Below are 127373 nucleotides of genomic sequence, written 5' to 3' on the forward strand. Positions count from 1 at the left end.
GGAGGGAGGGAGGGAGGGAGGGAGGGAGGGAGGGAGGACGAACCACTCAACAGGGAAACCTAATCAACAATCTATCATAGCTCCTTCAAGCTATGCCTTCATAACCAATGCCCACATAACAACAATAGCAGCTGACAAACCATTTTACAAGGCCACATTCCTAGATGAAAAGCTATAGGTGACCAATGGCTACTAAAATGGAGAATCAGACTCTTCCAGGGTCTTCATCTGATAGACTGTTCAATTCCAAGTGTATGTGCAACACTAAAGAAGTCATGAACTTGAGCAGGGGTGAGAGGGAGGGAGGAAATTATCCATACAGTACTCATATATAAAGTTCTTGTTTTTAGAGAAGCAGAAGAAAAATAGCTTTATGGAAGAAGCTCCACCCCTCTGGACACAATACCAGGTTGTCTTTGGTTTATAGCTCCATAAACTTGGTTCGGACCCTACCAAAGGGCATTCTAAGGCTGGGCATCAATCTTGTCCTTCTGAAAAAAATGACCAGAGATAAAATACAACCCTCCAGGCCCTATCAGCCATCATACCTAAAAGATCAGAGGCCACTCCCAGAGACAGAGTAGACTCCTGCTAGGGAGTGTTCCTGTACCACAGCAGTGCAATGACCATTGCTAAGCATGTAGATTAAGCTCTGCTCAAGAAAACTTCTGGGAAATGTTTGCACAACTTCATTTGTGTGAACAACAGTTGCTGATAAAAGCTCAGGCTGCAGATAGTAGCTTTTGCCACCTCTGCGCTGAGTCCTGAAACTCCTTTGGCAGTCTTTCTACATGTTAGAGAAAGAAAACGTCTGAGAACTGGCAGTATCAGAGATCGGCCTAGAGGAAAAGGTATTTCCCGACTGGACTTTCTAAGGATAACATGCTAAGTGGCTTTGTGCTTTTATCTCCTGAAGGCCTCAGAGTTAAGCAATCCCTAAATCCCCCAAGCCACATCAACCTGATTAGGCATTCTGACCAAAAATAATAATAATAAAAATAAAATCCCTGCCGGGTGGTGGTGGTGCACGCCTTTAATCCCAGCACTTGGGAGGCAGAGGCAGGTGGATTTCTGAGTTCGAGGCCAGCCTGGTCTACAAAGTGAGTTCCAGGACAGCCAGGGCTACACAGAGAAACCCTGTCTCGAAAAACCAATAAATAAATAAAATAAAAAAAAATAAAAAATAAAAAAAAATAAAATCCCTGTGGCTCCCCTTGTGAGTAGAAACCTTTGTCCAGGAGCCTCTGGCATCTAAGGAGTACTTCCTCCACAATGGACCCTAGACTACTTTGGGTTCCCAGCTGGATCTTCTGCACTGGAGCTTCTACTCTGGGTTCCCTACTAAGAGTCTGTAGTGCTCCACCTCAAATTTAAATTTAGCTGGTTGTATCATTGTCATCTAGATCATTCTTTTATCCTTCACATTTTATGTAAGATATAAGCAAATCCAAAAGACTTTTAAAAATGAAATTCAATTGTTCAGCCAAAAAAAATCACAAGACGTTTGCTGCCACATCAGACCAAGAGGCACATGATACTTAGAGTGTAATACTTGTAAGAAGGCTAAGATGGGGTATACATGAGAACAGTCTGACTCTTGATGTTCTCCATATCTACTACAGCTAAGAGTTTTAGACCATTTTTCAAGAATTATTTTATGTATATGGGTACACTGTAGCTGTCTTCAGACACCAGAAGAGGGCATAGGATCCCATTACAGATTGTTGTGAGCCACCATGTGGTTGCTGGGAATTGAACTCAGGACCTCTGGAAGAGCAGTCAGTTCTCTTAACTGCTGAGCCATCTCTCCAGCCCCTAGACTCTAATAAACATTTCCTGTCAATTAGTATCAATCAATTTCTTAATTACACATTGAAAATTATGAATTTAAAACATTCCATCATTTTTTCTCCATTTACTAATTACAATTGTTCTATATAGTCAGGATCTACACATCACTGTGTAGTCTTTCTGAAACATTTATGACAAAGAAAAATAAAAATAAGTGTTTTCTCACTCATTATTTACTTCCAGAGTAAAAAAAAAAAAAATTATTATCCTATAAGCCTCCAGCAACAAGCAATTAGTTGTTTGGAGTTGGGTGTTTGGAACAGTGGTCTTTGTGTATGTTATGAGCCTACTCTTTTATGTATGTGATAGGGCAGGATACTTCATATCGCTGTTCTTTATTTTTGGTTGTGAGCCTAGCCTTTAACGGCTGAGCCATCTCTCCAGCCATATTGCTGTTCTTTTGAGGCACTTTGTCACCCTTTAACTCGTGGAAGCTCTTTCTAAGTGGTTCCTGTGTCCTCTGATGTGACTCTAAGAATTTGTAAAGAGCTTCTAGCCAAACGAGTTGTTCAAAGCTCACTGATTGCATCTGTATTTGAAAGGTGCCCTCAAAATCCTGTGTTGGGACTGTAGAAATGCTCGGCAGTTAAGAGCACTTGTACAAGCTGCAACCCCACTGCGCATTATGGCAGTTCACAATCATTGATAGCTCCAGTTCCAGAGGATCTGATGCCTTCTGGTCTCAGTGGACACCAAGGATGCCTGTGGTGCATAAACATACATGCAAGCCAAATACCCATAAACATCAAAATACAATAACATGTAAGCCCATGTGTCAGTGGCTTGGTCCACCATCCATTATGCTATTGGGTATTCTAAGAGTTGGAACCTTATAGAGGAAGTTAGGTCTCCACTGGCATGGCCTGGAAGGGATAGTGGAACCCTGTCCTTCTTTTTGTCTCTGTTTCCTGACAAACAGGAGACCACAGGTTTCTTCTGCTATGCCTTCCCACCATGATATACTATGCTGACCCAAGAACAGAGCAACAGGGTCAGGTGACTGAAAACTGAACCGTGAGCCAAATAAACCTACTTATTTAGTTGATTGTTTCAGATGTTTTTGTAACAGTGACTCTCAGCATGTGTACTAATGGCCCCAGAACCAAAAACATTCATTTCATCAAGACAAAGATATGTAAAGATATTCCTCAGGGTTTTTAAAAAATTAAACATTGCAAATGTAATTGAGGCTTCTTGTGCAAACATCTCCGTGATCTCATTGCCCTTCCTTTTGTTTGGTGGCAGTAGTCCTACCATGAATACATTATCTCTTTTTTTCCAAGTCTTTACATATATATACATGTATGTGTGTGTGTATATATATGTATGTATGTATGTATGTATGTATGTATGTATGTATTCAGAAGTCTCTGTTAATTAACTTACCAGATTAGAAAAACAAGATGGGCTGGGCGGTGGTGCCGTACGCCTTTAATCCCAGCACTTGGGAGGCAGAGGCAGGCAGATTTCTGAGTTCGAGAGAGTTCGAGGCCAGCCTGGTCTTCAGAGTGAGTTCCAGGACAGCCAGGGCTACACAGAGAAACCCTGTCTCGAAAAACAAAAAAAAAAAAAAAAAAAAATGAAAGAAAGAAAAAAAAGATGGTAGATTGCTGGAATGGTTTAAAGGAGAAATGTCCACCACAATCTAAGCATTTGAACACTTGGTCCCGGTTGGTGGCACGCCTTCATCATGATGGACTCATCCTTCTGGAACTATAAACCAAAATAAACCCTCCCTTTTATAAGTTGACCTGGTCACAGCGTTACAAGCAGGGACCACCATGTTCAATTTTTGTACTTGGGTTTCAGCTGCAACTTAGATTCTTCTATTTTCAAGGCAAGCATTTTATTGACCAAGAGAGTTTCCCAGCCCTATTTATGATGCTTTAAATTACTTCAAGACAGAAAAAAAAAAAGAGCTAGGTGTGGTAGCACACACCTTTAATCCTAGCACTCAGGAGATAGAGGCAGATGGATCTCTGTGAGTTTGAGGCCAGCCTGGTCTACAAAGTGAGTTCCAGGACAGCCAGAGCTGTTACACAGAGTAAACCCTGTCTTGAAAAAAATAAATAAATAGCAGAAAAAAAAACAACCTTAATTTAATGTAATACAATCTTTGTTGTCATTCATTCAACAGGGTTTCTCTGTGTAGCCCTGGTTGTCCTAGAACTTGCCCTGTAGACCAGTTCAGAGATTTGCCTGCCTCTACCTTCTGAGTGCTATGCTGAGATTAAAGGCATTCACCACCACCATGCCTGGCCTAATGTAATACAATCTTTTTTTTTTTCTTTACAGTTGAAGATCTTAGTATATGGTCTAAGAGATACTTTTGTAGCCCAAGGTTTTGTGTGTCTAATTTGAATTTTAAACAAATTAAATATGTATAGTTAGCATACAAAGTAATGGGTTTTATCATGGCATTTCAGACTTTTTTTTGTTTCTATTGGTCCTTTTTTCCCACCTTGAACCCTTCCACTCCCAGTATGCCTCTATTTTCTACTGTCACATATGTCCTATGATGATATCTTTTCCTCTGACATTTAGCTTTTCTCTTTCATTTGTAGGACTTTTAGTCCATCTATGATATAAGATAGGGGAAAAAATTTAAAAGAATAACCAGTTTTCCTAGCACTATGTTTTAATAGCATGTTATTTTCCCGGTGATATGTAGTTCTAATTGTATAACAATTATGCCCAAATATGTATGAGTTTGCCTGTGGGCTTCATACTCTGTTCCATTGCTTATTTTTCATCCTTGTACTATTCCACTATGTCTTAATTTCTGTAGCTTTAAAACAAGTCTTAGTATCTCCTTGTGATGGGTAATGTTAGTAAATTTGACAGAACCTAGAAAGAGCTGGGATATGGGCCTTTGGACATCCCTATGAGGGGTTATTTGACTAACTTAATCGATGTGGGAATACACACCTTAACTGTGGGAATACACCATTCCCTGACTAGATCTTGTACAGTGTAAGAGAGCCCTTTCTCTGTGTGTCTTTATTTTGATATAATGTGACCAATTGCTTCAAGGTTCTTCTACCATGACTTATCGCAATGATTGGTGATACTTCAAGTTGTGAGCCCTGTTCTGTTCTTGTGATAAAATACCCCGGCCAAAGCAAACCCTTCCTTAAGTTTGCTTGAGCATGTGTAGAAACTGTGTAACATCTGAGGAGTATACTGGGTGAGAGACTGACTATAGAAAGACATTGGAGAAATCTCACACACCCAAAATTTATGTGTATTGAAGCAGGCAGAGACTTTTTCAAAAGCCAATTGATGGCCATACTAGAATATGACCACTGTGGAGTTATCTTAGATTTAGTCAACAGGGCTTACTTGAAAAAATAAATTAAAAAAAAAAAAGCAAAAACTAGGAACATGCATGAAATACTGATTTCTAAAGATGGCCCCCAAGTAACCAGAGAGGGGAAATTGTACTGTCCTACTTTGAATGAAATAACAGGTGAGGAATCTCAAAAATGGAAAATGAATGTTATAAATAAAAAGTGTGCAAAAGGACCTAATGCTAGAAAAATTCAGTTTTAAAATGCCTTATCACAGGATGTTTAGATACCAGGGGATAACAGTGCTGGTCCATCAGAACCTTGCCACTGCTCCTCTTCCATCCGCTGCTTCCTCTTCCTCTGAAAGAGTCAGAGGTCACACCATGAGCTCACGGAGAGGTGCAAAGGGCTCAGTCAGGAAAAGTGGGTAAGACACACACTGCACCCTCAGTCCCATTATGCCTCCCACCTGCTACAGGCTTAGTGTGGGCAGACAGAGCTCTAAGTGTGTGAGTGACTTAACTGGGTCACTATTGCTGTGATGAAACACTATGACCACAGAAAACTGGGCATCAACGGATTTATTCAGCTTACAGTTGCACAACACAGTTCGTTGCTGAAGGAAGTTAGGTCTGGAACTCAAAGTGAGCAGGATCCTGGAGGCAGAAGCTGATGAAGAGGGCATGAGGGCGTGCACTTATTGGCTTGCTCCCCAGGGCTTGTTCAGCCTGCTTTCCTTTCTAGAACTCAGGACCACCGACCTAGGGATGGCATTGTCTACAATGGGCGGGACCCCCATTACGAAAATACCCTACAGATGATACATTTTTCTCAGATGAGGTTCCCTCCTTTCAGATAATCCTACCTTCTGTCAAGTTGACATTAGACTATCCAGCACAGTGAGACTGGAAGCTTTGACTATTACTTGGAACTAGATTTTTTTCTTTGGAGTTATATATTTATATGGAGTTTTAATTTATAAACTAGAAAGGCTTTTCATGGTCAGAGTAGCCAGAAAAATCAATGACATTTGCCAGAGATTTCATTAAAGGGCAACAAAGAGCTCTACAATTTAGTTTTCCAGATCAATAGCAAGAAAAAAGTATGGTAACTCATGATCGATCAGATCTCATGAATCATGTTCATTTGAATATTGTATCCATAATTTTAGTATACAATTAAAACATATCTACTTAGCAAAATAATCAAAGTTGTTCCCCCACCGGGGCCCATGATCTCCCTAGCTACAGAGTTTAGTCCTAGCATTTTACTTAGGAGTGTCTATGTCTATGCTCTGAACCTAGTGCTCACAGTTTTTCAGACAGGCTGAGAGCCAGAAAACCCCAGCAACCCTTCTGATTCTCCCCTCTCAGAGACAGGTCACAGGTGTCCTTCAGATGTATGGCTTCTTGCACAGGTGTTGGGATCCACACTCTGGTCCTTGTGATTTTGCTGCAAGCTATCTTTTTGTTGTTGTTGTTGTTGCTGCTGTTTTATTAAACTAATAAAATTTATTTTAAAATAGACAACTCAGTATTGACATTTTTAAGTCATCAGAATAATTTATAATAGTTAAATGCCTCTTAAATATACATGATATCTTCTGAACCTAAAAGTAATATGCACTTAACCAGTTTTTGAAATCTATTTGGAACATTAAACATGATAGAAGTAGAAAAAAAAACTCTTATGAAGTCCTCTATGAAAGGAAATTGTGACAAATTCCTGATTAAACAGAAACCTTTCCATCTTCAAGGGAGAATATGCAGCATAACTGTGGCTTCATAGAACGAATTAGGTAGTGTTCCTTCTGTTTCTATTTTGTGGAACAGTTTGAAGAGTATTGGTATTAGGTCTTCTTTGAAGGTCCGATAGAATTCTGCACTAAAATCATCTGGTCCTGAGCTTTTTTTTATTTATTTATTTATTTTGGTTGGGAGACTTTAAATGACTGCTTCTATTTCTTTAGGGGTTATGGGACTGTTTGGATGGTTTATCTGATCCTGATTTAACTTTGTTATTTGGTATCTGTCTAGAAAATTGTCCATTTCATCCAGATTTTCCAATTTTGATGAATATAGGCTTTTCTAGTAGGATCTGATGATTTTTTTTTAATTTCCTCAGTTTCTATTGTTTTATTCCTCTTTTTATTTCTGATTTTGTTAATTTGGATGCTATCTCTGTGCCCTCTAGTTAGTCTGGCTAAGAGTTTGTCTATCCTGTTAATTTTCTCAAAGAACCAGCTCCTGGTTTTGTTGATTCTTTGTATAGTTCTTTTTGTTTCTACTTAGCTGATTTCAGCCCTGAGTTTGATCATTTCCTGCTATCTCCCCCTCTTGGGTGTATTTGCTTCTTTTTGTTCTAGAGCTTTCAGATGTGCTGTCAATCTGCTAGTGTATGATCTCTCCAGTTTCTTTTTGGAGGCACTCAGAGCTGAGTTTTCCTCTTAGCACTACTTTTATTGTGACCCATAAGTTTGGGTATGTTGTGCCTTCGTTTTCATTAAGTTCTAAAAAGTCTTTAATTTCTTTATTTCTTCTTTGACCAAGCTATCGTTGAGTAGGGCATTGTTCAGCTTCCATGTGTATGTGGGCTTTTTGTTGTTTTTGTTGCTATTGAAGACCAGCCTTAGTCAGCGGTGATATGATAGGATGCATGGGATTATTTCAATCTTCTTGTATCTGTTGAGACCTGTTTTGTGACCAACTATATGGTTGAGGCCTGTTCTCCTGTATATCTTTAAGGGAGTTATTTATGTCCTTCTTAAAGTCCTCTATCATCATCATGAAATGTGATTTTAAATCAGATTCTTTGCTTTTCCAGTGTGATAGTGTATCCAGGACTTCCTATGGTGGGAGAACTGGGTTCTAATAATGCCAAGTAGCCTTGGTTTCTGTTGCTTATGTTCTTGCCCTTGCCTCTTGCCACCTGGTTATCTCTGGTGTTAACTGGTCTTGCTGTCTTTGACTGTGGCTTGTCACTCCTGCAAGCCAGTGTATCTCCTGGGAGACCAGTGCTCTTCCGGAGGAATTTGGGTATGGAGAGCTGGTGGCACAGGGTCAGCTCTGGGGTGCAGACAGAAATCGGAAGGATCCTGTCCCAGGCTGTTCCTTGGTTCCTGTGTCCTGATGGCTCTGGGCTGGTCGCTCTTAGGCCAGGAATTTGAGCAGAAGTGATGGTTTTACCTGTGTTTACAGGTGTGTTGGCACTCCTGGAAGACCAGCTCTCTCCCAGTAGTATTTGAATATAGAGTGCTGTGGTACAGGATCAGCTCTGGGATCAGCTGCAAGCTCTCTTAACCACAGACCCAACCCTTCAGCCTGTTTCATTCCTTTTTTAAGAGTAAGGTTAGAGGGTTGAACTGGAGAATAGACTAAGCATATTTTGAAGCTACAGTAACTCTCTCCATGGAGAAGAAAAGAGGAAACAGGGATTAGGTTTGGTGCATGGTCATTTCTGGAAGTTTTAACTTGTGAGAAGCAGTCTGGGATTATACATTTCCTCTCTTTGTTCACTAATAAGATCTACTGCACACACTTAGAAAAAAATAAAAGGTTCTCAAGGTTGACCTAGATTAGTGAATCAAAGTGTGCTGGGAGGAATGCCTGAAAGTCTATATTTTTAATAAATACAGTAAAGAATCTTGCCCATGAGCAAATTTGAGCTATACACACAGGAGAATAAACTTGGGCTGTGGAGGTGGCCTGGGGTTGTATAATGACCCACTTTTAGTCCTCATGTCTTTGACCAGATCACTTAACCTCCTACGTCTCTTTTCGTTATTTAGAAAAAAAAGGGAGAAGGGCACTAACCATTACTGTCAGATAAGATCATCAATCACAGAGTCTCATTGGGAGTCGAGCATAGTGGTACATGCCTTTAATCTCAGCACCTGGGGAGCAGAGGCAGGTGGTACTCTGTGAGTTCAAGGACAGCCTGCTATACAAAGTGAGTTCCAGAATAGCCAAGGCTACACAGAGAAATGCTGTTTTGGAAAACAACAATAAAAACCAACTCAGTGAGAGAGAGTATAACATATAACACAAAGCTGACATTCATTGAAGAGTCATCTTTATTATGGACAGGGTTTAGGAGAAATCATGAACTTAAAGTACCAGGCTACAAAGACATTCCTGAAATTGGGAGGGAAGAACAGAACCACAGCTCTTTCTTACTAGCTCAGCATCTACTCCCTAATTTTACAACCGCGGTATCTGGATTTTCTTGGAGAATCAGCAGCAGCTTCCATGTCTAGTTCACACGATTCCGGTGAAAAATTCAACTGTGCCTTCCCACTCCAGAGATAAAAATGGCTCAGGCCTAGCCAATCAGCAAACTGCATTTTCTCAAGCTATCAAACTGACCAAGTGAGATTCAGCTTTGGAATGTCTACTATGGCTGTGTGTCTGGAGCGACTACCACGAAGGGATGGAGGAATATAAAGTTCCCACAATCTGAAGCTTCTTTGGCCACAGGAGATGAAAAAGCCTCTAGAGGTGTAGGATACAGAAGACTAAATCTTGATTTTTTTTTTGAACCCTGGAATCTAGATGTGCTAAAGACATTCTATTCCAGGATTTTACAGCTGTATAAGCTATTGAACATTTTTCCTAAAATAGTTAAAGTTAGATTTTTCAGTAACTTGTACTCAGATCTTATTAATACTTAAATTATTTAGGGCTGATGGCTCAGTGGTTAAGAGCACTGTCTGCTTTTCCAGAAGTCCCGAGTTCAATTCGCAGAAACCACATGGTAGCTCACGGCTATCTATAATGGGATCTGATGCCCTCTTCTGGCATGCAGGTGTACATGCAGATAGAGCACTCCTATACATAAAGTAAATAAATCTTTCTTTTTTATTTTTTTGATCTGATACATTCCCCAAGTTTATTGGGAAGAAACAGTCCCATGACCTAATATTTGGCCAATGGATAGTGGAAATTGCTGAAGCATCATCAGTCTCTGGGGAGAAGAAACTCAAATCCGTTCCATCTAAATGGGTCCTTTTCTCTCAGACTGGAAAGTTGTTGATACTAAGGAAAGTCTCTGCTTCTGTTCCTCGAGCTGTGAGAGAGGTTACCATGCAAGGGAAGCACAGTAACTGCAAGCTGTTGGGTATGGGAACGACAAGCTTGGCTGGTATGCAGTACTGCGTCACTGGGATTATTCTCAATTAATGAGCAGACATTACACAACTGTCTCTTTCAAGTTTAGAGAGCTGACACATAATACACAATCAGAGGACATTGTATATTAGAATATAACTCATTAGCCAGTGTTGATTCTTTATCCCTTTGAAATGAAATCGTCCATTGCCTATTTTGAGTCTTTCAAATTTGAAGTTATAGTCCAGGTGAGGATTCCAATTTGGGATGAGGCCAAATGGGGTTAGAAGTGGGACTTCCAGTCAAAAGCCATCAACAAATCAAAACCAGTGGCTAAAAGGAAGTGGGGCTGAGTGGTGTAAGAGATGCAAGATGGAGTTTGACCTCTAGTGCCTCCAACTCAGAGTACCAGTCAAGGACCTTAGGCAGATCTAGCTGAAGCAGCACCTGGCCCTTGTGAGGGACATCCTAGAATGGACATGTCCCTGTGTGACTTCCCAGCGCATACCAAATGGATTGGGTCATTTTATTCAAACCTGGAGGACTTGGCCGCCCAAGCACATGCTCTGTGGATGAACTCACTTTAGCTTTAGTCCCACATGGCTGCTGAAGTATGAGGAGCTCAGACAGCAGTGGACAGAGGAGAGGAGAACACAGGGCAGATGATCAGAGAAATCCAAGGAAGGGGATTAAGTTACTGTCAAACCAGACTGTGTGTGAGAGAGAGACCATGGGTCAGACTTGCTGAAGACTCCAAGAGTCTGGCAGAGAACTAAGAAACTGTCAGAGCTCACTACAGTGAGCCAGCTGCCCGTTGTATACAGAGTACAGGCTAACTGAGCAGGGGACAGCAGTCTTAACAGTCACCAAAACCACCCAGCAGTACACCAGCTCTACAGACTGGAAGGCAAAGCATGCTATTTGGACTCCAAATCCCCTAAATCCAAGTGATAACTATGTTATCCAGTTTCTCATTCCATAAGGTCCTTCTCTACTACTCTCTCCATAAATACTAACAGCCTTCCAAATGTCATCAGCTATGCTAGGTACTGGAGTTATGGAGGAAGTGTCCACAGTATTTCCCTGGAGAAGTGATCATCTACTTAACAATTACAAAGGGGAGAGAGTGTAGGGAATGAAGGAAAACTTAAGACAGAAGTTTGGGAGAGTTTACGTCCTAGTGGTGTCAGGGAGATGTTGTCTGGAAAGATGGGGGGGGGGGGTTGCACATATATAGGATATGCTTCTAGCTTGCTAGCAAACAAGTCTGGACATTCTAAAACACTCCAAGTGTACGAAGTAACCCACAGCAGCCTCTAGTTTTCAAGAGAACACTGCCAGTAAGTAGTTTTGGTGACGATAGTGAGTTTAAGTGAAGTGAACCATCTATGGTCTCTTGCTCTGACCTCCAATGATCACAGATGAAGCAGACATTTGCTAAGCCTCTGGCTCAGATGGCTGAGTAGAGACACTCTAGTTGAGGGAGCTTTATTCTCATTCCAAATGAAGTTAAACAATTCATGAAATTCAAGTCCTGACCTTCTGCTCTCATCTTCTACCAGCTAGCTTAAACAACACACTCAAAAAAAAAAAGATAGCCAAGCTGTGAAAGTATAACTCAGACATTAAGTTACTGCTAGACCTCACTGCTGTGGGGAATATTGTTAGCCTTTGAAGTCGTGAACAGGAGACTAGATGAGATGAGAAAAGGCTGTTGAGTGGGCTGAATGGAAGATGCAGTGTAAGAAGGGTAGTTGTGTGATTAAAAATATAACTCCTTAACTTCAGATTGTGACTTATGTGGTTCAGTGTCTATTTCTGGGCATAGTTCAGTGTCTGCTACTACTTAGTGACTGAATGAGTGTTAGACATGTGTCCTGGACAAAGCAATATAATCTCCCTTAGAAGAATCTCTGAATGAAGAAGAGGTGTTCTCTATCGGGATTATTAAACCAGGAGATAAAACATTGCTGTCTCCTCTAACATGTGGCTTAAAGCTGTGTGAGGGAGAAGAAAAAAAAAAGACAAGCTGGGCCAGGAAATGAAGAGGACCTCTCTGAGTCTCTGTATTCAGCCTTGCTCACAAGCTAACAAGAGTGGCTTACATAAAAGCTTATGTATCAATTTTAATTGATTGTTGGGACTTTTTCATTATTATTGATGAACTAATAAAATTTGGCCAAGCAGTAGTAGTGCATGACTTTAACCCAGCATTTGGGAGGCAGAGGCAGGCAGATATCTTGAGTTTGAGGTCAGCTGGGTCTATAGAATGAGGTCCAGAACAGCCAGGGCTACACAGAGAAATTGTCTCAGGAAAAAAAAAAAACCTACAAATTTGTACATGGACAATTTTGAGTCTGCATGCAAGGTATGCTGGTCAATCTCTTTCTTCCACTTCATCATTCTCTCTCTCTCTCTCTCTCTCTCTCTCTCTCTCTCTCTCCCTCTCTCTCTCTCTCGTGTTCAAGTCTACTCACCTTGCTTCATGACCCACCAAGATTAACCAGGGCTGTCTGTGTGACCATAGTTTGAAACTATCAATTGGATCTGAGTAAGCTCAGTACTAGGTATACAACTAGTCAGTGACTTCACCTCTCCCCCAAACTATCAAAATCAATAGTTCATAATTAAAGGGTAAGGCCCCTTGAGTCTTTTCCCTTCTGTTAACCTGTCCTTGGTAGGACAGGTCTTGTGAGAGCCCAATGCAGACCACTATAGTTGTTGGAAGTTGTGGTGAATAGTTTTATGTCAACTTGACACAAACTAAACTCATCTGAGAGGAGGGACTTCAATTACTAAAATTCCCCCCAAAAGATTAGCTATGGGCAAGCCTATAAGGGCATTTTCTAAATTAATGATTGATGAGGGAGAGCCCAGCCCTCTGTGGGTAGTGCCATCCCTTGGCTGATTGTCCTGGGTTCTATAAAAATGCAGGCTGAGCAAGCCATGATGGACAGTAGGAAGCACTGGCCTCTGCTTTAGCTTCTGCCTCTGGGTTTCTGCACTGTTTAGTTCCTGTTTTGACTTTCTTCAGTGATACCAGTGATGTGCAAGTGTAAGTCAAATAAACCCTTCCCTCCTCAACTTGCTTTTTGGTCATGGTGTTTCATCACAGCAATAGTAACTTAACTAAAGGGAATTAAGTTTTACAATGCTTGTATCGAATTCAGAGAACAAAATTTCTAAGCCCTTCACCCAAAGGATTTTTTACAATTTAATTTAGTTTAATGAAGCTCCCTTATTATCTACAATGAAAGAGTTCTAAATCTCTTTAATAGTTACTATGTTCCCACATTGCTAGTAAAGAGATAGGCTGAGGTGGTAAGGTATTTACAATCTTAGTTCCTATTAACTTTGATTTTCTGGTACCCATCCTTCTAGCACTGGCTCCCAACTCTAGGTCCTGCATCCTCAAAAGATTCTTGGAGGATGACTGGGAAGAAAACCACATAAAGGTCAGAGGCTGGATGTTACCTTGTAGATGATACCAGATCCTAAATTATATCTGTCTGATTCCTACTCTTCCACCTTTCTTTTTCTAAAGCAAAGTGGCTGCCTCCTGTGTCTTTGGTAGGAGGACCATGATTCCAATGATGTCATAACTGGAAAATGCCCAGGGTTTTTTTTTATACCAGGAGAAGGAATGTGTTTTTCTGAAGCCCGTTTTGACTTGGACTTTGCTCATACTGACCATCTAGATTAGATTATATTTGGAAAACAAAAGAAATTCTAAGTTTCAAGAAGGTCCTCTCAGATATTCTCTTTCCTCTGGAGTATTTGCTACGTAGTTTTACAATGAGACCTTTTCTTCTTTTATCTTGAAATATAAACTTCTGTTCAAACGTAAATAGTTTCTTAAAATGTTTATATTTGTGCTTATTAGCCATGTCTACCCTAGTATGAATTTTCTTGGCAGGTTATTCTTTGAAGCATATTTCACTGAGGGCTAAAAAGCAAATTAGGATAAACTGAAGAAGAAATTGAGAGGAAAGGGAAGATGATATAAAAGAGAAAGTAGTACAGAATTGGAGAGAAAGGGACAGTTCAAAAGTTTAACTCCAAAAATCACTTCTGAGATAAAATTGCAAACCCCGGGCATGCTAGGACATGCTGATATGAAAAGCGTCCTGAAGAATAGAGTGAATTAGACAGGGCTTTGAATCCCAGGGGGAGTCTCTAATGTGCTTCCAGAACAAGTCATCTCATTCTTTTCGCATGCTCTTCTCCTTGGTCACTTCTGGCACCAGTTAAGACCATTCATGAGCTGGGATTAAGTTCGCATCCAGAAATCAGACCCAACTGCTCGCAGCATGTGACTGCAGCTGCCCACACTGTCAGCAAGCCCTGGCTCCTCTGCGATTTACTACCTAGACAGAAAGTACACCTCACAACTTTATCTGCTTTCAACTGTCACCAGTGTCCTTGGAGATTCTTCTTTGTAATTCACCAACCAAGCTCCTTCTGAGTTGCTCCAAAAAGCTAAGACCAACTTTGCTGTCATGTTGTTCTATGATTATACATTTGTGTCGATTGCCATGTTCCTGTGGTGCCCTTGGTGACAGTACAAATGAAAGCAAAATTATGTTGACAAGGAAGACATCAGCCAAGGCAGACTAGAATGTTCCACGTCTCACTCTTCTGTAGAAACATATAGGGATATGGAATGATTTGAACTGATCTGGTAGAGCTCTGGAAGCTAGTTTATGGTCATTAATTAAATGGTGACGAGAGTGTTTTGTACTTTATCAGTAGGCACCACCCACCCATCCCTCCATTCCCAGCATGGCAGTAGCTTTGGTACAGAAGTGAACCTGGGTATAGGTATCTCCCTTGAATCAAAGGGAAGATACCAGACCTTTCTGGTGTGTGTGTGAGACTATGTATAATTATTTTAAACTGTATGGTAGACATTTGAAGGTTGATACAAGGAGCTTGTCTCTGTCTTGTCTAACTCAAAATTCAAGCAGAAGAAATGGAAGGCACTATTCTTAAGCCTATAAGGCAGTGGCTTTTGACCTGTGCAGGTCAAGACCCCTTTGGGGGTCAAATGACCCTTTCATATGGGCCACCTGGGACCATTGTGAAACATAAATATTTATGTCATGATTCATAGTGTTAGCAAAATTATAGTTATGAAGTAGCAACAAAAATAATTTTAAGGTTGAGGTTGAAGGGGATTCTGCTATAAGGGGATTCCAGATCCACAGACTCCTGGAAGAAATAGTTACAGGAGGAAGGATGGTGGGATGGCTCAGTGAGTAAAGACACTAGTGTCTGACCCCAACAACCTGAGTCCCGTCTCCAGGACTCACACAGTGGAAGGCAAACACTGACTTCTGCAAACTGTCCTTTGACCTCCACATGTAGTGGCTTGTCTAACATATAAATACATGATTTCCTTTTAAAAATAGTAAAGGTAGAAATAAATGGATAGAGGGCAAGCTTCATTCATGTCTAGGAAAGTTGGACTTTAAATATTTGAAACAGCTGTGTACAAGAAGATTTAGGGCCGGGCACGCCTTTAATCCCAGCACTTGGGAGGCAGAGGCAGGCGGATTTCTGAGTTCAAGGCCAGCCTGGTCTACAGAGTGAGTTCCAGGACAGCCAGGGATACACAGAGAAATCCTGTCTCAAAAAACCTAAAAAAAAAAAAAGAAGAAGAAGAAGAAGAAGAAGGAGAAGAAGAAGAAGAAGAAGAAGAAGAAGAAGAAGAAGAAGAAGAAGAAGAAGAAGAAGGTGGTTTAGTAGGAAGCTACACACATGAACAAACAAGGTAATAGGGTCAGAAGAGACCCAAGAAGGCATTACCATGCCTTCAGGCTGGTTTTGAGGCACAAGCAGTGGTGAATCAAGGTTGAAGAAATGCCTCAGCACAGAAGGACCCTTTAAATACTGGGAAAGCTCCTGACATTTAGGAAACTCTTTGTCAAAATATGACCAAAGGAAGTCAAGAATTCAGTGATTAAACACAGCAAGGGATACCTTCTACATATGTAATTAAGAAAACTCATTAAGGAATTAAGGAATGAACAGACTATGACAGCCTTCAAACTGTAAAAAACAAAAGTGTGAACACTGGGACAGAAGAATTTGGTTTCCAGAGTCACCATACTCTAATTCCTAATATCAACAAAAGGGCCAAGATATACAAAGAATAGAAAAGCATCTAAGAAAAGAACGATGTCTGTGAGGAAACCCAGAAGCCAGATTTATTATACAAAAAGCGAAATATGATCCAAGAATTAAAAGAAAATGTGGACCAAAAAATAAAGGAAATCAGAAGAATAATGTAGTGGCTTGGTAGTGTGTGTCTATCCAAACCTCATAGCTGAATTCCTAACACCTCAGAGGTTATGATACAGGAACTGGGCCTTTGGGAGGCAATTAGACCATGAGCATTCCATGTCATGAAATTAGTGGCCTTAGAGAAGAGGCCCATGAGAGGTCTCTCTCACCCTTTCTGACATGTGCAGACAAATAAAAATGATAGCCATGGACCAGAACATAGGCATTGACCTCACACCAAATATCACGACAGCAAGTATTTTGGCTGGGAAATTGAATGTCTAACTTTTATATTATTCTGCTAATGTAGCCTGAGTAGATGAGAGCATACGATGCATTACTGGAGTTTTAATATTAACCAAGAGACGGGAAAGTATAAAACAAAACCAAACAGAAACTCTAGAGCTACAAAGCATAACGACTGAAATGAAGTTTTCACTAGAAGGAACTGGCAGCCTATCTAAGCAATCAGAAAAAAAAGGAAGGATCAAAATAGAGACAGGTCATCTGAAATGACACGTTTTGAAAAACAGAAAGAAAAAAGAATGTAGAAAAGGAAACAGAGACTAAGGAAATTTACAGACATCTGGACAGGGCGGGGAGGTGGGGGTGGGTGTTTAAATACATCATAGCCAAAGCACCACACATTTGATGAAGTGCATTTATCTGATAACTGCAAAGAAGCCAGATGCATACTAAGTGTGACAAACTGACATCAAGACACAAGTCAGATTTTCAAGTCAAAGTCCGTTGAGAGCAGCAAGAGAGTGGTTCAACATATGGTTCAATAAACATCACTAGATCTCACACCAAAATTCTTAGAGGCCAGGAGGATGCAGAATGACATTTAAAGTTGTGAAGGATTAAAAACTGCCAACTAACAATCCTGCAAACTGTTTTCTCAAAATTGAAGAGCCAAGGCATTATATTATCAAACAAAGAGAAGCTGACAAAGTTCATTACCACCTAAACAGGCCCCATAATTGCTAAAGAAAGTCCACTGGGTTAAAATTAAAAGGATGTTAGGTAGAAACTCATAGCTATATGGTGAAATACTTCTAATAGGATGGTATGGCTTACTGTATAGCAGCCAAACAGTCCTGGGTGTCAGCCCCACACTCACCAAAGGACTTTGAAGACAAATGTTAAACATTTTTTAATAAAGTTATGTTATTGGGTACTGGGTGTGAATTATGCTCTCCTCAAATCCATATCTTAAAGTCCCAACCTTCAATACATCCAAATGTGTCTAGTTACAGGTAATGCCTACAGGTACCATAAGTTAAGCTGAGGTCATAATACAATAGGGTAGCCCTGAATCTACTGTAACTATTGTCCTAATTAAAAAAAGAAAGAAAGCATTGGAGACAAGGCACACAGGAGGCTACCACATGAAGAAGAACAAGAGTCAGAATGAAGGCCGGTATCAAAGGAACTTTCCACAAGGCAAAGAACAATGGTTGCCAGGAGACTATGGAACAGCTTTGTTAGGTTCCAAACCCAGACAAATGGCTGAGGTGCCTATTTGATACATCAAAGCAGACCTGGCCACCAGGTTCTCCCAGCATCCCTCAGTCCCTACCTAGTACAGAGTGTGGCTGGCATGCCTCACTCCCTATCCTAAGTTCTCCAGCCCAGGGACTAGGCTACCCTTCTCCCAGCTGCCCTTCCCTATATAATCCAACCATTTTAATTTATCTGGCCCCTTTTGGTCTACCCTTTACCCTCCTGGCCTCTTGCTCTGGCTCTCCCCCTTCTCCCTCTCCTCACATGACCAGGTTCAGGGTCATGTTCACTCTGGACTCTCCCAGATGTCTCTGCCTGTACCTATGCTCTTCCTTTCATCTACAACAAACCTCCTCCTCCACCATACCTAGGAGCAGTCATGGCCTTACTCTTCATTTCATTCTTCCATTTAAGCTTTCCTCTCAGAGCCTCAGAAAGTGACAGCTCTACTGGTTTCTCACCTGTGAGACAACCAATTTCTCATGGATAAACCAATTTGTGTTATTTTGTTGTAGCACACCTAGGTAGCTAATATAAGCATACGAAAATGCAGTTTATAACATCAATAACAGAGTGAGATGGGAGGAGATCTGCAGAGGGCTTTTGTATATGATTGGAAATAAGTTGACATCAATTAAGATCAAAGGCAGCCTGGTCTACGCATCAAGTTCTAGGACAGCCAAGGTTGTACAAAGTGTTAGGGGCTAGGTAACATATTAAGGTCTACATAACAGTTACCTAACTAGCCTTATAATGATAAGGAAACTTTCTCATATGTTTCTGCTGATACTAGAAAACTTTCTAATGCCAAGTTGATTACATATTCTGTTATGTTCTGTGCCCTTAGAAACCAATCACAATAGAAGTCAGTAGAACTGTTTTATATAGATACCTACAATAAGCTTGGACCCAAACCAACCACCCAAAAGCATTTCTTGTACCTATGTATAAGCTTTTATGGTATTTGCCTTTATAAACTGCCCCTGGAATAAACTCCAACATGAATCACTTGCACCAATATCAGAAACTGTTTGGAATAAGACTTCTATTTTGAGTACTTATTGAGTAAAGTTTAAGTTCCCAAGACCAGTTCCTGGGAACTGGCATTCTACTTGGCAGAAATAGACATGTGCATGGGTAACTGCCATCCTGGTTGGCAAGTTAAGACATGAATTTTAGCCAAGGCAAGTCCCCTGCCACAGTTGAATACCTTCAACCAATGGGAGCAGGATAAGTATACAAGACATGTTCCTAAGGAAATCTCCTATCCCTATATCCTGATTGGTGAAATAATGTGGCACAGATGTTCGTAGATTTTAGACTTAACAAATGTTATGGTTCAGTTCCCAAATCTGGACTATGGCCCTGGTCAACTAGTCCTGGTGAAAATGCTCAATAAACTACCCTGTCTTGCTGAAATGGATGTTCGTATGGTTTGTGAGGCAATTCCTGGACTCCAACACAAAGAAACCCTATCTTAAAACAAACAAACAAGCAACAAATAAAACTTGCAAAATACAAAGTCATGTTTCTACATATAGACAATGAACAATATGAAAGGAATTAAGAAAATAATTCCATTTGCAATGATCTCAACATGCTTATGAAAAAATTAAACAGGAAGGGAAAGATTTACACATTGAAGATTTATACACACAAAGCCCTGAATTTGATCCCTAGTTCCATATGAACATAAAGGCAACACACACCTGTAATTCCACCACTTGGAGGTAGAGCAAGAGCATCAGATGTTTAAGATATTATCTTCAGCTTCACAGTAAGTTTAAGGCCACTGTGAAATACATGAGACTGTCTTTTTTAAAAAAGACAGAAGAATGGGGGAGAGGGGGAATTCAATGTTCATGAATTGCAGGATTTGCTATTGTTAAGATGTCAATACTACAAAAATTAATCTACTGTTATTTTTTCTTTAATCTAGATTTTAATTTTTAATTAAATTTTTTAATTTAATCTAGATTTAGTGCAATTCCTATCTAAATTCCAAATATTTTTTTTCTTTGTAGAAATAATAAAATCTATCCTAAAGTTCAAATAGAATCTCAAGGGACCTTAACAATCTTGAAAAATAGCGATCTACTCACACTGCCTGGTTACAAAGGTTGGGGTGTTACAGTATCCAGCCAGTGTAACACTCCTACAAGGAAAGGGGTTGTCTTAGTTTGGGTTTTAGTGCTGTGACAAAACAACATGACCTAAAAGCAAGTTAGGGAGAAAAGGGTTTATTTAATTTACCCTTCCACAACACTGTTCTTCACTGAAGGAAGTCAGGACAAGAACTCAAATGGGGCAAGAATCTGGAGGCAAGAGCTGAAGCACAGGCCATGGAGGAGTGCTGCTCACTAGCTTGCTCATCTGCTTTCTTATAGAACCCAGGACCACTAGCCCAGAGATGGCACCACCCGTAATGAGCTGGACCTTCCCCACTGACAATTAATTTAGAAAATGCCTTACAGCTGTATCTCATGGAGGCATTTCCTCAACTGAGGCGCCTTCCTCTCTGATGACTCTAGCTTGTGTCAAGTTGACTCACAAAAGCAGCCAGTGCAGGGGTATAGACCCATGAAGCAGAATAGAGGTAAGCCTTTTCATAAATGATCAAATAATTCCCAATGATGGAACCAAATCATCCCTGCAATCTTAGTATCTGGGAGCTGAAACACAAGCATCATAATTTTGACAGCCTGTAGCTATGTAGCCAGACCTTCTTTGTACACAAAAATATTATAATAATAAAAATAAAAACAATGGCACCAAAGACCATTCAGTGAAGGATAGGAAAAAACAAGTACTGTTGAAACTGGAGGCATGAGACTGTCTCAGTAAATAAACAAAAACTGCTGAAAAAAATAAAGAGAGAGAAATGGGGGGGAAACGACATTCATAGATTGCAAGACTTGTCATTGCTGTGCATGCAGCATATGTATAAGTGCTGTGCACTTATACATTCAGTATTCATAGCAGTACTGCTTGCAATAGCCAAAATGTAGAAATAACCCATGTCCATCAACATGAGTGAGTAAACAAAAGTCGTATAAGTTTCAATTAAGTATATTCAAACTTAACAAAGAATGAAGTTAAAATGGTCACCATCAGCTAAGAGCATGGAAAGAGGACTACTGTTGAAAAGATCTGGAGTTTCTGTGTGAAATGTTGGGCGGTTCTAGAGAGTGTCAACACTTGTGGTTGGGCTAGGATTTGATATACATAGTGCCATTAGTCTCTTTTTTAAAACCTGGCTAAATTTGTCGGGCTCAGTGGCACACATTTTTAATCCTAGTACTTGGGAGGCAGAGATAGGCAGAATTCTGTGAATTTGAGGCAAGCCTGATCTACAAAGTAAATTTCAAGACAGCCAGGGTTGTCACAAAGGAAAAAAAAAAGCCTAGATAAAATGGTAAATTTTACCACCTATTAAGAATCACTTAACTTTATTTTCCTTTATTCAACCAAAATGTATTGGATACCAACAAAATGGCAACTCTCTCGACATTTCCCGGCTTCCAGAGACATCTAAAATAAGTCTTTGCCATAAAAGACTTTTAAATCTGAGCCAAGTATAGATGTATGTCTATGACACTAGCATTCAAGGATGAGGCAGGAGGATCAATTTAAGTCCATCCTTGGCTACATCGGGAGTTCAAGACCAGCCTGAGCTACCCAAGACCATTTCTGCTTGGAAAGTCAAGGGAGTAAAATGAGAAGACAGTCCATGGGATGAGGAATGCCACACTGGTAGGTATAGAGAGGTTAAGGAAGAACATAATTAACTCAGGCAAGAAAAATCTAGAAACACTTATGAAAGGACATGGATGTTTACTTTCCTGACACTGTGACAGAATGCTTGACAAAGTCATCTTAAAATGAGGAAGGGTTTATTTGGCTCATGATTTCTATAAATCATCATGGCAGAGGAATGGTGTTTCCATAATGTGGACTTTTAAAATATTTTTTTATTATTTGTACATGTATGTGTGTGGTGGGGTACAAATGTACTCTGTGGAGTTAGTTCTCTACATCTATCTTTATGTGGGTTCTGGGGATTAAACTCAGGTTCCCAGGTTTGCATGGCAAGACTCTTATCCACTGAGTCATATCACTGACCCCAGTAAAGAAGGTTCTCTACCTTACAGCCGACAGAAGGCAGAGAGTAAGAAGGAACCAGAGGCGAAACATAACCTTCCAAGCCATGCCCCCACGTGACCTACTTCCTCCCATTTGACCCCACCTCCTAAAGCTACGTCACTTCCCAAAATAGTACCGCCACTTGAAAACCAAACGTGGAACCAAAGGAATTAGTCATTAACCTGAGTCTTACAGAGTGTAAAGTAGCCAGACATGTGGAGGTACAGACAGTAAAGAGAACATGAGGAAATGGTAAAGTATATGAAATTGGTAGGAACGGGTAATGAAATAAATAGTGAAGGCATGGACAAGATTCATAAAAGTAACACTTGTACGCTAATGGGAGTTTGCGCCTTATCCATAGGGCGATGGTGTCCCTAAAATAGGCCTCCCTGATCACCTGGTGAGAAAAGCAGAAGAGGGGACCAACCCTCCAATCTTACTGTCTTAAAGAACTGATGAAAGACCTGAGCTAAGGCAAGGGAGTGATCGTGGAGAGTAATACAGTCGAGAAGCGTTGATGGAAAAGACTCATAAGCCTAGTGAGTATTTAGATTTAGGTGACGGGAACTCTTGGCTTTCTAGCTAGGAAAACTTGGCAAACAGAGGGATAACTCACTGAAATGAGAAACTTAGAAGGAAAGTGGGAAGTGTTAAGCATAGAGAGGTAAGAGCTCTGGTAGAATGTATTGACAGCGGTGATGGGGCGTGGGGCCGGAGGTGGGAGCAGACTATTCGGGGTGGAGTTTGGGAAATGCATGGTGTGCAGAGAGATTGGAAAGCCCACTGGACAGAAAGGAGAAACGGCTTGAAGTTTAAGGGACTTAACATCTAAATGTAAAATTCTATAATTAGAAATAAATTCTTCCACTGGGTAATTTAAGCAAGAGAACAGCTCCTCTATGTGACATCAAAATCAAACCATATGGGCCATTGCCCGCTCAGCTTTGCATATAATAATCGGATGAGAATAGATCAACTAAAGATAAGTGTGGACACTTTCCAACTGGTTTTCATCCTGAATCAAAAAGATGGTTTTTTTTTTTCTGTAGCAAATCAAAATCCTAAATTCCTTATATTTAAGATCAGTCTTTTGGGAATATTGTTTACAGAAAAGAACCGAGAAACAAAAGCAAAAACAAGTGCTGCTACATTCTACTCTATTATCAAAGGGAACGCATTATCAACTTCCCATATCTTGTCATCCACAGCTGACAGAAATCCTTCCTATCCGGTCAGTCAGTTCTATCCAGATGATTCCGGAGGAACTGGATCATACTGGGTGTGGTGGCAAGGTGCCTTTAATCCCAGTACTCAGCAGGCAGGTGGATCTCTGGAAGTCTGAGATCAGTCTAGCATACACGGTGAGTTCCAGGGTATCCAGTATTACAAAGAGACCTTGTCTCAAGTGAAAAGAGGGTTATGGGAGGGAGAGAATTCTTATGCATCAAATTACTACATCTTCAATGTCATTGCTGTCATGGGCTCTCTCCCATACATCATTTGGAGACTATGATACTGTGTTCACAGGATACTCACTAAATTCTGTAGCAACCTAATTTAGTCAGGGTTCTCCAGAGAGACAGAACCCAAAGGATATACATGTAGCCAAAGAGATATTTATGTTAAGGAGTCAGCTCACATAAGTGTGGAGGCTGTCACGTCTAAAATCTGTTGGGCAGACCAGCAGGCACGATTTCTATGTTACAGTCTTAAAGAATTTCTTCCCCTTCAGGAAATGTGTTTTATCCCTGGAGGCCTTCCTTCTAGTTAGCCTCAGCTGTCAACTTGACACAACCCAGAGTTATCTGAGTCATTCTCAGCTAGGGGGATAGCCTGGATTGAGGAAATGCCTAGATCTGGTTGGCCTGTGGGCATGGGATGTTCTCCTGATTGTTAACTGATGTAGAGGGCTAGGCTCAGTGTTAAGTTATGTCATCCATGAGCAGGTGGTCCTGGTCTAGATAAAAAGGGGTAGCTAAGCATGACCCTGGGTGGGCTCCAGCAGCAGAATTCCTCAGTGGTTTCTGCTTCAAGTTCCTGCCTTAACTTCCCCCAGTGAACTGTGACCTGGAAATGTACTAAATCTTTCCCTCCCCTAAGTTGCTTTTGGTTAGAGTGCTTTATTACAGCAGTGAAAGGAGACTAGAACACCACGTATTCTATGCCTGGAAATGTAAGGGCCTGAGCTCAGACACCTAGGTCACAGGAAAAGCTGGATGCACAAAGCAAGCACAGGCTGGCCTAGTGCTTCTGTGGGGAGATGGGAGGCACAGACAGGACTGGAGGCTTGTGAGCCAAATAGTCTGGTATATGTAGCAGAAGAAAGAGAGACCTTGACTCAAACAGAGAAAAGTGAAGACCAACACCCAAGGTCCTCTGGCCTCCACACATACAGTATGGTATGTGTACACTCATATTGACACATACAAAGTATCCAGACAAAATAAATAAATAATGAATAAGTAAATAAAATGTCAATCACATCTATCTTCACAGCGGTACCTAGACTGATGTTTGACCAAATAATGAGCATCACAGCTTAGCTAAGTTAACACAACGAAAGCCAAATACAACATGTCCCTTAAGACTTCAAAGTGTCAGCCGAGCGGTGGTAGCGCACGCCTTTAATCACAGCACTTGGGAGGCAGAAGCAGGAGGATTTCTGAGTTCGAGGCCAGCCTGGTCTACAGAGTGAGTTCCAGGACAGCTAGGGCTACACAGAGAAACCCTGTCTCAAAAAAACAAAACAAACAAACAAACAAACAAAAAAAGACTTCAAAGTGTCTAGATATCTCAGTCAAGACCCAACTGGAAGCAGAATTCACTGAGATAGATTTGATGAAAGGACTATTTTTAGAGGTGGTTATTCACATGGACACAAAAACAAGAAATGCCAAGCTACCTAACAAAACTGTGAAGCAGCTGAAAGAGTCAGATGAAGATATTTACACCCAACCAATGGACAGAAGCTGCTGACCCCTGCAGTTGAATCAGGGAAAAGCTGGAAGAAGCTGAGGAGGAGAGTGACCCTGTAGGAGGACCAGCAGTCTCAATTAACCTGAACCCCCAAGATCTCTCAGATACTGAAATACCAACCAGGCAGCACACACCAGCTGATATGAGGCCCCCTACACATATACAGCAGAGGACTGCCAGGTCTAGACTCAGTCAGAGAAGATGCACCTAATCCTCAAGAGACTGGAGGCCACGGGAGTGGTGAGGCTTGGTGAGGTGAGAGTTGGGAAAGGGGAGGAGACATCTTCATGGAGACTGGGGAGTGGGTGGAGGTATGGGATGTGGAACAGTCAGAGGGTGGGAGGGGGATAAAATCTGGAGTGTAAAAAAAAAAAGATTAAATAAAATTTAAAAAAAAAAAAAGGTAACTAAGTAGCCTGTTAGTGTTTCATGGGTTCTGAGAGAAGACATAGCAACTCCTGGGTCCAAGATGAAGGACAGCTTATCCCATAATAGCTTCAGTAACCAGGAGCATTAGCACTCAAAATAAAAAATTAGTGTTCATTAATTGTAGAAAAAAACAGGTTTCAGTGACCTTTTTGTACATGGATATAATGTACTTTTATCATCAGCACATTTATTCTACTTCACTAAGCCCACAGAATGACATACAGAGATGCGTTTAACATTTTCAGATGCAAAGGCACTGAGTTAGGCCAAGAAGACCATGGGTTTAGAGAACCTAATCTATTACCTAATCTATTATAAAGAACACAAAGCCTGTTTCTCTGGAGAGAGACAGTATTTTTACTTTCCAAGGCTGTTCAGTATATAAACATCCTTGGACAGATATGTCTTATTCAAAAAACATGCATAAAGATGCAATCCACGCAGAATTCTCATTCTTTCCCATCCCATTCTCTCCTCTCCCTCTCCCTCTCTCTCCCTCCCTATCTATCTATCTATCCATCCATCCATCCATCCATCCATCCATCCATCTATCTATCTATTTATCATATTTGCTTTCTTACTCTCCTCTTGTGATGTGACCCAGCATAGCCTATAACTCACTATGAAGTCACTCCTTGACCATAATTACTATCCTCCTGCCTCAGTCTCCTAAATATGGACACCACAGGCACGTGCCACCGGGCCTGTGTTAAGAATTCTATCTTGACAATTCCTACTAGCAAATGGTATTGGAAATCTGCTACTATTCATAGAGTCAGAGTCAGAGTGGTAAGAAAAAGAAAGAGTTGTCTAAGCCCAGTGAGAGGGGGAGCCATGGGGGGGGGGCATCCAAACAGGGACACCAGTCATAAGGAAGCACAGCTGCTTACCACAGAAGCAGAGCTGAAGCAGAGAGAGTGGGGAAGAAGCATGCTGAAGATTGTTCCTCCTTTCTTCCCTTTCTCTCTCTCGGCCCCCTCCCTCCTACTTTAATTTTTGGTATTTCCATGGGTAAGGCATCAAGTTTACAAATCCAGGTCTTCATTCCTCTTTCTCTCCTTGCCCCTAAGAGCTTCATTTCAGCTGTCCCTGAAATAGAGAAAGTTCAGCACAGATCAATAGTTCAATCTGCCATGATGTTAAAGCTGCCTCTCACTAATCAGACAGAGGGTCGTGGGCCTAGAATCCTGGGAACTCATTCCACAGAAGACCACAAGTTTAAGGCTAGCCTGGACAACTTTACAAGACTGTTGTTTCAAAATAAAAATCTTTTTTTTTTTTTTTTTTTTGGTTTTTCGAGACAGGGTTTCTCTGTGTAGTTCTGGCTGTCCTGGAACTCACTCTGTAGACCAGGCTGGCCTCGAACTCAGAAATCCGCCTGCCTCTGCCTCACAAGTGCTGGGATTAAAGGCATGCTCTACCACCGCCCGGCTCAAAATAAAAAATTTTTTTGTTGTTTTTTGTTTTTCGAGACAGGGTTTCTCTGTGTAGCCCTGGCTGTCCTGGAACTCACTCTGTAGACCAGGCTAGCCTCGAACTCTCGAACTCAGAAATCCACCTGCCTCTCTGCCTCCCAAGTGCTGGGATTAAAGGCATGCGCCACCACCGCCCGGCAATAAAAATCTTAAAAAGAAAATCTAGATAGTTTAGTAGTTAAGAGATGTATTGTTGTTACAAAGGACCTGTGCTTAGCTCCCAGCACCAACACTGGGCACCTTATAACCATCTGTAACTCTAGTTGCAAGAGATCTGATATCCTCTTCTGACTCCACTGGTACACATAGACACAGACACACACACACACAAACCACACACACACACGACAAATCTTTTAAAAGGAAGGAAAAAAAGAAACAGAAAAGAGAAGGAAAGGACATTCAGGGACAGTGTAGATGCTTATCATGCATGAAGCCCTGGATTCTAAACACAACAAGAAGAACAAAAAACCCACAAACACTGGTCAGTCCCCCTGCATAGCTACCTTTTTATCCACATATCCAGTTCTTTTGCTTTCCCATTTGCTTTCAGGAGTCTTACCCACCTCATGCCATCTCTGGTGTCTAGAATCCACACTTGAAAACTCTACTTCTTGAACCCAACATTATAGACTTCCTTTATTTGGCCTCACCTACCTTTGCAAACACTCAAGATTGGACCTAATCAAACACTGTTTTTCTAACACATGTCCATGATAGGTATGATACACAGAGCAAACAGGAACTTTAAAGTAAAACAGAGCTAAAGTTTCATCTTAGCCTTGCCATTTACTAAGTAGATATGGGCACTCTATCTTAAGCCTTCATTTTACCTCCAATAAATGTTTCTACATATATTGCAATATATATAATATTATATACATTATACAATAATACATCCAATAAATACATAATAATATTTATCTAAATGTTATCAAGATTAACAAAATAGTGAATGTAAGGGGGTTAGCACATTTCCTGATGTTATCAATAGATGGTGGCCATGATAAGATTTTGGTCAAAATCTCCAAAGTGATGCCTCACCAATAGATTGTTTTCAACCTCTGCAAGACCTCTGTGAGTTCTGATAATACATTAGGTTCCACCTTTCCAATTCCTGCCACTGTTCTTGCACATGACCAGCAATCTCACAAAGGTCAAGCCGTGGCCCACAACTCTGATCTTGTTCTCAATAAGTAACTGTGCTTCCAAGTTCAGTGAAAACATTGAAAGGATTGGGTATCACAGAAGATGCTCCTGGCAGAATCCTGATACAAACATAAAACATTCCATTCTTTTTCAGGTTCTCACCGTGTAGCTCAGGCTGGTCGGAAAATATGTAGACCTGGTTGGCCTTGAACTCACAGAGATCTGCTTCTCAAGTACTGGAATTAAAAGCATGTCCCACCTCACTTGGCCTGTATTCCATTCTTAAGGAAGTGAATTATGAAATAGGTGCTAATAAAACTTCTGGTCCTGCCATGAACTTAATTATCCTCCTCCAGAAGACACAAGTTCTAGATCAGTGACATTTGTATCTTGTATTTCTTTTTCTAATCTGCCCCCTTCCACTCAATCTTTTTGTTTTCTTTAGGTTTTTTTAAAGACATATGTCCCAGGCTGGCCTCAAGTTTGATATAAATCTGAGGATGACCTACCTCTAGTGCTGAGATTCTAAGCATGTACCATTATCCCCAGTTTGTAGGGTGCTGGAGATTAAGCCCAGAGCTTGATGCATTCTAGGTGAGCACTCTACCTGAGCTATGGTAGTTGGTTGGTAGAGTACTTTCCTAACTAACATCATGTACAAGGTCCGAATTTGATTCCAAACACTAAAACAAATTTTTTAAAAGATGAATATTCTACTTGTCTTCCGTTATTTTATATTTCTTGTACTCAAGAAATGGTGTAATATATACACATTTATTTCATTCATTGAAGTTAGAAGGGTTTGAAAGAGGAAAGGGTAAGTTTCATTCTACCCAGTGGGTAAGTAGAAGATGACTGTCCTGGCTAATTTTATGTCAACTTGACACAAGTTAAAGTTATTTGGGAGCAGGGAGCCTCGATTGAGAAAATGGCTCCCTAAGATCATCCTGTAGGCAGGCTATGAGAAACAAGCCAATGAGCAGCACCTTCCATGGCTTCTGCATCAACTTTTGCCTCCTGGTTCCATCTCAGTTTGAATTCTATCCTGATTTCCTTTGATGATGAACAGTTACACGGATGAGTATGTGGAATAAATCCTTTCCTCCCCAAATTGCTTTGGTCATGGTTTCTATCCCAACACTAGACTAGATTCTGACTAAGACAACGGGAAACACAACATCTGCCATTTCTTCCATTGGCGGTCTGTTTCTAGGTACTTTTCCTGGAAGGAGTGGCTAGCACTGGGAATGGGAGTCTAGAGTTTCTAAAGTCAAGCCTTTAGAAACTTCCTCTCCTGCTCAAGGAAAGAATGAATAATCTGTTCTCATGCAGAAGAGAAATCCCACTGGGTTGGGCTGATTGAAAGAGCTATGTCAGTCTCTCACGTGGCTCATAAATACAACACGACTTTATAAGTCTTGCTTTATAAGTGATTTAAGAGATTTGAGAGATCTTCAAATGTTATTTTGACCATACATGTGTTAACATATTTGTGGTGTTATGTGAAATTTTTCATTTGACTAATTAGAAAATCAGATAAAAATGAAGAAACTAGCTGAAACTGAATATAGATGCAAATGGCATATGAGGCATGTTAGAGAGAGATAAAAATAAACAGAATCTATGCTCTAACCTACATAAACAAGAGAAGGAAGGATCAAAGTAGCAACTGTCTTAAGGTTTCTATTGCTACGATGAAACATCATAAGTGAGAGAAAATTGAAGAGGAAAGGGTTTATTTGGCTTATACTTCCACATCACTGTTCATCATTGGAAAAAGTTAGGACAGGAACTCAAGCAGGGCAGCAACCTGATCTGGAGGCAGGATCTGATGCAGAGGCCATGGGGGAGTGCTGCTTACTGGCTTGCTTCTCATGGCTTGCTCAGCCTGCTTTCTTTTTTTTTTGTTAGTATTGCTGTTGGGGTTTTTTGTTTGTCTTTTCATATGTGTTTGGTTTTGTTTGTTTTGAGACAAGGTTTCTCTGTGTGGTCCTGTCTGTCTTGGAACTCACTCTGTAGACCAGACTAGTCTGAAACTCATAGAAATCCATGTGCTTCTGCCTCCCTGGTGCTGGGATTAAAGGCATGGGCCACCACTGCCTGACTACTCAGTCTGCTTTTTTATAGAACCCAGGAATATTAGCCCAGGAATGGCCTCACTCACAGTAGGCTGGGCCCTTTCCCATCAATCACTAGCTAAGAAAATGTCCTACAGGCTTGCCTACAGCCAGATCTTATGGAGACATTTCCTCAATTGAGGCTCTCACTTCTCATATGACTTTCAGCTTGTGTCTAGGTGACATAAAACTAACCAGCACACTACATCATGAGACACATTAAGCATTCAATATTTATGTCTTTAATCAGAACTCTCCATTGATTTTACTAGTCCTTTGCCTACCTCCCTAATGGAAACCAAATTAGAACTACTTATCAAGTTGGTTGGTAAAATTCAGTTATTGGCTAGCAGTTGCAGCCCCTTCCCCCCATCCCCTTTCAAATATACAAGTACATGAGCTCATGCACCATCTATCTATTAGGTACCCATGCTCAATATGAACTCTGATCCTCATATCCACATCAAAAAGGAAGCAAGCTGACATAGAAGGGACAAAGAGTATGTAAAATCCATACTCAAGTAGCATGGTCTTCCTCCATACCCCATCAACTATATTGCTTCTTTCCTCTTATCTTTCACTGAATCTCTTAAATTTTATAATCAACTAAGATTCAGGTCCCTTATTTTAGTCTGTGAGTCTTTTGTTGTTGTTGTTGCTTGACTTTTTCTGGGAAGACAAAAAGAAACATTCACTCCAGACAAGGAGGACATCAATATGCCAAAGAAAGGATTCTGTCCAAGTCAAGCATGGGAAACCAATGAGTTTATTAGGATTAGTTGAAGAAATATGGGTGACTCAACGGCAACTATGGCAACAGGAAGTGTCCTGGGCAACTGGACTCGTTTGTTTGTTTGAAACAGGGTTTCTCTGCACAGCCTAGGCTGTCCTAAGTCACTCTGTAGAGCAGGCTAGCCTGGTTTCTTTTTGTGTTCCCAGAAAGGTCAAGCAGCAGCAGCAACAACAACAACAAAAGACACACAGACTAAAATAAGACACTTGACTCTTAGTTGATTATAAAATTTAAGAGATTCAGTGTCAGGTAACAGGAAAGAAGTAACATAATTGATAGAGTATGGTGGGAGAAGACCATGCTATATACAAGCATTATGTACGATTTACAAAAACTTTTACCATTGAAGAGTCCTCTGAGCACCTTATAGGCAATTACACTACTGAAGTTTCACCAAGCCCACTCAACCTTCAACTTTCTATATAACCTCAAGTTATAGAAAGAGACTAAGAGTTAGACTGATTTCCTGATAGGCAGATAGAAGGGACAGAGGCCATGACTAAGTACTAAAGGTGGCAACCTTCCAAGATGGCCAGCTTCTTAGTGGCAGGCAGATCTCTGTGAGTACAAGGTCAGCCTGGTCTACAGAATGAGTTTCAGGACAGCCAGGGCTATACAGAGAAACCCTGTTTCAAACAAACACATCACCAATGAAAAAAACACAGAGACATTGTAGGGTTTTTTTCTCCTGCTAGTAGTAGGCCCCTGCTTATGTGATGGACTGCCTCAACAAGTCCAATGCCAGATCAGGAAAGGTTACCTAACAGTTGTGGGTCAATCAACCATCCTATTTTCCTTCAAACTAACCAACCTTCAATTAGAGGAGGAAAACTTTTCAGACTTAAAAAACAAAATAAAACAAAAAACAAGCAACCAAAAACAACCCAGCTTCCAAAAGAGACTAGATTTTTTTCCCATTTTTTTCCTTCATCCCCCTATGCTTTGCAGAGGGTCTTTTTCTCTATGTGCCTTCTGCCTGTGTGTATGTTCCCTCATCCCCAGCAAATACCTTTCTTCAACAGCTGATCCCATCTGCTACTATGGGCAGGGTTAGATTTCTCCACTACTACCTGTCGAGCTCCAGATTTTTTTTCCTGTCTTTTCATTATTTAACTGGCAGAGAAAACAACCCAGTCAAGACCCCTAGACTATATCACAAGGAGGGAAAGGTCTTCATGAGTTTCTCATGAATGCTAGTAAATTTTATGAGCCTCATGAGCCATCATGAGCCACACAAGCCTTGTGAGTATTCCCCTTCCCTCCATGTGTAAGACTCTAGCGATGAGAGATCCCTGCAAAATGCAAGAAGAATTTTTGATGTTCCAGCATGCTGGGGCCATCCTGCATCCCAAAAGGAGAGGTGACCCCACGCTGCTAGTTCAGCGGGCATTTATACAGTCTCTAGGGGTAGCGGCCATTAGGCACAATGTGATTGGCAGAACTGTAACCTTTTAAACTGATTGGTCCCCAGGGAAAGAGGCGGCAAGGACCTTCCCAGTCTGTATGTGGCCAACAGTCCATTGTCCATGTGCTCTGGGCCTCCTCCCCAGCCGCAGGTCAGTCCCCACCCCCTGTAGTCTGAGGAATGTTAATTAGCCTCTGCCTTCTGGAGGGGAGGGGCGCCTAAGAGTTTTATGACCTTTCTTTTTCAAGAGGGAAGGGGTCTGGTGTAATTTTCCTCTTCACATGAGGGAATGTCAATAGGCCTAATGTCATGAGAAGTTCCTGTGGATTATTGTCATCATATTACTGTGACCAAGCCAGCTCAGTCAGTCAATGGGTTCTCCAGGAAGGGAGTAAGGATTCAAAAGAAAAAAAGACAATTAGACAACACTGTAGCATGACCCCAGGCAGTTCTAAGGCTGAAGGTGGTTTATTTTTTTCCAGTCTGCTTTTATACCATTCTAAGTACATACAAAGAATTTGGTCAGTCCTAAGTCAGAAACCAAGTAGTTAAGGAACAAAGCGTAGACCGGAGGTCCTTGATTACTGTATTCAGGGTCTTGACTCGGCCCATCAAGATACAAAGAACACATTCCTCAGCTGTATTCATCTTCACATTCCTCAGCTGTATTCATTTTTAGTCTACTTCAGAGTCCTAGCCCAAAGTCAAATTCCTGCCTGAGGACTACTTCCATGTCCTGGCTCAATGTCAAATTCCTGTCAAGTTTCTAGAAGCAGCCCCAAAAGTTCTCCACATTACTGTGATTCAAGTTGATCATCTCAAACCCAGAGGAAACGTGTATATAATATTACATCTTTTCTTCTGGTTCTTTTGACACCAGTTTCTTGAGCCTTAGAGGTAATGATACAGGGATTATATAAGGGATCATCTCAGAAGTTCAACAAAATATGAATTTCCACAATAATTCTGGAAAGAAGTTCCTATTACCTGCAGCTGTCATGAGCGGTAATCTATAAGTATAAACACAGATGTTTAGAAAGAAAGTTTATAGGATATCACATCTGTTTAACAAAGCAATAATAGCAGCCTCCCACTCCTCCTTCATTTTCCTAGACATAATTTTTTGCCTGTGATTGTAATATGAAACGTGAACTCTCTCCTGCGGAGTGGGGCTTTAAGTCCAACTAAAAGATAGATGATTACACCCTCAACAGTACAACAATATTGTACCAATAGACACGTATTGCCAGTCATGGTGATAGTATAACATGCTGGGTGATGTGTTTATAAAGAGATAAAGAGAGGAGGGGATATGTTCTATTGGAGGTGTGGTGAGGTATGGGGGAAGGGTGTGCCTCAGCGGGCCCATGCCAAGGCATCCCTTCCCCATGAAGGACCAACCACAGGACAATATAGTATAGAATAGAGTTTATTAAGGACGTGGGGAAGGGAGTTAAGAGGGTAGTAGAGGCAGAGAAAGAGAGAGTAGAGAAGTAGAGAAGTAGAGGCCAACCATGAGCACGTGGAGAGAAGGGGGAAGGGAATGGGGAGGGGGGAAGAGGAGAGGGGACAGAGTGGGAACAAGAAGGCAAGAGAGGGAGGAGGGAACAAGCATCCCTTTTTATAGTAAGTCAGGCCTACCTGGTTGTTGCTAGGTAACTGTGGGGCAGAGTTTAGACAGAATGCTAACACTGGGTCCATAGCTGAGCAGAACCTTTAGTAATAATTCTCTCTCAGCACCCTGCATAGTACCTTCAGGCACTGTAAATGCTAGCCAATAGAAGGAAGCTTCCAGCACAGTCCTAGTCTGATTTTTCTGTGCCCGACAAGCATATTATATGGTATCTTCAGAAATAGAAACTTTCCATTAGTTCTAGTGTGTAACTAAGAGCAGTGGCGATAGCTTGTATGTGGTATGGGTGGCTATCGGGGGCTTCCCTGTACAACAACATACAAAGAGGCAGCCCACTCCATCACTGACACCAATAACCTTATGGCTTTTAGAATGCTGTGTTACATTCACACAGGGTGCCTTTGTTCAGACTCCTCAACTTGTTTTCACTGTTCTCATGGATGTTGTTCCAAGGCTTCAATACACCTAAGAGTTAGTGTTATATAATGAACAGTGGGTGGACATGATCTAGGAAACACAAGTGTCATCATTTCCAAGAAAGTGCAAATTGGTCTTGGGACCTAGTAGCTAAGGGGTTGCTAAAAACAAGTCAGGAAGGTCCAATATAGCATCAGAACACCTATCCAGCCACTTGTGTCATTTGTCCCATCAAGAGTGGTGCTGAATACACTGTTGTGGGTGAGGAGCACATCTTTATTTAGATGAAGCTGGGCATGCTCAAGGTAGTATGACCACAGACATTCTCTATTTACCTTTTTATAGTCCAGTTTACCTCCAGGGGCTGCCTGGTTTTCTTTGTCAACCATAACTGGCTACCGATATGGGTCTGTGTCCCATCTCACCCCAAAACATGCATGTTTGCCTTAATAGTTTATATATTAAAGTGAACTTCCATTAATGGATGGAAGATGGACCTGAGGATTTGTGTATATGCTGCATACTTTTACACCGATGAGAGATACACACAGCAAAGTAATCCTTTCTACATGTACCACTCTGTTTCCACCAAACCTGCTGCTTTGGGTGGCTGCTGTGGATTAAGGTGTGTACCTAGCTCCAACATCTAAAGCCTTCACAATAGCAAGGGACCAGTAAATCCCATCTGAGTGAGGGCTTCTGGTTACACTGTATGCCCTTCACCTACCGGCAATTCATTAGGGGAGCAGTCGGGGTAGTTACCAACACACAAGGTCTTCTCCTTCAGTAGCTGGCACAGTGGGGATCATCTGTGCTTTTTAGTGATTCATCTTTTCAGTGGACTGTTCAGGTTTCAGGGCCTTTCAGAGGTTCATAAACACAGCATTTGTCTTTTTATCCCCTCCCCCAATTGTTACCAAGTGACCCTGATTTGTCTGATTTCCCTTAAACTCTTAAACTTGCCACTCTCTGTCTGTAAAAAAAAAAAAACAAATGGAAATTGAGCACTTTCATCCCTTGTTCCTTCTTAGCCACATCTCCTGCTAATAAGGAGAATGCCTCCTGTATATCTATTTCCAAATCAAGTTCCTATAGATGAGCCAGTTCTCTCTGGACAGACAGATAAGCCTCCGTTGCATGTCTCATCACCTGCAAAAGGGATCATGGAAATGCAATTACAGTTTGTAAGCAAACCATTCTATATTGCACAGAGGAAAGATGTCACCCCATCCTGTATTCATCTGTGAGTCTGTCTGTTCCTGTTCACATGCAAGGTATCATGATAATTTTCCCGGAGAAACTATTCACCTGCATAGAACAGACACTAACAGACCAAAGGCAGCTTTCCATCTGAGTCCAGATTGGGGACAGGGATTATATTGGTATTACTCATGGAAGCCTGGGTGACACAGGCAGCAATACCAGCAGGCCCTGAAGAGTCTCTTCTGCAACTTATGAGAAACTGTACAGTCAAGGAGTTTCCAACCCCCAGTCAACCTTTTACCTCCTCTATAACCTTGGACAGAGGAGGGACTTCGTGAAGATTTCATGAGCCCTCTGGGCTCCATTAAGTAAGCTCTACGAACATCCTCTCCTTCTGAAGGGGAACACTAATTTGTCCAAACTCTTGAGGGCCACCTAAGGGAGATCACGGCTACTCTGATACAAGATGAAGATGGTCACGTACAGTCTGGAGGAAACAGAGGCACAACTCCTTTGTTGCTTTTAGGACTACATTGCCTAAGGATTTTGGAAGCAAGCATTGCTCCAAGCTAATTTCTTGTATAACCTAAGCTGTCTTCAGAAACTTTGAACCAAAAAGCAAAACAAAACAAAAACCCAAACCTGTAATTTGTATAGTTTCTAAATTTGTCTGTCTTAGGTTGAAAAATGGCATGCAAGTATCTCATTAACAGAGATTTAGGACATAGTGCTAACTAAGTACAGTAGCAGATCCTGTCTCTTCATTGTTTCACAATGAGGATGTAGGGTTTCTAGGGGTTTTGTTTTGTTTTTAAATTTATTTATTTTATTTATATAAGCATATTGTAACTGTCTTCAGACACACCAGAAGAGGGTGTCAGATTCCATGACAGATGGTTGTGAGTCACCATGTGTTTGCTGGGAATTGAACTCAGGACCTCTGGAAGAGCAGTCAGAGCTCTTAACCCCTGAGCCATCTCTCCAGCCTGGATTTCTGTTTTATACAGAGAAACTGTACTTTGTTAGATAAGAAAATTTCTGAAATGAGAAACATAGACAAAAATATGCATACAGTCAGGTAAGGAAGCATATTCTGTCACTTTATAGACATTAAAAAAAATCACTTTAGCCCATAGTTTAATACTCGCCTGGGCAGTAAAGTGATCTCCCATTTTAAAAAATAAAATAAAGAAGGAGGAGGAGGACAGGAAAGAGTGAAAAAGTAAAGTGCTGTGTTCTTTATGAAATTATCTGCTTGGTATGAGCCTCCTTCTGGAAGCTGCACTTTGCACCCTCATGTTTGGCATAGAAGCTGAACATTTTGATGGTACCTCAGTTGCCTTGATTCCAATTGATTGATTGGGAGATAAGGTTCCAAATGGACTAAGCCAGGAAGTATGAACTTGTCCACACATATACATTTGTGTGGTGTGTTCCTGTGGATTACAGTAAATTAGGATTATATCTGACATCTTGGGTTATGAAGACAAATTACTTATATTTAAATCTTATTTTGATACTTAATATCACATGATCTTGGGGAAATTTCTTAACCTGTCTTCAGTTTCCTTATTTTGTCAGACAGATAACTATATCTATTTCATGTGTTTGTTTGTTTATTTATTTATTTATTTATTTATGCTTTTTTAGAGACAGGGTTTCTCTGTGTAGCCCTGGCTGTCCTGGAACTCACTCTGTAGACCAGGCTAGCCTCGAACTCCTGAACTCAGAAATCCGCCTGCCTCTGCCTCCCAAGTGCTAGGATTAAAGGCATGCGCCACCACTGCCTGGCTTATTTCATGTGTTTATAATGAATAGCAGAGCATAGAAAAGCATCTTGCATATGCACCTACCTACATACCACATATGCACAACAGGCATACACCTACTTACACATACAATGAGATAAGGAAGGGGTAATCAGAGAAAGATTTATAGTTGGAGAAGGTTATAACTTTAATTTTCAAACCCCAATTTTAATGAAGGTTCTTAAACACTTTAAAACCTCCCTTTTAGCCCACCACTCACAAGAGGTAGTGGGAAAGGATACAGGGGAAGTGGACCTGTTTAAAAATGGTTCTTTGGAGCAACTCTCATCTGTGCTGTCTGGAAATCAGCAGTTCAGTTCACAAGTCTGCAGTGGCAGCTTGATCCATTTGCAAACATTTCACGGATACACCAGAAGTCCAGTTTGGTAGAGTTGGGATAGCAAACATGAATCAGCAGAGGTGGCATGACCTAGCAGAGCCAGCCAGGCCTCAGCCTTGGCTGGAGTCAGCAGCAGGAGGGACCAGCAGGAATGCCAGGAGATGTTCTTAGCTGTGTCTCTGACAGTGAAGTGGAAGATCAGTGAAGACTTAAGACCAACAAGCATTGCACAACTAGCTCTATGAGCAAGGCTAGCTCAGTCTCCATCACTGTCCATTGAGTCCTTTTTAGACTTCCTCCAAACATCAAGTGTCCTCCATGGGTTGTGCCTCAGCATGTATCTCATCTCAGCATGAATGTCTGTCTTAGCTGACATCATTCTGCCAATCAGTCCCAGTCCGCTGAAACAGCAAGAAACTGCAGCACACCACTATAAGTTTCTTGGTGTATTTCACTCTATGGAGTCCCAACAAATGGAGCTCAACTACAAAATGTAGGTGGACCAACACATGGGTGTCAGCGAAGAATCCTTCATCCATCATCATGTGTCCTTTCACGTGCTTGCTTTAGCAGAACATCCTTTCACTTGTGCCTGTGTCAACGAAACATTCCTTCACGTGTTTGCCTTAGCAAAATACCATCCAACACAACTGACGAAGAATCCTTAGGTTTCCACTTCAGAAGGTTCATGTACAAATGCCCTGAGGTAGGAAAGAGTTTGATGATGGAGATGAAAATGGGCCAGTATAAATGGCCTGAAAGGGGTCTGGAAAGCTAGGTAGGGACTATATCAGGCAGGTCCTTAAAAGATTAGTAGGTCCTGATGACTTAGGTAGTCCTTTAGAGTTCAGACTAAGGACTTTGAGTAAGTGTAATAGTAGTTGCAAGAAAGAAGTGGTCAGAGCTTAGAGATATTTGGTAATAGGGGAGAAATCAAGTCTTTGTCCTCCTTTCCTACTTAGACTATTAGATAATCAACTAACAAAAGAGGAGCAATTTCCTTTGTAACTAATAAAATAAGGTTAGTAGAATTATATCACCATTTAAAAATTCCTAATAAATTAGTTGATATAAGCATTACTCATCAGTGACTACTAACATTACAAAAAGAAAAAGACAAGCGTACATTTGTGTATTGCCTAATGGAAAAGTGCACAGCCACCTATGAAGTAATCTTGCCCTAGATAAAAATTGAATCTGATAAAACATCTACTGATTCACACAAAGGTACAAGAGGGAAGGGAACCTGTTATACATATTAAATGTCAAATTTTACATTGTGGCAAAAAACACAATACATTGCTTACACCGAAAAGAGGCAAATAAAATAGAGATCTTAAACATGTACCAACTAAGCACAGCATAACTCAACAAACCAGAAAAATAATATATGTGAATGTGGATAAACAGAAAGCATCTAGGTCAGGGATTGCTCAGGACTATAGAGTTGAGGTGGAGAGAGTAACAGCTAATAGGTCTGGATTTCCTTTTGGGTGATGAGAAAGTTTAAAAACTGACTATAGTGATAGTTGTACAGCTCTGTGAAATATTAATTATCTCTGAATAGTACACCTTAAATGTGTGGGTTATGTGGTATGTAAGTTATGTTTTAATAAAATTGATACACATAGATTATATATACTCTATATACAGTATAGAGAATGTATATTATTATTATTATCTGGTATGGTCGGAAGATGATAAACAATAGCTGGGTTTTCAGTTTTGAATGAGCAAGCTTAGCAAGTCTATGGCACACAAAAGCAAGAATAAATAGAATAAAGTAGCAGATAGAAACCAAAACACCATCCAATCGGGCACTCAAAACATCCAGTAGAAACTGACTGGGAAAGCCCCATCAAGTCAGCCAGCTAGAGCTCCTGACTGAGGAAGTGTCCCTTCAGGTGAAGCTTCCCAGTAAAACAACAGATAGCAGCAGAAAAGTAACATCATCAAATTAAACTTTTAACACCATCTGGCTGAAACTGACTGGGCAAGCTGAAGCAGTCAGCTGAACTTCCAGGTTCCTGTACCACTCCAGGCATCTTAACGTCATGGGGTAGACAATAGTAACCTCTGTTAGAAATGGTTTACCTTACAGTTGTTTTCAAAGTCATGGTGTTTCCACTCTTGGGTTGTTATGCTGTTTTCTTCTCCTGGTTTTACAGAGGTATGTGTGCTGGGATGGCAGTCCATCCACAGACAAAGGGCCTTTGGAGGACACTATGAGAAAAACATGCCTGCATTTAAGTGGGGAATGGGGAGGCAATACCATTTCCAGAGCCAGCTTTTCAACGTGCCCAAATACTACATGACAATTTACACATTTTATGTACAATATAGTTATATCTCAAATATATTTTATATTATTCAAACTATAATACAATAAAACTATCAAAATATAAAATCATAAAACTATCAAATATGTAAAAGAAGAGACACGAAGATATAGAAAAAAATATCCAAAGAATTGAATATTTCTATTCAGAGGAAGTAATGTTATTCAAGAAAGACCATCATGTTTTATAGGTGAAAAAATAACTCTGCAACTGTTTAACTTTCTTGAAAGAAAAACTTTCTTGAAAGAGACTAGGAAGGGCCCAGACAGTAGTGTTACGAAAGTCACAGTAAGAGCTTGGGACTTTACCTGAGAACAATAGCAATTGTTGGCCGTTGAATGACATGGTTGCTAAGCATCACAAGTCTGGCTTCCACTTGGACAGTGAAGAGAAGGGGGAGTCTATTTGGGAACCAGGTAAGAATTATTATAACTGGGTACCATTTGTTATATTTTAGGATGGTGGCAGTGGGAATGAGCATTTTTAACAAGGATAGTTCAATTGGATTGGTTTGCAGTAGGGTAGGAAAGTGGCAAAATTGACCTATCTAACTAAGTGGAACATTAGAGACTGGCATACTTCATGGTAAGGAAAGGAGATGAAGAAGTAAGTCTGAATTGTAATGGGCTCTCGTTGAAATAACTCCAGTCAGACTAGAAAACTTGCTGATGAGTATAAAGCATTCTTTCTCTGAAATATGTTTTGGTCTAAATAAGCTTCCATTCAGCAGTTAAGGGTCTACCATGAGAAAGTACCATTTTTGCCAAAAATGAGTTTCCCAAAGAGCTCATGGATTTAAAAAAAAAATCCCTTTCTGGAATTTGAATTCCTCAGAATCATCTACACTGGGTTAATAATTAAGAGTTCCTCATACTGTCTAGTTTGTTTGTTTCACCTGTGTACAGGATTCCGATTTCACAAAATCCTCCCAGCAGAATTATTCAACCCGGTGTCAAAGTAAGGTCTACCTATTCTAGCAACACAAGGGCAAGTCTCTGCTAGCTCGAGAAGAAAAAAAGGTGGGAGGCTAAGGGCCACAGAAACTGATCCTGCCCAAAACCAAGATACAGAAGAGGGTTCCAGCAATAGCTAAGCTTTGCATTTTCTCTCACGCCCTCTCCAAGCCTTTAAGAGACCAACAGCCATCTGTTGCTTAATAAATTCTTCAGACCTATGGTCGGGATGGGCTGGGAGGATAGCATTTTTAGAGACAAAATGAAAAATAAACAGAGCAAAAGAAAAAAGGAGAGAAGACAAGAGAATGAAAGGTCTCTCTCTGCCTCTCTCTGTCTGCCTCTGTGTGTGTGTGTGTCTGTGTGTGTATACACATGCGCACACTCCAAGTTCTGCCTGTCCTATGAACATTTAACCACACACCTTTGTCCCTTGAGTCACAATTAGAAACGTCCAATTAAATTCTCTTTTATATTGACTGTCCTATTAAATAGACTAAGAAACAGGCTTTATTTGTCTACTTTATTCTTTATTACCACTAGATTCTTCTACATTTGTTTCCATGACATATGTTTTCAGTACATATTCCACCAAGGGCCTTTAGCTCAGGCACCTCCCTAGTTAGTAAGCGTCTTCAAATCTTAGTGTAAAGCCAGGCTCAATTTGTTTTCTAATTTTGCTTGTCGCTGAAACAGAATAATAAAAACATGATAGAATAATATTAAGAAACCTATAGATTAGGTTGTCAAGGATTAAATACCTTCTAATACTTGAAAATTTGTTGGTGCATAGACTTTGGCTTTGTTGCCTTTATTTTGAAAGATTTCGTTGTTTAGGGTGCTCTCGTGCTTGGTAGAAGGTGGTTTAAGTCAGAGGTGGTCAAGTTCTATTGCAGTTGGGAGGTCAATCTACCTTGCACAAACTCTTTTGATTTAAAAGCTGGAGGTATAGATGCACAACATGCATATTCAAATGCTTAACACCCAAATTGCAGCAGTCTTGACTGGCATCCTGCCCTCCTCCACTCCTCTGGGGCCCAACACCTGCCTCCAGGAGTACCCCCCTCTTCCTCCATTTGCCAGGTCTGATTTCCTGAGTTCTGAGGAAGCCACGGCTTAGGGTGTTTAAATATCCTAAAGGCTGATTTTGCCGCGACCTGAAACTCAGACAACAACCCTCTAGACAGTAATAATCAATTTTGGGCGATCCGCACATTCTCTTCCCCAAGGGCAGCGAAGAGACTGTGTACTAGAATGAGGTTCACAGAGAAGGAATAGTTTACAGTTGCTTTAAATTTTAGAAGCCAGTTTGTGTTGGGGAAAGGAGAAAGACAGGGGAGTTAATATTTTTCGGGTCATCTCAGAACTGCACTTTCTGCCATGATAATTAGAAAAACGCTAAGGCAACCTCAAAGTACTATGAGGATGCTAGACGTGCCAAGACGCTCTGTAGTAACACTTGCGAGGGATCACTGTCCATCCGGGAGAAAGCAGGGGAGCTCGCCAGGTTCTACAAAGCCCTCGTGGCCACGCCCTGATAGGCCTCAGTTTCCACGTGTGAAAAATGGCCACACCACTCAAATCTCTTTCCCAACAGAGAAAGGTTGGAGTGCTTCCCTGCTACACAAAACACCAGAAAAGATAAGTTTCTTTCGGTTTTTAGCTCCAAGGTAAGCAAATCGTCCTAACGCTTGCTTCCTTCGGCGCAGGATCAGACCATGGCTACAGGAGGCCAAACTGGACAGGCCTCATGGCGCTCATGCATATGAAGCACACAGACAAGTGCACAGACCGGGTCAAGGCCCGCTGTGCTTCACTGTCTGGCTTGCACCACAGGCTAAGGACAGCTCGCACTACGCTTGCGCAATAGCCGCGCACCGCCTTCAGCCCGGCCCCGCCCCTCCCTAGCCCGGCCGTCCGCGCGGAGCATTGTGGGACACAAACAAAGTGCCCCCCAAACAGGCTGGAGTGAAACGAGCGGCTACGGCGGTGCCGGCCCGCACGCGCGCTGCGGCGGCTCCCTCCCAGCCTCCCCTCCTCTCCCCTCCGTCCCTTTCCCCTTCCCCACCCCGCCCCGCCGGGCCAGCGCGAGCCGTCGCCCGCTCTCGGCAAACCGCCCCCAACGGCCGCCCGCGCGCAGCGGGCTGGGCCCCTCGCTCCTCCCCTCAGGCCCACGGGCGCCGGGCGCTCTCCTCCTCCTCGCGCCTCTCACTCTCGCACCTCGCGGGCACGCGGGTGAGCGGCGCCGCCATGCGCGCCCAGTCCCAGGCTGCACACCGGCCTAGGCGCGGCGGCCCGAGATAGGGTCCCTTGAGCCTCCCGGGGGAGGAGAGGAGCCAGCCGCGCGCTCCGCCCCCTCCCCCCGGGTTGCCGCCGCCGCCACCACCGCCACCGCCACCTCGCCGCCCCAGCCTGGCGGGGAAGAGGAGCAGCAGTTGCAGGCCTCCGGGCCCCCGCACAGCCGCCCGCAGGTAACGGGAGGGGAGGGCCAGTGGGGAGACGGCGGGCCAGCCCGGCGACTGACACCACTTGTCACCCACCTGGACCTGGGAGGGAAAGGAAACCTGGTTTGTCACCCTGATTCGTGCCGGGAGGCACCCACAGGGTCCCCCTCATTGGCAATTAACCCTTGTAGGGGGGGCTGGCCTTGGTCCCAGCGGACTTGAAGCAGTCACCCAGATCTTCCAGGGGCGCATATCTGCAAGAAAATCCACCCAACAACAAATGCTATGCTGGCGGGGTGCTTATTACCCGCTCACCTGGTCTACCCGCGAGCCCTAGACCTGTTTATTCCTTCCTCTCCCAGGTTGCCCCACTCCTCTGTAATGGAACGGTACTTTTAAAAAGAAATGAGGAAGAGAATGCAAACACTTCTTCCCCCTCCCACCTACCTGAGGATCACTCTGTATCTAGTCTTTTTATTGTCGGCCTAACAAAAAGCAAGGGGTTACCTGCAAGTGAAATGACAACTAACTTATAACTGATTAAAGAATATTTCATGTTTGATTTATTTATTTATTTTTTGGTAAACCTTAACCAAAATCTACTGTAAACCGCGATTTTCATGTACTTTTACGGAACTTACAAAAATTAAGACCAAAACTACTTTTTTAAGCATATACGCATATTAATCTGTTGAAGGTATTTTTTTTCGGAAAAATTCTCAACTTCTGCTTATTAGCATTTTTGCAGAGATAAGTTAATACCAAAAACCAACTATACAATATAATAGATACCAGAGACTGGATAAAGATTTGATATTTCCCTTTGCCTATTTGGTAATTGTTATTAAATTGGTATTAAAAAATACTACATAGACCTTGATTTTTTTTTTGTTACTCCCTATTTACTTTGATTTCTAGTTGACTTATAATATTCATTTATGTCTTTGTAGTTCTCCCCGTGGAATGTAAAAAGGACTTAATACATTTGTATTTTATGATGATTTGTATTTATTAATTACAAAAACCAGTTTTTATTTACTTTGTGCAGTGGTGCTTTGCTTTGTTAGAGCTCTAGACTTATTCTCAAATTCTCAGTCGAATTAGCAATGTCCATTATGGTACATGATGTATGTCCTGATGGTACAGTTACTTTTGAATTTTATAGAATAGACAGAAACTTAGTAATATTAATTGTAACTTGCCCTAGGTTACCCCAAGTAGTAATTTAACAATTGAACCCAGAGACAGTTCCTGGGGAAGGTGTCTTTTTCTCCTGTACTTCTCAATAGTAAGACAATTTCTTTTATGGCCTGAAAGTTTCAGTTTCACAGAAGTTGTCAGGGAAAATACAGTGAACATCAGTACCAGATTAGTGATCAACCTTTTTTCTCCATATTGTTGCCAGTTTTTTGTTGTCGTTGCTACTGTTGCTGTTGTTGAGACAGTCTGCTTCTTCCTAAGTGCTGGATGGAATTGGATTTTTTTTTCCACTATGTTTGATTTTTTTGTTGTTGTTGGGTTTTGTTTTGCTTTGTTTTTCAAAACAGGGTTTCTCTGTGGAGCCCTGGCTGTGTCCTGGAACTCACTCTGTAGACAGGCTGGCTCTGAACTCAAAGATCCCACCTGCCTCCTAAGCACTGGGAATAAAGACATGCACTATCGCCACCACCAACAGGCTCCATACTTGATTCTTAAATATTTCCTAAAAATACCAAGTCAAACTAACAATGTCCATTAAAATTTGCATATTCAAATTTACTCATTAGTCCCAAAGTGTCTCCACTGCTGTAGTCATTCAAGGTTCTTGTGTTCCATGTAGTGATTGAGTACACTTTTGTTAAAAAGGGTGGTACCCAGACCACTTCTCTGTTTTCTGGGCACTTAACTAACCAAGCCAATTGTTCTTAGTGTATGGCTACATTTGAACTTTGACCTTGTCCTCTGCGTGTCAATTCATTTAATGTTCTTGTTAAGTAAAAGTTTGGTTCTAGACCTGTCCAACTGCTTGTCCATGGTTGTTTCCAAAGACAAGGGTATCTATGAATTCAGCCCAACACAAAGTTGTAAACTGAAAATACTAGTTTGTGTGTATGTGTGCTCCTAACTTCATGGATTGAATGATTTCTTTGAAAACTTTGTACATGATAGTGATAGTATCTTGTCAAAAGATTGGACATCCCTGGAACAAAGATTAGTTTAAGTGAAACTTTATTTGGCAAGAATATTTAAATGGGGGCTGGAGAGATGGCTCAGTGGTTAAGAGCACTGACTGCTCTTCCAGACGTCTTGAGTTCAATTCCCAGCAACCACATGGTGGCTCACAACCGTCTATAATGGGATCTGATGCCCTTTTCTGGTGTGTCTGAAGAGAGCAATGGTGTACTCATATGCATAAAATAAATAAGTAAATCTTTAAAAAAAGAGTATTTAAATGGGTGATACGCTGTATCTCATATTGTATATATTAGGAGGTTTATAGTGTCAGGACACCACAGTTGATAATGTTAAATGTGACCGTTTGGTTAAAGTGGTGACTACAAGGTCTCTTGTGAAGGTTTGGTTTGAGAGTCTGATTATATGTGGCCTTAAGGTAGTAACTCTGATGAGAAGCAAGTAACTTGTTTCTAACTATACCTTGCTTAGTGATTTTTAGCTCTTAATCAGTTACTTTATTGAAGTTTCCTGAAAAAAATTTTCTTTATTAGGGGCAACGACGATGATGATGAATCTTTATTAGAACTTTAGTTCTAAAGTTCTTCCTAAAAATGCAGATTAAATGCTTGATCAGTTTAACTATTGATTTTTAAAGAGATGGGGATATTGTTATCCTATTGAACAGATTTTTTTTTTTCATTTTGGGGAGATTATGATAACCATTATGAATGTGAGATTTGGGGTGATAGTACTACCAGGGAGTTTTAATCTATTCATTTTATAACCAAGTAGGATCCTTTTTGAGGGCCACATTGTCCCCAGTTTGGAGATGCGAATCCTTACAGCTGCAGTGTCTTTTGACACTTAGGCAGGTGTCCAGTATCTTGAAGCACTTTCTGGAATAGGGTATCCTAAGCTGCTTTTACTGTGCCATTTGGAAAGGGCTGTTTAACCAGGGAGTCTTGGTTATTTTAGTGAAAAATGCTATATACAAACAAAGATCTGAAAGTTTGGCATAATCATTTCTACCAGAGTATTACTGTTTCTTGAAAGGCTAGAACTAAAAATTTATTTACTTAGACAGGGTCTCACTGTAGCCCTGGCTACTCTGGAACTCACAGAAATCCTCCTACTTCTGCCTCTCTAGTGCTGGGATTAAAGGTGTGGCCAGCACACCCAGACACTTAGCATTTGATTAATCATGAGTTCATAGTGTGATACATCCAATTGAAATTATGCAGGACAGACTTTTTCATCTTTGATTCTTCTTTGGTCAAAAAATGATTTGTGTTTAAATCATTTTTTTAAAATTGCAATACCAGTACTACAGATTTTTTATTAAAGGTGATTTTTTTAAGGAATTCTTTTTAAGATTTAGAAATTTTTATGTGTATAGGTGTTTTGCCTGCATATGTGTCTGTGTGTCACATGTGAACCTGGTGTCCTCAGAGACCGGAAGAGGGTATTTGAATCCCTGGAACTAAAGTTGCAGTTGGTTGGTAAGCTCTCATATTGGGTACTGGGTCCTCTGCATGGATGGTAAGTACTCTTCATTGCTAAGCCAACTCTTTACCCCAGAGTTTTAGTTTTGAATATATAAAATACATACATAATTCAAAATAATGTTACAAAAACTATGCCTTTAAAGACTTTACTCAAGGGCTGGAAAGATGGCTCGGCAGTTAAGAGCACTAACTACTCTTCCAGAGGTCCTAAGTTCAACTCCCAGCAACCACATGGTTACTAATCTGTAATGGGATCTGATGCCCTCTTCTGGTATGTCTGAGAACAGTTACTCATAAATAAATAAATCTTTTTAAAAAACAAAACAAACAAACAAACAGAAAAACCCTTTACTCAAGAAATTTTACTCAAGGGCCTAAGTTGAGGCCCCAGTACGATCACAAAAAAAAAAAAGAAAAAAATCGAGGTGCCAGCCAGAGGGCACTACAGAAGGGTAGGCTGAAGCCATATAATAGTACTTTTAAGTATTAGAGTCACATCTTCCTTTGGCTAATCTTTGGAAATTTGCAGAGAAGTGCTTTTGAAGCTTGCTTTTGTGGGTGTCATAATTTTTTTTTTTAAGATTTTAGTTTATTTATATGAACACATTGTAGCCGTCTTCAGACACGCCAGACGAGGGCATCAGATTCCATTACAGATGGTTGTATGCCACCATGTGGTTGCTGGGAATTAAACTCAGGACCTCTGGAAGAGCAGTCAGTGCTCCTAACCACTGAGCCATCTCTCCAGCCTGGGTGTCATAATTTAAGTAACAATTTTTTTAAAGATTTATTTATCTTTTAATTTATATGAGTATACTGCAGCTGTCTTCAGATACATACTAGAAGAGTGTATCAAATCACATTACAGATGATTGTGAGACACCATGTGGTTGCTGGGAATTGAACTCAGGACCTCTGACAGAGCAGTCAGTGCTCTACACCACTGAGCCATCCCTCCAGGCCCCTTAAGTAACAATTTATGAAAGAAAAACTGCAACTCTTACTTGAAAGAAAGTCCTGGTCTGTGGGATGGATATTGGCTTCTCAGTCAAGTGCCTGCTATAGCAAGCATGCAAACCTAGGTTCAGATCCCTAGCAACAGTGCATGGAGAGATGGGAGCCCTGGATTTGGTGCATAGGTAAAGGTAGCAGGATTCCTGAAACTTGATAGAAAGCCAGTCTAGCTAGTAGATGGTTTCCAGGAAAGTGATAATGGTAGACAGGAAACTTTGACCTTCCTTACACCCCCACCCAATCATCTTTAAAGCTAAATGTAATTGATAGAGGTTTTATGAATATTTGCTTTTATACTACACAATAAAACTGGCATCTATATGCTGTCTACAGATATAAAGGCCGCTTGGACATGTGATTAGCAAAGATAGCACATTTTATTTGGATTAGACAAATTTAGTAAAAATCCATAATTATGTGATCTGAAATATACTGTGTTCACATAATTTTCAGAGTGCAGTGATTGTCTAAAGTAGGTCTATGTAGCATGCAGCAACTACAGACTATTGTAGTATGTTGTGTGGAATAATAAAAGGGTTGTAATTGCTAGCATTTGTTGTATCCTTCCTGTATACCAGCTGCATTAAACATTTTGTGAATCATCTCAATTAAAAGCTCATTTTAACACTTAGATTTTATTTTGCAGGTAAGAAAACTGATGTCTAGATATTAATTTTCTTCTAGAGAATTAAATGATATGCCTTAGATGTCACAGCTAGTAAGTGGCATACTCAGGTTTTAAATTCAAGTGTATTTTGAAAGTTAGTTCTTACCTACTTTCTATATCTCACAACTGAGTGTAACAAGCCATGACAGTAAGCTTATTTTCAGTCACTATACATAAAGAACTACATGAGTCACATTATACTGTAGGAACACTGAAATTGTATGTCAGAAGTTACAAGTACTCATCATATCTATTATAAATCCTTAGATTTCCCCTTCTAAGAAGTGTAGGCTGGAGAGATGGCTCAGCGGTTAAGAGCACCAACTGCTCTTCCAGAGGTTTTGAGTTCAAATCCTAGCAACCACATGTTGGCTCACAACCATCTGCAATATGATCTGATGCCCTTTTCTGGTATGTCTGAAGACATACAGCTACAGTTTACTCATAAAATAAATAAAATTTTTATAAAAACGAAAAAGAAATGTGGGAGGCCTGACCCTGTATTAGGATTTACCTGTGTGGTAAATGGGTTTATGAAGGGGAAAAAAAAGGTTACAGAGTGTTGGAATCTAGCTAGGCATGGATGGCAATTTAGATAATCAGCTGTGTTTTAAATTTTTTTCTCTATATTTGAAATTTTTCACAGTAATATGTTGGGGGGGGTGATTAAATAGCTATTCTTAATTAAAAACCAGTATTGCTGGGGCTGTAGCTCAGTGGAGAAGAGTACTGTCCCAGCATGTGAGATCATTGCACTGTGTAATTGAGGGCGTGACAGGCATGAACCTGTAATGCCAGCACTCTAGATTTGGAAGCAAGAGGACCTAAGCCAGTTTTGGCCACCCTGGGTTGTTGCATGAGGTCCTGTCTCAAAACTGTGATAAAGTTTGAGTCCTTCAAAACAACTGCCTCCACTCCTCCAGTATTATGGCAGTTAACAGAGACCCTCAAGCAATCAGTGTATAGGGACTAAAAGATGTGAAGTACTTAACCATAAATGAGAGGTATATATTTTTACCTCTCAAAGTTTGGGATCTTCTACGAAGAGGGTGCAAAAAAAATTGTAAGAGCCAGCCAAAGATGACGGCTGACTTCAAGGAAATAGTACTTTCTGGACACAACAGGACAGTTGTTCATGTAAACTCAGTGGTTGTGATAGCATGACCAAGTTCTGCACAAGATTAAACCAGGCAAAACCCCACCACTACCTGAGGAGTTGTGATATTTGACAGCTGTTAGGTAGTTTTCTTTAATGTTAAGACTCTTGGTGGCTTGACCACCCTACAGGGCAGGTCTCACTCCCAAAAATGAGTTGGACATCATAAACTGGACATGGAAAAAGGAGGAGAAAAAACTGAAAGTTGGGTGGGTAGGGGGGTGAGGATGGATATGGAAGAAGTTAGGGTGAAATGATCAAAATATATGAAGTTCTCAAAGAATTAAAAGTATTGACAACTGATTAAAAACCGATGAAGTATATTGTCTTTATGTACAATAATCCTCTGAAACTTCTAGTTCATCTTTCTAGGGTTTTTTTTTAAAGTTTTTAAAAAAAATTATATTGGGGGAAGGGGAATATGAACATGTGAATATAGTTACAAGTGGTTGTGAGCCACCTGCCATAGGTGGTAGGAATTAAACTCAGGTTCTCAAGCAGCAAGGATTAAGAGGGCTCTTAACCACCAACCCATCACTAGCCCCTTCCTAGACTTGTAAAAGGAGTTTTCCTCATTATTTCAATGATTCTTAATTAAGCTCCTAAAAATAATTTTAATACCCTTATAACTATTACATATATCAAATAATTTCTCCCTGTGGTTTCCTGACATAGAACACAATTCATGTTTTATGAGATGTTTTTGTTTTAAATGCCTCTACATTCATTATGAAACAGATAGTTATCCCACTAAATAAGGATTGATTAAAAGTTATCTAGGTTAAACTGAAAGTCTTGGAGAAGTTGTTTGTTGTTGTCTTTATATTAAAAATACTTCATTTTACATCATGAGCTGAAAACTTTAGTCTTATTCATGGGTAGGTTGTTGGTATTAATGCTGGTTTGTTGAGATTGAGTTTCATTGTGTAGTATATATAGACTATTTTGGAACTCAATATGTAGCCATGAACTCCTGGCAGTCCTTCTACCTCAGTTTCCCCAGTGTTGAGATTGCAGGTGTTATATGTGTGCTTAATCTTCATGTAGGTCTCCTAACAATTGGAGCAGGGGCTATCTCTTACCCTGTTGGCTGCCATTGATCTCCTTCCACTAACTGGACTGACAACTAGTCAGGCCTCAGTGGAGGACAGTAGAGGAGGATGTACTTAGTTCTACTCTAACTTGATGTCCTAGGGGAGAGGGTAGTGGGGGGAGGGACTTGTGAGGATGGGACTGGGAGAAGAGGAGGTTGGGAATCTATGACCAGGATGTGAAGTGAATAAATAAATAAAAATTCAAAGAAACACTAAGTTTGAATTATATTCTTGCTTGAATGCTACATTAATTTCTTCACTTAACATTAGTGCCTTAGATGCTCTTGGCCAGAAGATTTACTTATTCTGGAGTAAATCCTGTTGCCCAAGAGGCCACCAGTGGGTATCGAATCCCTTAAAACTGGAAGTATAGTCGTGTGAGCCATGTGAGTGCTAAGAACTGAACTTGGGCCCTCTGAAAGAGCAACAAGTGCTCCCGAGGCTTTTAAAGTTTTTTTTTCTTGGTATACTTCATTTTCTTTACTGATAAAATTAAGATTCTAAATACTGTCTACCTCATGGTTATGTGAAATGAAATCCTATATTGTGGAAAAAATACTTTAAACATTGCTAGGCACTTGTTATTAGTGATTACTGTTACTGTTTTCAATAAAAAGATTCATTTCTTAAGTTTATGAAATGTAGCTTAAATGTAACTCAGAAAGCCTTAGGTCATTCTTACTACCAGTTTTGATCTCTGATTTAAATTGAGTTATCAGTGGCTCCTTGCCATTCGTCTTCTGGTTTGGGTTGGTTGGTTGGTGGGTGGATGGATGGGTGAGTTAGTTGTTTGTTTGTAGACAGTCTCACTCTAGTCCATGCTGACATATGCAGCACTCCTATTTCGGCCTCCCAAGTGCTGGGATTATAGGCACTTGCATGTCTGTTTCTAGCAAGGATGTCTTACTGTGTGTGTGTGCGTGGTACCCGTGGAAATCAGAAGTGGCTATTAGATGTCCTGGACAATTGTGAGCTTCGATGTGGGTGCTGTGATTGGACCTGGATCTCCTGCAAGAGCTGTTAACTGCTGAGCCATCCCTTTGTCCTAATTTTTGAGACAGGTTCTCTCACTGGATCTAGAGCTCACCAGTTTATCTAGGCCACCTGGCCAATGAACTTCAGGTAGTCACCTGTTTCCACCACACACCCTGCAGCTGAGATTACTGATGCATGCCATCCACCTTTTATCTTGGTTCTGGGATCCAGACTTAAGTCCTCATCCTTGCTCTTCACCAACTGATCCATCCCTGGGTCCTCTGAGTATTATCTTTGCCATTGTAGTGTTTTGTTTCTAACACTAGTGCTTCTTTTTGTGCTTTTATTAGTTCTTTAGTGACTGTCCACCGGCTGCATTAAAAACAAAAACAAACTTTGCTTTATATCTTTGCTCTATCAGCATTTGATTGTATTAATCACTTTTTGAAATATATAATCTGCTTGGCTTCTGCAGTGTGTTACAGTACCCTGGTTATTCATTATAACTTTTTCCAGGTTTTCCTTCTGGTATTTCTACACTCATGACTAAACTGTCTTTGATCTGTTTACATGAAGGTAATGAAAAGAAAGAAATGTAAAAAAGTACCAGTTTTGAGCCAGACATGATGGCATGCGCCTTTATCTAAACATTCAGGAAGCAGGAGCAGTCAGATCTCTATGAGTTTGAAGCTAGCCTGGGCTACATAGTGAGACCTTGCTCCAGAAAATAAAATAATTTCTTTTCCTCCTCTTCCTCCTTTTTTTTTTTTTAATGAAAACTCTGCTCATAGTCTCATAGGTCCACCATACCAATCTTAAATTGTATATTTCAAATAGGGGTACCTCATTGTCTTATCAATTATACCCCACTAAAGCACTTAGAAAATAGTTTTAAAGGAATCTATGCTGGGACCATATATATGGTTGATCATAATTATCTGTGGAGAGGACAAAGGTGGTAAACTATATAGGTATTATATTGCATCCATAATCCAGATATAACTATCTCAGGATTTCTATGGAGAAAAAGATAGCAATAGCCTAGTAATAAAGTTAGGGTGGAATTTAATTAAAAGACAAAGCTCTGAGTTTGATTTGTTTCACAATGATGTCATAAGGTTTTAAGAAGTGGATAATTTGAAAACACATCATATGGTGGTTTGAAAGAGAATGGTCCTTATGTGTTTGAATGCCTGGTCCCAGTTAGTAGAACTGTGTGGGAAGGGTTAGGAGGTGTGGCCTTGTTGGAGGAGGTATGTCAGTGGAGGTAAGACTTTGAGGTTACAAAACTCCATGCCAGGCCCAGTCCCCAATCCCTATTCCCAACCCCAACCCCAACTCCAACCTCGTCTCCTGCAACTTTCAAATCAGATGCTAGCACTCAGCATTTTGTCTGCCTGCCTGCCATCGTGCTCCCTCCATGATGATGATGGAGTAACCCTCTGAACCTGTAATCAAGCCCCCAATTAAATATATCCTTTTATAAGTTGTCTTGGTCATGGTGTTTCTCCATAGCAGTAGAACAGTGACTAAGACACATTATAAATGGAAAGTGACAGAGAAATAGAAGTCATTGCACTAATGTGGGGTAGAGAGTGCAAAAGAATAGAATTTATTTAACCTAGTAAGAGCATTCAAGTACAACTTCTAAAAAAGATGCCAGAACTTGAGAACTAGAAATGTATATGTTGTTTTTAAAGAATGAGGCCCCAGAGTTGGTTTTACTGATTTTTTTTGATTTTTTTTTTTTTTTTTTTTTTTTTTTTTTTTTTTTTTTTTGGTTTTTCGAGACAAGGTTTTTCTGTGTAGCCCAGGCTGTCCTGGAACTCACTCTGTAGACCAGGCTGGCCTCGAACTCAGAAATCCGCCTGCCTCTGCCTCCCAAGTGCTGGGATTAAAGGCGTGCGCCACCACCGCCCGGCTGAGTTGGTTTTACTGAAGTAAAATTCATATTACAGTATAAGGAAGAAGTGGAAGCCTAAAAGCATCTAAAGGAGATTGGAGCTGATAGCTTGTATATATAGTGAAAAACCTAGCATCAAATATGAATTGCTTTTACTGTCCTTGTGGTGTTTCTTTTTCTTTTTTTTTTTTCTTTTTTTGCATTGTGTGTATGTGTATTCCGTGCACATGAGTGTTATAGGTATGCACGTGGAGGTCTGAGGACAACTTCATAGAAGTTGGGTTTCTACCATGTACATAGGTCCTGGAAGTCTATCTCAGGTCATCAGGCTTGCTTACTGGTGCCTTTATCCACTGAGCCATCTTGCCAGCCCTCATTTCTTCTGAGTCTCTATTTCCTTACGGGTATATTTAGAAATTAAGAAACTTGTATCTTGAGCAGTGGTGGCACATGCCATTCCCTGTACTCAGGAAGCAGAGTCAAGTCAGCCTGGTCTACAGAGTGAGTTCTAGGACAGCTGAGACTGTCTTGAAGAGCCCTCCCCCATCCCCACCCCACAGAAAAAGAAAGAATCTTATATCTTAAAAACATTATTAAGGCTGAGCAGTGTGATTAAAGGCGTGCAAAATTACTAATTTAGCTAAGCTTATGTCTAAGACTCAAATTCCTTATCAAAGCAGAATGTTTCTCTGTAGTCATCTGTATCTACAGATTAGTGATTTCCAAAGCAGCTATTTGAAGTCCTGTTCTTGATCAGTTTAGTCACTGTCCACAAAAGAACAGATCTTACCCAAACTTTTGTGATTGCCATCTTTTAATTAGTTGTAGGTAAATTAGAGCTTCAAGAATTGGGTTTCCAGGGCTGGTGAGATGACTCAGCAGTTAAGAGCACTGACTGCTCTTCCAGAGGTCCTGAGTTCAATTCCCAGCAAACCACATGGTGGCTTACAGCCATATGTAATGGGATCTGATGGCCTTTTACGGGGTGTCTGAAGATAGCTACAGTGTACTTACATACAATAAACAAATAAAAACCTATGGGCCAAAGCGAGTGGGACCAGCTAGAGGAAGAAGGGGGTGGGAGGAAGAATTGGGTTTCCTAGCTTAATTTTTTTAAAGAACCATTACTAATATATAGTACTGTTAATAGTTATGGTAGTTATTCGTTATTGGGATGTTTGTGATTATTAGAATTCTACTTTTGGTTCTGTTTATTATCATTGTTATTATTTTGCAGTGCAGGAGATTCAACTTAGGGTCATGTACTCGTTAGGAAAACACTGTGTACCCACTGAGCTATGTCACAGCTCTTGCTTTGTAGGTCAGCTCTCTGGCTCCTGAGTACTGGAATTAAAGGCATATGCTACCATGCCTACCCTGAATAAAAACATTGCTAGTCTTATTGCTTTATGTGTATGGGCATTTTGCCTGCATGTATGCTTGTGCACCAATTATATGCCTGATGCTCATAGAGGCCAGAAAAGGATATTGCATCTCCTGAACTGCAGTTAAACATGGTTATGAGCTACCATATGGGTGCTAGGAATCAAACCCAGGTCCTCTGAAAGAGGAACAAACGCTTAACTTCCAAACATGTCTCCACACCCCAGCATTATCTTTTTAAAGAGGAAGCATATGATCATTGTTCATCCATATTAGTATAAGCATCTATGATAATAATGAAAGAAATTGTAATGATACCACATTGTATAAATTAGTTCTAACATTAAACTATTTAGAGTTTTTGTTTATTCATGTACTTCTCTTTGTGATATTTTCTATGGAGTAAATAACAAGAAAAGATTTCTTATTGTCAAAGTTCAGTTTTTTAAAGTGAGATTGAATGTATATTAATTATATAAAAATAACAATTTTGTGCTGTTGAGATGGCAGCATTTACTATTCAAGCCTAACAACTTGATTGCCATCTCTAGAACCCATGTAAATGTAGCCAGAGAGACTGACTTCACAGAGTTCTTCTAACCTTTGTAAGCATGCCTTCCCACACATAACACACACACAGATGATAATACATTGTTTTACAGGGGAAAAAAATGTGCCAGATGTGGTAGCATATGCCTTTAATTCCAGGAGACAGAGAGAGACAGAGACAGAGAGATAGAGGGAGAATGAGAGAATTTGATTTAAGTGAGTTAAATGTACTTCCTATATACATTTTGTAAAATTCTTTGGGTATAACCATGAGTCTGTGTTGTTACTTACTTTTGTTCCCTGAAGTTTTAAAAATAGATAAAAAATGGTCCCACTTAGGCTGACTATGGTAGATCACACCTTTAATTCCATCACCCAGAGGGCAGAGGCAGGAAGATCATTGCATTTGAAGCCAGCATGGTCTGCAAAATGAGTTCCAGGATAGCCAGGACTATACAGAGAAACCCTGTTTTGTGAGGAGGGGAGAAGTACTGCTTATGTAACAGTGTGAACATACTTAAATCATTGAACACGTAAAACTCATTGTCAGAATGACAACATTTGTTATATTATCAGCATAATTTTTTAAAAGCAGCCTTGCCCATGGAAATATATCACATAATTGAAAATCAGTCAGTCGTATATATCATGGCTAAAATAATAAAAATACAAGTGAAACTGGTAACTTGGAAAAGAAAGAAATGTGAACCATTTAAAGTAGCCACTCACTGTTTTGAAAATGTAGTGAAATATTAGAATTTGATCTTTGGGTGGACTTAAGTCAAGTATATTAGAAGGCTATAGGAATGCATGGTTCTTCAAAACACCTTTCCTAAAGTCTAAATTTGAGCAGAGCTCATTAATGAGCAAACGCATGTGATATATTCATACAACACTGTAAATCTTAGCGAGCAGGGAAAGTTTGATGAGTTGGAGTAAGGAACAATTATGAGAGCATTATGCAAGTGACTACTTGAAAACCTTGAATTACAAACCCAGAGGCAGAAACTAGAAAAGTGTCTTCCTGGAGCCAGGTGAAGGGAGGACCAAATTGTTGCTTAATGGGTACTGAGTTCCAATTTGAAATGGTGAAAAATTTTTGGAGTTTTGGATAGTAGTTATTGTCTCCCGGTATAAATATATTTAATACCACTGTAATGTAGACCTTTATTTATGTTCTGCATTCAAGTGTTCCTGAAGGATAAGCTATCTCTCCAGTCCCAGGGGAGATTTTTCTCTTTTTAATTACTTCTTCAATCATACTGCTTTTTACTAGTCTGTTGATCAAATTTGTCTGACTCATCTTGGTTGCATGGGCCATCCATTTAAGTGTTTGGAATTTAAGTTTTTAAGTTTTGATGATTTTTTTTTTTAGAAATTTAATTGGAATCTATTGTTAATGCCTTCCATTTTACTTCTTAATTGTAATTAGAGTCATTTCTTTCTTTTGGTAGTTAGCTTGGCTATGAGCTTTTGATCTTGCTACTCTTTTTGGAATTTTATTTATTTATTTATCTATCTATCTATCTATCTATCTATCTATCTATCTATTTATTTATTTATTTATTTATTTATTTATTTATTTATTGTCGTCCTTGGGATAGGGTCTCTATTCATAGCCCTGGCTGTCCTGGAACTCACTGTGTAAACCAAACTGGCCTCGAACTCACACAAATCTGGCTGACTCTGCCTCCCAAGTGCTGGGATAAAGAACCATTGCTTTGTTTAATTGGTTTATATTTTCTTCCTCATTTCAATTTCATCAATTACTGCCCTGATCTTGATTTGGGTTTCTTTTATTCAGGTTTTTTTTGTTTTTGTTTTTTGTTTTTGTTTTTGTTTTTTTGAGACAGGGTTTCTCTGTGTATCCCTGGCTGTCCTGGAACTCACTCTGTAGACCAGGCTGGCCTCGAACTCAGAAATCCACCTGCCTCTGCCTCCCAAGTGCTTAAAGGCGTGCGCCACCACTACCCAGCAGATGTCTTTTTTTTTTTTTTTAAAGGACCTTGGAACACTAAATTATTTATTTGAAATCGCTTTGTGGGGCTGGAGAGATGGCTCAGTGGTTAAGAGCACTGATTGCTCTTCCAGAGGTCCTGAGTTCAATTCCCAGCAACCACATGGTGGCTCACTACCATCTGTAATGGAATCTGATGCCCTCTTCTGGTGTTTCTGATCATAGCAACTGTGTACTCACATTCATAAAATAAATAAATCTTTAAAAAAAAAAAAGAAATCGCTTTGTTTTTTAAAAAATTTTGTCCTTGGATAGGCACAACACAGTTGCTGTGTTATGTGTGTAGAGTCCCAAGGACAGTATGTAGAGCTGTTTTTCCTCTTCCACCTTTATGTGGGTTTTGGAGATGAAACTCAGTTATCAGACTTGGCAGCATGTGCTTTACTTACAGATCTATCCATCTCTTTACTCATGAACCATTTCTGTAGACAACTGGGTTTTATGGTTTATTTGTTTTTTTTTTTAAAGATTTATTTATTTATGAGTACACTGTAGCTGTCTTTAGACACACCAGAAGAGGGCATCGAATCTCATTACGGATGGTTGTGAGCCACCATGTAGTTGCTGGGATTTGAACTCAGGACCTCTGGAAAAGCAGTCAGTGCTCTTAACCGCTGAGCCATCTCTCCAGCCCCAGTTGGTTTTTTTTTTTTAATGTAGTCACTTATGTATTTCCTTCTGTAGAACAGCTTTCATGGGATCCTAAATGTATTGGTTTTCATTTTCATTTACTCCGAAGTGTTTTGAATATACCTTCCCCTCAAAGTGTAAACCAAAATAAATCTCCTATTAAGTTGCTTCTTGTTAGGCATTTTGTACAGGAAGAAAAAATAACTAGTACAGAGCTTTGATGTCAAGAAGTACTAGTTCATCATAATGTTGTTGTGATAAACCTGACCATGTGGTTCTTAAGTTTTTGAAACTGGTTTGCAACAGGAACGTGGAAGAGATTGGAATTTGGGACTAGAAAATTGCTAGAATGCAGAAGATAACGGACCATTCTGGTTGGAGTTTAAGAAACTAGAATGCTAAGAGAAATATAAGTGTAGACATCCAGCTCATTAAGTTTCAGAGAGGAACAAGGTCTCTATTGGGAAATGGGCTAGATGCCATTCAGATTATATTAGTGCATGCGAGGGGCAGGTTGGCAGTCAAACCTTCACTATGACTGTGGCCTGAGCAGGGCAGTGGTGGCGCACACCTTTAATCCCAGCATGTGGGAGGCAGAGGCAGGCAGATTTCTGAGTTTGAGGCCAGCCTGGTCTGCAGAGTGAGTTCTAGGACAGCCAGGGATACACAGAGAAACCCTGTCTCAAAAAAAAAACAAAAAACAAACAAAGATTGTGGCCTGAAATTTTTAGTGAGGCTAAATTTTAAAGTAGTGGGTTTCAGATATTTGGTAGAGTTCATTTCAATGCAAAGGTAGTATTTGGAGTATGTAGCATGGTTGCTTGCTCACTGCTCTTACTCAGGTCTATAATTATACTTTATTGTTGGGATTTCATCTAATTTGATCTCAATGGATGCCAATACTATGGGATTAGTAACTTTGGGAGGAACTTAGTTTTCTTAATTTTTCTTGTTTTTCATATTACTGTGTTAGGATTATTTCATTGACTGGAATTTTTATTAGCTGAATTAGCTTCAGTTAAAATGCTTGCAATGTTCAAGTGGGGCTAGATTGTAGAAGAGTTGAGATACATATGGTTCAGAAGTTATAATCTCAGACCAACAGCCCAGAGTGCTTGGTGCTTCCTATATATTTTCTCCCAAGACAGAATTTTAACTGCAGGGACAACCACAGCTCTTAACTATTCCCATTATACGGTTGCCATGCTAGCCAGGAAACAACAATAGTTCCCCCCACGAGCCCCTCTTTCTTTTTTTCTTTTTTTTTTAAAAAAAACAGTTGGAGGTTAAAAGAAGAAGAATAAGGATAGTATGATGTATGTTAGGACTTGAGTTACTAAGATTCATAGAGGGAGAAAGAAGGATGAATGTGGGGATAGGGATAAGTATTAAATCAACTTTGAAAAAAAATCAAAGCGGGAGAAAAGCTTAGAGAGGAAGCTTAAGATCCTGTTCTGATCTACAGATTTTACAAATTGTTAAAATTATGGGAGTTTTGGTTCAGAAGTATAAAGAAAGATAGGTTAGAAATAAGAAAGTATATGAGTTGTGCACTGAAATAGAGATGCCCCACTAGAGACTGGATAGAACAGTCCTAAAACCTAACCAAGTAATTTTAAACTAAAGCAAGACTATTATGAGATATGCAAGATTGAAGTTTAAAATATCTTTTAAAAAGACAAGTGTAAGACTACTAAACCAAGAGATAAAGTGTAATAATAGATTAAATATTTTTGCATCAGTGGTCTTTGTTGAGCTAAGAGTTTTGAGTCGTGGAGGTGTTCAGTTTGCAATTCCAGTTCAAACTCATAAAATCAGATTTGGGGTTGTACTATACCAGGGAATTTAGACCAATTAAGCTTTCAAGTAAGTTTCTGGCACAGCTGTACTGCGTTGAGTGTGTGATTCTGTTTCCTCCTTGGTGCTCTGTGGATGATGGTGTTAGGGCCAGGCATGAGCAGGAGATGTTGATGGCTTTAAGGACCACCAGCCTTGTCACAGTAACTCACTTCAGTCCCAGCTTCCACAATCAGGACAGCTATATAGAGCCCAGGGTCCCAGCCAGCTCTTGGTTCTACTGCAGTTCTGCCCTGGTCTAGGGGTTCTCAGGGACTTTTCTTAATCTTCCACCTTGGCTCCAGTTTCTTGGGTGTCTAGCTTCACAACATCAGTAGATGTTTGGCCCTTGCTCATCCAGCTGACTCCACAGTCTTGGTTTGTGTATCAAAGAAGCACTACCCTAGCAGTTTCTACTGCCCTCATTGAAGCCTCTTGGTTCAGTTGATTCCCAGCCACTCCTGCCTGCATTCCAAGAAGATCTCACCTGACCTAACAGATTAATTTACAGGTACTGTCTCTTACAGGAATAAAGATTATTATGTTTTATCTTGACTGTTTCTTTCGTTGAGTCTTATTGGTGGGATTTCCAATCCACCATCTTACCCATAAATTCTGTGCTTGAATTCATTTTAGTTCACATTATTGGTCTGGATATTAGTAGGGATTTATCATTGAGAATTTGATCCTTTACATGAATAACAATGATAATGTCAATGACTGTTGTACTGGCTGGTTTTGTGTGTCAACTTGACACAAGCTGGAGTTATCACGGAGAAAGGAGCTTCAGTAGAGGAAATGCCTCCATGAGATCCAACTGTAAGGCATTTTCTCAATTAGTGATCAAGGGTGGGAGGGCCCATTGTGGGTGGTCCCATCCCTGGGCCTGGTAGTCCTGGGTTCTATAAGAAAGCAAGCTGAGCAAGCCAGGGGAAGCAAACCAGTAAGTAACATCCCTCCATGGCCTCTGCATCAGCTCCTGCTTCCTGACCTGCTTGAGTTCCAGTCCTGACTTCGTTAGGTGATGAACAGCAATGTGGAAGTGTAAGCTGAATAAACCCTTTCCTTCCCATCTTGCTTCTTGGTCATGATGTTTGTTCAGGAATAGAAACCCTGACTAAGACAAATGTGAAAGATGGTGTCGATAGTTACCCAGTCAAAAACATTTGTTATGATAAGATGCCTTTTTTTATTCTACACTTTTAAAAAAGATATATTTATTTTATGCGCGTGTTTTGCTATTTGTATATACCACATGCCTGCGTAGTGCCCAAGAAAGCTAGAAGAAGGTATTGGATCCCTTGGAACTAGAGTTACAGATGGTTGTAAGCTATAGTGTGGGGTGGGAACTGAACCTGGGTCCACTCTAAGAATGACACATGCTCTTGATTGCTGAGCCATTTCTCCAGCCCAGGATGAGTCTTGTAGACGGGGATGTGAGAACATAAATCCAATAATCTGAAGCCAGAGTCATTTTGTGTAGTTCATGCTTTTATGCCTTTTTGGTTAGTTTTGTAGTACAGAGTGGAGTAACTTGCGATAACAAAGGGCAGGCAATTCCTATAGTGAATAAAAGAAGTTTAGGGCAGATGGTAGAGTTAGTCAAAGTCATAGTCTAAGTAAAAGAAATGACTACCACATAGCTGGAGATACAGAGCTCTCATACACTGACCCAAGAGAAAAAACAAAACAAAACAAGAAAAGCAAAAATGAATTGTTTAAAATTTAAACATTATAGTCATAGTTTTTATTTTTTATTATTTTGTTATTTCATGTGTGTGGGCATATTACCTACTTACATGTGTGTGCACTAAATGCATGCAGGAGGCCAGAAGACATCTGATCCTTTGGGACTGGAGTTTCTGAAAATGTGAGCTGTCATGTGGGTCCTGGGGACTAAACCCAGGTTTTCTGGAAGTACAGCCAGTGCTTGTAACAGCTGAGAAATCTCTCCAACCCACTCAGCAATTTTTAAATACAAGGTTAAATTTCTTGGAAGTGTACTTAATCTTAGAAATGCCCCTGAAGATATTTGTTCCAGGCTCGAGTTAGGGCATTCTGAATAGTCTGATCCATGAAGTATTTAGAGTAATACCCAAGTGGAAAGTCTCTTAAGCCCTTTCCTGCTCTGTCAGACATATGGGCATTTTACCTTTTTGAAGAGGAGCAGGTCATCTGTAGATTTGTTGGTATAGTGTGAAAGGTTAGCTTATGTTGAGAGATCTGAGACAGAAATCCTGAAAGCCTAGCTGCAGTGAGTCTAACCCTTCCCTTGGTTGGAAAGGCTGGTTGTCTTTGTAGGTCCTATAAGAGGACACAATCTCCAGGTTTGATTATAAAATCTTGGGTGAGATATGAGGAGGATGCCAGAAAATGTTGACCAGCTTAGAACTCTGATCAGGCTTCTAAGAATCAAGCTACAAAGACCAGGCAGATGGTTTCCTAAGAGACGGTTTGGTATGGATACCTCCGTCTCAGCTCCTCTTGCACCATGCTTGCTTGAACTTTGCCATGCCCCCGCATTGATGATAATGGACTGAACCTCTGAACCTGTAAGCCAGCCCCAATTAAATAATGTCCTTATAAGAGTTGCCTTGGTCATGGTGTCCATTCACAGCAGTAAAACCCTAACTAAGACAGCAGTGTTGAGAAAAAGCCTGTGGTGGAATAACTTGAAAGGGCTTAAGCATAAAGGTGCTCATTATCTTTGTTTTCTTTCCTGTTGCTATGACAAATTACTATTGTAAAAGCAACTTAAGAGACAAAGGGTTTATTCTGGCTTACAGTTCAAGGGTATAGCCTGTCATAACAGGGAAGGTTAGGTGGCAGGAGCTTGAAGCAGCTAGTATCATACCATCTACAATCAAGAATCAGAGTACAAAGAATGTGTGTTGTTGCCCAGTTTCCTTTTTTCATTTATTTGTACAGTCCCAACAACAAGGAGATGCTGTTGTCCACAGTGCGTGGGCCTTTCCACCTTTATGCAACCAGAATAACTCCTCATAAGCATACCCAAAGTTCCATTGCCTAAGCAATTCCATATTCTGTCATGTTGACAGCTCTAACCATCATGCGTTGAGAATGTCTCTAAATCTTAAAAGAAAAGGGGGGGGTCATTGAGTTGGGGCCCCTCTTGTTGAACCTGCAGAGATGGCTCAATAAGGTGTTTTAAGATAAAATGGAACTTTTCAATTTTTTTCCTGGAGATTGAGGGTTATACACAGAATATAAAGGTGATACTCAAAGCCTTACAAGACCTGTTGGATTATTTTGGTAACAGGGGCTGTAAATCATTATAACTTTGGAGAGAAGTTTTGGGTAGCAGACAGATCTGTGGCTTATCTCTTGTAGGAATACGTGGTTGATTTCTGAAGTACTTTTTGTTTCATGGGGAAAGGCTTCTAGGCAGCACCAAAGGTGTCAGTAACTTGTATTGTTTGTATTGAGATATGAGTGTGTCAGTTTGCCAAATCTATCCAGATAAATATCCACTCAATGGAATGAGTAAGGAGGAGGTTGAACTGAGATGTTCCTGAGGACAATAGAGCAGTTTTTACTGAAGGTTTATAATTTAGATCATGGTGTGAGAAGTGGATAAAGGGAATATGGAGATTTTGAAGAGGAGTATGCCCTACATAGAAAAAGATGGTTCCTTTGTTGAGTGGAAGGAAGGATATGTCTTCCTTGTAAGGAAAGCCAGAATCATTCTTTATTAACTTCTGCTATTGGATCCTCCTAATCCTTTTAGCCATACTCAAGAATGACTAAGGAATAGCCAGGATCTCAGTGGCTGGTAGTACCCTTTGCTTTCTTGCCTGCTTGCTTGCTTGCTTGCTTCCTTGCTTGCAATCCATTCTGTTTTGCAGTGTTTCTAAAGTTTGATTTTTGGTGTTCTGTGCAGTAGATAACTGCATCCTGGCTTGGGGTTTGGGCAGCCTCAGTTAAAAGTCCTCTTCTAGGGCTGGAGAGATGGCTCAGAGGTTAAGAGCACCGACTGCTCTTCCAGAGGACCTGATTTCATTTCCCAGCAATGACATGATGGCTCACAATTATCTATAATGTGATCCGAGGCCCTCTTCTGGTGTGTCTGAAGACAGCAACAGTGTGCTCACATGCATAAATGGCTAAGATCAAAAACTCAGGTGACAGCACATGCTGTCGAGGATGTGGAGAAAGAGGAACACTCCTCCATTGTTGGTGGGGTTGCAAGCTGGTACAACCACTCTGGAAATCAGTCTAGTGGTTCCTCTGAAAATTGGACATAGTACTACCCGAGGACCCAGCTATACCACTCCTGGCTTATACCACTCCTGGGCATATACTCAAAAGGTGGTCCAACAAATAACAAGGACACATACTCCACTATGTTCATAGCTGACTTATATATAGCCAGAAGCTGGAAAGAACCCAGATGTGTCTCAACAGAGGAATGGATACAGAAAATGTGGTATATTTATACAATAGATTACTATTCAGCTATTTAAAACAATGACTTCATGAAATTCATAGGCAAATGAATTGATCTAGAAAATACCATCCTGAGTGAGGTAACCCAGTCACAAAAAGAACACACATGGTATGTGGATATTAGGCAAAAAGCTCAAAATACTTGTAGTACAACTCACAGACTATATGAAGCTCAAGAAGAAGGAAGAGCAAAGTGTGGATGATTCAGTCCTTCTTAGAAGGGGGAACAAAATACTCACAGAAGCCGGGCGGTGGTGGCGCACACCTTTAATCCCAGCACTTGGGAGGCAGAGGCAGGCGGATTTCTGAGTTCGAGGACAGCCTGGTCTACAGAGTGAGTTCCAGGACAGCCAGGACTAAACAGAGAAACCCTGTCTCGAAAAACAAAAACAAAACAAAACAAAACAAAAAAATACTCACAGGAGGTAGAGGCTGGGAGGGACTTGGGAGGAAGAAAGGAGAGGGAAGAGAAAAAGGAGGGAAGACAGGATGATATATAGAGGATCAGGAAATTGAACAGAGGTGTGTAGCAATAGGAGATGGAGAACTAGGGGTAGCCACCATAAAGTCCCAGATACCAGGAAAGCAAGAGGCTCCCAGGACCCAAAGGGATGAGATTAGCTACCAACAAAGGGGAGAGAGAACCTATAGAGACCATATCCAGAGGTTAGGCAAGGTTCCCTGTTGGAGGAGGGGGCCACCCATTCATCTCCAAATTTTTAACCCAGAATTGCCCTGTCTAAAGGAAATACAGGGACAAAGAGTGGAACAGAGACCGAAGGAAAGGCCATCCAGAGACTGCCCCACCTAGGGATCCATCCCATATACAGACACCAAAGCCAGATACTATTTTGGATGCCAAGAAGTGCTTACTGACAGGAGCCTAACATAGCTGTCTCTGCTAGAACCTGACAAATACAGATGTGAATGCTTGCAGCCAACCATTGGACTGAGCACAGGGACCCCAATGGAGGAGCTAGGGAAAAGAATGAAAGAGCTTTGCAACCCCACAGGAAGAACAACATCAACCAACCAAACCCCCCAGAGCTCCCAGACACTAAACCACCAACCAAAGAGTACACATAGAGAGACTCATGGATCCAGCCACATATGTAGCAGAGGATGGCCTTGACTGGCATCAGTGGGAGGAGGGGTCCTTGGTCCTGTAAAGTCTCAATGCCCCAGTGTAGGGGAATGCCAGGGCAATGAGGTGGAGTGGATGAGGGGTTGGAGGGGGAACACCCTCATAGAAGCAGGGGGAGGGAAACAGGATGAGTTTCTGGAGGGGAAACTGGGAAAGGGGAAATGTAAATAAATAAAATATCCAAAAAATAAATAAATACATAAATCAATCTTGGGGGGAAAAAGTTCTCTTCTAGATTGCTGCATGTGAATACAGGCTGTGGAAGGCATATTAGGAGTCAGTATAGATGTTAAGTCTTCTACCCTTTTCCAAGATGTGAGCTCTAGTAAAGGCATTAAGTTATGTCTTATGGGCAGATGTTGTTTGAGATTATGTATATACCTACAAAAACTAAAAACTTATGTCCACACACAATATGAATGAGACTGTCAATAACGCCGTATTATAAATGAATTATACATTCTAGCCAGCCTATATAAAAGACACATAATCCAAGCATTTCGTGTACAAGATGTAAGCCTAGATTGGGCAGGTTTGGAGCTAATCTAACTTACATTCCAGACATCCATTCCTTGTTACTTGCTGTTTCTCTTGGCCACTTGTCATGGTTCATCTCCTCCCATGGAGGCTTCCTCCTCTTTCCCTGTCCTTTCTTCTTCCTCTCCTCTCTATCTGAGACCTTCGGACAGGTAACTGAAAACCCACCTACCTCTATCTATTGCCCAATCACTGGCTTTAGCCTTTATTGACCAATTAACTTGGGGAGCAAGGTTCACACAACAAAAGTTGGTATACATGAGAATCTGCTTGTCTTGGAACAACCGGATCTTGAAGTACAGAGTTTTAGCACTTGATTACAAACAGCTTTAGACCAATCCCCTACACTGTATTCTTAATCAAGATAGAAGCAGAAAAAGAGATAATTCAGTGGTAAAGTGCTTGTTAAGCAAGCATGAGGATCTGGGTTCCACTTACCAACACCCACATAAAATGTTGGTCATGGTGTTATGTACCTGTGATCTCAGAGCTGAGGACACAGAGACATGAGGATCCTCAAAGAGCTAATTGTAGTTTCTGGACCTTTTAGAATTGGGAGAGACTACTACTATTCCAACTACTGAATTTCTCTGTTGCCAGTTACTATCTGAAACGTGTATTTGATTATCCTCAGTACTCTGTGATATAGGTTCTATTATCCCTGTTGTACTGCTGCAAAAATTAAAGTACAAAGGTTAAAGTTCATATCACTACATGATGTAATCAAGATGGCAGTCCAGTATTGTGAGTGGTATAGTTCCTCATCTTGGCTGGCTTTAAAATCAGACTCATGTCCTTTAGAGCTCTTCCAAGTATAATAGGCCCAAGATAAAGAGAAATCATGCCTCTGCTTTTTAAGTTGGGCCATCAAGAGTGATTACTTTGATTGGGATTATGTAGTTGAGGGCAATCACTATTTTTTTCCTTTTAGGAAAGAAGAATAGAGTTGAATGGAGTGTGGAATTCAAAACATACTGATTATTGGCAAAACTCCTTTTCTAATTTCTAGCTCTTTGATTGTGGAAAATGGAAGTAACACCAGGTTGGAAAAGTTTTCCATTCCCTCCTTTCGAAAATAGCCTTGTACTGACTTGGAAGGCTGATACAGTATGGGGCATCCACCCAAGTCATGTTTCAAGTGGTCTCATTTTAGCATTCTCTTGAATGTTTTCAAACTATGATGTTGACTTTCTTTCTTTTTCTTTCTTTTTTTTTTTCTTTGCCTATGTGTCATGCAGATTGTCCCTGGGTCCTGGGTGTCATTCGCTCTGAAGTCACTCTTCTGCCCTCAATCACGTGACTGAAATCAAACACACACTCTTGATGGCTCAGCTTTAAAGCAAGGGGCCAGTTTACTGACATACAGCAATGACCTGTTTGTGTAAAAGAAAAATTATCAAATCCATTAAATTATTTTGTGCCTAGATCATTCCTTAACCATATTATCTCTGTAATTACTTTGGATTTTTTGTTTGTTTGTTTTTAAGTTTGGGTTTGGGAGTATTGTTTTCAGTTATTGAGACAGAATCTTGCTGTGTACCTCTGGTTGGGCTGGAACTCATCATGTATGTCAGGCTGGCTTTGAACTTGTGGTAATTTTCCTAATGCTACTGCCTCAAATGCTAGCTAGGATCACATGCATGCACTGCTATGTCTGCCTGTGATTACTTGTATTTAAGAATATGTGGAGCAGGGTTTCTTTGGTTGTTATCTTTAGTGATCTTAATTGACTTTCTTCTCCTTTAATCCATATAACAGAATAAGTGTTCCTAGAACAGGTTTGAATTTGGTCAAGGTCATTATTTCTATGGCATCATTTCTCTTACCTTCTTAACATAGAGTTCATTTCCTGTTACCCTTAACATGATGTCAAACAGGGAACAGTTTTGTCTCCTGTCATTAGATTATTCAGACTTTTTGAAAATCTTGAAATCTTTTCTTTATTTTTCTCTTCTCGTTTCCCCCTATACATTTATTTGAATAAAATATTTGATAGAATTATTATATAATGATTGCCTAACAGTATTTGCTGCATGTTCACATTTAGAAGCAGAATAATTATATACCTACTGACCAAGGTGTCTTTGACAGTCAAAAGATTATCACATGTTAAATATTTACAGTAGTTTCTGGCACATAAAAGCACTCTATAATTGTCATTTAACTGATGTTTTTAAATGCCTCTCATTAATATAGTAAATTATAGATCACTAGTTGATAGTTTAGAGAATGTATTTTTGTTATTAGTACCTTCATTTAATTTATATGACACAGGATCTTACCCTGTTGCCCAAGCTGGCCTCAGACTTCTGTATATAGCACAGGAGGTCCTTGAACTTGTGGCAGCCTGCTGCCTCAACCTTTGTAGTACTAGGACTGTGGGAATTTGACATCACAACAGAACAGAAAATGTATTTTTAATACATTCCATACCTGTAGTTTTTCCTCTCTCAATATCTTATTTGGCACAGTGTTTATATGAAAATAGTATAAATAGTTCATTTCAACTATTAAGCTGTCATTTGATGGTTTGTTTTCTGTATTTTTTTAGGATAATTCTGATTCATTGCATCCTTGAAGAGCATCAATAGAAGAGGGGGAAAAAAGATGGGTGTGAAAACATTTACTCACAGCTCCTCTTCCCACAGCCAGGAAATGCTGGGAAAACTAAATATGCTACGAAATGATGGACATTTTTGTGATATCACTATTCGTGTCCAGGACAAAATCTTCCGGGCTCACAAGGTGGTACTAGCAGCTTGCAGTGATTTCTTTCGAACCAAACTTGTGGGCCAAACAGAGGATGAGAACAAAAATGTGTTGGATCTGCATCATGTTACAGTGACTGGCTTTATACCTCTTTTAGAATACGCTTATACAGCCACTCTGTCAATTAACACGGAAAATATTATTGATGTTCTAGCGGCAGCCAGCTATATGCAAATGTTTAGTGTTGCAAGTACATGCTCAGAGTTCATGAAGTCAAGTATTTTGTGGAATACACCTAATAGCCAACCAGAAAAGGGTCTAGATGCTGGACAAGAGAATAGTTCCAACTGCAATTTTACTTCTCGAGATGGAAGCATTTCTCCAGTGTCTTCAGAGTGCAGTGCTGTGGAAAGAACCATTCCTGTCTGCAGAGAGTCCCGGAGAAAACGAAAAAGCTACATTGTTATGTCTCCTGAGAGTCCTGTAAAATGTAGCACACAAACAAGTTCCCCCCAGGTATTGAATTCTTCAGCTTCCTATGCAGAAAATAGAAATCAGCCAGTTGACTCTTCTTTAGCGTTTCCATGGACTTTCCCTTTTGGGATAGATCGAAGGGTTCAGCCTGAGAAAGCAAAGCAGGCAGAAAATACCCGGACTTTAGAAATGCCTGGCCCATCTGAGGCAGGTAGAAGAGTGGCTGACTATGTGACTTGTGAGAGCACAAAAACTACCTTGCCTCTAGGTACAGAAGATGATGTCCGGGTCAAAGTAGAAAGATTAAGTGATGAGGAAGTCCACGAGGAAGTGTCCCAGCCCGTTAGTGCATCTCAGAGCTCACTGAGTGATCAGCAGACGGTGCCTGGAAGTGAACCAGTTCAAGAGGACCTTCTGATTAGTCCACAGTCTTCCTCTATAGGTATAATGCTTCCTATATTTTTTATGTTTTTTATGGTCAATTCAGACATTTAAGTTTTTATTTTATAGGCTCAATCCTGTAGAAATCATTTTTTTAAATGGAGTTAAAACATAACTGAATTTGTTTGTTTGTTTGTTTGTTTGTTTTGGAGCTGGGTTTCAGTGAATAACCATGGTTGGCCTGGAACTCACAGAGGTCTAGCCTACCTCTGCTTGCAGAGGGATTAAAGGCACAAGCCACCATACCTGGCTGATGATTGGGCTTTTTAAAAAATAGTATTAGCACTATAAGTTTTATGTATGTGTTTAACAAGTTACACATTGAAAAAGAAAAAAGTTCAATAGGATATAAGGGATAAAAGTAGAAATAAAAATTGTTAATTACCTTTTGTCTGTTTAAAGAGACAGGGTCTTGCATTGTAGTCTGGGTTGGCCTTGAACTGGTCGACTGGAACTCTTGCCTCAGACTCCTGGGTGCTAGGATAACAAGATTATACCACCACACCCAGCTATGAATACTTTCAATACAAAAGAAGACAGACTTTGAAAATCTACATAAAGAAACTAGGCACTTCTTTAACTAATGATGTGGGCTGTAATCCTAGCACTAGCCAGGAAAATAGTAGCACACCTCCATTCTCAGCTACATAATTGTCAAGATCTGAGCTGTGTGTGTGGGGTGGGGGATCCACTTGTTGTTTTGTTCTTTTTTAAATGGATAAGGGCATTTGCTATCATATCTGAGAACCCAAGTTTGAATCCTGAAACCTCTCTGATTAAAAAGAGGCTTTTTATTGCACAAATCTTGAGGCAAATCTTGCAGGCTTTTTCTCCCTCTCAAAATTAACATATAAATGTAAAAAAGCCAAAAATATTTATTGAAAACTTACAAAGGGTGCCAAACATGATTGTATGTAAAGAGAAGACACTGTTCTTACAGTTAAGTGTTATGTAAGGAGAAGGCATTATTCTTACAACAAAGGGGATACTAGCCCAAATGGAGAAGCAGATATGTCCGTAAGTTACTACAAAAAACTGGTAAAGCTCCTTTGCTAGACAAGTTAAAAGGCATTGTTATGGTAATAATGAACCTAGTGCAAAGTGATATACAGAAAAGCAGGGATCTATGGATCAGTGGGGAATGAGTGGGAAGTCCAAAGGAGCTAGTAAGAACAAATTGTGGAGAGCCTTGAACACTAGTTCCATTCAACTGCAGGTAATAGGTCCCTTCAAACAGGATCTTATTTTTAATTACATGATATGATCTAGAATAGGAAGTCCAAAACTGATAATGTGGATCTACAATGTCAGCTAGGCTCCTTATATATAAGTTCCCATCTTTATCAGTTTATCTGTAGGCTTATTGCTTTGTAGTTATTTAAAAAGTTCACTTCATCTTGAGATTTAGGTTCTAGAAAAGGATAGTGCTTGTAATCAGGAATGCACTATTAAGGTTTCCCAGAGGCTCTTTAAAAACTAGTGTTAGTCTATACCACATGATCTTTCTTAGCCACAGAGAATCTGAGAAAATGATTATTGAGTCCATGACCGCTTTGAGCAGAATTGGAGCAGAGTAGTGCTAGATTTAGTACCATGTGCTTTAATCCCAGGACCAGGGAGACCAGTTCACGTAGATGGATCTCTGTGAGTTTGAGGGCAGCTCTTATTCTACATAGTAAGACCCTATCACAAAAATCACAGCAATAAGCCAGGCAGTGGTGGCACATGCCTTTAATCTCAGCACTTGGGAGGCAGAGGCAGGCGGATTTCTGAGTTGGAGGCCAGCCTGCTCTACAGAGTGAGTTCCAGGACAGCCAGGACTGCACAGAGAAAACCAAAAAAAGAAAAAAAAAAGAAAAAGAAAAAAATAACAATAATGAAACATAGTGGGTAGGGCACATGCAAGAGCATTGCCCACCGTAGATAGGCTAATCAATATAAGGACATTTTAACTTGAGCATATCCACAAAGACCCCATTTGCAAATAAGGTATAATTAATAGCCAAGGTAGGATGTCAACTTTTGGGGAACTCAAATTTTTTTTGAGTAATTTGAATAAATATAACTAATAAGTATTTAATATGCACAGATCATAGCTATTTTGAGTCTTTAGTCTTAAAACTATCTTAGTACCTTCTAAATAATATTAGAAAATTTAGAAATCCAAATATTTAGCTAAATACCTTAAACTACACTGAAATTTTTTTTTCTTTTGGTTTTTCGAGACAGGGTTTCTCTGTGTAGCCCTGGCTGTCCTGGAACTCACTCTGTAGACCAGGCTGGCCTCGAACTCAGAAATCCACCTGCCTCTGCCTCCCAAGTGCTGATTAAAGGCGTGCACCACCACTGCCCAGCATAAAATTTTCATTCATTACTTTCAGGTATATTTACTTAGTTCATATTTTGCCTTACAATCTTACTAAACATGGTTATATAGAGAACTTATGAATATAAGTAGACAAAACTTTTAAATTATATAACAGTTTCTACCTGTATAATTGTGGATACTGTAGCATGAATATAGGAAGATCTGACTTAAATATCTCATATACTCCAAGTGGATTTTTTTCTGCCTTCATATCAAGTGTACTAATTACTCTAGACCTCTTACATCTATAGATTTCTACATTAGAATAAATCCATAATGAACAAAAAAGTAAATTCCTCAGATATTGTGGGTAGTGAATAAAATTTCTACTCTTGGTACTTTGTTCTCTATATTTCAGAAGAGCATATCTACAAGCCTTTCATTTTACTTAAATTCATTAAAGATACCAAGTGATAGCTTGTCATTTTACTGCCTGATAAATTTGATACCTACTATAGTCATTCTGAAATTCTGTAGTAAAAATTTGACTACCCATGAATTTTATTGAAGTGAAATTTTACCTATATTTGAAGGTTCCCATTTTTGCCCATTTACTTAGTAAAAGATCGTAAAATCTTAATGCATTGCACATGGGGTAAATAGAAGCAATAATTACAACAAATCCAAAAGGAAAAAAATTGTTATCTTATTATCCAGAAAGATAAGGCTGGGCCTGGAGAGGTAGTTCAGGATTAGGAATGCTTCCTACTCTTCTGAAGGAATGGATTCAGTCCTAGCATCCTCCAGGTAGAGCACAACTTCCTACTAACTCCAGCTCCAGGCATCCAGGGCCCTCTTCTGGCCTTTGTAGTTACTGCGTTCATGTACACACAGGTAAAAATAAAATAGTTTTTTGGGTTTGTTGTTGTTGTTTACATTTATTTATGACACATGTGCAGGTTAGAGGACAACTTGTGGGAGTCAGTCCTCTCCTTCCGGAAGTGAGGTTGTCCTTCATGGTGGTGAGCTCCTATGCCCAGTGAGCTTTCTTGTCAGCCTAAGGTTTTGTTGTTGTTTTTGTTTTAAACACAGGCTATTAATTTATATACCATTTTAAGAAAAAAAGAATCTTAGATGTGATGGATTCATTATTTATCTTAAAGTTTCAATTATCTATACTCACCAAGGACAAATATGAATGAATGACTTTAGATAAACTACAGTTTACTAAGCTAGCAAAGGAATTCCATACTCTATAATTCTACCATTAAAATTAAAGTGACTGAGGAATACTTTCCCTGCCTTGCCCTGGTGTTCGAGGACAAATGTACTCAGTCATCTTTTCCAGAGGACCAAAACACCTACTTTGTAAAATATTTCCAAAGCTGCTCTTAGTTATTGAAAGCAGCTCCTTACCTGTTTGCGATAGAGTTTAGGCAGCATGCAGATCTTTTGAAGAATGAATCATGTCAATTTGTAAGAGCTAATCATAAGATTCTAAGTTAAATTCCCAGTTGTAACTGGCTGTCTATTAACTTAAAAGTCTTTGAAAAGACTACAAAAGCATTTCATCAAAGAACAATTTGTATCTGTTTAAATAGCCAAAATACTCCTAAGAGACCTTTTTACAGGAAATAAAACCCAACAGCAAAGGGCAGTCACTGAAATGCTTGAGCTTGGCTCATAAATTTACCCTCCAGGCAAGGGCAGTTTACATCTGAAAAAGGATTTTTAATCTTCAGTATTCTCAAAGAGCTAATGCATGGCAACTGGAGAATCTCTTAGACTACTATTTCTGTCAGTCCTGTCACCCCAGACCAACTGTGGTGAGCGTGAGCGGTTCACTTCATTGCTTGTTCCCTTTACAACAAGGGAGATCACACCACAGTGCTTTTAGAGTTTTGTTTTTGGTAAGATGGTACTTGTAGGAATTAGCAGAGGATTTAATTTAAGCCTGAGGTAGGTGATTTTAGGGAGTGTTCCAGAGAGTTTGCTTAGTACTGTGGATACCAGAAAGCAGTCATAAACTTATGACTGAACTCAATAAATATCTTCTAAAAGTGCAGACTGAAATGAGTCTACAGTGTCCATAACGTAAACTTACTGGCTAAGAAAGGAGAATGATGTAGATATTTTTGTGACTGTAGTCACCTTGTTCTATCTGCAAGATACACTTTTTCACATCATTCCTGCATTTAATAAGAGTCACAGAGTAATAACTCTTTGATGTTGATGCCTTGTGAGGTTATGTCTAACAAAATACTATGGGCTAGCTAAGAGTATTAGGCCTACTCCTGAGAGGGTCTGATCTGGTCCTGAGAGTCAGGCTGCTTGTTTTTCTTTCCCTCCCCTCTTTTTCCCTTGCCTTGTTCATTTTGACACTAGGCAGTAAATATAGGGCTTTGTACATGCAAAAGTTTTCTACCACTAGATCGTCAGCCCACTTGTCCTTAGCACGCTATACTAAAGACAGTCTCTGAATTTATCAAATCACAATAGTGTCACAAAATACAGCAGCTGCATTAGCAGCAATTTACCAGCTGGTCTCACCTACACTGGTAATTGATAAGGTGAATACTTGTTCTTTTATTCCAGTTTTAATCATTAATATTACCTCATATCACACAGTACACAGTAAATACGTGTGTGTGTGTGTGTGTGTGTGTGTGTGTGTGTGTGATTTACAGAATGATTATAATAGGCTACAACAGAGTTCAAGAGATCTCAGAAGTAGACTGATAGAAATGGAACTAGAGTCTGTACTGGTAAAATAAGAATCTAAAAACAGCCATAGGGAAGAACCTACTTCTTGACTTGAAAGCAGAAACACAGAGTTGAGTCCACTGCAAGGTGAAAAGGCAAAGCTAGAGCAGGAAGTTTTAAATGGGACCAGGTGGATGGGCAGTCAAATAGGCTGTCAAGCCAGGCTGAAGCCCTAGGGCAGTCAGAGGGAGGAGGTGCCTGCCCTGTCCTTGATATACAGATCAGTTGTAAGATCCATGTAGGGCTGTGCCATTGTAGTGCTAGGTGTATACCGTGTTATGGGCTATAAGTAAAGGGGCTTTACACACACGCCCTTTTTTTTTTTTTTTTTTTTTTTTTTGTCTGCTGTGTCTGATGAGTTCTTGATACAAGAGAAGCTATATTGTATACCATTCTTTGTCAAGAGGGTGGGTTGATTTTATAAGCCAGATCTTACCAAATCAAGCTAATTGTGGCCACAAATTGATTTTACTGTCTCAAGAGGAAGAAGAGTCTGTCCAAAATTCTCAGCTGTCGTCACTGGCTTCTAAGAGGGAAATGGAACCCAGGGCCTTTTGTAGATTTGACTCTAGCACTGAATGCTATACCTCCAACCCAAAAATTGTATAAAAATTAAATTTTAATAATATAAGAAACATTGCCAATAAATTATTTGTAAAGCTTGCTGTTAAGACATCTAATTCAGATTCTAGTTCATATAATTACTTTTTTGTGATTGGTGGCACAAACTATCATATCAGGAAAAATTTTGCGAAATTTATTTTTTTGTTCGTAGTTATATAAGTGATATTTTCACACATATACTAAAACTTCCACAATATGGATGGAACTTTGAAGTGATTTAGTTTTAGCTTTGGGTACACTTGATAGCCATGGGAAAGAGTAAACTACTTTTATTTTTTGCATGCTTACTATCTGTTGAATTATGGATTTAATGACCAAGATATGTGACATTTATTGTGTTGAAGTAGTCTTTTGTTGTTGTTGTTTCAGATGTAGTGTTTACTCTATATGTATCGTATGTATCATGTATGCAGGTGTCTGTAGAGGCCTGAAGAGCATCATATTTAGAGCTGTAATTACAGGCTATTGTGATCCAGCATCGATGTTGGGAACTGAACTCGGGTCCTCTGGAAGAGCAGGAAGCAGTCTTAACTCCTGAGCTATCTCTCCAGGACCTTGACCATTTTTTAAAATAAGCTATTGACATTCTAGAAACCAAGACACAGTAGTTCTAATTTCTACCTCACCAAGATACCACCCCCTCCTAGGAGTGTAACCTGTCTAATGATGAGAAGCAAGCCCACTAGATCAGTCATCCAGGCTTGCCCTTATCATACCTGGTTTTGTCTTTGTTTCTGCCTATAAACAGTAATACCATCTTCACTAGTGATCAGGGGCTTTTCCAGTCTGTCTGTCTGTCCGTCTTTCTCTCTTTCTTTCCTTCCTTCCTTCCTTCCTTCCTTCCTCCCCTCCCCTCCCCTCCCTCCCTCCCTCCCTCCCTCTCTCTCTCTCTCTCTCTCTTTCTTTCTCTCCCCCCCTTTCTTTCTTTGTTTCTTTGGGTTCTTTTGTTTGGTTGGTTTTAGTTTGTTTTGGTTTTTGTTGTTGTTGTTTTGGGGTGGGGGAGTTTGGTTTTTGAGACAGGGTCTCTGTGTAGCCCTGGCTATCCTAGAACTCACTCTACTCTGTAGACCAGTCTGGCCTCAAACACATTCATACAGATCTGCCTGCCATTAAGGCCATGACTGTGAACCTTACCTCCAACCAAGAGTAATAAACTTCTTAGTTCCTAAGAGGCCTGTTGCCAAGAAATCACAACTGTCTATGATAGCCAGGAACGTTACCAGTTAGCAGTGCTGATGTCTAGAACTCAAAAGCCTTGGATTCTGCCTCTGGTGCCTGCTTGAGCATCACAGGCCTGTTTCTCAGTTACTATTCATCATGTGATTCTTGGCTTTGCCTGTCTATGTTGTAGTATCTACTCTAGGGTTTTGTCACAGTGACCCAAATGGCTTCTCATTTTTAACTCTCAACAGTTACCTTCCATATAACCTGTTGATCATGAAAGAAAACCTGGACATAAGAACCTGCTGTACAAGAACCATGAAAGCCTGGTGTCTGCCATAACAGAACCTCCCTTGCTAGATTCATACCACAGCTCCATTGTGCTTATAGAAATTGTACGTTGGGCTGTGGTTATTTTGAAAAGGTTTAGAATCCTAAATGGGAAACGGGGAAAGTCGAAGCAGCTCCACTTTAAGATTTTATCATTATTTGAGATTTGATCATTGAGGAAGTAGTCAGTGAGAAGTATCAAGTTAAACAGTGTGCCTGTTTGTTCTTCTTTTATGGGAGAGGTTGTTTTTAAAGTTTTGTCTAGAAACTTTTCTAGCTCTCTAGAAGTTCCTCCTGGGTCCTTTCTGCTCCTCCTTTTTTCCCTTTCTCAGTGAGAGATTGAGGTTTTCTATTGCAAATCAAAACTTTCTGTTGAGAGTTAAAAATGAGCAGATTTTTCAGCTGGGCATGATAGCAACATGCTTGTTATCCCAAGCATTTTAAGCATTTTAAGAGATGGAGGCCAGAGGCTCAGAAGTGAAAGCCCAACCTTTGCTACATAAGGAATTCAAGGCCAGCAGGAGTCAGATGAGACCCCTGTCTCAAACAAATCCACACTGAAAGGGCCTCATAATTATTAAGAAAAGCACAACTAGTAATAGCCTCTCCAGGTGGCATGCAAGTGTTGAGGACTTTCCAAACATAGAGGGAAGGGAATAGAAACCAGATTTCTATACAAGCAAGTGCAAGTTTTTCAGTCTTAGAGAGATTGCTCACCTTAAAAGACTGGATCACTAGAACTAAACCTGCTGCTTGTCCTTGAAACTCCAGGAGACTATAACAGCCCTTTGGCAGTGGGCAGACAAAAAGGAGGGAACTGGGGAGATAGTTCAGTGAGTAAGGCATTTGCCAGAGTTCAGATCCCCCAGCACCCACATAAAACCAGCCAAGCATAGAAACATGTAATTGTTTAGAAGACAGGACACTCCCCCACACACCTCCAACGCAAGCTGCTAACTACACTAATGGAATTGGTGAGTTACGGTTTCAAGTGAGACCTTGCTGAGTTCAGTATATAATAGAGGGCATTCAAGGAGGCGTGAGATATTTACTTCTGGCCTATGTACACAGGCATTTACATGTATATCCAAGAGAACGGGGTGGGGGGTGCTTCCTGAAAAGCAATCACCCACTAGATCATTTGCACATACAATCATCTTGGTTATATAATATGCAGACAAGCCTTACAATTGCAAGTCACATTCAAGAACCTAGCAGAAGCAAGTATAAACCTTTGGAAGAGATCGTATTTAACTTCAAGGCCACAAACCATAAAAGGTAAGAAGGGAACAAGGCAACGGAGATGCACTCACAAGGAAAAGATGACAGAAACCTGTAATAGAAGGGAACAGAAAGCCATTGAACAGTTTCTAACAAATATGCTTACTCAGCACAGTTAACAGGTTTGAACAATGACTAGAGAGAGCAGTAAGTTATACACAAAGTAACAGATTTAGAAGAAAAAATCTAGCTAAAAACAAAATCTCAGCAGATTGGATTTAGCAAAAAAAGAATTGAGTCTAAAAGCAAATCATTTTAATATTTTGTTGAAGAGACAGGAAAAATAGAGACTATTAGAGAAAGCATCGTGTGGGAAAACATACAAATATATAAGGGAGAGAATATCAGAACCCAGTAGGATGTTGTCCTAAGAAAAGTAACTGCTAATCTAGATTGCACATACAGTGAGTTCAGTAGGGAAAATGAAAGATCGGAATGTAACTCAACTGGTAGAGTGCTTGCCTGGCATACAGGTTTAATCACCAGTGCTGCAGAAAACCAGGCATAGTGACCTACTCTGTAATCCCAGTACTCAGGAGGTACAGGCAGGAATATAAGTTCAAGGGCAGCCCAGGATACAGAGGGTTCAAGTATCAAAAAGATAAAAAGTTACAATGCTCCTGCCTTTGCTTTCTGAGGGCTTCAGTATAGGTCTGTGCCACCTCCTGCTCCATGTGACTCTGACTCAAAAAAAAAAAAAAAGTAAAGCTGGTGGGCAATTTTTTTTAAGTTAACTAAATCATTACTAGAAAATCCTAAGGATGGCCTCCATTGGGCAAAGCTGGCATAAATAAGTCTCATATTTAAGAACAAACAGGCAAAGCATGAAGAAATATAAATAAGCATTATTTATACAACAGAGCAGTAATATCTGCAGGCCTAATTAATCAAAATACCAGAAAATTTGCTATAGAATCAAAGCCAGTAGGAAAGGGAGTTCAGGCTGTCAGCCATTCTTATATTATGTGGAAGGTTGTGTAGGTTTTGGTTAGACTTTGATTAAGTTATATTCTGCCCCAGGAGCTGGGAGAAGGAGTTGCTAAGGACAGAACCCAGGGCTTTTTGCATGCTAGGCATTTGATTTACCACTAAGCTACATCCCCAGTCCAGGGTATGTGAAATGACTAAGATAACTAACCAGTAAAAACAGGAGGGAAGTATATAATTTCCAATCCAATAGAACAGGGATTTGACTTCTACACATATGCATTAAGTTTCTGTAAGAGCATTCTCAGCAGCAAAGTTCATAGAAAATCCCATACTTCCCTCACAAGGTAATAGGTTATAAGTATTCTATAACAGTGAAAATAAACTCATTATAAATGTGAATATGCTACAGTATATGAAGCTGTAAGAATACATAACAGTATATGAATATGAATACATAATTCAAGTTTATAACTAGATAACACTAAACTGGAGTTAGAGCACTGAGTATTGGGAATTGAACCTGGGTCTTCTGGAAGAGCAGTCAGTGCTCTTAACTGCTGAGCCATCTCTCAGACCTGACCCTTGTCCTTTAAATTGTCTGTAAAAATTGTGACAATAAAGTAATTTCTAAAAGATACAAATTAACAGTGCTTTCTTAAATAAGTATCAATATCATTTAATTTTATGTGGATTTCAGTTTACATTTGAGTCGTTCTTATTTTCCCAAGGTTCCCATGAAAGAAATATACCTGAAATTTTTTTTTTTTTTTTTTTTTTTTTTTTTTTTTTTTTTTTTTGGTTTTTCGAGACAGGGTTTCTCTGTGTAGCCCTGGCTGTCCTGGAACTCACTCTGTAGACCAGGCTAGCTTCGAACTCTCAAGCTCAGAAATCCACCTGCCTCTGCCTCCCAAGTGCTAGGATTAAAGGCGTGCGCCACCACTGCCCGGCACTGAAAATTTTAAATATTGAAGCTACATTTATTAAATCATCTTGCTAGTCCTGTGTGATTTACTTTTAAATCACATGAACATTCAGTCAAAAATAAAATATAACCAGGTGGTTTATACCAGTTGGTGGTGGCACACACTTTTAATCCTAGTACTTGGGAGGCAGAGGCAGGCGGATCTCTGTGAGTTCAAGACCAGCCTGGTCTACGGTGTGAGTTCCAGGATAGCCAAAGCTCCACAAAGAAACCGTGGCTCAAAAAAACAAGTGTGTCTGTGTGTCTGTGTGTAAAACATTACACTTTAATAAGATACGAGCGCTAGGTAAGTTAGAGGATTGGATATGTGACTTGTAGTTAACAGTTAACATCTTGGATTATTTGCACCAAACATTAACAACTGTCTCTTTTAACAATTCTTTTTTGCAGGCTCAGTAGATGAAGGAGTCACTGAAGGATTGCCTACACTTCAGAGCACTTCTACCACCAATGCTCATGCAGATGACGATGACAGGTTAGTGCCAACATAGTATGTCCTTTCCTCATGAAGACTGTGTTTATAGCTCTCAATTCAAACTTGTGTAAGAAATTGATTGAAACTTAAGGACAATTTTGCACATTTCCTAAACTGCGTAGTACGCTAACCTTATATACAGAATGTTTGCTCTCTTGTTTGCCAAGTATAGTTCTAGATGCCATACATGATTTTCAAGGTCTTGTCTTCATTCAGCCTCTAAGAACTATACATTATCCTTTTTCCTTCATCACTTCTCACTTGATTGCCCTGAATCTAATCTTTAAGTCCTTTCAGTTCTGGTACACTGGTTTAAATCACTGCCATCTTTCTCCTGACTACTCTACTAGCTTGGAAATGATTGGTCCCTGATTTCATTCTTCTGCTTCTTAAGTCCATTCTCTATGTACTACCAGATCATTTTATTTTTAACTAAGATGTCATGGTTTTTACTTGAAATCTAAATTCCTGCCAGGCAGTGTTGGCACACACTTGTAATTCCAACAGTTGAGAGGCAGAGGCAGGTGGATATCCTGATCTACAAAATGAGTTCTAGGTCAGCAGGACTATACAGAGAAACCCTGTCTCAAAAAACAAACAAACAAAATCTAAATTCCTTACGTTTTATTCTACATGATCCAAGTTTACCAAACTTTCATCAGTTCCCAAAGCCTTCTAGATTTGTTCCTCCCTCTGGGCCTTTCTATTTTATAACCTTTGCTTAAGATGTTTTCTCCCCTAATCTCCATTCACTGTTTTGACTCTTAAATTTTTTATATAATTTAATATGTACTGTTGTTTTGCCTGCATATATGTTTGTGTACTGTGCACCACATCTCTGCATGGTGCCTGCAGAAGCTATTAAAGGGCATTAGATCCCCTGGAACTGGAGTTTTAGATGGTTGTGAAGCACTATCTGGCTGCTGGGACTCAAACCCAGGTCCTGGAAGAATATTCAGTACTCTTAGCAACTGAGCCATATCTCCAGCCCCCTCTGGCTCTGACCTTCAGATCATTGACTTGTTACCAATTGTTGAGGAGGCCTTTATTGACTACCAGCTTAAACCAGCACTGTGGGGTCGTCCTAATTTGATTCTCTACCCTCTCTCTGGTCCTTTCCCAATTATTTATTGTTTGTCTCTCACTACTGAATATAGATTCCACTGAAAGAATTGCTCCTCAGAGCGTGCAAAATAGTCTTAATGCCTGTACTTGCTGAAAACTTGAAGGATTCAAAGATGTGTTATCTTGAGTAGATAACCCTGGGAGATTATGAACCAAAATCACTTGAATAAATTAGTAAAAGCATAAATAAGCACAAGTGCCCTTATTCCTCAATTTAAATTTTTAAAATAGTAATTGAGTTGTCTGTTCTTTATTAAATACATCACTAAGTCATGGAAGTTTAGAAATGAAATAAATAGCCTTTTTTCTTCAGAGCTCCATGAGTTTTCAGGGAAGTAAAGAAGTTGAAGATAGATGGGGTAATCTGCAGGGGGTTTGCTGCTGTCTATAGGAAATTACCTATTTAAGCAATAGACCAGTTCAGGCTTGCAGGAAGAGGAGAGGATAAATCAGCTACATTTTATAAAATGAATGGATACAACATAAACAAAGACGATAGGCTCATTAGAAGAGGTACAGTGGCTGAAAACACAGCATATAAGCACACTAGAGGAATTATTTAGTATAAAGTATATTTTTTTGTTGTTGTTGTTTTTCGAGACAGGGTTTCTCTGTGTAGCCCTGGCTGTCCTGGAACTCACTCTGTAGACCAGGCTGGCCTTGAACTCAGAAATCTGCCTGCCTCTGCCTCCGAGTGCTGGGATTAAAGGCCTGCGCCACCACTGCCCAGCATAAAGTATATTTTGAAGCATGGGGGTATGACCAGAAATTAGACTGGTAAGAGAAAGCTCATATATGAGTAATTTTGGACATTTTTTGTGGGGGTTGAGACTTTATCCTAAAGAAGACAGTTGTTGCAAGATTTTAAAGGGGGAAATGATAAGGGTCTAAATTAAAACAGTAGAAGAAAGGAGGGAAGTCAAGGTAATCTAAGGTAAAACAGCTTACGATGTTTTATGTCCACACTGAAAGATGCTGGACGTTCTGGACAATCACATTGCTTTTTAAAACTTTCTAATTGAAATTCTGTTTTTAAAAGTCTTTCTTGTTTCCTTTGTTCATTTAAGAGTTGGGTTACAGAAATGTGTATTCAACTTAAACATCAGAGCCTCCTTGCCTTTTTTGGTTTATTTTTTTAGATTGGAAAATGTTCAGTATCCCTATCAACTCTACATTGCTCCTTCTACCAGCAGTACAGAACGACCAAGTCCAAATGGTCCAGACAGACCTTTTCAATGTCCAACCTGTGGGGTTCGCTTCACCCGTATTCAGAATCTAAAACAGCACATGCTTATCCACTCAGGTAATGTTACCTTCAATGTTGTTGTATAAGGGGGTGTGCCAAAACATTTTACTTTGTAATCCTGATTAAAATAGAAAGTGAAGACTTTGGGGTTGTTGGTTGGTTGTTTTTTGGTTTTGTTTTTTTTTGTTTTTTGTTTTTTGGTTTTTGGTTTTTGGTTTTTCAAGACAGGGCTTCTCTGTGAAGCCCTTGGCTATCCTGGAACTCACTCTGTAGACCAGGCTGGCCTCGAACTCAGAGATCCGCCTGCCTCTGCCTCCCAATTGCTGGGATTAAAGGCGCCTGCCACCACTGCCCGGCTGAAAGTGAAGACTTTGTACCAGGCATAGTGACATATGCCTTTAGTCCCACCACTCAAGAGACTGAGGCATGAAGATCTAGAATTTGAGGCCAGCGCCTAGACTGTATAACAGAAAGACTCCATTCCATCTAAGCAAGGGAAAGGGGGGTTTAGGGAGTGGGAAAAGGAAGTGGAGGCTGGGTGGGCATATGAGGGAGGTCCATTACAGAACAGAAAAGAACTGTGCAGTCCTGAGAAGTCAGATGAGACCAGATTGACTAACTATGGTCTCTTTTTGAAATATTGGGAAACTAGAATATTTTACCACAGGTATCCAGTATTCTGATGAAAACTTAGAAGCAGTTATGTATAGTAGTAAATGTATAAGTTAACAGGTACTGGATATATTAGTTATATGTTTCACAAGTGCAAATAGAGTTAAAAATTATACTTTTTTTTTTGGTTTTTCGAGACAGGGTTTCTCTGTATAGCCCTGGCTGTCCTGGAACTCACTCTGTAGACCAGGCTGGCCTCGAACTCCAGTATTTGCTTTTGATTAGTTAGTTTTGTAGTATTTTTTTGGATAGGAAAAAAAAATATGTTAGGTGGATGTGTAGATGTCAGTGAAGTTTGTGTGTAGTGATGATACACAGGTAAACAGTAAAGCCTGACTGAAGGTAAGAGGCCGTGACTGCTACTGTCCGGCTCTCTGTGTTCTTGCCCTCTCTGTCCTAGTGCCACTTCCCTGTGATCTCGTTAAGTCCATAGGTTGGCTTATGTTCTGCACTTTTAGCCTCCTTCCCCCCAAATTGTGATAGTAACTGTAATGAAACTGTTAATATTCTTTATAACTCCCTTATCAATACCTAATAATATTAAATACTCAAAAGCTAATTATCATTTAATGAGCCTGTCATGATTGTTACATACAGAGATGTTAGAATTTTTCTTTTCTTTTTTTAAATTTCTGTCTAAAATGGTATCTTAGTTTTTCTGTTGCTGTAATAAAATATCCTGAGAAGAGCAACTTAAAGGAGTAAGGGCTTATTTGGCTCACAATTCCAGGTTACAGTAAGTCCATCATGGCAAGGAAGTCTTAGCAGTAGGAACTCGAAAGGACCAAACATATCAGTCCACTCAAGAGCAGAGAGCAATGAGTAATGTGGGCATGAGGGTATTCTTCTTGCCTTCTTGTTGATACCATCCAGAATTCCCTGCCCATGGAAAGATCCCACTGGTAATTAATGTAATCTTCCCACATCAGTTAACTTAATAAAGATAAACCCAGAGGCCCATCTTCCAGGTGATTCTACATTTTGTTGAATTTATAACACTAACCATCACAGATCTCTCTAATGAAATACATGTTGTTATTAGTGATTTGAGGTATATAAATGATGTAGTTAAGTGTGTTTTACAGCTAGAGATTTGGTTCGGTGGTAGGGCCCTTGCCTAGTGTACACAGACCCTTGCCTAGTGTACACAGGCCCTAAAGTGCATCCCAGTTCCACAAACAAATGAAATAATGTTCTAATTTCCTCTCCATTGCTGTGCTAAAACTTAGGGGAGAACTGGTTTATTTTGTTGTGTAGGTCACAGTCCATTATGTAGGGAAATCTGAGCACGGAACGACACAAAAACCATGGAGGAGTGTTGCTTGCTCGCTCACTCACAGGCCCGTACTTTCCTACTTTTGTACTTTTCTTTTTCTCATATAGCCTAGAATCACCTGGAGATTGGTACTGCCCACGGTGGGCTGGGCTTTCCTACACCAATTAGCAATCCAGATAATTCCCAACAGATGCCACCTAATCTGATCTCTGGCAGTTTCTCAGTTGAGACTCCATTCTGATATGGCTCCAGGCTGTTGTCATATTGACAGTTAAAGCTAACTAGGATAATTAATTTTTAAAGTCTGGAAAATACATCATTTAGAAGAACATTCAGAAAAAAATTCAATATATATTACCTCATTGCCTCTTCCCTATCTTACCCTTTTTTAAAGCAGTAGTGACTTCAAATATTCTAGACCACCTCTGAAATAATGTTGAGTCTGTTTTATTGGCATTTTTCTTTTAATATTATTATAAAATTGTTATTCAGAAATGTGTGATTTTATAACCTCTCAGTCTATTTTATTTTTCAGATGGTATTTTGTTGTTTTGTTTTATAGGAATTAAACCATTTCAGTGTGACTGCTGTGGAAAAAAGTTTACCAGGGCTTACTCGCTAAAGATGCATCGCCTAAAGCATGAAGGTAAACGCTGTTTCCGGTGCCAGATATGTAGTGCCACTTTCACTTCCTTCGGGGAGTATAAACACCATATGAGGGTTTCCCGGCACATTATCCGCAAGCCTCGGATTTACGAGTGCAAAACATGTGGCGCCATGTTCACCAACTCTGGAAATTTAATCGTGCACCTGAGGAGTCTGAACCATGAAGCATCAGAGCTAGCAAACTACTTCCAGAGCAGGTGAGGTGCACAGCGAAAACCCCATCAGGAAAAACTGCTTTCTAAACTCTTCCTACTTTTAGGGCAGCCTGCTGTGTTATTATCAGGTTGCCAGCTAATTAGTCACATTCATTTTAAATTGCCACTACGAATACTCTGATCTCCCGATCTTGTGAAATTTTGGTAGGTCTCCTAAGTTACAAAGTCATACTATATTATTGGCATTTAAAATATTTCCTACAAAATAAATAGTAAAAATACCCCCACAGGAGACTATTTGTCCTCTTGAGTTTTTGTTTTTATGAAGTTAAATAAATGTCTATACACTATGTATCATATACATAATATACTAGATTTAACTAGATCTTATTACCAGATATACCATGTCATGTATATCTTAGAAGAGTACAGGTCAGACTATAAATGTTAGCAGAGTTCTTTTTAAAATTTATATATCCAGGCTTGGTGGTGCATGCTTTTAATCCCGGAGGCAGGCAGATCTCTGAGTTCCAGGCCAGGTTGGTCTATAAGACAGCCAGCGCCCCATAGAGAAACCATATCTAGAAAAAAAACAAACAAATAAATAAAAAAATAATAAAGCCTTATGTAAAGGAGTATCCATTTATCAGAAAACACTGACACCTGTTACCATAGCTGTGATTACATCCAGTAAGTCTCCTATTTTCTTAATTTAGTGCTCTGGCTTTTTAGCATTAATAACTCACTATAATAATATATTTGTGATTTATAGGTTATCCAAGTAAATACAATTCTATTTATTTCTAGCTCTGCTGCTGATTGAACATGTTGGGTATCATTTGAAATTTAGCTGAAGATAAAGCACAAGTTTTAACAGGATAGTATCTAAGTCCTCCTGTAGACATAAAACTCTTTTATGTGTGATTTTTTAATACTTCATTAGAATTCCACCTCTGTAGGAATCCTTAGTTTCTCAAAACATAAAATTCTTTTAAACCTTTACAATTTTAAGTTAACCCTTTTTTTAAACATCTTTTCAATTCTAAACTATTCATGTATAGATTTTATTTTTAACTCCAGACCAGGTATTCATTTCATTTTATCAGTTCTGATTCTCAATGTATGGTTATGTCACTAAAACTAGATTATACTTATTAGAAATAGTTGTTGAGGAATTAAATAGTCCAGTTTCACCACTCCTATGTGTCTTTCCCATATAGGGCTCTGTATCTTATACTACTCTTCTATAACCCATGAAGACTTTTTAGGAAATATACACAAGACATTAGAAATTACTATGTAGACACATATGTTACTCAGCTTATTCACATGATGCTTGCTTTATTGAAATGCCACTTAAATTATATACAGACTCCTATATGTAGATCCAGAAAGGCCTTTGAAGTATCCAGAGAATCACTGGAAGTGATCATTAATCATTTTTATTGCCCATAGGGAGATGGGATGCACTTTGGTTCTACTGAATGGCTTCAGTTGATATTTGGGAAAGCTTATTTATTAACTTCATTGAATAATTAGTAAAATGAAAAGTCCCAGTCTTGTTTTATAGTTGATATCTCTTTATTATAGTTTGAAAATTAATTTTGCATTTTATCCTTTGCCTCTCATTTAGTGATTTCTTAGTACCGGACTACTTAAACCAGGAGCAAGAAGACACCCTTGTTCAATATGATCTTGGAGAACATACTTTTGAAAGCAACTCTTCTGTTCAAATGCCTGTGATTTCACAGGTCTCCTCAACCCAGAATTGTGAAAGCACTTTTCCCCTGGGGTCTCTTGGTGGGCTTGCAGAAAAGGAGGAGGAACTGCAAGAGCAGCCAAAGACCAGTGCTCATGCTGAGACTCCCAGAGATGACCCCCCCAAGGCAGAGCTATCTTCTATAACTATTGAGTAATTCTGTGATTGGCCTGGGTTTTGGTTTTTTGGAAAGTGCCTGTGCTTGGTCTCACATGTTTAAATTTAATTTAATTTTTTAAAGAAGGGTTCCCTTTGTAAGCCCTGAAACTGGAGGGTTCTTTGTTTTGCTTTGTTTTTTTCATAGCTGAGAGATTGCTTCTGTATTTATACAATAAGGTAACATTGAAACAGAACATACACTTTGAGACTTAAGGAAAAGCAGCTGACTTAGAACATGGCAGTTCTTCCTCCCATTGTTAAAAGTGGGCAGCAGCAGATACAAAAGAAATCAGGTTGTTCTTGACCTTCCTGAGAAAGAGGGCTAATGAGAAGTTACTAAACCATTTGACAATGCCTAAGTAAATGTTTACTCCTAGATGCAGGGTGTTATAAAGCCTGTAGATTTGGAAGTATTTACGATAATTTTTTTTCAGATGAAGGTAAATAACTTCTGAAATCCAGTATATTCTTTTAAGCCATTTTGAATTTTTATGGTGAAAAAATATTATCAGGCAGGCATTTCCTGTACCTTTATAGTACCACTCCAAAGGCTAATAAGAGGTGTGATTGAGAAGAGTCAGGCTGTGCATGGAATGGCAGGGTGCAGAACGAGGTACGTATACCCAGCTTTTCAAGAACTCTTCAGACCATTTCTCTTCCTGGTCATTGAATGCTGACACCTGGCTAACTAGGACATTGCTCAGAGAAGTGTCCTCATGTCCCACCAACAGCACTTTCACTTGCATATACTATTGTGCTGCCATATAAAAGAAAAACATTGAAGATATTCTATATTTTATATATAGGTTTATGTATTGTTGAGGATGTCAATGCTGTGCTGTTTTGGACAAAATAAAAGAATTCTGTTTTGAGGCTACATTCTTAACCCAATTAAGATTGTTTACAAGATCACATATGACAACAATATAATGTCCTTATTCCAAAATATTTTAAGGTATTGCCAAGTTTGTTAAAAAGCAGCTATTATAGTTGTTACGGGATGTAAGCAATAATGTGAAAGATAAGAAGAGGTTGTAAAATGATCGTCTGTGACTCAGAAATTGGAGGAGGGATTGTTAAGACTAGAATCTAAAAACTTTGCTACTCAGATGATAACATTTATATGATACTCTAGATTCGGATATACTTTTTTTATCTGCTAACATTAATGCTTCTTCCATCTGAAATATTCATGAATCTACAAATAATGAACTTTTGTGTAATTTTTTTATATAGAAAATAGCCCCAATGTTTATCATTATGATAGCCCCTGATGAGGTTAGAAGATAAAAACAACATATTTTTTTTGTTTGACTTTGGATATTATCCTTTGTTTTGTGACAGGATCATAGGTAGCCCAGGTTGGTCCAGAACTCATGATCCTCTTGCCCCAGTTTGCTCATAACCCTTGCTAACATATATTATAGACATACCACCACACCCAGTTCGAACTATAGTCTTAGTCAAACACATGATCTGATTTTTATCCCAATGCCAGGCCTTACTTACTTTTTATATTATAGTAATTTGTTTCTTTAAAATTTATTAATTCTGTAATTTGATTTCTATCTCTGTCCATTTTTTTTTTCTTAATACTGAGAATTGAACCCAGGACTTTACATCTTATGAGCACATGCTCTATCACTAGATACAACCCCGCCCTTATTTCCAGTGTTTTACCTGACTCATGAGCTTATTTGCTCCCAAGCATAAGTGTGTGACTTTCAGAAAATCAGTAATCGGTAACTAGAAAAGTCAGTAATTTTTATTTTATTATCATATTTGATCTTTGAAAACTGTGCCTACTAATTAATAAATCCAAAAACTCATTAGAATCCTATTTTAGTATGGTAAATGTTCTTGATTCTAAAGTGGGTTGTTTTGTTTTTATTTTGTTAAGAGAAAAAAAGAAATAAGAGTAAATTAGAGATGAATTGATTTGAAGAATTTTTTTGAGATTTGGCTGAAAGCGTTTCAGTACACTCTATCCTAAGAGTTCTTCTGAGTCAGGACAGCCCTGGCAGCCTCCCTGTGAAGAACACGCCTCACTATGGATTTTCATTACTAGTGACAAATCTTGTAGCCAACCTTAATGAGAGATTTGAATATACTATAAATACTCAAATGGTAGTTGCCTACTTCCCAAATCTTTTTGATAAAGTTACCTGACCAGTGTTTAATATAAAATAATACAAAGGCCTTTTCTGTTCCAATAATACTACATTTTTGAGGACATTTTGTTTATGGGTCTGTTATAGGAAATACAACTGGAAGAGATAATTTTATATATATAGTAATATTTAAAGTTGATTTAAGAGAGGAATGCCTAGATGTATACTTTTCACCAGAACATAGGGAAAACATTGTGAAGAGAGGAAAGCCGTTATATGATCCCGTCATATAGAAATCACCAGGGTAACTAAATAGAGAAGCATTCTTGTTTAGAATATTTAAAGGTCTTTTGTAAGGCATAGGAGGGTAACTTTGTGATATTTAAAGGGCTTAAATTTTAGAGTGCTAGATAAGTTACTTTTTAAAAAACAGCATTTTATATAAGAAAAGCTTTGTTTTCAGTTTTTTTTTTCCAACTACTCAATAGGCTGTGCTTTAGAGGTAAAGTTCTCACTGTGTTATAGGAGTTGTGGCTCCTCCCGTCAGTCTTTGCATTCCCACACTCTAGCTTCAGAGTATCATGTCAGTGAGTCCCTAACTCAGAAATGGAACTTGACAGTGACCTTTAATTTGTGCATTTAAATTTTCCAAGAAGTGGATGTAGATAAATATTACCCACAAATATGTGAGCCTCTCTTAATTGGCCATTTTAAACAATTCTAATTTATTTTTGTTTTTCAAGACAGGGTTTCTCTGTATAGCCCTGGCTGTCCTGGAACTCACTCTGTAGACCAGGCTGGACTCGAACTCAGAAATCTGCCTGCCTCTGCCTCCCAAGTGCTGGGATTAAAGGCGTGCGCCACCACTGCCCGGCACAATTGTAATTTTTATTTTGAGTTTAATTTCAAGTTTTAACACAGTTCATTATATTACTAGGTTTTATTTTGGGTTTTTGAGGAGTGGTGGCTGGTTTTTTTAAGTTCACATTTCTGTTAAGACAAAGTATACTAAAATGTTTAAGTGGCTTCATTTCAGTCTTCTGTCTGAACATTTTAAGTCCTGATAAATAGGATCCGTGTTAAGATACATTCCCTTTGTTATTAAAAACAAACAAACAAAAATACTTGTGTTTTGTTAAAATGTTTTACTAAATAGAGTGAAGTAGCCAGGGCCTCTGATTCGCTGAGTCATTGGTAACCCAGTTACCTTCTAACTGCTGCGCCAGGCTCTCCTGTTTTAAAACTGATCCTGGTTCCTTTGGAAGCTATAGTAAGTCTTTCACTGCTTTAAAAAAAAAAAAACAACAACAAACAAACAAAAGACTTATTTTATTCTCTTAGTCTAATTAATAGAAGCCACTTATGCAGTGAGTGTGTCGGTTTTCAGATTATGCTTTAGTCTGTTAGCTTTGAATTTCCTATAAGGTGCATGACCATACAATGTCATGCAGACGGCTATTCTCTGTCAAGATCACAGAAGATGATTTCTTATGATGGCAAGTGAACAGTCCTCAGTTTTAACTGAAGAAATTTTGATTTGTAGAAATTGGAAACTTTTATTGTACTGCATCACTCATCTGCCCAAAGGGCCTTCAAACTGTGAAGGAATGATTTTTAAGTTCTTAACTAGGAGTGGGAGAAGAACTAGGAAAGCTCACATATGGAACAAACAGGTAGGGAGGAAGATAGGTTTTCACTGTAAGTGTTGACATCAGATGCCTTTTCATATTTTGATAGTTGCTAAGAGAACATGTAGAAACCAGAAGGCAGTGGAACAAAAGTGAGAGAGTGGAGAGGTGTTATTGTCATAAACAGAGCTATTAGGAATATTTATAACAAAATGCATGTTTTAAATAAGATCATCAAAATTAAGATTTCTTATTTTGCTTATACTAGTATTTATCCCTCTTTCATTTTTGACAGTGTGTGGTGACATGTGATAATTTTTACATGAAAAATCTTCAGCAAAACAAATTTACCAAAATAGCAGTGGTTTAGATAAACAATGAAGTGGACTCGAGCCCGTCCTCAAGCCAGTTAAGAAGTAGGCTATAGATGGTTCACTCTGGATTATACATATGTTGAGATTTTTGCTGCAACCTAGAAACATGAACTGCGTTGAACAGGGAATGGCACCAGCTACTACCAGGAGTTACGCTTTTTTTTTTTTTTAATTAATGTGTACTGAAGTGATGAGTGAGATGCTTTCCCCATATCATAATTCTATTTTTATAATAGAAACAATAGTTCATGGTTTTGGAAGTAGTCACTGTAGAGTCCAGACAGTGCTGTTGGAGCCTTGCTTTTGGCAGTGTCTGAACTGTGATATTGCTTTAACCGCTTCTTCAGCTTTAGCAGTGAGTGAGACCTCTGAGTGAGACCCAGGCCAGCAGACACCAGGCTTCCTGTGTACATAACAGTTGACAAAAAAAATTAGGAGTTCAGACCATGATTGAAAAACATTATAATTAATGTTTTTATTAATTAAAAATGAAAGAAAAATTAAGTTTTTTAAGTGCCTAATTTATAAAATCAATTTTTTATTTCTTTCTAAGTTATCAAGCTTTGCTACGCCTGAAGGCCCTGGGCTCAGTTATGATTTACTAGTAAAATCACCAGTAATCATTGGAGGAGCTATACTATCATGACTTTTACTGAATTCCTTGTTTTCTCAAATGCCAGTCTGACTATACCTAGAGCTTGAAAAATCCTCCTGTGAATGAGTGTCCATTACCAAAGCGCATCGCCCGCTGAGCAGTCAGCCTCTGTCTGCACCAGGAGAGGTTACAGCAGTGTTGGCCTCGAGATGGACAAGCATTTTCTGCCGTTCCATTTTCCGGAGAGCCTTTTCTGTGATTCGTGTGAGTGCTCTTTCTATGGGTTTGTCAGGTTAGGTAGCAGTTCTCCGGTTGACCGCTGGTATGGAAGGTCTTTGATACTGAGAATGCATTACAGTTTTAAAGGTTGCACTGCTTTTCTGCCCCCTAGAGTGAGTGGCATTGGGTATTTAGAAGTGAGGTCATAAACTCGTTATTTTGTTTATACAAAATGATGGCTTCTGATGCTTATATATGACGGTATTGCTTAAAGAAACAACAGTCTCTGATAGAGTAAAATCCGGTTTTGACTCAAGTTCCAATGATGTATTTAGTTTATTGATACTGGTGTCTCCTATTGCATCAGCTAGATATTGCCTGCCTCTTTGTTAAGGCACCCTTGTGGCACCTTACGTTCAACTTGAAGGATGGTATGTGGCCTCTTTGTGCCTCTACTGTCTTTTCAAAAGCCATTTTATAAAAATCTTAGGTATTTTAATATTTAAATATATATATTTGTGAAAGATACTTTTAGAACAAACTTTTTTTTTAACTTTAAAATTCCTGTATTCCCATTTTTAAGAGTAAACTAAAGATTTTCCAGGCTTAGGAGTATCTTTTTTCAGAACCGTGATAAGAAAGTCAGATTGGTGTAATAAACCAGAGAGTTGGGTGATAGGGAAAAAGATGTCTGGTGAGGGGAGACAGATTTAAAAGGGAAAACAATTACTTTGATGTAACAAATTAGCTTTTTAAATAAAGTTGTGGTTTTGCTCCTGTGATTTCGTATTTGCTGCTATGGTAGCTCACTATTTTATAGGGCTAATATATAAATCTGGCCCCATTTAAAACTGAGGTCCTTTCTAATACAAGCAGCCTAGAAAGAGACTGCACCACAGTCTGCCAGCCGGTGGCCAGGTGTTCCATGTAGCTGATGCATGCTTTAATATTTGCCTGTAGCTGGCAGCACGGAGGTCAGGGAAGCTTCCTACCCTGCCAGATAGAGCATTGTGATTCTTGGGGGACTGGTATCTGGGAGACAGGCCAAAGAGGGAACCGCTGAGGAGAGAATGTGGAAGCAGTTCCATGCAGGGGTGTTCCATGTTCTCCACCGCTCTCCTACAACAGTACTACTCCAACCGTGCCAGTCCCACTTCACCAGCCTGGACCAGTTGTCATCTCATTCAAGTATAGCTTTACTTGGTGACAGTGGCCATAGCTAAAGTACTTGGCATGTTTGACTTTCTACAATAACAAGAATGGTCTTAAATTTTTGTTTTGATTTCCTAAAAAAAAATAAAATGTACACAGTGTCATAACTTCACGTTTTATAAACTAGTATCTCTCTATTAGTATTTTACAGAAACCATGGTTCTTGGTGACTACATATATATATATTTTTGTGACTTTTTTGTAAACTAAGTGCCGTTCCAATGTTACAATCATTTTTAGAGTTATTGTAATCAATGTGAATATCATGTTTTTTCAAATCTGTTCTGAGCCTAGTGTTTGCTTTGTGAACATACATGTATTGTATATATTCTGTATAGTTATACTGTACTGAAATATTAGCTTGTTTGATATGAGAAAAAGTATGTATTGAGTACCTTTTTTGCTAGCCTGATTGCTTAATCTTTTTTAAAAAAGGTTTAATTTTTTTTTTAATCTTTAAGCTGGCCTTTATTAATGGTCACAAATAAAGTTACAGTTAGAAGGGATGGACAGGGAAAGTTTAGTCTTGAGTGTCTTTGGATAGAAACATGAGACTAAGATTTGTTTTTGTTTTTTTTTTTTTCTCATTAAAATATCTTACTGATGTTTTATGAAATAAGTCTCCTGCTGTTGTTATTGACTGGTGGCTAGCAGGAGAGACTGGTTCCTGAGTGTGTGCAGACTGGAGACTGTTAGTGGACAGCATCCATCAGTCCACTTACATACAGATTCCACCACACCATGCCTGGACTGGGGGGTGCGGGGGAATGTAAGGAGGGCAGCTAGGGAAGCCATCAAGTCTGAGAGCAGCTAGGAAGCCAGGTTCCTAGGTAAAGCCACTCACTGGATGATGGTTGCCTCGGATATTTTTTTTTTCTAAAATTGTTTCATATTTAATATTGATTAGGTAGGAGACACGTTGCTACTATTTCAGTGGTGACTGACAAATGGGAAACAGGAAAGCAGCTCATTGCAGAAGTGCTGCACAGGGGCCTCAAAGAAAATGACAGTAGTAACCTCAGTCAACCAGGATCATGTTAGTTAGGCTCAGAGATGAAGACAGAGGTTTTAAGTGCTTTGGTAGTGGGCATTTTTAACAAGTTTACCAAGCACTTAAAGTCAGCAATCTGATCTCTCTTGATCCTGAACCATAGATAGCAGGCCAGATATAAAATTCGAAATGATTTTGGCTTGCAGTTTTTGCATAGAAATTATGAATGGAAAGATTCTGAGGCTGATACTAAAAGCTGTAACTAAAGATGTGTCTTCTAAATTGGTGGAATTAAAATTAATAATTTGGGCCTTCTCTTTGAACTAGAAAGTTTGTTCTAAGAAATGAACAGAGAAAGTTATCAAACTATATAAAAATACAAAACCTTAAAGGAGGGGAGGTATGTATAAATATCATCATCTACCTGACCCTTTTTGATATCAGTTAACTTCACAGATATAAAGCAAAGATAGGGATGTCTAATCTAGAAAGCAGTCCCTCTGTCAGAATGCTCTGTGAGTGGAATTAGAGCCCTCCTGGACACGAAGAGCTGTCGTTGCTATAACACCTGTGGTTTCCTCCAGTTCTCATTGGTGTATTTGAGTTTTCTACCAAAAAGTATCTAAGTATTTGTACTTTGTAAATAAGGAACAGATCGTTGGAAAGGCCATGAGCAGAGAGTTGGCAGTGCTCAGATACAAGACCCTCATTTCCAGGCCCTGCCTAGTTTTTTCTCACGACTATATTTTTAGCTGCTTTTTTTAACCCATAAAAATTTATTAGCAGTGTACAGCAGGCTCCAAGACCGCACTTTGTTCCAGCAAAAGACAATGTGGCAGAGAATCTTGATGTTTAACTAGGAAAGAAAAGTGATCAACCGTCCTCTCAGAAGGAATCGCTTACATTTTTGCCAGATCTTTTAATTCCACCTGTGGTCAGATAGCCCTTCTCTGCCATCTTTGTCTTTAGCCCCTGGAGTTTCTCTTTCTGCCTCTGTTTGAAAGTCTTATCTCCTTTTCCAGTTTCTTGGGCAATTTCAGGGACTTTTTTATGCTACCTTTATATCATGACCTGGTTTGGTCTTTTCCTTAGTCCCCTAGTTGGGCCTTGTTCTCAGTATCCAGAGTTCATATTTTAACAGCATTTAAATGTCATTTAAACTATTCTGCAAGCTAGTTGTTTGCTCAGTTATAGAGTAGCATGCCTGTGGTACAGGACCACTAGCTAGGTAAAGAGCTATTACTGCTAGTCCCCGAATGCATACACATGAAGCAGCTTTGTAAAGCAGAGACCTAAGGAAGGGAAGTGCCCTAGAGCATTTCTCCCATATAATTTATATACATGTATGTATATATGTACATATATAATTTATATACATTTGTGTGTGTGTATATATGTGTGTGTGTGTATATGTATGTATGTCACTTGTATTACCTTTTGAGAAATCTTCAGATCATTTGGGCATTTTAGAGTCAAGTCCACTTAGCCACTCTTGCCACTGCTGCTGCCGCTGCTGCTACTGTTTGTCAAATGTTTTGAGTACCTTATGGTAGCAGTTACCTTGGTAAGATGAATAGCTGGTAGAGTTGCCCTCAGGAGTCTAACGAGAGTCATGCTCCTCCCTATGTCCACTTTCTATGTTATTTTGGAGTTCACAGCTTTGCCCCAGTGCTTGAGGGGGGAAAGGTCTGGTACCTGGTAAGAAATCAGTGTCTTTGAGTTGACTAAATGAGATGGGAACTTGGGCCACAATCACAGAAGTCAACAAAAAGTCAACTAACATGGCACACGCCACAAATTTCAGTGACTTGAAAGCTGCAACAGGAGAGTCACTTAAGCCCAGGAGTTCCAAGAGCAGTCTGGGCAACATAACCAGACTCTGTCTTTGAGAGGAGCAAGGGGAGGACATTGTGATCCTCAGTATGCCTCCTACTTCTCAGCCATTTGAACTCTCAGCAAGGAAGACACCAGTTCAAATCTCTTTGAGCAGTCAGACTCCTCCCAGTTCCTGAATGTTCTTTGATGGCTCTGGTACTAGGAATGATGTCAAGAGATGCTTGCCTTACACTTGCATGTGCCATGTTCAGCTTCCCTAGTACTGTAGATGAACAGAGAGGCTAGAAAAGGGGCCTAAATGTGTCAGATTTATTTAACCTTAAAGAAGTGTTTTAGGGATCAAAGGTTTCCAGATATGTTAAATAGATGAAATCCAAGCGGTACCCACCCTGACCCTAGGAACACTTCCAGGCCAGCCATAGAAAAAGGAAGAGCCCATTGAATGGCTTAGCAAGTAAAGGCATTTCCCTGGGACTCACATTGTGAAAGGAGAGAGCTGACTCCTGCAAGTTGTCTGGCTACCTGTGTGCCATGACATACCTACTGCACACACACACACACACACACACACACACACACACACCCCAACTGAGTCAAGATGTATTTTTAAAAGAATGCTTGATGGAAGCACATACAGAGACCCACAGCCAGACATCAGGTGGAGAGGGAACCTAAATTAGAGAATCCCATCAGGTTCTTTGGAGCTCTGGGAACCCCACTGAAGAAGGGGGAAAAAGACTGTAGGAGCCAGAGAGTTCAAGGACACCAGGAGAACTAAGCCCACAGAATCAACTAAGCAGGCTCATGGGGGCTCACAGACTGAAGCGGCAAATTACTGAGCCCGCATGGGTCTGTGCTTGGTCCTCTGTATATTATACTTGTCAGTGTGGTGTTCCTAATGGGACTCCTAACAACGGGTGTCTCTTGATTCCTTTGCCAACTTCTTAGAGCCCTTTTCCTCCTACTCAGTTGCCTCATCCAGCCTTGATAGATGGAGGGTTTGTCTTAATTGTACCTTGTTAATGCTGTGTTCAGCTGATGCCCCTTAGAGACATGCTCTAAGATGTATTAAAACAACCAAAAAAAAATTTTAAATGCTTAATTCTTCATAGCTGTGACCAAGCATCCACTTTCTGGCCTTCCATAGACTAACTCCAACCAAGACATCAGCTAAGGAAACTTGTATCTTTGTTTGTTTGTTTGTTTGTTTGTTTGTTTGAAGGCAGGGCCTCACTAAGTAGACTAGGCTGGCCTCAAACACATAGAGATCTACCTTCCTTTGCATGCCAAGTGCTGAAATTAAAGATCTATATCACTACACCCAGCAGAAGCCTGCATCTTCAACTCTTAAATGCCTTGTCACAGCAGTGAAGCTCCTTCACATGAACAGTGTTGGAGGTTCAGTTCAAGAGCTCAGGAATCACTGGGTCTTAAAAGGAGTCTCCCAGGTTCTCCGCTGTATTGGAAAAAAGAAAAAGAAAAAAGGCAGCATGTGCCACCTACCTTCCCTGGGATGCTCACACAGGAGGGCTGAATCTAGAGCATAGGAAAGCTGATAGAGCCAGTCATGGACCACCTTCATAATGACATAATGTGGCCCTTTATGGAGACGGTGGTCAACATTGTGGTTGCCATAATTGCTTGGGCGGAGGCTACCCAAAGCTGCTTTCTGAACTACATTGTGCCTCACTGACCACACTTAAATACAGTGCGTGAGCACCCCCTAGTGTTCCCACCTGGAATGAACTGCAAGGTAGAAACTTTAAAGTGAACTTTCTGTATTTGTTTTTACAAAACATTTAAAATCCAATTTTAAAATTTCTGTTTAAGCACCTAATGAACTTGTCCAAACTGTCCAAATGTCACTTGGCTTTTGTTTTCAAAATCCCTTAATAATAAAATGGAGTTGTTTGGTTCCATTACCCCAGTTCCATGAAAATTCTTGTTTCTCGAGTATAGAATAAAACCCATCCACATGGTTGGCATGTAGATCTTTGGAATTGAGAAATCTAACACAAGGGGACTGCCCTAGGTGCAGTGGCACTCTACTCCTGCCCCCAGCAGAGTTTCTTTTTCCCAGCCTGGTTCAAGGCACAGGTACCTGCATCATAGACTCTGGTCCCTTTGCAGAAGCATCTCCTGAGGCCTGTTTTCCACAGAAGTTAAGGGCAGCTGGTGAGGAGCAGGGGCTAGTCCTGAACTTCAGGATGGAATGTGGTGTTCTGCTGCCCATAGCCAAGGAACCATTTCTCCATCCACACTGCCCCAGGCAGAGTAGTAAGAGGAAGCAGATGGTTTGGCCCCTGTGAAATGGAAAAGCCCAGGAGCTACTGGAGGTAGCCAAAGGAATGGGAATGGGAAAGATTTGGAAACAGAGCCAATGCAGCCCAGCTAGTGAACGTTTCTTTTAGCCTTTTCCTCATATGCCTTCGCCAGTGGATTTATTACCTGGCAAAAGAATTCTGGCAATTAAGAGTCTCAGGTGGACATGGCCTATCCTCTAGAGAGGGCCAGAACTCGACTGTTGCCCAGGCAGCTGTAGAACATATATACTCCCCTTCCTGAGAAACCTTGAGCAGGGCGTTTACAGGGCATTTCTGGGCCTGATGTTCCTGTGCAACAGGAATGGTTGATCCACTTCCTAGACATGGGGAATGAAGCAGGAGATATGCACAAGGTGTTTGCCGCATGCTCTGGTTGTGCCTGTCACTCACACTGTTAAGCAGATGAGCTCAGGTCCTGTTCATCTCTAATATCCAGCAGAGGACCCAGAGGGACACACTAATCCCACTGGACAGGGGAAGAGGGACAGACAGAATGAAAATACAGTGAGTCCTCCAAGAAGCCTGTTTGCTCTCACAGCTTGAAATCATTTGAAGTCCTCCTGGGAGGCTGACTAGGATACCTCCAGTTTAAGGTTCCTTCCTGCTGAAGTGGAGGTGAGTATTCTTCCATGTCTAAAGGTTACATCAGAAAATATGTGACACTGAGAAGCTGAAAGGTTGTATAAAAGTCCCTGCACAAAGCCAGTGAGATGGCTCCGTCCATGAGGTCCAGTTGCCACCCACTGAGTTTGACGACTTAATGTCTTCTAACTTCGAGTCAGCCTGGCAAACTGCATCAAATCCCCTCAGTCCCAATCACAGTGGGCACCATGCTGAGTTAATGAACAAAAAGTCTTCCCTCATGCCATGGCTTGTATGAATAACTCAGTGTTTCATTATTGTTTTGCCGCAGTTAAATCTTTCAAACAGATTTCCTTTTTTCCTAAGTCTATGTCCCTTTGCTGTCCTGTAGGCTGTCTAGGCTATGACCCTCCATGAGGGAGAGCTAAGGTGGATTCTCGTTTATGAACTGGCCTCTGAATTTCCTTCTGTTTGAGGGGACCTCCACCCTTCCCTGGAGGAACTACTCTCATCGCCTCTACCCTGCACACTGTTCTTGGAGTTCCAGCTAGGCGGAACCTGAAGGATTCCCCTGGTGAGTTAAGCAGGACCACATGGAGTGGCAGAAAGTTGGCGCAGCTGGCGCTGTCATGGATCCTGGGTGTGGTAGAGGAAAAAGCTATGATAACCTCAAAGGCGAAGACACTGTGTGGGGGAAGCCTATGAGCTAAGAGGAAGGGAAAGTCGAGCCCACGCCCCAGGAAAGCTGGACCCTCCTGCTGGAAGATGCTGAGACAACGGAACAGACCAACAATGGAGCCTGTCCACCTACGCCTGGAAACATGGGCTTTTTAGGAAATGAAGGGAGGTGAGTGGAAAGGGCATAGCATACAGCTGCAGGCACAGGATAATGGAACTAGAATGGAGGGGTGGGGAACAGGATGTGAGGCTCGTTGAAACCCTGAGTTGAGAGTCTCCATTAGTCTCCCTGCAGGCCTACAAATCGAGCAGCCATTAGTGTGACATATACATCTGGTTGGAGCAGGACATTCTGTGTGCAGTGGGGCTGCTTGCTTCCTGTGTCTCTCTTTCCATTGTCTCTGTCATGAGTTTGAAAGAATCAGAGCAGAGCTTGGTCACAGCTGTCACTAGGACTTGCTGGCAGTGGGTTTGCAAGCACCTATGTCACCTCTGCACCTGCCAGAGTCATACCTGTCCCGCTATGGAAGAGCAGCTTGAACCATCCTTTATGCATTAAGATCTAAAACCAGGAGAGAAATAGCTGCTCTTACTATGGTGTTTGGTCTCATCATTCCCAGTGGCATTCAGTAGCTTCCCAGAATCCCTTGCTGATTGTCATCCCACTTCAAATAGCCTGGCCTGAGATACCTGTTCATTCTATCCCACATCCACTGACCTTAATCTGAAAATTGGGGTGGCTCTAAAACTGCTGACTTGGTAGGTAGACCCCTCTTCTACTCAGGCGAGCAAAGCCAAAGGCAGGCATGTGCATGGCTAACCTAGAACAAGGTCCAGCCTCAAAATGAACCTCCTGGCTTAGAAAGCTCAGGGGTACTCATGTCTGGAAAAATAGTTCCCACATGCTGGTTCACAGCTTTCAGCTACCCTGAAGCAGTTTCTCCAACATACAGGAAAAAAAGAGGACTCCCAAGTTAAATCATTTACAGACTTTTGTACTAGGCGTATGAACACCATTCACTCCGAGTGTTAGTCTCCTTTCTTTGTGGAACAGTGGTAGTTATGTACACACACCAAGAACATGCTGGAGCATGTGTGGGGCTTCTGAGTGCAGGCCGTGGGGCTGTGTCACCTGTGTTTAGATCCTATGTCCACTTTCCTCTAAGTGTGGCCTTTGGGAAGGTCATCTAAAGTCCTGGTGCCCTGGAAAATATGGACATGAGACTATTGTGAGGATTTAGCAAAATTCCATACATAGACCAGCATGTAGGGCACACTTGTAATCCCAGCACTTGTGAGGCTGAGGCAGGAGGATTAGAGATCTAGGCTAGGTACATAAAAAGGCCCCAACTCAAAAAAAAAAAAGAAAGGAAAAAATAGGAAGTGGCATTTTTTGTTGTTGTTAAATTCTGAGTTCTTCCATAATTTTACAGCTTCAAGAAACTCTACTGCCTGAAGTCCACTGGCTGGAAGAATCAGTTTCCCTTACACAGGTTCCAGATGGGCAACACACAAACTCCAAGCCTGGAAATGTGAAAGTTGTATCATTGATTCACATGGCACAGACTTAGAATCCATAGGTATCCTGCAAGTTGCTTCAGAGGAGGTGTCCTGTTCACCTGTGCAGGTCTTCTGGCTTACTCTAATCCTAACATACCACCTACCCCCACAATTTGTGTGTGTGTGTGTGTGTGTGTGTGTGTGTACAGACATGCCCATATGTGGTAAGCACCAAGCTAAGCTGTGACAGGCACCTGTTATGTCTCATGGGATACTGCTTTATCCATGCTTCTCACCTAGAGACATCTGACTGAAGTCACATCTGTGTTACCAGTCTGGTAATAAACTGTCCGGATTCTAATTCTGAGAGTCAGCATGAGATGTCCTGCCTGTAGACAGAGGGCTGGAAGACTGGCTAGAGAAAGACAGTGCTGGGGCCCCTTGGATGCTAACCCTGAGACAGGCACCGATTTTACTGCACTGAAGGATAATTAGAAACTAGAGGCCCCACCTTGTGAGGGGCTCTCACTTCTATGACAGCACAATATCGCCACCATGTGGACAAAGACCTGAACGACCATTTACCTGCCAGTTCTGCGCAGTGGCTCTGAGTCTGGAGTCCTAAACCTAGATCTGGGATTTGAAACCTTCCCTCTTCTGTTGAGTTTTTGTTCTCTAACCTATTTCCCAGTGTCTCCTGCAGAACCTTGGTGGAAGCAGGAGCAAACAGGATCTGAGTTCCTTCATTAAGCTTCTAAGGTTTTGATCAGTGACAAAAATAATTGAGATTCAAGGCAGTTTGGGAGGGACCGGAAAATTAATTGCTTTCAGATTCCCAACATAAGATGGTCAGCCAGGGAACAGACTCCATTGTGTGTGCTAAGCTGAAGAGGCCAGTCATAATACTGGAGTGTCTCCCAGAAGCCCAGCTGCACAGTTTTCTGTGAACAGTTTTCAGCTACCAGCTTTGCATTACCACTGCCTCTGCCGCCTCCTCTCGTATGGATCCAGCCACAGCCAACTAACCCTACAGCGCCGGATCTTAAGACGACTTTCATCTGTGTAATATGACAGAAGCTAGGTGGTTAGATATTAGACCCCACATCCCACCTGTCATAACCACTTCTTCCAGCCTGCCGGCCCCTCAGTCATCCTTTACCCACACTAGGCTGCTGAGCAAATGGCACAGGATGCAAGGCTAGCTACAGAGTTCATGGAGCAATATAAAATATATAGACCCTTATTCAAAGGCAAGAGTGGAACATAGAACCAAGGGTGGGGCACTTCTAGGCTTGGAGCCCAGTGCCTTTGCAGGCACAGGGGAGACAGCCCTGGATGGCTGCCTTGTGTAGAGTAAAAGGCTCTCTCGCTTTCAACACCTTCACTCCAGGCTACAGTGGCAGTAAGTGGTCTCAGAATGCATCATTCATCCCACGCCCTGCACGCTGGACTTGGCTACAGCTACTGCGGCCTACACTAAACTGACTCTTCTGTCGCACACTCGGTGCTGAGTTTGTGAAGTGAAAACAAATGTGTGCAAAACAGTTTGGATCATGAGCCATGCCCTCCATCCCCCCTCCCGGTAAAGCTAAGATGGGCCAGTACCCAATACCATTGCAGACTTGTGTAGCCAACTGCTCCCCAGTGCCGTGGAATCTCTTATCTCCCCAGCTCTTTGGTGGTACCAGTGACTCGCCCCTATCAGTGATGAGTCTGCCTTTCTGCTGGCTCTGGGTTCCTAGCCTGTTTTAATCTATCAGCAGAAAGGCTAGACCTAGGTTCTTAATCTTTATATGGTTATATTTTGTTTGTTGTTTTTATATACTTCTCTGTGTCTCTGCTATAGCATAGGTAAATAGTACAAAGGACAACCCGAGGGAGTTCTTCCCCTTTTTAATGTGTCCTCTTTCCTTCCACTGTGTGTATCCTAGGGACAGGATTCTGGTTGTGAGGTTTGGCAGCACACACTTTTACCCACTGAACCATCTTGCCAGCCCTCCATAATCATTTTTGGGACATCAACATTTGGTTGATTTCCTAGGGTTTTTAGGATTCACCCAGCACCATGGGAAACAAAAGCACCAGACCTTGCTCAGGGTACCACACGGGACCCTCAATTTAGTCCATAGCAAGCTCGGAGTAACATGAACCCCTGCTAACAGCTCCGACGCATGTTGGTAACCCTCCGGAGGCCTCCAGAGTGGGCTGCTGCTGCCAGCACCTCCAAAATGAGGTCTCAGGAACTCTATATAAAGAGTGTGAAATTGAGCCTGTGAATTCAGCAAAATCTCAAAGCTCCTGCCCAAGGACCACTCTTTGAGAGCCACTGGAGAGGAGGAGAGTATCCCTGAAGGGTAGCTAATTTCCAGGTGTAATATAGTGAAGTGACTCCATTAACCTAGGACAGTAGGGCTAGAGGAAGCAAGGTCAGGCAAGCCCTACTTACATGTTTGCTGCTGGGGAGTGAGTTCTTATTGTATACGGAAGCTGTGGTGGACACTGAGGTGCTATGTGGGTGGCCCAAGCTGCATCAGCCTCCCTGATATCATGTGTGTGAGCTGGCAATACACACACACACAAACACACACACAGGATCAGCCCACACATGTGCCCTGCAACCCCTCACTTAACATAATCCCTGGCTCAAACTCTCAGAGCTCCTGGGGACTGGACCACCAGCCAACGAGTACACATGGAGGGACCCATGGCTCCGGCCACATATGTGGCAGAGGATGGCCTTGTTGGACATCAGTGCAAGGAGAGGCCCTTGGGTCTGAGGGTGTTCGATGTCCCAGTGTAGAGGAATGCCAGGACGGGAAGACGGGAGGGGGGGCACCCCCACCGCGGTCGGGGGAGGGGGGATGGGATAGAGGTTTCAGAAGGGGAGACCTAGAAAGGGGAAAACACTTGAAGTAATAAAGAAAATTAAAAAAAAAAACATGCTGGGTGGTGATGGCACACGCCTTTAATCCCAGCACTTGGGAGGCAGAGGCAGGCAGATTTCTGAGTTCGAGAGTTCGAGGCCAGCCTGGTCTACAGAGTGAGTTCCAGGACAGCCAGGTCTATACAGAGAAACCCTGTCTTGAAAAAACCATAATCTCTGGCTTAATCCTTCTGTCCCATATCACTAGGAAGGAGCAGCCATGTCAGGAGGACAGGAATGCGGCTTACAAGGTGAGTCATCTTAGAGAATACTCTAGCTAGAATCAGAGACAGCACAAATACCACACAAGCAGTCAGAATGACGGTCTTAACTTTGTGTTAACAAAGTCCAATGGTAAGTAACAGCATCGTCCAGGAGCATCACTGGGAGGCATGAGCTGGGAAAAAATGCTGGGAAGCAGAGTTGGCTTCCTTCATAACACTGACACGGTCACCTCCAAGTCTACCAGAGGCCAGTCCTCCTTCAGCCTCAGCCCATACAGGGCCCCAGGAGCCTTCTAAGGGCTTTTCGAAAGATCTCTAACCTCTCCCCAGATCTACAGCCCTGAGCCACTCCAAGTAGGGAGAGAATATTTTATAAAATAGAGGGACGGCACAGGAGGTATAGGCACCCATTGCTAATGCAGCATCTTTCCTCCAAACTGGAACTCATCCACCCCCATGCTGGACCCTGTGTCCATGAGCACCCTGTGTAAGCATACATATGTGTCTGAACAGCATGTGTAACCACCTCTGCACCGAAAGCAAACCCACAGCACTTTGCACCTTCCTCTTCCTCTGATGTGTCACCATGACTGCCGCCGCCTGTCCTCTCACCCCCAATAGAGCAAGGCCAGGGTCAGGCCTGAACAGTCACAGTGCCCACTCTCTACATGATTCCTCTCCCCCTAACTCCCTCCTGACCCACCTTCTGTCGCAGTCAGGGCACTGGCTTATAAGTGAGCACTTGTTATAACCAAGGACAGACAGCCCTTGGCCTAGAGAAGACAAGGTGCTGTGGTCTGTGCTCAGGGAAATTTAGTTCCAGTTTAGTGCAAAGGGAACTATTCATAGAAGGGATTGGGAGTAGGGGGAGGGGGGAGGAGGGGAGAGTATAGTAGTATAGCAAGAAAAACAAATTACCTAAAAAGAAATAAAATGTTTTACTCTCAAATACCCACCCCTGGCACCAGCAAAACAATTCAGCCTTAGGTGCCACTCGTTTCTGGGGGTCCCTAGAGCCAGAGCTTCCTGAAAAGAGTGACCTCCCGAGCCCTTCCACCCATAGGGCTCCCAGGAGCTCAACAATAGTTTTCCTTTAGAGTCAGGAAGCAGCTCTCCAGGAAAGCATCATCTTCACCCAGCTCAGGGCTAGAGGGGAAGGCTGCCATCAAATCCTTGCCCCCGGCTGGGCCACTAGCACAGAAGTACTCTCTCCGATTCCTGAGGGATCCCACTTTGGAAACTCAGGGAAGAACTCTGAGTCCTAGGGATGCAGTTCACAGTCTGGGTTGTGGGGGAGAGACCACAGCATAAATGTCCTCAGTGCTCCCCTCCTGTATCCAGGTGTGCGTGTCAGGGCATCCCCTGTGGGTATTCGTGGTCGGCCATCTGTCCATGCTCCTATACCCCAGTGTGCTCTTTGATCCAGTCCCGAACTACAGGGATCCTTGTGTACACGCCTGGCTTGTTCCTCTGAGCGCAGCCTTCACCCCAGCTCACCACACCAGCCTGGAAGATTCGCCCATCTTTCTCCACACTGGACAAGGGGCCTCCGGAGTCACCCTAAGCAAAAACAAATCCAGTGCATGAGGCCCTTACCTAAACTCTTAGTAGCTGCCTCAGCCAAACTGGCCTCTCCCATGGCCAACTGACCTCTCCCCACAGCTTGACTTCCCCTTGACTCCTGCTTACCCCTGCCCAGGCTCTCCCCAGCCCCACCTATCCCCAGCTCCAGCCTAGTTAGGGCTCCCTTCTCCCTATCCCCTGCCCTGCCTTTCTCTTTCTCTACCCTGCCTCTTTGCCTTCGCATTCTGCATGGCACTTCCTCTCCCTGGTCTGGCCTTTCCCCAGCTTCAGCCTTTCAAAGTCCCTTCCCTTCCGGCTCTGCCTTTCTCCTGTAAGCGCACACACCTGGCAGGAGTCCACACCCCCACTGAGGAAACCCACACACATCATCCGTGGGGTGATCTGCTGGGGTAGGAGGTCCTCACAGGTGGTCTGGTTGATGACCCGGATCTCACCCTTCTGCAGGATTAGTGCTCCAGTGCCTGGGGGAATAGTAAGATGGGGACTGAGGCAGGTAGCTCCCGGGGCAAGCCAGTCTACCTGGGGGAAAACTCACTGGAGATACTCCCCGCTGGTCAAGTTTACAAGCGATGCTTGCAAATAACCCAAGAGTCTGCAGCTGACATATCAATAGGTCAGTAGCCGATAACACACGGAGGGGTATTGTGTAGCCATTAAAAGTAACCAGACTGCACAGACTGTCAGATATACAGCAAGGCAGGGGATGGATGGAAAGTGGGGAAAACACCAAAAATCTCACCAAATGCCACAATAACTCTGCCAGTAAGGGAACCTTGTAAGTCAGGGTTTTACCTCTGTATGAATGTTCACCATGAACTATACCAATCTGGTAATGGAGTCTTTCAATCTTTTTTTTTTTTTTCTGGTTTTTCGAGACAGGGTTTCTCTGTGTAGCCCTGGCTGTCCTGGAACTCACTCTGTAGACCAGGCTAGCCTCCAACTCTTGAACTCAGAGATCCGCCTGCCTCTGCCTCCCAAGTGCTGGGATTAGAGGCGTGCACCACCACCACCCGGCGGAGTCTTTCAATCTTAAGTTTACCTACAACCTGCTTGTCCTCCACAGGGCACAAGGATGCACAATGGGTAACATCTGTGGGCCCAGCTCAAAGGCTTACCCACATAGAAAAGGAGCACCCCAGTTCACACTCACTGAACATGCAGATGAATAACCACAGTTAATAGATCAAGCAACTGACCACTCAGCCAGTTCAGTGGCAGAGTCAGGGCTTCAATCAAGAGCCCAACCTGCACATCCTACACTTTTTACTAGGAGCCTCCTTTTCCTTTCCGCCCCCAACAGCTTCATCCTGCCAGGCACTGGGACGTTGAGGAAGCCACCAGCCCTGAAGCCAGGATGGACTCTGTGCACCCTAGACAACAAAAGGGCTGTAGGTGTACAAGCACCATGGCCTTAAAGGTAGGCCTAGGGCTCTCTGCAGGTTCTGGTCTGGCCTGAAGCTCACCTCCCTCTTGTGTATGCCCCCAGCCTGTGACCCAGATGGCCTTGCCAGCAGGGAAGACATGGGTAGCATCAGGTAGGCAGATGGGGCGCACGACAGTGCTGTACTCCGCTGGCTTCTCCAGCTCCAGCAAGGCGATGTCATAGTCAAAGGTAAAGTCATTGAAGGAAGGGTGGCTGATGATACGTTTGAGCTTGAGCTCCTGTACCCCAGAGGCACTGCGCTTGCTCTGGTCCAGCAGACCCAGGAAGGCTGTCCACATCGTGTGGTCTGAGTACCTGGAATGGCACAGGGGAGGCAGAGCAGTCACTAGTCTGTGGGTGGCTATGAATGCACAGTCAGTGCCCTAAGTTCTCATAAAGACCCAGAAGGCTACCCACCATAAAAAAGGCCTTAAGCAGCTGCTGTGGAACAGGAGGCAGAGGGAAGCTCTTACTAGTAAGAGGTGTTGGATCACCCCCTCCCCTGGAGCTGGTGTTATAGGCAGTTGTGAACTATCCAACATGGATGCTAGGAGTTCAACTCTGGTCCAGACATACATTCTCTTAACCACTGAGCTGTCACTGCAGCCCAAGGCCTTCCCCTTTCTAATGTCCTCCCATTCATTCTTTATTCTCATATTTCTATTCCAGTGATGCATTCATTCACCTATTTGTTCACTCATTCACTCAATCATGAATGGACATCTATGACGTTCCAGAGAAAAGCCTTAGGGCCCATGTCAAGTTCAGAGTGTACCAGATCTTCTTTCCAAGGATGGACAAGTCTTAAATTCCCCTGCATCTGAATCCTCTTATACCCCTGTGGCCAACGGCCAGAGCATCTGGGGTCAGATACAAGTAGCCCCAGCCTCAAACCTACCTACCTGTTTCTGCTACTTCTCTGACCTTGAAGACTCTGACACCCACCTGCCTTGTCCTGAGAGACCAATTTGAGCCCTCCCTGTAGACACATACCTACTGTGTGCTAGATACAGTCCTGGGCCACAAGTAAATTATCACCTTTAGCTCTCCCAACTCTAAGGGTGAGAGCTCACTGTATCATATTGTCAGGGCCTAGAAAGGGAATAACCTGCCCCAAAGCCAACTGCAAGACAGACCTTAGACAGAATCAAGGCTCATCACTAACCAACCCCAAGGAGCCATGAAATTAGGAAGTAACCAAATAGCTCAAGTCTGGCTCTACCACTGAGCTGTGGACAAATGCCCAAACAAAAACCCAGACAAATGCCCCTTTCTCTCCAAGCACCAGTATCTGCAAAGTAGGGGCACATATAGAACTGTCTAATTTGTTAGGGGTAGCACACAGTGGACCTGACTGTGAGGCATGGTGCAGCATGCCTTTAATCCCAGGCCTTAAAAGGCAGAGTGTGAGTTCCGGGTCAGTCTGGTCTACATAGTGAGTACTAGAACAACCAGGGCTATGCAGAAAGTCCTATCTGGGATGCCCACTCCTCCATCACCCTGCTGTAGTGCCAGCTTACCCTGGCAAAAATTCAGACAAAGGATACCTCCCTGCATACCTGGATACTTACTTGAAATTTCTTTCATCCTGAAAGCAATGAGCTGCAGAGACCAGCCAGTCGGGAGAGATGAGTGAGGCCCCACACAAGTGGCCCTGGCCCAGGGCGTGGAGGCTCACCTGCCAGGGCCACTCGCCCTCGTCCGCATTCGTGCCGCCAACCACGCGAGCCTGTTTGGTAAATGATCGCAGCCCACATTCTGGACAGGGGATAGAGAACCAAAGTGCAGCCACTAAACATCAAAGGGACGTTCCTTGTGCGCGGCGAGACTCAGCTCAGGAATCTCCGTTGGGTATGCACAGCAACACTGAGCAGAAGGGTCCCTAAGCCTCACAGATCCACCATCCTCCCCTGTCCCCCGCTCTCCCTGCCCCACGCATAAGCACATCCAGGCTCTAGACACCTGCTGCTCTCGAGGGCTTAATGTGCTATCACTAGCTAAGGGATACAGCTCAGAACACAGTATATGGAGATATGAAGGCACTCCAGCCAGCTCTTCTAGGACACACAGCATGGGCGGGTGAGGCTCTTTCTCCTACAAGCCAGTCACCCATTGCTGTCTGTCTGTCTATGAAGCAACCAGTATGTTAGCTATGTCCCGGAGATGCTGACATGCTGGCTTCCCACAGAACTGTGTGTTTATGCCAAGGGGCGAAGTCTTCCTTTCCTCCAGACAGATGTGCCCTCTGAGTGGGTACTGGGCTGTGTGAGTGGGGTTCTGGTAAGATCTCCACCCCTGGGTGCTCTCCCAGATGCTGCACAGTGAACACCCTGGCCCACCATGCACAGCTGCCCTGCTTACCACAGTTTTTTTCATCCGAGCCATCACTACAGTCCTTCTTCCCGTCACATTCAGGATTGCCCTTGCTCAAACAGAGGCCATTTTGGCAGCGGTAGGTATATTTGGTGCAAGAGACGACATTCACTGTTTATGGGAGAGGATGGACATGTCACGCCACCACTGGCCACCTTGCTGGCCACCCGTGTCCACAGCCCTGCTCCAGGTTCTCCACCTTCTGGAAGATTCTCCCCAGACTTAATAAACAGGAAAGTTGGGTTTGCAATCTCTGAGAGCACTCCATAAAGCCTCAGACAGGCTCCTACCTTGGGGTGCAGTTTTAGTGAGAGGAGTTACCATCCACACGGGAAGGCAGCCAGAGCTGGGTCTTACCGCTGTCACATGAGGCCTCGTCAGACCCATCTCCACAGTTGTCCTTCCCATTACACTTCTGGCTCTCAGGGAGACACTTCCCATTGGAACACTTGAAATTCCCAGCAGGACAACCTATGGAGATGCAGATCCTTAGCAACCTGCAGCATGCCTTGACTCACTGGGCCAAACGGGGACCTGGGAACCATAGCAGCCCCTCACCCCAAGGTACTCACTGCACCCCTCCTCGTCACTGCCGTCCCCACAGTCATTGACACTGTCACAGACCCAGAAGAGGGGCTTGCAGAACTGGTTCTTGCACGTGAACTGGTGGGTGGTGTTGCATCCTATTATGGGAGAGCTAGAATCAGCTGCAGGCTCCCCGGGCAGCCTGGGCAGTCACAGTTGCCAGAGATGCCGTCTTATCTAGAAAATAGTGAGCATCTCCACACCAGTAGCTGTCAGTGCTGACAGACACTCACCTGCTAGCCAAGATTTCCAATGGCATGGGGGGTGGAGGGAACAAGGGTGAGACCAGGGTCTCAATGCCTCGTGTCTTTCTGCCAGGATAGACAAGGCAGAACCAGGGAAGGAGAAGGTCATGCCACCGGACAAGAAAAGGGTAGGAAAGAGCAGGAGGCAGGAGGGGGCAGGGCCTGGTATGAGGAATGGGGGAGGAACTGGGGCAGACTACAGAGGACTCACGGCAGTAGCGCTCATCACTGTAGTCAGGGCAGTCTGCCCAGCCGTCACAGCGCAGGTCCTTGCGGATGCACCGTCCAGTCTTGCACATGAACATCCCTGGGCACGCTGTAGGGATGTAGAGACAGGGATGAAGTTCATGGCTGCCCCCTCTTTCCCTACCAGCCACCTCACAGCCCCACTAAGACATCAGCCTGTAAGTAGATGTAGACACTGAGAGCCAAATCTGACAAGGGGAACTTTTGTATCAGCAGCCAGAATGGGTAGCATGCTGGTGGATGGCCCTGACCACTGACTGTGCTGACTGCATAGCCATGGGGAAGAGAAGCCAGCTGCATGCGTAGTCCTCCACTGTCCTGTGTTTCTCCAGACAGAGGCCTGTGACTCGGCACTCTGCCTGTGGGGTCACAGAACAGTGCGCCCGTAGTGTTTATGTCCTAGCCAAGTGAAAATGACCTCAGTATTTCCTTGATGCTAACACTTCAACATTCATGCTAACAAGTTCAACATTCCCGAAACAGGGAGAAACCTGACAATTATTCCTTGGGTGGAGGACAGAGCTGTTGTCATTGCCCCCGCACAAACACAACTTCAGTCACAAGTATGTCCTTACATCAAAGCTATCCAGTCATCCAGAAAGACTTTTGGAAGCTATCCAGCTGCATTGCGTTTTTAAGGTTTATTGATTCTCGTTTTGTGTGTATGGGTGTTTTGCCTGCATTTCATGGCTATGAACCACTTGCATGTAGTGCCCATGGAGGCCAGAAGAGGGCGACATATCCTCTGGGACTGGAGTTAACAGGCGGGAACCACACCTGGGTCCTCTGCAAGAGCAACAGTGCTCTTAATCACTAAGCAATCTCTGAGGGGCTCTAACAGGCCTGAGCATGGCAGACACAGGCCTGAGCATGGCAGACACCTCAGACAGGTTTTGCCCTTTTACCCCTTTCCTTCTCCCTTGCTAAAAACCATTACATTCCTAAAGCTAGCTCCATGACCATTCCCTCATTTGGCTACTTCCTCCTCCTGAGGGTGACTACCAAGGACCAGATATGAAAGTATTGAAGTCTAGCAATCAAAAGCCCTCTTTGGGTCACCTAATTAACATGCCCAATTCAAATTAAACACCTCTTACTAACATGGAGTTTTCCGTTGGACATTTATAAACCACCATTGGCCTATGGGCCACGTCTGTCTCCTCTCAGTCTAGAGACAGCCTTTTGTCCCTCCAGGACAAATATCCCTTCCCCCTCTCCCTTGTTCTTTCCCCTCATCCTCTATCTCCTGTCTTTGTCTCTTGCTCCCTGCCCTTTGTCTCTCTGGGGCAAATAAATCTCCTTTGGTCTGAGAATTTGGTCTTGGGGTGTCCTGAACCGACTCTGAGGCCCTTACACTCTCGCCAGCCCCTGAAGTTACATTTTAAATTAAATGTGAGTTTCAGTACTTAAAATGCCTCCCAAAGGATTATTCCATGATACAGGGCTGAGATTAAAAGTTGCAGCACGAACTGCCCTCAGCCAAAACACCAAGACCCAGAAGTCTGCAGAATCTGAGGCTTTTTCAGAGTTGACATGATGCCACAGGTGGGAAGGCACAAACCTGACCTCATGTGACCTCATGTGACTTGAGAAAACACAGGTGTGCTGATGTGATGTTCTGATGACGCTCACGAGAAGAAAAACTGAGTTTCATTTTGTGTTTGTGTGTGCTGTATGTACATATTCCTGTGCACACGGAGGCAGGAAGGCAATGTCAGGTCTTCCTCAGTCACTCTCTTTTGGGGGGTTTTGGTTGTTTGTTTTTTTTGTTTGGTTGGTTTTTTAGTCAAGCCTTCTCATTGAACCTGAAGCACATCAATTCAGCTATACTGGCTGGCCAGCAGGCTCCTATGTCTGCCTCCCTGGCTCTGAGTTATGGGCACACGACTCAGTTTCTATGTGGGTGTTGGAGATCCGAATGCAGATTCTCATGCTAGGTGGCAAGAACTCTACTATCTCAGCTCTCTCTGAAGCCCCAGATTTCACGTTTAGACTTGGGTCCCATTTCCAAGATCCACTGTGGATATATAAAACTTTTTAAGTCCGAAGTTCACCACACTTCTAGTCCCAGGCATTTTAGATATGGGACACTCAATCCGCACTCTTTAGGCCAACGAATCGCTGTTCACATAGCTAATAGTGTTTTCTAATGTTTCAGTACTTCAAATTAATCCTAAAAGTGCTAATAGATTCTCAAGGGAAGCACAGATTACCAAAAAGAGGTGTGGCCCCAGGAAGTTGGTAAGGAAGGTCTGAGGGCTCCTTTGCATCTCAGGGAAGCAGCCATGAGAAGCACAGATGTACCAGTGTTTACTCATTCTCTTGTTCTTGTGCTGGGGACTGATCACAGAGCCTCGAGATCTTTCTTAACACAGAGAGCCACACCCCTAGCCCAGCCTTTTTTTTTTTTTCCCCATAAACAGCTTTGCTTTCCTCTAAAGCTACCGCAGTGAGATGCATCTGACACTCCATTGTCTCGGAGGAAGCACAGTGCAGGACAGAACAGAGAGTACTTCCTGCACCAATCCCACCAACCATCAGCAGCCACATTCACTCACGGTCATTGGAGTCGTAGGACAGGTACTCAGCTAGGAACCCTGTGTCCGTGTACGAGTGGTCAGAATGGAAGTGAACTGTAATCTTGCTGCTGTTGCTGCTCACCACAAACTGGGACCTCTCACCACAGTACCTAGAGGCCAAGAGTGAGGCTGAGGGAGATTCGGCTGGCAACCAGACAACTGGGGGTGCCTGGAGTCAGCCCTCCCAACATCCAGGATGGTGGTTGCACCCCCAGGGGCTCACTTCTCCCCGTTGATCTCCACATAGTCCTTGGTGCAGGAGCCCACTGGTACGTTGGGGTCAACCAGAAAGAAGAGTTTGAAGCGCACCTTCACATTCCGGTTGTTGGGCACCTGGACAGAGAGATGCTTTGGGGACTCTGACTTCTCTGGTACTTAACACAAAGGATATCCACAGGAGGGCAATGGAACAGGATGAAGCAGGATCCTGAATGAACCCTATACGCACTATGACCTTTCCTCCTACATACATATATACATACATACATACATACATACATACATATGATAAATGGCTCTCCCATTTTTAAGTTTTAGTTATTTTAACTGATATATAAAACCATAAATATATTATTACTACATAATCCTTAAATCAGATTAAAGGTATTTACCTCCTTGAATATTTATGATGGTTTTTAAATAGTGAAAACCTTCCTCTGGCTTTTTGAGGTCTGGTACCTCTAGTCAGTGTCTCTGCAATACATGCCAGAGTGCCTGGGTCCTGTCTAACTGAACATCATTCCCCCAAACCTTAATCAGCTTCTTCCACCCCTTCTCCCTACTCTCCCAACCTCTCTGGTAACCATTACTCTCTTGATTTCTAAGAGGCCAACCTTTGGGAACTCCACCTATGAGTAAGGCCATGTGACCCTTGTCTTTCTTGTGTCTTTTTTTTTTTTTTTTTTTTGGTTTTTCGAGACAGGGTTTCTCTGTATAGCCCAGGCTGTCCTGGAACTCACTCTGTAGACCAGGCTGGCTTTGAACTCAGAAATCCGCCTGCCTCTGCCTCCCAAGTGCTGGGATTAAAGGCGTGCGCCACCACTGCCCGGCCCACAAGTCTTAATAACTTCAACATTTAATTTTTCACCTGCAGGAAGGACTTTCTATCTTTTCTGTGGTCTATCCAAAGAGCTAATATTTAGGGGTCATTATTAAGTAAGAGTTCTTTGAATGCAAGCCCTGTGACACACAATGGTCAGTGTGATACCCTGAAGGGTATTAAGTAACTAACAGTCAAGTATCACATCCAGCGTGGGCACTGAACAAACCCATTCTTCCCACCCACATTTATTGCTGGAGTTTCCCACCTAACATTTTCAGATCGTGACTGACCACAGGTAACTGCAACTTGGAAATGAAAACCATAAGCACACGTATGGGAATTTGCTTGTACTCCATTACTTTGAAAAGCTAGGATGGTGTCTCAGCATCTTTAAGGAAAGACCTCCAATTGGAGGGCGTGAGAGGTGCCCTGAAGCACTGCCGCTATGCGAGGACTTGCTCTCATCACACTTTCTGTGAGGTCATCCTGACAACACCTCTTAGAAACAGATCCTGGGCCTCACTTTACCCGGAAGCGAGCTGACCCAGAGAAGACAAATAAGTAGCCTGTGTTCTCTCTGTTGCCAACCAAAGAGCTGGGGCATAAGTCTGGATGTGGCTAGTCTTGCAGCAAAGAGCCTAGTCTTGTGGGTCCTGTTAATGTGGCACTTTGGGTTGTTAACGTCATCTTCCCCTCCTGCTTTTCCTCAAGTCCTGTGGCACTCACAGCCACCCCCTCCTACCTTGATATTCCATGTGCAGTTGATGTTGGGTGGGTAGTGACCTGGATAGTAGGGGCTGCTAAATGTCCCTTGGGCTTCACTCAAAAAACCACCACAGCCTAAGAGGAAAGGGAGGAGAGAATGGGAAATTTAAGGACCATCTTCGACACAGGGTATAGGAAGAGCTGTACAATCTGAGGAGAACTCAATCTTCTCACCACCTGTCTTCCGACAGGACAGTGTACTTTGGCAAGGTGCTTAAAGCCAATTGCTTTTAATAGTGGTCCCTTAGTGCTGGAGAGATGGCTCAGCGATTAAGAGCACTGGCTCCTCTTCCAGAAGACTTGAGTTCAATTTCCAGCATCCACATGGCAGCTCACAACTGTCTGTAACTCCAGGTCCAGAGGATCTGGCACCCTCGACAGACATGCAGGCAGAACACCAATGCACACAGAAATAAATGAAACTTAAAAAAAAAAAAGTGGTCGCTTAGCTGGGCATGGTGGTACATGCCTTTAATCCCAGAGGCAGGCAGATCTCTGCGAGTTGAGGCAGCCTCTTCTACCTAGTGAGTTCCAGGACAGCCAGAGCTATACACTGAAACCCTGTCTCAACACCACCACCGCCACCCCAAATTAAAATTTTTTTAGAAAGGAGGTAAAATGCCCCTTGGTCTCAGTTTCCAACCTGTCCGCAGAAGGGCCAGTCTGCCAACCCCCTGGGTTCAGGAATTCCTCTAAGGCCTGCCCCCTGTCTGCAGCCTAAGAACTTGCCCATCATTAGCCCTGACTGCTCTTACTGCTCATCTTGGGCAGCTGGAAGAAAGTGGCCTCAAAGCCAGGATGTCGCCGGTCAGTGTTGGTTATCAGCGTGACGAGGAAGACGTTCTGGGAGGAGAGGAAAGTCAGGTTGTAGGAGGGTGAGTAGGTGCCACATAGCCTGCAAGGCAGAGAGACAGAGTTAGTGACAGAGACAAAACACAGATCTTTCACACACAACTTAGCTCCCAAGTTGAGAGGTCATAGGACCCCACTCCTAACCCCAGACCTGAACACACAAGGGCAGGGTCAAAAAGGCTTTGTATAAAACGAGTCATGCTGGTACATATCTGAAGCCCCATCAGTGGGAGGCTGAGGTATGAAGATTTTGAGTTCAAGGCTAGCCTACTGTTTGGGGAAACAGGTCTCAGGTTAGCCTCAAATTCTCATCCTTCTGCCTCAGTCTCCTGAGTCTGGAGTGGCAGGCATGCATCGCCATGCCAACCAAAACTTTCTTCTCTTTATTTTATTGTTCTAAAGTATTTATCAGGTATAAACTTAATCAATATTACTTATTTTAGTGGCTACAGTGCAAATGGAACATCTTGTGCCTTCTGCAAGCTGCATAGTGAGAACCATCAGTCCAAATAGAGAGCTCCTGTCTCAAAAGCAAACAAAAAACTAACAAAAACCAACCAACAAACAAGCTATTACATTACAATCCCTTCTAAAGCCATGCACACATACACCAAGTCAGGTCCAACCTAGCAACGGTTGACTTTAGGTGTGAGAAGAGGCGTCACTGATGATTAGAGTTATCAACCTGATAAAATCTAGAATCACCCAGGAGATGGACCTTTGGACCTGCAAAGTAGATGTGTCAGTGGGGTGGGACAGCTGTGATGTCACTTCCTGGTGGGGACCCTGAATGTACAAAATGGAGAGATGCCAGACATTCATTACTCTCTGCTTCTTGATTGTGGATACAATGTAACTGGCTCCCTCCAGCTCTTGTCAACCTGACTTCCCGCCATGGTGGACTATGAGCCAGGTAAAGCCTTTCTCCCTTAAGTGGCTGTTCTCAGGGTGTCTTATCACGGCGACCCAAAGAAACTAAGACAGTCATGGTCACTTACTCTCCTCCTAATACTTCCCCTCTGGGAATTTCATCATCATTATCATCATCATCACTATTATTATTGTCATTATTAGTTTTTGTGTATGTGAGAGACGAGAGACAGAGGCTGTTCTAGAATTCACTAGGTAGCCGAGACAACTCTCTTGCCTCAATTTTCTGAATGCTAAGACTCAGTTCAAACCACCATGCCTGGCTTTAGGCTTTTTGGGGTGAGGGGAATATTTCTTTTTTTTGCATAATTAACAGATGGGAAAATGTTTATAGAGAAATGAGAAAAGGGCTTAGTCTTGACTGTTCAGCTGTGGCCAAAGATGGTTCTGTCCTGGTTTGGGTCAAGATGGATAGAAGGCTTTGACCTGCATCAAGGAGAGGCTGACCATCACCAATACTCTTGAAGGGGTAAAAAGAACTCCACCCTAACATGCAGCTTTCTGGGGCACCCATCTTGGACTACTCCCAATCCCTCCCAATGGGAATATTAATAACACCTTTATTTTCTGTAATTCTAATGCTCTGACAGCCTCAACTTTGCCTTCCTGGTACCAACCAATCCCTAGAGGCTACTACCAACTAGAATCTCCTATCAACACTTTTCCGATGCCTGCCAGCCAATCAGAGTCCCCAGACCCTCCCCACCAGGTTGTCACAGGTGGGGCCCAGTAGCAGACAGCTAGGGGCAGCCCTGACTCCAGAGTTTGCTGAGATGATCCCAGTGAGCCTATTTGAGGCCTTTTCCCCATGTTGGCTTAATTTCTTAAAGGAACCTTCACAATCTCCTTTACTCCCTCTGCCTCCCAGCCAACCTGGAGCTTCCGGTGTTGCCCTGTATACAGAAGTGAGCTGTGCTGTGCTGAGCTGTGCTATACCATGTTCTGTCTGCTCGGGAACTGTAGCAAAACTTTTCAATGGGAACTGTCTCCTGGACTGCAGGCCTGGCTATATATGCTTTACCATAATCCTTCCTTTCTGGCACCAGTTAGGGAAGCCCACACTTCTCTGCAGGATGTACATTGGTCTTATTACTGACAAAACCAAGGATCTCCTTGCCCACTCTCTGGAGCTCATGCAGGTGTATACCATGCCTGCCCTCCACTGTCTACTTCACAGCAGCCTGTAGCCAAATGTCACCAACTATATCCCAAGCCTATACCACAATCTGTCCAAATAGTTCATCCCTCAGCCAGCGCCTCCCCTGCTTTCCAGGACACTCACCGCACCACAGCATGGGGCTCCATGGGGCTCAGGCTGTCATACACTGTGACCAGGTCACTGCCGTGCTCATCACAGGGAGCGACATCAAAGCTTCGGAAGGTGAGGCTCAGTACAGAGTCGGCGTCCCCCCGCAGGACCCAATGGCAGCGGGCATGAGCTGGGTAGGGACTGTTAGGGAAACCAGGGGTGGTGAAGCGTGTCACCGTCCCACTATGTGCGTGTAGGGCAAAACTGCAACTGTCTGTGGGAGAGACAAGACAGAAGAAAGGTGTGAACCCTGCAGGCCTAGCTCCACCCCCAATACATCTCAAATCACTGCAAGCTCAGGTAGACACAAGGAAGGGGTTTTGGAGGGGAAGGGACAAAGATGAGATTCTTGTCCATCAGCACCATCTGGGGACCCCATGGCCTAAGGGGCATCTAGCAAGACAACTTTCTTCTCCACCAGAGGTCAACATGATACTTACTGTCCTGAGTCCTCTGCAGCATTCTGGGGTCAATGGCTGAAGAACAAGAAGGCGAACATTTTACCCAATCTGTTTCCTTACTCTTGCCTTCTTATTACCCAAAGGGAGGTGCCAGTCAGCAAGCAGAATCCTCCAGGACACCCAGGCCTGTGAGTGTAGATCTTCCAGCCACCCCTCTACAGGCTGGCCCACACATTCCCACCCTGGTCTACCCCTTACTCACGGAAGGCCACCACAGAGGTCAGCACGAAGGACTTCAGTGCCCGTGCTCGGGGTGGCAATGTGACAAATCGCTCCACAGCCATGGCACGGTCAACCTCTTCTGCCAGGTGTGGGGGGATGCTGAACACTGACCAGTAGTAGGCAATGACACTGCCCTCACTGGGGAGAGACAGGGGAGACCCTAAAATGGGGAGGGAGCTCCAGAGACCTATACTCTATATGACAGACAGACAGACAGACAGACAGACAGACACACACACACACACACACACACACACACACACACACACACACACGGCAGCATCATGGCCCTTGGCCTTCTGCTCTCTTGGTCTCAACCCTCAGGCTGGGGCCAGCTCAAGAGTGAGGAGGAAGCCTGGGCTAGGCTTGAACTCACAGCACCTCAGTAGAACCATGCTGGCTGGCTCTGATTGCTGATTTGAGACTGGGGTGAGAATCCACCTGCTACCCCGTATTACAGAAGCTTCAACTGAACAAGCAAAATAAAAGTACTTTGGAGCTGGGTGTGGTAGCACACACCTACAATTCCAGATACTGGGCAGCCTGAGCAACTTGAGGAGGTGATGTTTCCAAAGAGAGAGAAGAGGTTGTCTGCTCAGTGGCAGAGAGCTTAGCAGCAATAAGGTCCCATGGTCAACTCTCAGGACCGTACACATGTACACTGGGGGCCAGGTACAATGACTAAAGCTCACATTCCCAGTTACTCAGGAGGCAGAGACAGGAGGATCACCCAAGTCCACAAGTTTGAGGCCAGTGTAGGCAACACAGTGAAAGCATGTCTCAAATATAGAGGGGAGGGGAACTGGAGTATGACTCATTGGTAGTTTGCCTGACATGGGTAAGGTGATAGATTCCATCCCCGGTGCCACAGAAAAACAATGAGAGCAAATGAAGTTTGCACACAGCCTTCCTGGACACCTCGACTCCAGCAAACCCAAATTCTTTATGAATTTAGTGCCTAGGGCAGCTCCTGTGGAAATGGTGCTTGTGGACTGCCCAGCCAGCACCATCAATCCCTGCCTTCATTCTAAGTCACTTGCACAAGGACAGACACACTGACCCTCTTCCCAGACACCCAAAGCCCATGCCACCACAGCAACCTCCAGAACCCACCTGAAGGCAGTTACAGTTGACTTCTTGTAGTAGGGACCCAGGACAGAGATTTGACTGTACAGCAGCTTCAGCTGAGGGGAAAAGACAAGGCTTTAAGCTGGCCAAATAGGAAAAATGACCCCTTTCCTAGACTGCTCCCAGGCCCCCATCCCATCCTCAGCCCAAGGATCCAGGAGCAGCAGTGAGCTAAGTCTTTATACATGGCAGGGTGCTGGGGCAGGCAGGACAAAGGACTTCCCCTGGTACTAGACTCACCGCTTCCTTCACCTGGTTGGCCAGGCTGATAAACTCTGTGGAGGTGGAGTTCTCATATGCATCCAGAAAGTTCTCATTTGTGATCCTCAGATGGCCATTGAAGACCTTCTGGACCCGCACATTCCGGTCTGCCAGAGATAAAAAAAAAAAAAATATGATGGATGGTCACGTGACTCCACCAAGCCCACCCTGCCACCCTCAGCTGGGACAGACAAACGCCAAGAGGGGGCCAGATCTGAACAGGCCCCCATCATTCACCATCATGGTCTGAAACGGCTCAGGGAGACAATGCACTGGGCCCCTCCCACACATCATTCTCCTCCCATTAACCCTCATCCTTGACCTCATTCTCCCCTGTCTGTCATAGGCGGCCCTTTGGCCTCCCCAGTGAGGGAAGAGGGAGAGCTGCCACTATGTCACCCTCCGAAGCCAATGTACTCACAATGAAAGTGCCACACCAGCAATCCAGCCACAAGCGAGAACAAGAGGAAGCTGAACAGCACGGCCACCAGCACCACCCAGCGCCTGGGGCCTCGCTTCTCCACTTTCTTAGCGTTGTTCGCAGGCAGGAACTCCACACCCTCCTCAAAGCCGTTCATGTTCTAAACGCAAAAAAGTTTCCCGGACTCAGAAACGCTTTCACAATGGCTTCCCTCTCAAGTTCAGTGACATTTGTGAGCTTGGGGGAACTAGGACTGCACAATGGAGAAGGGGCTTCACCCAGGAGTGCAGGGCCTCTATGCCCAAGGGCCGCCACCTGTCCCAAGATACAAATCACCACCCCAGTGGAAGAAATGGGGGTGCTTCTATCCATACCCCATTGGCTGGTGAGCATGAGCTGCTCCACATAACACAGGGCAAGGTGGACTGCTCTGGGTCCATATTTCTACAAATCCAGCACTTGGGATGTGAGGGCAGAGGATTAGGAGTTCAAGACCAGCTTCAGCTACATAAGGCGTTTGAAGTCAGCCTGAGCTACATGAGACCCTGTCTCAAGATAAAACCAAACAAGTTTAAGACTTCAGGAGTCTCTACACCCACTGCTTTGGATCTGGACTTGAGCATAACGTCTTTGGCATAAGCGGCTGCCAGGTATAGGCAGAGCAAACAGCCCAGGAACACAAGTGGCATTGTGGACCCTCTGCAGGGACTCCTAAGAGACCCTCGACTGTACCCAGTGCAGTCCTTTTGGCCACCTGGGCCAGGAACCTATGGGCAAGATGAAAATTGCCCACCCTGTCTAGCAGCTTTACCCCCGATGTTGCAAAGAAAGCAATGGCCCCACCTTGACTACCTCAGCTGCAGAACTGTTTCAGGTCTCTGAGACATACCTGCCGTCACCTCAGATCTGTATGTCAAGCTCCAACAACAAACATGTCTTCTATTTTTCAAGTGTGTGTGTGTGTGTGTGTGTGTGTGTGTGTGTGTGTGTGTCTGTCTGTCTGTCTGTCTGAGGACAACTTGTGGAAGTTGGCTCTTCCACTTCCACCACGTGGACTCCAAGGACTAAATTCAGGTTGTTAGGCTTGGTGCCTTGGTGGCTAAGGTGTTTAACTGCTGGGCCACCTCAATGGCTGCTCTTCAACAATTTCATACAGGAATATGATACATTCTGATGACTCTCTCCCCATACCCTCTTTTTTCTCCCTCCCATCCATCAGTCTCCCTTACAGTCTCATTCCCAGATTTATGACTTTTCATTTTGTGACCCAGTTACTCTAACCAATGCCATGTGTGTGTGACCCTTGGATGGAAACTATCCACTAGAGACTTGGGAGTCACCAGTGGGTGTACAAATGTAGACGATGGCTTCTCCTTTCCCTGAAACTATTGGGTGTATGTTCAGGAACGAGAAGTAGGGCTCATAGCCCCTCCTTCAACCACGCCTGACCACTGACTGTTGACTGTGGGAACCCATCCATTGCAGGCAGTCGCAGCCACCGTAGGATCATGATTGCAAAGGCAGTGTCTTGCCTAAAGATGGTACTTGGCAGCCCCTCTGAATGTCTTCCAGCCCTTCCATGCTTTTCACGCACCTCTAACTCAATGTTCCCTTGATCTTGAGACTTAGAGAAGAGCAGTTTAAGTGTCTTAGAGCTAAGCACTCATCCATCTCTTACTCTCAGCACCTAGAGCAGCAAGAGTCTTTGCATTCACCACTGCCTGAACCAACATTTGATGTGTCACGTCATCACAGTATTAACGTTCATATGATTGGCCCCACCCCCTGCCATATCGGAATATTTATATCTCAAAGTCTCAAGTCTTTACTCAATAGACCCACAGATGCACATCTCAGAGGCAGGTACATAAAGATATTTCATTCTACTTCTTCAAGAAGTCACTATATGCCGGGCAGTGGTGGCACACACCTTTAATCCCAGCACTTGGGAGGCAGAGGCAGGCAGATTTCTGAGTTCGAGGCCAGCCTGGTCTACAGAGTGAGTTCCAGGACAGCCAGGGCTGCACAGAAAAACCCTGTCTCGAAAAACAAAACAAAACAAAACAAACAAACAAAAAGAAGTCACTATATAGAACAGATTGACCTCAAATTCTGAGATACCTCTGTCTCTGCATCTCCTGGGAGGTGGTATTAAATGCATACACCCGAAAGGGGGTGATTCTGATGCTAAGGTCCTGTCTCCCAGTTGGTCCTTGATTTGTCAGTAAAGAAGGCCAGGGGCTAATTCCTGGGCGGAAGGTACAGGCGGGACTTCCTGATCCCAGGAGGAAAAGTCAGACACAAGAAAGGAGAGAGGAGTTTCTGCCATGCTTTGGAGGGAGAAGAACACAGCAACCATGGGAGATCTTAGGGGATCTGGGGCCTGTGGCCACTACCACAGGGGGGTGGCCAGGGATGTTTGACAGGAGCTAGGTGGGATTAGCCACTGAAGTTTACGACAGGTAGAGAGACAGAGATAATGAATTGGTAAGGGTACACTTTTCCAGATGGGAGATATCAACACCTAGCAATTGTGCCAAGAAGGCAAGTTGTAAAGGAAGAAACTGTGTGTGTGTGTTTTGTCTGAGGATTCAAGGGAAGCCAGATGGGGGCTGGTAGCATGGCCAGTCCTGGAGCAAAGATGGTAGCTTAAAACTACACTCAACATACACCCCCATACCTAGCTAATTTAAAAAAAAAAGATTTATTTATTTTATATATATGAGTACACTGTCACTGTCTTCAGACACACCAGAAGAGGGCATAGGATCCCATTACAGATGGCTGTGAGCCACCATGTGGTTGCTGGGAATTGAACTCAGGACCTCTGGAAGAGCAGTCAGTGCTCTTTACTGCTGAGCCATCTCTCTAACTTTGCCTAGCTAACTTTTAAAGACTTTGTGTAAGTGTGTGTATCTGTGTGTGGATATGTGAGTGTAAGTACTCAAGGAAGCTACAAAAGGGTGTCAGCTCACCTGGAGCTGGAGTTGCAAGCATTTGTGAACCACCCAAGGTGGGGTGCTGGGAGACAAATTTAGCAGCAAGTGCTGACTACTGCTGAGCCCCAATTTACTAACTTGATAATGTAAATCATAACATCGTCTCTTCCTTTTTTCTCCTTCATCCTCCCAAAGTTGCATAATCAATGTTTTTAAAAAATTATATACAACAAGGGGTAATGGCGCACATTTGTAACTCTAGCACTCAGCAGGCAAGGGACAGTAGGATTGCCAGTTTGAAGTAAGCCCAGACTACATAGCAAACAGCAAACAGCCTGGACTACACATATACAAAGCAAGATCCTGTCTCAAAATAATTCTCCCAAACCATACATACAAACAATTAAAAAAATACAACTAAATATGTGTGTGTGCTATAAATGAGATAAATGAGTGAATACATACATACATACATACATACATACATACATACATCTTCTTAATCTTTTTTTTTTTTTTTTTTTGGTTTTTCGAGACAGGGTTTTTCTGTGTAGTCCTGGCTGTCCTGGAACTCACTCTGTAGACCAGGCTGGCCTCGAACTCAGAAATCCGCCTGCCTCTGCCTCCCAAGTGCTGGGATTAAAGGCGTGCGCCACCACTGCCCGGCCTTCTTAATCTTTTTACTAGACTGTTCCACTCACTATTATTTTCTCTCCTATATAATAATTTGTTTATATTAATACACTCAAGTTTAAACATAATTGCTAAGACCTTGTAATAGTCTTCTCAACCTTCCACATATAAAGTCAAATAACTCATTTCATTTTCTCCCTATGAGCCTCTTTTCCAGAGCCCTCTGTCCTTTCTTATACCTATTGTGAACTGTCCTTCCCCATGCCTGAGAACATCCTTTGCCTTTGTCTTGCTCTGAAGCCTCTGTTCCCTAAAATCCCATCTTCATCTCTTGTGGCTCATTCTACTTTCATTTGGACTTTCTTGGGTTTTGTTGTTGTTGCTGTTGTTGTTGCTGTTTGTTTTTTGTTGTTTTGTTTTGTTTTTATTGGTTTTGTGAACAAAGTTCACGACACAACTCCATAGCCTAGGCTGACCTGGAACTCACTACTTAGCCCAGGTTGGCTTAAACTCAGTGATCCTTCTGCCTCAACCTCTGAGTTCTGGGATTGCAATCATGGATCCACCCTTTCTAAAGGTTATTCCACTTTAAGAAGCTTTCCAAGAAGGAAGGAAAAGTTTTGATACTTCACATAGTTTTAAATATAGTTTTTATTTCTTCTTTTGTGTGTGTGTGCGTGTGTGTGTGTGTGACACACTTTTAATTCCAGCACTCAGGAGGCAGAGGCAGGTGGACCTCTGAGCTCAAGGTCAGCCTGGTCTACATAGTGAGTTCTACAATGGTCTGGGTCTCATAGAGAGATTCTATTTCTAAAAAATAAAAAATAAAATTTTATATATATATATACATATATATGTGTATATGTATATATACATACTTTTCTCTGCGCTCATTTTTGTTGATAGTTGGGGTGAGTGTAGAACTATAGGGTTAAAATAATTTCCTTTTTGAACTTTGAAAACACTGTGTTTCTAATTTTGCTTCTGAGAGCATAATCTGTTATCTTTCATTTAATGACTTGTCTTTCTCTGAAAAACCTCAAAATGAACCCTAAATTAGCTCTGAATTTCATTACACTGAAGTTGCCATATGTCCTCTGAATTTAGAAATTTCTGTGTTTCAATCTAAGAAACTTTCTTGTGATATTTCTTTCTCACTTTCATTTTTCCTGATCTACTTTTTCCTAACTTTATCAATACTTTCTTATCTTTTCTCTGTATTAGCCATCTCATTCTTTAACCTTTTTTATTGAAGTTCTTCATGTTTGCTACCAAAACTTTAATAAGGTTTTCATTCCTTCCTCTTTAACTGTATTTTGTATTTGTTTTGTAGAAGTATGCTTTTCTCTTTATATTTCTCTGAGTACCTTTTCTTTATATTGACGTTTTTCTTAAAATGCTCAAGGATCATTCATTGTCCATTCCATTTACAGAGTGAGATCCTAAAAGCAGTTCACATTTCTGCATGCAAATGTCTAGTCAGATTTTCTACTGGGCGCTTCCAACAGTATCTTGGTCATGCTATGGTATGGTTTAATTGCTCCAAGAAAATACAGCATTCTGATCTCTTGACTGGATTTATACATGGCCCCTGGCATTCAGGAACAGGTTGGGGAATAAACTCATTTCCCTTTTTCCACTCCTCACTATGGCCTCTTCTGACTTTGTGTCCTGAAGTCCAGATGTTCTCTGGTTAAATTTTTCCAACTATGCTTCTCATCCACTATGGAAGTCTGGAGGGATAGATGTCTCTTTACTTGAGCAAAAGTAAAGATTTTGAGATTCTGGACTAAACATTTCCTAGTCTCATTCTCATCTTCTGTAACATTTAGGCCTAGGGACTCAGTGGTCCAATACTTGCCCAACAATCATAGGATCCTGGGAAGGAAAGAAGGAAGGAAGGAAGGAAGGAAGGAAGGAAGGAAGGAAGGAAGGAAGGAAGGAAGG

The 127373-nt window shown here is 41.8% G+C and overlaps 2 protein-coding genes and 1 long non-coding RNA gene across 7 annotated transcripts in view; 1 reads left to right on the forward strand and 2 right to left on the reverse strand.

Moving 5' to 3' along the window:
• Nucleotides 1-37838: 37838 nt before the first annotated feature.
• On the reverse strand, nucleotides 37839-41032 carry LOC114628220. The gene is made up of 3 exons (XR_003712464.1): nucleotides 40576-41032; nucleotides 40023-40151; nucleotides 37839-38629 (listed from the first exon to the last, which is right to left on the reverse strand). It is a non-coding gene; the product is annotated as an uncharacterized LOC114628220 (long non-coding RNA).
• Nucleotides 41033-43473: 2441 nt separating this feature from the next.
• On the forward strand, nucleotides 43474-90066 carry Zbtb44 (zinc finger and BTB domain containing 44). 5 transcript variants are annotated; one of them, XM_028776170.1, is made up of 6 exons: nucleotides 43474-43691; nucleotides 69247-70320; nucleotides 81089-81173; nucleotides 83438-83601; nucleotides 86055-86355; nucleotides 87947-90066. In XM_028776170.1, the coding sequence occupies exons 2-6, from the start codon at nucleotides 69303-69305 to the stop codon at nucleotides 88227-88229; spliced, it is 1851 nt and encodes a 616-aa protein (XP_028632003.1). In that variant the 5' UTR covers nucleotides 43474-43691; nucleotides 69247-69302; the 3' UTR covers nucleotides 88230-90066. The 5 variants fall into 5 exon arrangements, with proteins under 5 accessions (XP_028632003.1, XP_028632006.1, XP_028632007.1 ...); XM_028776173.1 differs by having other exon boundaries at nucleotides 83489-83601; XM_028776174.1 differs by having other exon boundaries at nucleotides 86055-86138; nucleotides 87947-88065.
• Nucleotides 90067-106347: 16281 nt separating this feature from the next.
• St14 (suppression of tumorigenicity 14) overlaps nucleotides 106348-127373 on the reverse strand; it is a 40367-nt gene continuing 19341 nt past the window's right edge. Inside the window, exons 2-19 of the mRNA XM_028776191.1 lie at nucleotides 121855-122014; nucleotides 121413-121540; nucleotides 121158-121228; nucleotides 120025-120182; nucleotides 119802-119837; nucleotides 119335-119575; nucleotides 117026-117165; nucleotides 116248-116345; nucleotides 114687-114796; nucleotides 114443-114573; nucleotides 111850-111954; nucleotides 111381-111491; nucleotides 111166-111279; nucleotides 110797-110919; nucleotides 110007-110193; nucleotides 108476-108750; nucleotides 107337-107473; nucleotides 106348-106988 (exon numbers count right to left, since the gene is read on the reverse strand). Of these exons, the coding sequence (XP_028632024.1) occupies nucleotides 106827-106988; nucleotides 107337-107473; nucleotides 108476-108750; nucleotides 110007-110193; nucleotides 110797-110919; nucleotides 111166-111279; nucleotides 111381-111491; nucleotides 111850-111954; nucleotides 114443-114573; nucleotides 114687-114796; nucleotides 116248-116345; nucleotides 117026-117165; nucleotides 119335-119575; nucleotides 119802-119837; nucleotides 120025-120182; nucleotides 121158-121228; nucleotides 121413-121540; nucleotides 121855-122014 (2487 nt within the window). The 3' untranslated portion in view covers nucleotides 106348-106826. The remainder of the gene's footprint in view (nucleotides 106989-107336; nucleotides 107474-108475; nucleotides 108751-110006; nucleotides 110194-110796; nucleotides 110920-111165; nucleotides 111280-111380; nucleotides 111492-111849; nucleotides 111955-114442; nucleotides 114574-114686; nucleotides 114797-116247; nucleotides 116346-117025; nucleotides 117166-119334; nucleotides 119576-119801; nucleotides 119838-120024; nucleotides 120183-121157; nucleotides 121229-121412; nucleotides 121541-121854; nucleotides 122015-127373) is intronic.

Source organism: Grammomys surdaster, unplaced genomic scaffold, assembly GCF_004785775.1.
Source record: "Grammomys surdaster isolate TR1022 unplaced genomic scaffold, NIH_TR_1.0 266, whole genome shotgun sequence".
Taxonomy (NCBI): domain Eukaryota; kingdom Metazoa; phylum Chordata; class Mammalia; order Rodentia; family Muridae; genus Grammomys; species Grammomys surdaster.

Coding starts and splice junctions, on each gene's coding strand:
- Zbtb44 (XM_028776170.1), top strand. CDS start 69,303: ATGGGTGTGAAAACATTTACTCACAGCTCCTCTTCCCACAGCCAGGAA. Junction 70,321..81,088: donor TCCACAGTCTTCCTCTATAG/GTATAATGCTTC, acceptor TCTTTTTTGCAG/GCTCAGTAGATGAAGGAGTC. Junction 81,174..83,437: donor CATGCAGATGACGATGACAG/GTTAGTGCCAAC, acceptor TTATTTTTTTAG/ATTGGAAAATGTTCAGTATC.